The sequence below is a fragment of the Syngnathus floridae genome, chromosome 8, assembly GCF_059516105.1.
Source record: "Syngnathus floridae isolate MCC-2025c chromosome 8, RoL_Sflo_1.0, whole genome shotgun sequence".
In the NCBI taxonomy this organism is placed as follows: Eukaryota; Metazoa; Chordata; class Actinopteri; order Syngnathiformes; family Syngnathidae; genus Syngnathus; species Syngnathus floridae.
The window spans coordinates 11461204-11592203 of record NC_142420.1 but is presented as its reverse complement, the minus strand read 5'-3'; the positions used below and the strand labels follow the sequence as shown (position 1 = coordinate 11592203).

General features: G+C 44.3%; 19 protein-coding genes, 2 long non-coding RNA genes and 1 other non-coding gene across 53 annotated transcripts in view; 8 read left to right on the top strand and 14 right to left on the bottom strand.

Moving 5' to 3' along the window:
- The window catches only part of me3 (malic enzyme 3, NADP(+)-dependent, mitochondrial), a 19037-nt gene extending 11070 nt beyond the window's left edge, over nt 1–7967 (bottom strand). Inside the window, exons 1-4 of one of the 3 annotated variants that reach the window (XM_088383805.1) lie at nt 7757–7967; nt 6954–7148; nt 3672–3805; nt 3272–3421 (exon numbers count right to left, since the gene is read on the bottom strand). In XM_088383805.1, the coding sequence (XP_088239931.1) occupies nt 3272–3421; nt 3672–3805; nt 6954–7148; nt 7757–7888 (611 nt within the window). In that variant the 5' untranslated portion in view covers nt 7889–7967. Of the gene's footprint in view, nt 1–3271; nt 3422–3671; nt 3806–6953; nt 7149–7428; nt 7722–7751 lie in introns of those variants that run through there. The other 2 variants (XM_088383807.1, XM_088383806.1) reach the window with 2 other exon arrangements.
- A 3009-nt stretch (nt 7968–10976) lies between these two features.
- Nucleotides 10977–19339, bottom strand: ildr1b (immunoglobulin-like domain containing receptor 1b). The gene is made up of 8 exons (XM_088383808.1): nt 18790–19339; nt 17013–17183; nt 14696–14845; nt 14509–14628; nt 13153–13299; nt 12618–12743; nt 11740–12560; nt 10977–11565 (listed from the first exon to the last, which is right to left on the bottom strand). Exons 1-8 carry the CDS (start codon nt 18833–18835, stop codon nt 11527–11529), a joined length of 1620 nt encoding a protein of 539 aa, XP_088239934.1. The 5' UTR covers nt 18836–19339; the 3' UTR covers nt 10977–11526.
- A 2802-nt stretch (nt 19340–22141) lies between these two features.
- cyp27a3 (cytochrome P450 family 27 subfamily A member 3) lies at nt 22142–26541 on the bottom strand. The gene is made up of 9 exons (XM_088383809.1): nt 26154–26541; nt 25577–25767; nt 25041–25249; nt 24759–24956; nt 23490–23653; nt 23205–23374; nt 23042–23123; nt 22666–22872; nt 22142–22592 (listed from the first exon to the last, which is right to left on the bottom strand). Exons 1-9 carry the CDS (start codon nt 26415–26417, stop codon nt 22470–22472), a joined length of 1608 nt encoding a protein of 535 aa, XP_088239935.1. The 5' UTR covers nt 26418–26541; the 3' UTR covers nt 22142–22469.
- A 590-nt stretch (nt 26542–27131) lies between these two features.
- eaf2 (ELL associated factor 2) lies at nt 27132–29765 on the bottom strand. The gene is made up of 6 exons (XM_088383811.1): nt 29583–29765; nt 28951–29045; nt 28751–28887; nt 28477–28661; nt 28092–28352; nt 27132–28002 (listed from the first exon to the last, which is right to left on the bottom strand). The coding sequence occupies exons 1-6, from the start codon at nt 29683–29685 to the stop codon at nt 27959–27961; spliced, it is 825 nt and encodes a 274-aa protein (XP_088239937.1). The 5' UTR covers nt 29686–29765; the 3' UTR covers nt 27132–27958.
- Nucleotides 29766–30895: 1130 nt separating this feature from the next.
- Nucleotides 30896–42952, top strand: arhgef49 (Rho guanine nucleotide exchange factor 49). The gene is made up of 8 exons (XM_088383804.1): nt 30896–31148; nt 34844–34953; nt 35023–36291; nt 36871–37051; nt 38728–38920; nt 39186–39754; nt 39970–40115; nt 40299–42952. The coding sequence occupies exons 3-8, from the start codon at nt 35132–35134 to the stop codon at nt 41098–41100; spliced, it is 3051 nt and encodes a 1016-aa protein (XP_088239930.1). The 5' UTR covers nt 30896–31148; nt 34844–34953; nt 35023–35131; the 3' UTR covers nt 41101–42952.
- tsn (translin) lies at nt 42626–45284 on the bottom strand. Its single transcript, XM_088383812.1, has 6 exons — nt 45090–45284; nt 44868–44961; nt 44648–44744; nt 44292–44407; nt 44127–44206; nt 42626–43800 (listed from the first exon to the last, which is right to left on the bottom strand). Exons 1-6 carry the CDS (start codon nt 45153–45155, stop codon nt 43576–43578), a joined length of 678 nt encoding a protein of 225 aa, XP_088239938.1. The 5' UTR covers nt 45156–45284; the 3' UTR covers nt 42626–43575.
- A 359-nt stretch (nt 45285–45643) lies between these two features.
- On the top strand, nt 45644–49265 carry fam124a (family with sequence similarity 124 member A). 3 transcript variants are annotated; one of them, XM_088383649.1, is made up of 5 exons: nt 45646–45845; nt 45981–46006; nt 47431–47462; nt 47536–48263; nt 48497–49265. In XM_088383649.1, the coding sequence occupies exons 4-5, from the start codon at nt 47547–47549 to the stop codon at nt 49049–49051; spliced, it is 1272 nt and encodes a 423-aa protein (XP_088239775.1). In that variant the 5' UTR covers nt 45646–45845; nt 45981–46006; nt 47431–47462; nt 47536–47546; the 3' UTR covers nt 49052–49265. The 3 variants fall into 3 exon arrangements, with proteins under 3 accessions (XP_088239774.1, XP_088239775.1, XP_088239773.1); XM_088383648.1 differs by lacking the exon at nt 45981–46006 and having other exon boundaries at nt 45644–45845; XM_088383647.1 differs by lacking the exon at nt 45646–45845 and having other exon boundaries at nt 45942–46006.
- LOC148394606 (uncharacterized) lies at nt 49208–51156 on the bottom strand. The gene is made up of 3 exons (XM_088383650.1): nt 50655–51156; nt 50169–50342; nt 49208–50040 (listed from the first exon to the last, which is right to left on the bottom strand). Exons 1-3 carry the CDS (start codon nt 51013–51015, stop codon nt 49745–49747), a joined length of 831 nt encoding a protein of 276 aa, XP_088239776.1. The 5' UTR covers nt 51016–51156; the 3' UTR covers nt 49208–49744.
- An 848-nt stretch (nt 51157–52004) lies between these two features.
- LOC148394605 (uncharacterized) lies at nt 52005–54405 on the bottom strand. Of its 2 annotated transcripts, none has more exons than XR_015860109.1 (4): nt 53721–54405; nt 53482–53654; nt 53190–53282; nt 52005–53020 (listed from the first exon to the last, which is right to left on the bottom strand). It is a non-coding gene; the product is annotated as an uncharacterized LOC148394605 (long non-coding RNA). The 2 variants fall into 2 exon arrangements; XR_015860108.1 differs by having other exon boundaries at nt 52006–53020; nt 53502–53654; nt 53721–54398.
- serpine3 (serpin peptidase inhibitor, clade E (nexin, plasminogen activator inhibitor type 1), member 3) lies at nt 52190–55015 on the top strand. 2 transcript variants are annotated; one of them, XM_088383917.1, is made up of 9 exons: nt 52190–52313; nt 52595–52876; nt 53182–53394; nt 53512–53793; nt 53905–54103; nt 54174–54274; nt 54345–54431; nt 54686–54769; nt 54857–55015. In XM_088383917.1, the coding sequence occupies exons 2-9, from the start codon at nt 52612–52614 to the stop codon at nt 54907–54909; spliced, it is 1284 nt and encodes a 427-aa protein (XP_088240043.1). In that variant the 5' UTR covers nt 52190–52313; nt 52595–52611; the 3' UTR covers nt 54910–55015. The 2 variants fall into 2 exon arrangements, with proteins under 2 accessions (XP_088240043.1, XP_088240044.1); XM_088383918.1 differs by lacking the exon at nt 52190–52313 and having other exon boundaries at nt 52573–52876.
- A 199-nt stretch (nt 55016–55214) lies between these two features.
- On the bottom strand, nt 55215–63128 carry ints6 (integrator complex subunit 6). The gene is made up of 18 exons (XM_088383896.1): nt 62595–63128; nt 62382–62459; nt 61049–61198; nt 60332–60421; nt 60068–60251; nt 59794–59919; nt 59562–59713; nt 59333–59485; nt 59009–59141; nt 58843–58937; nt 58635–58745; nt 58349–58564; nt 58108–58234; nt 57879–58021; nt 57611–57794; nt 57183–57536; nt 57017–57110; nt 55215–56755 (listed from the first exon to the last, which is right to left on the bottom strand). The coding sequence occupies exons 1-18, from the start codon at nt 62703–62705 to the stop codon at nt 56662–56664; spliced, it is 2595 nt and encodes an 864-aa protein (XP_088240022.1). The 5' UTR covers nt 62706–63128; the 3' UTR covers nt 55215–56661.
- Nucleotides 63129–63909: 781 nt separating this feature from the next.
- On the top strand, nt 63910–68320 carry wdfy2 (WD repeat and FYVE domain containing 2). Of its 2 annotated transcripts, none has more exons than XM_088383915.1 (13): nt 63910–64231; nt 64351–64488; nt 64964–65031; nt 65366–65439; nt 65510–65564; nt 65636–65786; nt 65990–66102; nt 66474–66600; nt 66673–66778; nt 66839–66940; nt 67006–67136; nt 67217–67325; nt 67406–68320. In XM_088383915.1, exons 2-13 carry the CDS (start codon nt 64352–64354, stop codon nt 67433–67435), a joined length of 1203 nt encoding a protein of 400 aa, XP_088240041.1. In that variant the 5' UTR covers nt 63910–64231; nt 64351; the 3' UTR covers nt 67436–68320. The 2 variants fall into 2 exon arrangements, with proteins under 2 accessions (XP_088240041.1, XP_088240040.1); XM_088383914.1 differs by having other exon boundaries at nt 63911–64231; nt 64348–64488.
- On the bottom strand, nt 68248–78034 carry dhrs12 (dehydrogenase/reductase (SDR family) member 12). The gene is made up of 17 exons (XM_088383916.1): nt 77883–78034; nt 77358–77589; nt 74546–74610; nt 74326–74472; nt 74144–74240; nt 72858–72940; nt 72651–72760; nt 71507–71727; nt 70874–71007; nt 70712–70794; nt 70538–70630; nt 70387–70468; nt 70011–70072; nt 69396–69500; nt 69225–69315; nt 68873–69010; nt 68248–68795 (listed from the first exon to the last, which is right to left on the bottom strand). Exons 8-17 carry the CDS (start codon nt 71560–71562, stop codon nt 68683–68685), a joined length of 957 nt encoding a protein of 318 aa, XP_088240042.1. The 5' UTR covers nt 71563–71727; nt 72651–72760; nt 72858–72940; nt 74144–74240; nt 74326–74472; nt 74546–74610; nt 77358–77589; nt 77883–78034; the 3' UTR covers nt 68248–68682.
- nek5 (NIMA related kinase 5) lies at nt 71300–76618 on the top strand. Of its 6 annotated transcripts, none has more exons than XM_088383897.1 (23): nt 71302–71855; nt 72301–72428; nt 72489–72585; nt 72674–72771; nt 72881–72964; nt 73043–73113; nt 73210–73296; nt 73365–73419; nt 73516–73629; nt 73714–73782; nt 73905–73959; nt 74036–74118; nt 74213–74277; nt 74334–74474; nt 74553–74631; nt 74689–74802; nt 74953–75033; nt 75215–75316; nt 75383–75463; nt 75569–75821; nt 75990–76115; nt 76190–76277; nt 76346–76618. In XM_088383897.1, exons 2-23 carry the CDS (start codon nt 72306–72308, stop codon nt 76497–76499), a joined length of 2220 nt encoding a protein of 739 aa, XP_088240023.1. In that variant the 5' UTR covers nt 71302–71855; nt 72301–72305; the 3' UTR covers nt 76500–76618. The 6 variants fall into 6 exon arrangements, with proteins under 6 accessions (XP_088240029.1, XP_088240028.1, XP_088240027.1 ...); XM_088383900.1 differs by having other exon boundaries at nt 71303–71855; nt 74689–74799; XM_088383899.1 differs by lacking the exon at nt 71302–71855 and adding an exon at nt 71907–72142.
- lcp1 (lymphocyte cytosolic protein 1 (L-plastin)) lies at nt 76768–81627 on the top strand. Of its 2 annotated transcripts, none has more exons than XM_088383905.1 (16): nt 76768–77153; nt 77466–77563; nt 78221–78296; nt 78365–78513; nt 78573–78696; nt 78856–78988; nt 79174–79421; nt 79513–79655; nt 79725–79820; nt 79915–80110; nt 80173–80251; nt 80430–80544; nt 80618–80751; nt 80812–80935; nt 81068–81192; nt 81357–81627. In XM_088383905.1, the coding sequence occupies exons 3-16, from the start codon at nt 78230–78232 to the stop codon at nt 81487–81489; spliced, it is 1866 nt and encodes a 621-aa protein (XP_088240031.1). In that variant the 5' UTR covers nt 76768–77153; nt 77466–77563; nt 78221–78229; the 3' UTR covers nt 81490–81627. The 2 variants fall into 2 exon arrangements, with proteins under 2 accessions (XP_088240031.1, XP_088240030.1); XM_088383904.1 differs by having other exon boundaries at nt 77405–77563.
- A 212-nt stretch (nt 81628–81839) lies between these two features.
- cnot11 (CCR4-NOT transcription complex, subunit 11) lies at nt 81840–84323 on the bottom strand. Its single transcript, XM_088383913.1, has 7 exons — nt 83648–84323; nt 83255–83419; nt 82972–83124; nt 82648–82850; nt 82373–82575; nt 82200–82296; nt 81840–82124 (listed from the first exon to the last, which is right to left on the bottom strand). Exons 1-7 carry the CDS (start codon nt 83949–83951, stop codon nt 81924–81926), a joined length of 1326 nt encoding a protein of 441 aa, XP_088240039.1. The 5' UTR covers nt 83952–84323; the 3' UTR covers nt 81840–81923.
- Nucleotides 84324–84655: 332 nt separating this feature from the next.
- On the bottom strand, nt 84656–89715 carry LOC148394597 (abl interactor 2-like). 6 transcript variants are annotated; one of them, XM_088383906.1, is made up of 12 exons: nt 89520–89715; nt 88651–88818; nt 87921–88097; nt 87792–87809; nt 87580–87671; nt 86661–86780; nt 86325–86449; nt 86027–86254; nt 85746–85907; nt 85563–85640; nt 85328–85498; nt 84656–85175 (listed from the first exon to the last, which is right to left on the bottom strand). In XM_088383906.1, exons 1-12 carry the CDS (start codon nt 89634–89636, stop codon nt 85000–85002), a joined length of 1632 nt encoding a protein of 543 aa, XP_088240032.1. In that variant the 5' UTR covers nt 89637–89715; the 3' UTR covers nt 84656–84999. The 6 variants fall into 6 exon arrangements, with proteins under 6 accessions (XP_088240032.1, XP_088240036.1, XP_088240034.1 ...); XM_088383910.1 differs by lacking the exon at nt 86027–86254; XM_088383908.1 differs by lacking the exon at nt 86661–86780.
- Nucleotides 89716–90517: 802 nt separating this feature from the next.
- On the bottom strand, nt 90518–93610 carry tmem237a (transmembrane protein 237a). Of its 3 annotated transcripts, XM_088383268.1 has the most exons (11): nt 93226–93569; nt 92454–92527; nt 92239–92361; nt 92059–92164; nt 91843–91997; nt 91656–91779; nt 91401–91592; nt 91258–91331; nt 91084–91171; nt 90892–91013; nt 90518–90713 (listed from the first exon to the last, which is right to left on the bottom strand). In XM_088383268.1, exons 2-11 carry the CDS (start codon nt 92515–92517, stop codon nt 90646–90648), a joined length of 1116 nt encoding a protein of 371 aa, XP_088239394.1. In that variant the 5' UTR covers nt 92518–92527; nt 93226–93569; the 3' UTR covers nt 90518–90645. The 3 variants fall into 3 exon arrangements, with proteins under 3 accessions (XP_088239394.1, XP_088239393.1, XP_088239395.1); XM_088383267.1 differs by having other exon boundaries at nt 91401–91779; nt 93226–93610; XM_088383269.1 differs by lacking the exon at nt 90518–90713 and having other exon boundaries at nt 90957–91013; nt 91084–91140; nt 91401–91779; nt 93226–93589.
- A 3994-nt stretch (nt 93611–97604) lies between these two features.
- On the bottom strand, nt 97605–103807 carry LOC148394595 (MAGUK p55 subfamily member 4-like). 6 transcript variants are annotated; one of them, XM_088383264.1, is made up of 20 exons: nt 101627–103805; nt 101235–101356; nt 101071–101148; nt 100762–100845; nt 100570–100701; nt 100411–100492; nt 100140–100225; nt 99951–100022; nt 99690–99886; nt 99343–99428; nt 99240–99269; nt 99115–99135; nt 98970–99008; nt 98727–98894; nt 98560–98640; nt 98387–98480; nt 98216–98324; nt 98013–98147; nt 97894–97943; nt 97605–97805 (listed from the first exon to the last, which is right to left on the bottom strand). In XM_088383264.1, exons 1-20 carry the CDS (start codon nt 101646–101648, stop codon nt 97754–97756), a joined length of 1740 nt encoding a protein of 579 aa, XP_088239390.1. In that variant the 5' UTR covers nt 101649–103805; the 3' UTR covers nt 97605–97753. The 6 variants fall into 6 exon arrangements, 5 of the variants coding, with proteins under 5 accessions (XP_088239390.1, XP_088239388.1, XP_088239386.1 ...); XM_088383262.1 differs by having other exon boundaries at nt 97605–97943; nt 100570–100845; nt 101627–101660; nt 102302–102339; nt 102660–103805; XR_015859900.1 differs by having other exon boundaries at nt 97622–97805; nt 98013–98166; nt 101627–103807.
- A 1574-nt stretch (nt 103808–105381) lies between these two features.
- LOC148394593 (Krueppel-like factor 7) lies at nt 105382–127952 on the top strand. Of its 5 annotated transcripts, XR_015859861.1 has the most exons (6): nt 109609–110096; nt 121579–122203; nt 123960–124083; nt 124652–124813; nt 125176–125302; nt 125696–127952. XR_015859861.1 is itself a non-coding variant. In XM_088383047.1 (5 exons), exons 2-5 carry the CDS (start codon nt 110067–110069, stop codon nt 124701–124703), a joined length of 831 nt encoding a protein of 276 aa, XP_088239173.1. In that variant the 5' UTR covers nt 105382–105911; nt 110028–110066; the 3' UTR covers nt 124704–127952. The 5 variants fall into 5 exon arrangements, 2 of the variants coding, with proteins under 2 accessions (XP_088239173.1, XP_088239172.1); XM_088383047.1 differs by adding an exon at nt 105382–105911 and having other exon boundaries at nt 110028–110096; nt 124652–127952; XR_015859860.1 differs by having other exon boundaries at nt 125176–127952.
- On the bottom strand, nt 117414–117495 carry trnas-gcu (transfer RNA serine (anticodon GCU)). Its single transcript has one exon. It is a non-coding gene; the product is annotated as a tRNA-Ser (tRNA).
- A 114-nt stretch (nt 127953–128066) lies between the features above and the next one.
- LOC148394592 (uncharacterized) lies at nt 128067–129981 on the top strand. 3 transcript variants are annotated; one of them, XR_015859864.1, is made up of 4 exons: nt 128083–128133; nt 128228–128317; nt 128511–128675; nt 128939–129981. It is a non-coding gene; the product is annotated as an uncharacterized LOC148394592 (long non-coding RNA). The 3 variants fall into 3 exon arrangements; XR_015859863.1 differs by having other exon boundaries at nt 128508–128675; XR_015859862.1 differs by lacking the exon at nt 128228–128317 and having other exon boundaries at nt 128067–128133; nt 128508–128675.
- The last annotated feature ends 1019 nt before the right edge of the window (nt 129982–131000 follow it).

Here is a 131000-nt window from a genome sequence, read left to right as displayed (position 1 = left end):
TGCCTAACAAACAAAAGATACGGTTGGAAGCATGATTAAACTAAGAATAAGCAAAGACATGAAGTATCAAAAGAACAAATTTTACATAGTCAGGGAACAGCAATAGATTAATGATGTCACAGCCAAAAGCTAACATAATTTCGTACAAAATGACAAAATTGAAAGAATGAGGTACGACAGTGTATGTCCAAGATTGGAGAAGAATGTTCACAGGAAGGTCACGTGGAGATAAAACCAGCAGGTGCCAGAGGGAGCCAGCCAAGGACTCGGCCAAAGATGATCGGCAAGGCCGAAAGACGGGATGGAAAACAACAGCCCCCACACACACACCGAATCGCCCATAACCAGAACCCACTCCCATGGCGAACTTGCCCCACCCCAAAGACTCATCACCCATCAATCTCGGCCCACAATGTGCTACTGAATATAAGCTGATCAAAGAACCTTGAACATTGCCTTTTCTGAATGGAGACTTTCTGCTCTTGAAGGGCCCAGTGCTGTATTGTACTTTCCTGAAAACAGAGCTTTTTGAACAAGAATTGTGATTGAACTCAACCAACCTGTGTAAATCTAATTTCTGCTTCAGTGTCTTAGCATTTTCCTAAATCTGAAGAAATCAAACGAGCACGCAGTGAGTAAATTGGATAACAAGTGATTGGCAATGGCTTTTGCCGTGAGGCGCAGATAACGCGCTCCCTAAATTGTGGACAAAATCCAACAGTATCATTGTTACTATTGTTATTATGACTCAAGTATACTGAAGTAGTAGTCAACACTTGCTATTTTATAATACTGGATGACTCAAAAATCAACTAGCGCTGTGAGCAGCTACAAAGGGCGGTCGCAACCCTGGCCAAGTTGATGTACTTGTTCATTGGGGTACTTGCACAAAACTCAATAACTCTCTTAAATTTAGCCAAGGTTCAAACTCAAAAACACCAGCATTTTTTTTTTTTTTGGGTCAACAGCACATTGGCACGGAAAAGTAAAAAGCTTTCAATAACTTTGCATCCTAAACATGTTGAGATGAAACACCCAAAGTTTGAGAACAACATGTTAAAATCTCTAGGGGTTTGTTAAAATATGAATGGCCAAAAATGCTTTAATTCCAAAATAAAGTAGACTTCCAGTAAGCTTTAGCATACGACTTATTTGTAGGTCTTGGGCATTGAAATATAGAATTGGGACTGCTTCTTGAAAATTTTTTAGGGGTGCTGTAGAGCCATTTTTTTCAACTCACACAAGAAATTTCTAAAATATAGCTTTTTATGCTAGGTGTGCAGAGTTTCATGAATTTTCGCCCAGGTTCAGACCCACAAACATAGCAACATTTTTCCTTGTACTCTGCATATCACCACAGTAGCCGTGTGCGAAGAAATAAGCGGCTTTCAATAACTTTTTATCAACAGATTTAGATGAGATACCTAAAGTGTTAAAACAATCGGATAAAAATTTCTAAGAGGAAAATGTGCAGAAATAGGCCAAAATTGTAATACAGTAATCCCTCGCTACATCGCGGTTCGTTTATCGCGGTCTCACTACATTGCAGATTTTTTTTTCCAAACTAAAAAAAATTTAAAAGTCAAAATAAAACTTCAAAATTGCGGAATTATGGCACGAAACTTGCCCACATGCCAGCAGAAGGCAAGGAGTGCCCACACATTTGCAGTGCGTACACTTGTACCTTTTTATAAGAAAAACTGTTATGAGAGTTCTAAAAATATATTTACAGTGTTGTACCTTGTTATAGAAAATTTGTTATAATAATAATAAGAGTTCTAAAAACATATTTACAGTATGTACACTTGTACCTTGTTATAAAAAATTATAATAATAAAAGTTGTTCAAAAAACATTTACAGTATGTGTTAAGAATTCGCCATGTTATTTATGTTATTCAGCCGTGCTTTGATTTGAGGTAGGGTGATTTATTTTGAAGGCCATTTTCAGGCGATATCACTTCCTGTTATACGTTCGTGTACATGTGTCGGTTACAGTAGTACAGGAGTCATTGACGATGTAAGTGGGTCTCCTAACAAGAGAAAAGAACGATCACGTGTCTGACCTTTAGGACAAAGTAGAATTGCTCCAAATGTTCTTTTACATTTCTTTAGAGGTCCGTTTTTGCGTGTTAGCACGATCGCGAATTAGCATCTTTCCGTTAACTCGTTAGCCTGCCCAGTACTTCTTGTTAACATGTTACACGCACACACGTATAATATTTATATTTTCAATATTTGTACAAAAAAATCTGTAGGTTATTTATACTATTAATGTATTATTTACATGTTTGAAGCAAATATTTAATGTTCTAATGATAAAATATACACTTAAATGGTTTCATATACATATTCATATACACAAAAAAAATGTGCAGATAAGAGGGTGATCGTACTTCGCGGATTTCACTTATCGCGGGTGGTTTTTGGAACACGTATAATATTTATATTTTCAATATTTGTACAAAAATATCTGTAGGTTATTTATACTATTAATGTATTATTTACATGTTTGAAGCAAATATTTAATGTTCCAATGATAAAATATACACTTAAATGGTTTCATATACATATTCATATACACAAAAAAAATGTGCAGATAAGAGGGTGACCGTACTTCGCGGATTTCACTTATCGCGGGTGGTTTTTGGAACCAGTTATCCGCGATAAACGAGGGATTACTGAACTCATACCTCATTTCATGTACATATTATGATGTGTCTACCCAAAGTATTTTTATTATGACTGAGGCGGCCCAAGGTGCCTCCCGATTTCATAGCCGTAGGTTGAACATAGCAGGACGGGGCGCCAATAAACTGTTCTAAGGAGCATTGCATACCCTTATTTATATTCATGTATTGCCACTTTAAAATATTTTTTTCCAGGCTTAATGTATGTGTAAAATTTGGCGAGTTTTGTTTAGTTCCTCAAAAATGTCAGTCTTCACAGAGAAGTGTAATAATAATAAATCTAAAAAAAACAATATGGTCCTCACAGTGTTCGCTTCTCAGGCACATGACAAAAGAATGTCATGTGTTACTTACTTATTACTTAATTACTTATTACTACTTACTTAATCATTTGCTTTAGAAGCTAGCTTACTGCTGCTAATGTCCATGATGGAAGCCAACCTTGTACATCCCAAAATCTCCAGCACAGTGGTATGTTTGCAATTTGATGTATTGGAGCATGAAGATCACAAAATTTGACCGCTCATTTTATTCATTATGTACTTGATACAATGCTAAAAAAGGGTGTGTGCGCTTAGCTTACCGTGGCCTCCTGAAGGCCAGACCGTACTGCTGGCATGCCAAGCCCACGGTGGGTGTGTAGACAATGGGCATGAACTCCTCGATGTCCGACGTGAGCACACGATAGAAGAGCTTTTCGTTCCTGTCTTGTAGTGTCATCAGCAGGATGTACCTGTCGCAGAGAGGAAGCCGCTAAAAAAAGACAAGCGGCTTCCTAAATAAAGCCCCAGCAACTTTTGCTTTTACTCCACTATATACATATTCCCTGCGCCATTATTGTTACTACAAAATAAAATGAGAAGAATTTTTTTGCTGACGTAATGCCCAAAACTGCTTTGCTGGTTCACAGTCAGAGTACACAACACAAGCAAAGGCGAATGGTTACGTATGGTGTTCTTGAGGGTTAAAAGTTGGATTCTCACTTGTCCAAAGGATTGACGCGCGTTTCATAGCTCTTCATGACACGTAGCACTTGAACATCCTGGGACAAGAAGCAAGGTGGCAACAGGCCATGTATGCCCAGCTGCAAGCGCTCTTCCAGGGTGAAAGCCATACCCTGCGAAAGAGAAATGTCCTGAGTCACATCCAAATTACAGATAGGGCTTCCTAGTGTTTTTCACAGATTAATTGTGTCCATTTATGTTCTTCAATGCACAATCTACAGCACTCTGCTACACCAGTGGGTACAGCGAGTCAAAAATAATCAGCTATACAGTCATGTATTTAGTGCTTTTAGTGCTGGGTTAACGTTCACAGTTAGATTTATGTTTCTTCTCAGTGCTCATTAATCTAGCTAGAACTGTCACTATAGTGACTTGTTTTCGAATCGATTGATTAGCCTGTCAACTATTCCATCGATTGATGTGAAACTTCTCGATAGCTATCGCCCTAAAAACAGCAACAACGCATGTATTTTGTTGATTGGGCATGTCTTTTGTGTGGCTGGAGCTGGCTCGCAGCTGAGTGTTGCTATTTATTCTGTCCAATGGTGCGACAGGCTGAACTCACTCCCCCTGGCATCACCTCCACTTGTCTGTGTTGCTTGTTGCCCTCTGAGTGCATTTACTACTACTACAGATTCATTGTGAAAGTTGTTTGACAGGCTCAGCCGACACCTAGAGAGGTGAGGCTTATTATTTTGAGTCAAAACAAGCAATTGACTCAGACCTACTGTTCTGCATTGTGTTATCCAGCAGTTTCATTTGGAGAGGCTGCAAAGGTACAGCTTAGCTCAAACCCATTAACAGCATTCTACGAAGCATCCACAAGTGGCACAGTGATGAGAACCGAGCCCTACAACAAATAGCAAAAACCTGTTCTTGATTGCTATGTGATGCCCACCCAAAAATGCTTGTAAGTGCCTTCAGAGGTCTTCAGACATTAGTAGGGCATTTTTCTATTTATAGACAACGCTATGGCATGATTAAATAAAGTGCTTTCTCTACTAACATTGTTCCTTGGCCACAAGATAGCACTAAAGCAATACTTTTATTCTATTTAAGACTGCTTTGTGTTGCCACAGGACCCGTTTTTCATAAAGAGTGCAGGTCTGCCAATGGTACAAGACCAAACCATGTATATGTTGGATTTTGCTACACGGGAACTTCAGGTTATGAGGAAATGGGCAAATATACCTCAAAGTTAAACAAAAGGAGCAACCAGTTGTTTTATTTTCGTCTACATTTACACTGACTCTTTTTTTTTTTTTTTTTTGCATTGTTAAGAAACTGAAACAATACTCTACAGTTAATTAATGGTGCATAATATAAACTTTTAACAGAGAGCCACCGAATTAACCTCAAATAAAGTTATCACTTGCAAATGACTTCAAGCGGTCATAATTTAAGTGGTGCACACTAGATACAAAGAAAAGAGAGAGGGAGAACTGCTGGAAGGCTGCTACACACGACGGCACCAGGAAGGCAAAAAAAAAAAAAAAACACGAGCACCGAGAATTAGGACGAATTTGAGTAATCCGCCAAATTATTAAATTATTGTAATCACCATTTTGTTTCTTTGTCCAATTTGAGCTCATGGAAGACAAGGTAGCCACTTAAAATAACTGCCATGCTTAATTGTAAATATAATATTTTTGTGAAAGTGAGATTTAAGATACAAACCTACTGTACAAAACTTCATAAAAACTCTTTCACTGTCCAAATACTTGTGTCCCCATTTCCTGAGGCACGCTTTTCACAGTGAGTCACAGAAATACTGACTTGAGAAGGAACTGGGAGCTTCCTCATGTTGACTAAAACCGATAAAAGTTGGCAACGGGTTCAAACAACAAGGTATATGTATGTACGGGGATGGTTATGTTTGTAGTATTTCCAATGTTTTATGTGTTCTGTCGTATTTTATGTTCTGTATAGCCTTTTGTTACAGTGATAGCTGTTGTGAAAGCGCTACATAAATAAAGATGTATTGATAAAGTTAGAGTCTTGCTGAAAACAGCAGTGGTTTCCTGCTGTATTTAAGGTTGGGAATAACAGCCCTCCCCAAACCCATTTATGACTCATTGCGGATGTTTGGCTTGGCTCACTTTGGCCAAAGTTAGTCATCTTTGCAGGGAGAGTTTGCCTTTATAAAAACAGTGTTTTCTGGGTTAGAGATGTTTTTGTGCTTCATTTAAGACATTGGTTCTGTGAAAACATCAATACTGTTGTTCAGCACAGTTACTATGTACTTGATGATGTACTGTATTTGTTTATGAATGACCCGCCACCTAGTATGCAGAGTTTTGTGTGGTGTGTTAATGTCATGACAATGCAATGACTCCTTGCTGTGACCTTGCTGTGTAAAATTAACTGCTAAGGTTCATAAAACATACCCTATCAATAGATATAAAGCTTTGTTAAATAGTTACCAGCCACACTAAAACTTAATTTCGTTTTATCTATGAATCTCTATTGCAGTGGTTATTAAACTTTGCACGCAGACCACATAAAGTTCGTAGCTCTCCAATTACAACTATAATGACCAACAGTACAATGCAGGCACGAGAAAGATATTTAATTCAGAATATTTTATTTTACAGTAACTACGCATAGATTGAACATTAACACACATACTAAGAAATAAAAAAAAAAAACTACAAGCACTTAAATAATTGAATTCAAGAAAGCTTGACAAATTACTCCATAACACACACGTATCACAAAAAATACCTTTACTGATACCAGCCTCGAGTCACAACGGCTGCTCAGCAGATGTGGCATCTGTGCTGCTGTATAAAAACACAGCTCATCATTCAATTGTTGACTCTTCAAGTAGTCTCTTAACCCAGAGGTCAGACTTCTATATTTATCTGCCTGTGTCTTTTACATGTAACCCAGCGTAGCAAGTCGACGCCGCAACAGTATGCGTTTTTAAGCAGTCAGTTTGCATACAGTGCCTGGGGAGACTTATGGGATACAGGTCAGACAGCAACGATTGCTTCTGTCACAATAATGTAGAAGGGTCATGGGTCAAACTTCACACCTCTACTGTTAAGGCAGGCAAATCGTTGCCAATCATTTTTAAAATATCAATAAAATATGATTTAATAATAGTTAATTGTATATCTGCAAATAAAATCTTAAGGATAATTGTTGCATGGCCTAGAATTGCTTTTTATACGACTACTGTCTGTAGTTACGACAAACTACGACGTTTTTGAAGGTCAGTGAGAGGCAACAGCGTGTTCCGACATATTATCAGCTCACCTTGTTGAGGTGGGGGTTCCTAGTGATGTCATAGCCGCGCTTCTTGGTGCTAACGCTGCCTTTGCTGCTCGCCCCGCCATGGCAGACCCTCGTCGTCCGAAAGGAGAATCCTCCGCCCGACACAACCCCCTTGGCCGCCGTGCGTCTGCACAAATACCACGCCGCTCTTCCAGTGATGGAATTCATGATGCCTGCCTGCGCTCAAACAAACAAGATGCGCTAGTCACTCTAAAGCTGGTAAACAAGTCGCAGCACCACAACTGATCCCATTACTTGAAAACAACCTGCCTCGTGAGGCTTGTTGCCTTTAATTTAGAAATATCACAATGTTTCCTTCAAATGAAATAAACACCTACAAGTGACTATTGATAAGTTGCTATTTAAATCAGCGATAAAACAAGTCAATCCCCTTTCGCGCGGAAGATGCCGCTAGCAAACGGCTATTTTTGGCCCTCCTACCAAACCTCAGCCTTACCTGGAGACTAAAAATGTAACGCTGCCGTGTCTGTGACTCTTATCTTCATTAGAGTCACCCGTGAACTCCAATAAAACGATCTTCTCGGTTTGAGTGGATTTTAGAGGTGGATCTAGATGAAGCAGCTGATCCCGGATCATTTGACATTGACTCCTTAGAGATGTTCTACGGAAAAGATGTTCTACGGAAAAGATGTCCATGTCGTAGTGGCCGTAGCCGAATTATGTATAATGTAGCCCTGCTCAAATAATTACACACGGTACGTACATTTTTATTTTTAAATTAAAAACCTTAATTTTTGCCTTTTAATATACAAGACAAACCTTACTGTGCTGCAGCAACTTGTGAATGTACAGTGACAGTACAGCGGATCACCAAATCGTTGCACTTCGACGTGTTTAATGCAATTTATTAGCGGGGATAACTCCGTTACTCGAAGGTCCAACAGAAAATCCCTCATGTGTCAATCGTTATTAAATTGACCCCAACTACAGCGATGTGATTTGAAGAAAGAGCATAGTTAAAGATCTTTGGCGCTACTTCCTGATCAGTGCGCGGAACTCTGAGAGGACCAATCAGATCACAAGACGCCAAGCACTGTCCCGCCCACAGCAAATCATTTTAATCGCAAATTTAAATTGTTTTTGATACTTGGATGGTAACAATGTACACAATACAAATACATATATTTTCCCTCTGGAGGTATCAACAGAATATAGTTTAAGACTATGGCTCAAATAACGCAACCTGAGAAATCTACATTTCCTCAGCCAATCCAAAACCCATAACCAAGCAGTAGTCCGCTGCTATAACCCACCGTCGCTATAATAGTTTGTGTGACGTTCACATACATCCGTAAGAAGATTTTCGTGAAACCTCATGATTTTATTCTTTTGTGTCAAATACACAATACCTCCATGAGGCTCTCGGTTTTATATTCCGTTGAAGCACAAAAAGCTTGGTTATCGGTGGTTGACCAAAGTCATAATTATATAGTATGTAATTATTATAAGTTAGTCCGTCGTTCTTAGTGGATCATAATTATTATCATTTTTAATTAACAATTGGTAATTCTTCAACGTTCAAGATTCAAGAGTTTTTTATTCGCCATGTTTGAGCATGCCAAACAAGGAATTTGACTTCGGTAAATCACAGCCTCTGTTCAACATTTAGTTCAACTCAGGACATGTGAAGAACGAAAGATATTCTCAAACATCCCCTGATCTTAAACTGATCTTAAACTCCCAAGAGGGCAAGGAACAACTCAAAACTCCAGCTAGGGGAAATGAGAAACCTTGAGAAGAGACCACAGATGGGAGGGTCCCTCTTCTAGGATGACCAGACTGCAATGGATGCAGAGAGGACACATAGTACAAACAGTGTAGACAAAAAAGGTGTGGAAAGCGGGATGTTATTGCACAGTAATGACTCTGAGACTCTAAGAGTGGTGTGAGTTCATCAGAGCGACAGCCTGGGGGAAGAAGCTGTCTCTGTGTCTGCTGGTTTTAGTGTACAGAGCTCTATAACGGCGTCCGGAGGGGAGTAGTTCAAACAGACTGCAACCTGGGTGCGAAGGGTCTGTTGAGATGTTACTTGCACGTTTCCTGGTCCTGGACAGGTACAAGTCTTGGATAGATGGGAGGTTGATTCCAATTATCTTTTCTGCAGTCCTTATTGTCCGTTGCAGTCTGTGCTTGTCTTGTTTGGAGGCCGATCCAAACCAGACAGTGATGGAGGTGCAGAGGACAGACTGGATGATGGCAGTGTAGAAGGTCTTCAGCAGCTCCCGCGGCAGGTTGAACTTCTTGAGCTGTCTCAGGAAGTACAGCCTCTGCTAGGCCTTCTTCCGGACAGAGTCTATGTGGCCGGTCCATTTCAGGTCCCGAGAGATTGTGGTTCCCAGGAACTTGAAGGTGTCTGATGAGATGCAGGAAATGGGGTCAAAATACAAAAAGTCCTGCCTAGCTACAAAACCAGATATGCTCAAACCTCATTGAATAAAGTACATAAGTAGACAATTAAATAAATAAAAGAAACATTTTAAGCATATAATTATACCTACACACCAAATCAATAAAGAAGACATAACTAGACATTTTTGATAAGTGGTGATGAGAAAGGTTTTTATAACTTTATGATCTGATATATTTCTGAGCACTTTGAAATAACAAATGACTTTTGATATATTGCCTAAATAGCTTAATGACCCTTAAGGAACTGTGTAATGCATGCCTGATGTTTTTTCTCTGAATCATGGACACGACCAGAGTCGTCTTGACCGTTCAGTACTTGATTGTATTACTACTGAACGCTCTGCACAGAGGGAAATAGTTTGCCTAACAAAGAAAAGATACGGTTGGAAGCATGATTAAACTAAGAATAAGCAAAGACATGATGTATCAAAAGAACAGCAATAGATTAATGATGTCACAGCCAAAAGCTAACATAATTTCGCACAAAATGACAAAATTAAAAGAATCCAGCAGTACGACAGTGTATGTCCAAGATTGGAGAAGAATGTTCACAGGAAGGTCACGTGGAGATAAAACCAGCAGGTGCCAGAAGGAGCCACCCAAACACTCGGCCAAAGATGATCGCCAAGGCCGAAAGACGGGAGGGAAGACAACAGCCCCCACCCGAGAACTCGGCCAAAGATGATCGCCAAGGCCGAAAGACGGGATGGAAGACAACAGCCCCCCTCCACACACACACACCAACAGCCCCCCACCTCCAAACCGAATCGCCCATAATCAGCACCACTCCCATGCAAGCAGACTCTCCTTCGAACTTGCCCCACCCCGAAGACTCATCGCCCATCAATCCCGGCCCACAATGTGCTACTGAATATAAAACTGATCTAACAACCTTGGACTTTGCCTTTTTCTGAATGGAGACTTTCCGCTCTTGAAGGGCCCAGCGCTGTATTGTACTTTCCTGAAAACAGAGCTTTTTGAACAAGAATTGTGATTGAACTCAACCAATCTGTGTAAGTCTAATTTCTGCTTCAATGTCTTTGCATTTTCCTAAATCTGAAGAAATCTAACGAGCACGCAGTGAGTAAATTGGATAACAGGTGATTGGCAAAGGCTTTTGCCGTGAGGCGCAGATAACGCGCTCCCTAAATTGTGGACAGAATCCAGCAGAGAGAATAGTATTACTGCGGCTCGTGAGGGGTGAAAGTGGTGAGGGGCCTCGCCTGAAGTCCACTGTCATCTCCACAGTCTTGAGCGGGTTCAGGTCCAGGTGGTTTTGGCTGCACCAGTGGACTAGCCGCTCCACCTCCTGTCTGTACGCAGTCTCATCACCGTTCTGGATCAGTCCGAGGAGACTGGTGTCGTCTGCATACTTCAGGAGCTTCACGGAAGAGTCACTTGCGGAGAAATCGTTGGTGTAGAGGGAGAAGAGCAGGGGGGTTCGTTCGCTAAGCCACGTTTCAACAAAACGCAGCGCGGCGGATCTGCTGAAGTCCGTGTTCTGTCTGAAAGGTGAACTGTCCCGTTACCGTCAGTTAACAAAAAGTTTAAAAAAAAAAGACTTGGACAATTGCGTTCTCTGGTGGACATTTTGACCTAGTTCCAGTCATTTATTTGTGGGTATAGTAGTGTAGATCTCAAATCCATCTTCCTGTACGTGTCTGTATGTACCATGAATGTACACTTTAGATTCTAAACACTTTAGATTCTAAAGTGTCCATTCATCCATTTTCTGAACCGCTTCTTATCAGGAGGGTTGCGGGCGTGATGCAGCCTATCCCCGCTGGGGCAGGGCAGTATCTAAACTGTTTTATACAAAATAACATTTCACAGCATAACACTCACAGTAAAAACATTTAAGCAAAATGAATAAGTATTAAGCCTTCTGCTAGATCGTTTTCTATCCCATATAACACTTACTATAACTTAGCACAGTTGTCATGGTTTTCAGTCTGTGTTGCTAAGAAAAAAAGGCAAATATTTTGATGATTAAAAAAAAAAACAGACATAAACACATAAATGATTAACTTTGGCATACAAATATTGGTTTACTACAATACATCACAACTGAAAAGTCCATGCTTCAGAGAAAGATGCAGCCTACTTTTGCTATCAAAGAAATGCTTCAGATGACTACGCTGGGGTTGCTACGGGAGCTCCGATCCTATGGAGAGAAGGGAAGTAAATGTGGTTAGATCAAGTGTTAAAAGAAAACATGCAAACAAAGTGACACAGGAACGACAATACTCTCCATCCCAAATTAAATAGTTAAAGAAAATTCCATACTCAAAGAATGAAGGAAACCGTAAAAGGATGAGAGAATGTTAGCATTTCTTACAGAAAGACGGATGAGGTTCCTGCGGTTGTCGTGTCCATATTGGCTCTCCACCGAGGAGTAGCTGGGGGGCTTCTCAAGCCAATCCCTCCCTCTAGCCGCCCTTCGCCTGCCGCTGTCGTCTTCGTCCGAGCTCCAGGAGCCTTTGCGGCGTGGAGGCGATAAACTCCTCTCCCTCCACGTGTTTCTGCTCCGCAGCTCTTCCATCAGATCATCACGGCTGCGGGTTCGAGGCCTGGACTCGACACCGCTCTGCTCCCTCTGGTTCCCTCTTCCTTGCCTCCTCTCCCAGTCGGAGTCGTCGCTGTACTCGCGCAGGATCCCCCGTCTTGGAGGAGAATGGGCTCTATATTTGCGTTGTTGTATGACCCTTCCAGAGTGGTTGGTACTACCGCTGGACTGGCTAGAGAACCGTATCCCCTCACTGTCTGGCCCTCCACCTCGGGGTCCTCTGTGAGACGAGAAGCTGGGAACACGCTGGATGATAGGGGGTAGCGTGATCACCCTTCTCTCTGTGCCCCTTACGCCCATCTCATCGAGCGCTGACAGCATGCTGGGGGGGCCGGGTGTGTAAGGCACAATGGAAGGTTGTGGTTGGGGCTGAGCCACTCGTGGGGGCACATTCTGAACAGAATGCATCGGCACATCCAGCCCCCTCACCTGGTTCTCCAGGTAATCCAACACGTGTCGGTTGCTCTGGAGGCCGCCTCCTGTAGCACTGACGTTCAGGTGGTGCGGAGGGGCGGCCTGCTGCGGAAGCATCACGGGGGACAGCTGCATGGGCGCCATGGCAAAGTTCTCTTTGCTTGGATCCGAGAATGAACCTGAAAAAAATTGTAAGATTAATGCAAGTCTCGAATTTAAGCCCTTTTTGGACTCACCTGAATACAACATAGGGACGCCCTGGACGGAGTTGTTGGAGCTGATGGGAGCGTAAATGGGTTGGCCGTGCATCCAAGGCACCATGGCTCTCTTGGCCTCACGCAGCATCCTGTGTTGCATCACAGCTACAAACAAGGTCGAGATGAGACTCTGTGACATCATTGACATTTGTATGATGATGCACTCATGCCTAGCCATCCATTTTTCTGTCTACTAATTACCCTGTCCAAGGCCTATTCTTGCTATCTGAGGCTGACAGGCTATACCCTCAACTAGTGCTCTGTCAATCAGGGGGGCATACTAAATGGGACACCACTTGGGAATTGATCCCACACGAGCTGCACAAAATTCTGTCAGTGATTCGCTGACAATGACAATACAGCCAGACCGTGCGTGAAAGTGTTACTGAAGAAGCCATAGTACAGCCAAAGCGCTGAGAAAGCAGATGATTTTAAAATCCTGATTCCTGACTGACTTGTTTGTAGGACCTCACTGTTTTGTAGTAATAAAAATGTGCACAATATTCCTGTGTACCTTTTTCTGGGCAGCAGCAGGTCTTGGGACAGCAAGGGCAGCGCACATAGCAGCAGCACTTCTGCGGGCAGCACTGACAGCAACATATGCACAATAGCATGATGAGCAGCAGGGCGCCCAAGATGATTAGCAGCACCGTCAACCAGTCTGGCACACATCACGTACATGAAAATATTCAAATGCAGTCAGGTTCATAACTATTGGGCCATGAAAACAATTGTCATCTTTCCACCTCTCGTGAAATGAAAATAACATGAAACTCTTAACTGCAGACTTTTTCTACATATGTTAGCCTCCTACTTTTTAAGGGGCCAAAAGCAATGGGAATAATTAACAAACTTTAAATCAACCGTTCACTTCTTAATGATTACAAATCCCTTGCAGTCAAATACAGTCTGAAGTCAGGAAAGCATAGAAATCACCAGATCCTAGATTTCATTCCTGCCAGGCCTTTACTGCAATAGACATTGTTGTTTCTTGAGACATTTTAACCTTAGTTTCATCATAAGATTTGGGTCAAGTAACTGACTTGGCCACTGCACAACATTCAACTTCTTTACCTCAAAAAACTACAAATCCATAGTTGGGCTGCTGTACATTTATTTTCTTGGCATCTTGGCTCATACTACTTTAATTGATGCCATCTATGCATGGCCATACATGATTCATTTGAATCGGTCATCATATCATTCTGAGTTGATGACAAAGTTTATTGTTTGGCTCAGCACTTATCTTGAAAACACTTTGATAACTCATATAAAGTCAATGACACAGAATGAATATGGTTAATTAAATTTGGTGAATAACAAATATTTAAAAAGAATAATCAAAATTGTTGTCACTTTCTGTGTCATAGTTTGGTTTCTTTTGGGACCCAGATTGGATTCCGTTAAAAGTTAAGAATAAAGCCTTTCAAACTATTACAGATTTTTAGGTGGCAGATTCTGAAGACGCATCAAGGATAAAAAAAAAAAGGGTAAAAAAATACAAATAGCATAAAAAAGATGGCGGGTGTGCATGGACCCCTTTTTCCTTCGCGACAATATGCCGCTATTATTTTTCAGCACTTTTCATATCATGGCACGACCATGAGGTGGTAGTTAGGCCCATAAAAAGTGCATTTTTATAGACACTGTACAAACTTTTGAACTTAATTCTTACACTGTTCACCTGATTTGAATGTACATATTGTCAGGTTAAAAGTCTGCAGTTGAAGTCCATCTTGTTTCATTTTAAATCAAGTGCAGTGGTGTTGAGAGCCAAAAAAGATTGTGTCAATGTCAAAATATTGATGGCCCTGGCTCTGAATGTAACCGTTGGCTGGGACCCTTTGCATGACAAAGTGAGGATGCTTACGATACACGATGAGTTTAACTTCTCGATCCGAGTCACCCGTTGTGTCGCCGGTGGCATCAATGGTGCAGAAGTACACGCCGTTGTCCCACCACATCACCTCCGTGATGACCAGGTCAGCCTCTATGAGCATCATGTTTAAAATGTGCAGAAAATAATTACCAGAACTTTATTTTATATACAAACTCACTGTTTTGAACGGTAATTTTACGGTTCCGGTATTCAGCGCCCAGAATGGGCTCATTGAGGCCTCGCTTTTGGACCACAGTACGGATTGTACGCTGGCGGTCCGGGCAGTCGTTGGCTGGGTCTTGACCCAGCTGGAGGGCGGCCTGGTAGCCTTCACAGACATACAGTGGTTACAATTGTCCTCACAGGAAATGCAGTAAAATGAAGCAGACAAACCTTTCATGCTGGCAATCTAGCGACGGAATAAATTCCAGGTGAGCAATTTAACAGTATAAACAAACCGGTTTCTTTCAAGTCTCATGCCAATTTGCTAATGGTTTATCTGTGTTAACGCCATGTGACACAGTAGGATTGCTTACACTTTAACAGCAGAAATTTCTAGATGGAGAGACTTATAAAATTTAAAAAAATATTTAAAAAGTAATAATTTTTACTGTAAAGTAATGGATTTCAACATGTAAAAGTAAGACAATAAAATGTTTTGAATTCAATTTACAATGAGATCAGATTAAGAAACAAATAATCTGAAAAATAAATTAGAAAACTGGATTTTAGCTTTATTTTTTATATTTATCTGTTGAACAGTCTTTGTTGAAAATATTTGCATACAAAAATTCAGCGGTTTTAAATCCAAGCATAATACAGTGGAGCCTCGGTTTTCGAACATCCCGGTTCTCGAACAAATCGGTATTCAAACAAAAAATTCGAGATTTTTTGCTTCGAATGTCGGACGAAATTCGGTTGTCAAACCTCGCGAGATGAGCCGAGAGGACCCGTATGCCAACTGACTCCGTTCGTTATTACGTTCTCGTTACTCTGAGGATTGCATCAACTCTAATCATGCCTCAAAGGAACCAAGTGGGAGCAGTAAAGCCATCCTAAAACACAAAGACGATCCTACTGCCCCAACCGTCCCCTCCGATCCTCCAATACTTCACGTCTGACAGTCCCAAAATCTAAACTCAAATCCTTCGGTGATAGAACCTTCTCCTGCACATCACCCCGACTCTGGAACTCTCTCTCTCAGTCTGTCTGTGACTCACCCACACTCCCCATATTTAAGTCCCGTCTAAAAACTTACCTCTTCTCTCAAGCATATGACCTCCCCTACCCATAACTGGTTTCCTCTTCTTAATTTTATCCCTTTGTCTCTTCCCCATCCCCCTCGCCTCGTGTATGTCTTTGCCTTGTTCCCTGTAAGCGTCTTTGGGTTTTTGAAAAGCGCTATACAAATTTAATGAATTATTATTATTATTGAAGCAATGCGACACTGAGCGCCCGGCGCGCTGCGGTTGCGCGATCTGACCAAATTAAACTCCCTGCGCACTGAGGTCCATTTAAATTTTGGAAAGTACATTAGGACTTTAAAGATATTTTCTAAATTTTAGCGACCGCTCTGTCACAATAATGCGACCAGCGCGCTGTTGCGCGTTCGGCGGTGCGCTGCAGTTGCGCGATCGGACAAAATTAAGCTCCCTACGCACTGATGTCACTTTAAATTTTGCAAAGTACAGCAGGATTTTAAAAATATTTTCTAAATTTCAGCGACGGCTCTGTCAAAATAATGTGACCAGCGCGGTGCAGTTGCGCGTTCGGCAGTGCGCCGCAGTTGAGCGATTTGACAAAAATGCGCAAATGAAAAAATGCTTAAATAAGGCGGGGTTTTTTGGCTTGGAACGGATTTTTTTTTTTCCATTATTTGTAATCGGAAAATATGATTCGGAATTCGAACGATTCACTTCTCGAACAGCCTTCTGGAACGGATTGTGTTCGAAAACCGAGGCTCCACTGTATTTCCCTGTGGGTATGAATTAGAATACAGTTTTGCACAACAATAAGTAATTTAATGAGCAGCCTTGTAAAAGAATAAGAAATTGCAAATGCTGAGACACTAAACCACAATTTGACAGACGTCATTTATGAGAAATCTTACCACATTCAAATAAAGAATGGAATGTAGTCATCAAAATGAGCTGAGTTCAGTTTTCATGAAGATAATTTCAACCCAAAGACTGCGCTTTTGGACTCATTTCTGTGTTAATGGTTACTATTTCATTGTTGTTAAAAGTTTCGTGCTGCCATCAAGATCTACTTATATTTGTACATTGGATAAAAACACGATGGATGGCCTTTATCAAACCATTATCAATTTTTATGCTTGTGTGATGGTAAAAATTGAGTGACAGTAACAATTTAAAAAATATTTTAGCACTAATTTTTTTTATGTGAGAAATTCCTTCTGAAACTGAGAGGACTTTAGAAGTCAATTTGATTCAGTGCTTCTTGCACGCGAAGAATGAAGCAGTTGCAGGACTCACTTGTGGAGTAGTACTCCAGAATTGGATCTTTACAGAAGGATTTAAATCTCCAGGTAACCAGCACATCCTGGGGATTTGCAGAAGTGGAGAAATCGCAGCGAAGGATCACAGATGCAAACAACATGGTACTTCTTTCTGACTCTGGAACAATCACCTGGATGCACAGCAGCTCTAATAGACAAAAAGGAAACATAGGAAAACAAACAAAATTCTCAACTTCTTTGGTCTGCATTTGGTCCGTTTACTCGAGACAGGTCCTCAAAGTGGAGTCCTCTAATGTGACAGAACAAGTTTACACATATTACACCTTTCCATCATCAGCAGTCCCACCTGTCAGTAATCAAAGGCATAGTCGAATTATGTAGCGTCACTAATGGTTTTTGACACACTGACTCAAATATAATAATACAGTTTACATTATAGTACTGCTTCTGTAATGTTGATTCTGAATGCATTGTATACAGTGTGTGAAAGCAGACTGCATAGTGCAGACTCAAAAATAACAAACCATGACGGTCATGATGAAGTTCATAGTCGCTTGAAAATGTAAACAATCATTAAAGGGAAAAAAATACGGAAGAACCAATTCCTAAAGTGTTGATCATTAAAATGTGTCAAATTACCACAAAAGTAGCATTGGGGATTTCCCATACTATTGTAACCTGCAGGGAAACATCAAGAGTGGTCTTTCTAGGTCAGTATTTATCAACTTTTACTGTGCCTATAGTCATGTATATGACATTAAAATAATTTCACAGCACACAACCAAACAATCACAAACTGGATACATGGGTTAATCATATACCTTTCGCTATCTTAAGGAAGAGCAATTCATTGTTCTGTCACAATACACATCTCTTTCATAGAGGAACAAAGGAACATTAATTATAGTTTAAAAAAATGAAATTAAAAAAAAACAATTATGTGAACGCACGCACGTTCGCGCACACACTCACACGCACACACACACGCACACGCAATCGAACGAACGCATGGTGCCTGCACACAAGACAGGCGAGTGTACCCCTACACCACTAGCGATCCTCTTCTTAAAGTGAATAGAGACATTTCCCCACATCACAAGTAACGTCAGGGGTCCCTCGTTGGCCGCCTGCCAACATGACGTCACGCTTCAGAAACTGAGCTACAGTACGTACATCCCTGCAGATAGCCACGATTGCAACGCCTCTGGGCATTATTATTATGAATATCTAAGTACTAATAAACACTGTGATCTGAAACAAGGTTTGTGGAGCCATGCATGTCCTACGTGTAGTTTTTAATTGATTGACCAATAATGTAGACCCACGTGAGAACAAAAGTACCTATTTGTGTGAAAATATTAAAGTTGAGCGAATTTGACATATTTTTATGAAAATAATTATTGTAATTATGACATTATTTTTGTGTTAGTTATACGGCGCGTTTCGACTTACGTACACATTTTGCCATTGTAAACCGAGGGTATTGTATTGCAATTTTCAATAAATAAATAAATAAATAAATAAAAATATTGTGCATGTCGAGATGAACCTACAAAATACAAAAAATATTAAATATAAGTTATGAGTATATACTAATGTGGTCACGTGACACAGGCGGCCTTGCCCTATTTGCAAATGTTGATAATTAACTTTTCAGCCTCAACTGTTTGCTTTCGTGACCTCGCCCTGAATTCACTGCGTTCAAAACACAAGTGCATGCCACACGCACGCACGCGTATAAAATGGCTGAACAAAGTGAAAAAGAAAATAAAGTCGCCGAAACAAAGCCTCACCTGTTGGAAGGTAAACCACCAGCAGCAACAGCGTCACAGGCATCATATTTCCTATCACCTTGTATATTCCCTCTATTCTTCCTTCCCTTCACAACAGCGTCGCTGATGTTCCAAAGTCCACCGAGATCCCGTTACGTGGGCTATAAACACCTTTCCACATACTAGGACAAGTTTTTTCCCTCCCAGAAAAACATGTTATTAGTCCGAGGGTAGTGTGCGGTGTCAATGAAGTGTAGACAACAAACACTCGTATGTTCCCACAGGTACACGCAAGGAGGCGGGCCGACTATCTTGCCTCCCATCCCCCACCAAATGACGTCACGTAACCCGCCCTACTCAGATAAGTTTTTTTTTTTACCCCTTCCCCACTCAGACAAGTGCAACAAGCAAATAAAATTTACAATGTACTACCGTGAATACAACGGATATCTATAAAAGCAAAGGGTTGAAGAAATGTGAGCATTTTAGTCTAAGCTAAAAAAAAAAGCTAAGTATAGGGCTAGTACTGAAACAATTGAGGCAGAAAGAGAGCTTTAAGCAAAGGAACATTGGGGAAAAGGAAGGAAGGTAGAGTAAAAGGAAGCGTGTAACCAGGAAGGAAGTACCTGTGGAGTGTGCGACGGAATAACAGGGGGACACTGGATTAAGTACACTGCCATAATAAGCAAAATTAAAGTCAAAGTTTTAAATCAAGACCTTATCTAGATCTTACAAGTAAGATTTTAAGATATGTAACATCAGACGCAACACATATGACAGCCTGGTCCTGGCATATGACAGCCTGGTCCTGGCAATCAGTGATGCAATATTAAACACCATCCCCGTCAAGACTGTCACATGCGCCAAGAGGGAAACTAAACCCTGGGTAACCCAAGGGCTCTCTAATTCCATTAAGCACAAAAATAAACTATACAAAAGATATTTAAAACAGACAACAATTGAAAATAAAAATATATAATAAATATAACGCCTACAAAAATAAACTTACACATTTATTAAGGATAAGTAAAGCCAACCATTATAGCAAACTCTTGCAAGATGCGCAGGGTGACTCAAAAAAATCTTGGCACATATTAAACAATGTCCTTAACAGACGCCATAAACAAACTACCCTCCCCAACTCCTTTACTAACAGCAACATTGACCTCGCTAATGAATTCAATGACTACTTTATAGCCATAGGTGAGAATTCATCAAGTAAGATCAGCCAACTACAGGGAGCTTCATATCAACATTACCTGAAGGGTATTTACCCAAACTCTTTCTTCCTGAAACCAACAGAAAAAACTAAAATTCTCAACATCATAAAGTCCATGAAGACCTCCAACTCAGCTGGTGAGGATGAGATTAACAACAGAATTTTAAAATCTATAGCAAATGTAATTGTGATCCACTTGTCCACTGTCTCAACCTCTCCCTATCCACAGGCATTGTTCCTGAAAGGACAAAAATTGCAAAAATCATCCCTATATACAAATCTGGTGACAAAAATGATGAGACCAATTACCGGCCCATAGCTATACTACCCACCCTCTCCAAAATATTGGAGAGAATCGTCTACAATAGATTAATCAATTACCTCAACAAACTAAACATATTCACATCATCCCAATACGGTTTCAGGAAGAAACACACCACCTGTATGGCTATCCTGGATCTACTTGAAAAAGTTAACGACACCTTAGAACAATGGGACTATGGCATTGGTGTATTTCTGGACCTATCAAAGGCCTTTGACACCATTGATCGGAACATACTCCTAAATAAATTGAATCATTATGGGATCCGTGGCTTAGCTCTTAACTGGTTCAAAAGTTATCTTAATCAGAGACAACAATATGTCAACATTAATAACACTAAGTCGCCACAGACATGCATCAAGTGTGGGGTCCCACAAGGCTCTATTCTTGGCCCGTTGCTCTTCATCATCTATATAAACGACTTGGTTAATTCCTCTAAAACTCTCCATAAAATAATTTTTGCCGATGACACCAACCTGTTTATATCACACAATAATATGTATGAACTTCACGACCTTCTCAACAAGGAACTACAGAGGGTGAACTCTTGTCTTAAAGTAAATAAACTTTCCCTCAACATTGGGAAAACCAATTATATGCTATTCCACTCTAACAAAAAACAATTAAAGATGGAAAATCCTATCACTAAAATAAAAATAGATTGTGAAGAGATTAAAAAGTTCCACTCTACCAAATTCCTCGGGGTCCACATAGATAACTGTTTAAATTTCAAAAGTCACATAGACTACTGTCAAAATATGTTGGTCTTTTTTTCAAGCTGCGGCACCTGCTGCCATGCTCATCCCTTCTCACTTTATATAAAACTTTATTTGAACCACATCTTAACTATTGTAATATTATTTGGTGCAACACCTATCCCAGCCACATCAAGAAACTGGAAATATTACAGAAAAAAGGTCATTTGCGCCATCTCCTGGACAAAACCAAACTCATTCACCCGTCACCTGTTTGCCCGTTATCGTATCTTTCGACTCAACGATTTCAATTACTATCACAACGCTTGTGTAATATATCAGGTCATCTCAGACTCTAACCACAGATTAAAACAGCTCATTCCCATCTGTATTCCCCAGCACACCCACAATAATAGACACAAACACCTCATTGTAGGTAAAAAACGCAAATTAATGAGAACCAGTATGGTGTGCCGGGGACCACAGATTTGGAATGAGCTGAGCGACAGCCTCAAAATGTCACAATCTGTCTCCATATTCAAACTTCAACTAAAACATCAACTATTGAACTCTTACACATAATTATACTTTATGGGATCACAAACTGTATGTTAAATGTATATTGTTATGTTGTCATATTATGTTAAGTGTACGTTGTCATGTTAGTGTCATGTTATGTTAAATTATGTTAAACGTCCGTTGCGTTACACGCAGCATGTTAAATGTATGTAAATGTCATGTATGTAAATGTCCTATGTGTATGTCTATTATTATGATAGCTCACCAGCTACTAACTCTACACAGAAGGCTCCTACCATAAGCTTTAGTTAGCTTCCTTAGGAGACCTATTCACATGTCTAAAATGATATGTCCAGCAAGCTGTATACATGATTTGTGTGTGTGTGTGTGTGTGTGTGTGTGTGTGTGTGTGTGTGTGTGTGTGTGTGTGTGTGTGTGTGTGTGTGTGTGTGTGTGTGTGTGTGTGTGTGTGTGTGTGTGTGTGTGTGTGTGAATAAACGTAACTAACTAAAAAAAAAAACACGTGGCGGTGGCTGCTCCCTCCTAAAAATAAAATGTACAATTCAAAATGGGGTTTTTTCTGCGCTCACCAAATGTATAACAAATAAGCCATTCTGATTATTGACAAAATATGTGCATGTCTTTTTTTTTTTTCAACCAATGTACAACATCACAGTACGTTAATAATACATTTTGTTGCTTAAATGTATAATAAAACCATATCAACAATAAAGGTTTTGTAGCACGCGCGAACACACACACACAGTGACACACACACAAACAAAAAACTCACTTTCTTACCAGTGCAAACGTCTCGCTAAAATAAAATTGTTAATTTTAGAGTAAAATCAATCATGTCATTAGTTGAAGTCCAATGTAGGCAATGCCTTAATTAAAAGTGTCACATAAAAAGTGTTTGTTCGTTTTCTGAACCAAGCCTTGACCATCACGCTTGTCTGTCCTTGAAGATGAGGTTGATGGGCGCGGCCGGGCACAGCAAAGTCCTGGTGATAGGTTTGACGGGTCCGGTGCTGCTGGGGTCAGGCCTCACCTCAAAACGAGCGATTAGCTTTGGATACCAGACAACAAGAATTTAGTTCGAAACCCCAATTTGAAGCCCTAACTGTATTTTGAAACCCTACCGTGGACAGTAGCAGGTACATCTCAAGCTCGGCCACCCGACGACCCAGGCAAGCCCGGATCCCAAACCCAAAAGGCACCGATCCGAACGGGTGTTGCTGCTGCTTGGTGTTCTCCTGCCGCAGCCATCGTTGCGGCAGAAAGCGATGCGGCTCGGGAAAAACGCTGTCGTCGTGGGAGACGGCGTAGTGGCACAGGTGGAAGAGAGTCTGAGCGGGTGGATGACAATTGCCAATTTAATGCCAAATCCATCATAATCCAGATTTGATCCAGATTATATCTTTCACATTAGTGTAAATGCAACATGTAATGAGTCATTGTTCTGAGCCACCAGTTGTCGTGTGTGGGTGGCGTAACTTTGGATGATCCAAGCCTCACCCTTTTAGGAAATAAATGATCTCCCACCACAATCTCGTTTTCCACAGTGAGGCGAGCGTTTCCCGGTACGACGGGATAAAGCCTATGCAGACAACACACAATGTGGCTGTTTAAAAAAAAAATTGAAAAAGAAGCATTGGGTACAGTGATGTCCCACTCTCACCGCAGCGTCTCCCTAACGACGGCCTTCAGGTAGGGCATTCGGGTGATATCTTCGGCGGTGGGCATTCCGCGGGAGGCGGGACAAACAGTCGACACTTCCTGGTGGAGTTGGTCCTGGATGCCAGGCTCCTTAGCCAGATGGTACAGAGCCCACGAAATGGTGTTGGACGTCTGAAGTAGAAGAAGATTGTAATAAATAGGACTTGGAATGCATATTAAATACAATTCAATAAGCAGTCAATATTATTGCAAGATTAAGAGCATTTGATAAACAAAAGGTTTAGACCGTGTCGACTCCCGCCAGCAGGAGTTCGGTGACGCTTCCCAGGATCTCGGTGAGGTTCATTTTCTGGCTGAGAAGCAGGTGAGTCAGATAGGCGCCCTCCATGTCACCATCCACCTGCTCCTTCTTCCCCAGCTCCTCCAGCTTCTTCTGTACTAGCTCTTCTGCTGCACAAAAACAACCACATATATGCAAACACTTCACCCAGAAATGGACAGAAATACTGAAAAAGCGGAAAATAAAATAAACATATAGACACACTTTATTACGAATTGAATTTTTTTCGTACTAGTGGTGTATTCATTGTAATTTAATTTAAATTTATATTCGTTCATATTGGTTGGTTCTATATTTAATTATCTATTTTTTTTATTGAGTGGTCACTGTAAATGCTTGATCTACTTTGTTTTCTCTTTACCTTTAATTCAGTGGTTCTTAACCTTTTTGGAGGTTTCCCATCAGTTTCATATGCGCATTCACCGAACCCCTCTTTTACCGAACACCATCAGTTTCATGTGCGCATTCACCGAACCCCCTCTTTATGGTGTGGGTACCGAACCCCATCAGTTTCATATGCGCATTCACCGAACCCCTTTGCAAGACCATCCGCGGGGGGGGGGGGATGACATACCAGCTCTGCCGAATCCCTGAAGCCGACTCACCGAACCCCTAGGGTTCGATCGAACCCAGGTTAAGAACCACTGCTTTAATTGTATACCTAATGTCGATTATTTTGTAGCTAATGAAATGTGGTGCGCAGCTGGCGCCCCCTAGCGATAAAATAAAGAATCCCTGCCTTTTAAATTCAATACATTCGCATTCAACATTTGTTTAGAAACATTTAGGTACAGTTTAAAACATTAACGTATAGTACATTATAATAAAATCATTATTTACGTTTTGTATTAAAAAATGTGAGCGACTGTGCTTTGGGATTTAATTCAAACAAACTGAAGTTGAAATGTACTGCAGTTGTATCAGCGGTGCTGTAGGTGGTGAACTTTGTACCTTGAGGGAGGTCACGACAGACTACAGTGCATTGACACGGACCAGAACCGAGTCCTCAAATGACTCCCATTTGTGTTCATTTACTAATGTCAACTATTTTTACTCCCTGCACACGTAATCATTAACAAACTCGATGAAAGGTGCACACAGAATAAGATTTTCACTAATAAAATCAAGGTCTGGTCAGAACAGTTTAAAAATTGAAAAGATGATTATAGTACCATTATTTGATCATGGTAAAAGTATTTCTGATGATGGTCTCACAAAATTTGAAGAGGTGGTCCCAGGTGGCCGCAAAGCTTTTCCAAAAGGGCAGGTAGGGCCAGTAGCGCTTTGGGAAGAGGATGACGATAGAAGACAGCCGGAACATTTCCCCCACCGAGTGGATGAACTTTTGCGTCTCCACGGGTATGTCCTGCTCCAGGCAGCCCAGACGCGTCTCGAACAGCACCGAGCAGATGCCTCAAACAAACACCACAAGTACGTTTTATTTTCCACAAACTGCACCAGGAAAGTGAAATGCAAATAGTTCTTTCTTTTTTTTACCTTCAAAAGCAAACCTGTAAAGTTCTTCAGTCACGTCGGGCACCAGGTCGGTGACGCCATTGTTGTTGTTGTTGAGGCGCAACCAGCAGAGTCGTTCCACAAAGTCGGCCACCACCGGGTTGATGGTGTCGGCGTAGGAGACAACGTGCTTTGGCTTCAGCATGCGAGGATTCAGGATGCTGCGGATACGCAGCCAATTGGCCCCAATCCTAAAACCATCAAAGGGTTAGCTTGAAAGCTAACATGCTAACAATTATAGTGTCATATCACAACTTTATGCTCTAATATTGCAAATTAGTTTTCGGATAAAAGTCACACTTTATCATCAAAAATATCTTCTTTGATGTTGCAACTTTCATTCATGTAATATTTAATTTTTTTGTGTGCTACCTTTTCTTCACTCTTCAAATGTGTGTTTTGAGTGTTGTTCACACACAGCATATGGAGAAAACGTCACGTTAGAAGTCAGACAGGAAAAACAGAAAAGCGCCAACCAACAAGAGTCGGCGTAGGGCGGTCAAGGTATCAAGACTCACTCGGTGAGGGGCCCGTGGGCTTGGTTGCGCACCTCTCGGTAGTGCCTCCAGTGCGGCATGTCGCTACGGACCGGGTGCCGACCCTCCTGCCGCAGAACCTGTTCGATGAGCTCGGCGCTGGCCACGTTGACGACTACCAGGGGGCCGTAGGTGGATTTCCACAGCGGTCCGTACAGCTTCTTGTGCTCGATCTGGAAGCAAAGACCCACTTGTGTTTTAATGGGTCAGGTTCGAGTAGAAGGTTGCTGAAATAAATGATTTGGACTGTTGTAGGTCTTGTCAAATTGCATAATTGTGTCACAATAATACTACTGAAGGGGGGGGGGGGGGGGTGCTGATTTTATTTTCTGATATTTTTCTTCTTCTTACAACTTAATCTCAAACATTTTTTTTTTCAAATATTCTGACTTTCTTTTTAATCGTCAGACTTTCTTAGCAACCAAAGCAATGATTGAACAAGCCCACCTGGATATTTTTGGGGCCAAAGGAGGACAGCAACAAAACAACAACACAGGGTAAATAAAATATATCACATCTAAATAAAGAGACGTGAACACAGCCTGTCTGGACTACTTACTTGCATCTGCTGCGTGGTTTTGAAGTATCCCTTGACGAAGAGCCAGTTGAGCGTGCTGAGGAAGCTCGGCCCGCCCAGCTCGTCCATGCTTTTCACGCGGCCGACGTCGTCCGACACAGCGCCGGTGCAGGTGGACGATGCGTGGCGGCGCGCACGCTGTCGAGGTTCGACCGACAGGCCCGTCACTTCGGCCGCAGGCCGCGTATTCACATGGATCCAGCAGCGGGTCCGCAAGCCGAAGCCGGTGATAACCTTGGCGAACATGTCGCGCTCTTCTGCGACGGAGCTTGTTGTTCGCTTTGCTTTTGTTGTCCGCCAATGGCGCAGCGTGCTGGGAAAATATGCGGACTTTGACACGGAGCGACCCACTTTGCAGACACAATGACATGAAGAAACACGTTACTCGGATTAAAGTGTTCAGAACTTCAGGAACGTTGCATTGGTGCCAAGAACAATTTACGTCACTCACCATGGTGACTCACTGATCCCACCCGGCATCGTCGCTTTAAAAATAGTTCGGTCAGTCATAACTCAATTATGGCTCAAAAACGCAACGACCTACTCTTGGGTCAATCTGACAATAAATGAATAAATTTCCCGTGTGTGTGTGTGTGTGGGGGGGGGGGGGGGGGGGGCAGGCAAGTGTTAGATTGAAATTTACCAAAGTGTGACATAGGATGTTTGGGGATAATTCAAGACAATTAATTCAAACTCTTCTTTGTTCAATATACAGAAAAGCCTATGTTCACATTTGCAAAACTTAACACATTTTGTCGAATTAACTACTTGTTCCCTTCAAATTTGGAGAGTTGGTTCCAACACACTGGCTTCTAACCTGATGTGGAGGACAAGCGGGAGAGGAAATGAATGGATGAATCTGTTGTGGTAATATTCTCTTTGCTGTGCTGCACCCAATGCGGCTATTTTGAATATTCTCTGGATGAAAGAGACATGAGGCTGAATAGAAGAGTTAGACTGTCATGTACCCAATTAAAATATTTATTTCTCCCTTTACAAATTATGCAAACAGGACCAGTTCAACAAGAGAGGGAAAAAAGCAGAGCTGGCCAGTGCCAACAGGCTGTCAATTACTAAAACGACATCAAATATATAATTATTGGGCCATTCGGCTGCTTGGAGAAATAAATTAATGATTTGGATTCAAGTATTGCAGGTTTAAAGCTATGAGGCATCACTGACCTGGGCATAACCACAAAGGTGACTAGGCACATTAGTAATTGGCTAAATTAGCAAAATAATTTGAATGTAGCTGGATACATTAGCAACCAGGAGGTCACTAGCAAGCAACAGTGATGTCTTTAGGTATGCTAGCAAAGTGGCGAGCGAACAAGCCATGGAAGCAGCTAGATGCAGTAACAAGTGGCGATGTTACTAATCATAGTAACAATTCTACATGCTAACAAGATTAGCAACCACTCCCTCCTCATTATATTAGCAGGCAAGTAGCAAGCCACAGAGGCAACTAGTGAAACTGTCGACTATACGAGTGAGCGAGTGGAGGCAACAGTTTGAAAAATGAAGAGAGGTTCATGTAAGAGATGCAACCATGTAAGGCACATCATGTATATTAGCCATAATGCTGAGCTGAAATGTTGAACCACTGCAGTGCAGGCTTTAAGACTTGATTCGCAGCTATGTTTAAAATAAACAAAAAAATGTAGGATTGACCCAGGTTTCCTGAGCATTTACTTGCTTGTATAACAAAACAAAAGGAACTGATCAAAAAAAAAAAAAAAAAGGGGGGAAAGAAATGGAAGTTAGCGGACGTCCTGGCTGGTGATTGGTCAGTCGCTTTCGCTGCCCGATTCACTTAACTGAAGGTCGTTTTCTGCAAGACAGCAGGGGAACATTTGAATTTAAGTAATTTTAAAAAGTACTCATTTAATGTAACAATGGGTGGTTAGGGTTGTTACTCACTGAGGGTGTTCATGAGCCCACCACCGCTGGCGCCGCCCCCGCCACCCCCTCCTCCTCCCCCTCCCTCCTGCTGCCGGCTGTTGGTGGTGAGGACCGGCATGCTTTGGTGGTTCTGGGCCACTGCCGTGGTGCCGGTACCACTGGTCCGCTCGTCCTCCGAGTCGCTGCTTCCGGAGCTGTCATCACTGCTGGAGGACGAGGAGCTGTTGGAGGAGCTGGCACTGCTCATCTGGTCCATGACACGTGCCTCCGCCATCAGCTCTGCACAATGATCATTGAATAGCAGCATCACAAAATATATCATTGGGGAGGTCAGCCGCTGCAGAGATTTTGAAAGCGAGCAGGGAGGTCGTAGTTAGTGAACTAGGTAGGTAGAAGTTGACACCTTTTTCGATATCATCCAAAGGCGATGCGGGCGAGGTCTTCTCTTTGAGCGGAGAATTTTTGGATCCCGGCAAGCTCTTGCTTCCACTTCCGCTGCTACTTCCACTACTGCTGCTTTTCATCTGCTGGCCCAGACGACTGGGCTGCTGCTCCACGCGGGAATGAATCTTACTGCTGCCTTCGGCCCTGAAACACATAAAATAAAAAGCCAGAGAGCAAATGAAATCCTACACTCATAACAGCGTTTGGGAAGAAAAAAAAAACTGCGTCAATACCTGGTCTTTTTGACTGCAATATTGCTGCTCAGCTTCTCCAGTCGGTATTCGCCAGTGTCGTGGTTGACAATGAGAATACACTCCTTCATATAGGAGCGCTTGGAACCCTTGAAAACTGTCACAGGGGCACTGGAGCCCTAAAGCACAGAAAAACTATAAGCAATTCCCACCTTTTTGAAACGATCAAGGAACTGTCTGACCTCTAAATTGGGTAAAGTGATGGTAACTTGCTCTCCTTTGCCTACTTCCAGATCCCCTTCACAGGCTGTGTCAATCGAAGCTGGTTTGAAATCATCTGGGGAACAAAGTGGAGGATTTTTAATTCAAGTGGTTGTGGGTGGATATTTTGGGGACTCATAAATCCTGAATGGCCTGAACAATTTTAAGACAAAAAAATGATGAGTCATATTTTAAAAAAATATTGCAAAAACGTTGGAATGGGGGGAGGTTACAAAAAGACAAACATTTAAGTTTGAATTATTAGAAAAATAATAACTCAAATAATAGTGAACGAGGGTAGCAGTGTGACTGTCAGTATGCTGCCACAAGATGGTGGTGTTGTCTTCATTGAGAGTAGGCTAACACGCGAGCTATTTGAGAGATGCTACCGGTATATTTCACGTTGAATAAACACATTAAAACCAAATTAACAAGAAAAAAAGCGACATTGGTGTGAATCAAGAAGCCAGTACACATAAACTCAGGAGGTGGTTAATTTGGTTGAACTTGTACCCTTCAAAAGTAAAGGAAATACTATGAGCTAGCATGCAAACTATTAGCCCGTGTGGGGAAGAAGAAAAAAAAACACATATCATCTGAAGCGTTCACTTACATCGCACAGTGTGGTAGGCACTTTTGGGGTGATTCTCGAACGTCTCTCCCAATTTCAAGACATGCTCCTGGTTGTCAAAGTTGGCGTAACTTGTTCCATTCATCCTGAGTTTGGCCGGAACTTTTGGCAGCTATTATTTTTTTCGACGGCCATGTACCATACAGTGTCGTCGAGCTCCGCCTCTTCTTCTTTCTGATTGGTTCGGGGTGAATCAAAATGTGTGCCCATTGGCTCACAGCCTGTCACTTGAAATGACGTTAGTGTCCGTCATGAATTGAAAGTAAAAATTGTTCTGCGCTGTAGTATTTTTACATAATTCCTAAAACGTCACTGAACAATTAAATATAAGATTACATTATTTATTTTACAGGCAATGATATATTTTTAATTATTTTGTCATTTATCTCACTGGTTTCAAGTCCAACTTGTTTCAACGTGTAATTTATCACATTAAAACGTAAAATCTATCACTTTAAAACGTGACATTTATAACATAACGTCATACAGAACTTTACATAAAAAATCATAATTTTGCATTGGAAAATTAATCCCAATCCCCACGGATTCCTAGTGACAATGAGCAACAAGAGTGAAATGTAAAGAGACAGTAAAAAGAGGCTAATCAGTTTTCCTGTCTTTAACGCCTAATGAATCCTAAACCTTCAATGGGGAAGCTCCATCTGCTGCCTTTGTGTTACAGGATCAACAATGTGACACAAAAAACAACTCTTAGCCACTTTGCTTGTGGATTTTTCTACTTGACAAAGTGGCTGGCTGTATGGTGTATCATCTGTTGGTCTGCTGTCTCCACTTTCACCGAGCGTGAGGGGAAAGCCGTTCGTTTGTTCATGGAGGTCGTGGCTGGTGGGCCACAAACGAAGCATCTTCTTAGGGCCGGTCTAGAGAAATCAACAATCAAAACACCAAAAAAGGCTTGCAAGACTGAAATACAAAGAATCAAGAGGAAAACAACTTAACACATCTAAAACCAATCACATTTTAATAAATTACCCCACCGATGTTATATTTTGCAGACATTAAAGTGCAACTTTGATGTGAAAACTCCATAGTGATATTACTTTTGAAATAGTCTTCAATGTTTGCATGAACAAAGGGCATTTTCTTTGTTGTGTTTGCTGGTTAAATGCCATAAATCAAGATATGGCGTGGTTTTTGAATTCCGGACTGAACTCGAATTTTTTTGTTTGGTTGGTGGGTTGTTTGTTTGTTTGTTTTGGCGGGGCTGGCCAGTGTGACTGAACGTACGCTCCGATTTGATGTTTTATTTTTACAAGGCGTACATGAACGCAGCACAGTTCCCAAGGAGAAAGCCGCAAAAAAAAAGCGGTCGCGTGGAAGAGAACCTTTGCTTAAAAAATCGGACAAAGAACGCGTCGTATATTTTCTTCAATTCTTTTGGCATTTAAAAGTAAAAATCTAGTTTTATTGGCAGGAGCGGTTTGGCTTGCAACCTACCCGGCGAGCCAGCCCCCCCCACGCCAGACGCGAAAGCGAACCTGCCATCCGCCTCACGCGATGGAGGTGACGGAGTCCAACTAATCTGCCGTGAGTACGCCTTGTTGACGTTACCTTAAGCATCTCTGGCATTTCCATGCAAAAATACAGCTGCATGGCGGAAATCGTTACATTAAAGTGGCCCTACACTGCCTTTTAATGTATTTATAATGTAGCTTTTCGTGAGCAAATGTACTGATTTAACGGGAAGATGTTACATATTTGTATGGTAACGACAACGTTACTGGACACATTTACTTCAGTGTGGGTCTTTGTGCCAAAATACCTCCACAGAAATCCTCCTTGCGTCACATGGCAACTGTTGGTCAATTATTGCATTTTTTGAGAGCACAAAAATGTAGTGTTGAAATGGCAAAATATGGAATTTGCATGGGAATGTGTCATTAAGGGGTCATGTTACATATAATTTCACAGCAACATACAACATATTTTGTGACCCAATATAATCTTTTCTTCAAAATAGTTTTTGTGGCGACAAAAATCCAGTGATGTAACTTTGTAACGCGTTACGCTAATATAGCCATGTTAGTCATTTTATTCTTGCATTATTTTGTTAATATACTGTACATATCTCTCTCCGCTAATCAGCCATTGCTATTTTATTCTGCCAAATACGTATGTCAGCATCGGCCAGGACAAAAAGTAGTGAAATTAAAATTTGGGCAGCCAAATATTGTATTTGTGACTTTACATCCACGGAAAACCACGACCGGCAATAATTTCTATTTGAGGTTGTTGCGGCTTCCCGCAAGGTATCAATATGACGCTTGCATTTAATGAGCAGAGGTGGTGCTATGTTGTTGTCAGACAGCAGATAACGTGATGGACCCCCCCGGGATGCCAACACCCCACAGAGGAGCTGCACGCTGTGTTGACTTAAAACTTGGCGCGCACGCTACAATTAGCATGCAGTACCACAGTGGCTGACATCAGCTGTTTTGCTCCCTTCATTGACTGAGCAACATCAATGAGCCTTATCAAGCACTTACAAAAAAGGGGAATTAAATAAATGTTTTAAAAAATATTTTTAGACTTGCTTGAATCAAATTATCAGCAATACTCGAGCAGAATATTAAATAGTTAATTTATAAATAACAAAAGAATATTTTTTTCTAATCTTTGTTGTAATTACAAAACCCAGTTATTTAATCGATCAACACAAAAGTGTAATATTTTTATGAAAATCTTTAACGTATAACGTAATACATACATTTCATTATGTTTCTGATCATTTAGTTGATTGCAATCAATTAGGCAACCATACATATGTTTGTGAAATGTGAATTAGCCTTGTCGGGAGGAACGCCGCTGATAAAAAGTGAGGCGATAACCGAACAACCTTGTCATTCTCGCTCTTGGCTTGAATGTCAACATCATCTCAAGGAAAACTTGGAATTTTGCCTAGCGGAGGGATTCTTCCACACAGAACTGAGCTTAGCATCGAGCTTATTGCGTACGATCGCGTGTGGTCTTACGTAAGAGTAGAGCACGCTGCTTGCGTGGAGTTCCCTATCCACCACAGATGGAAAATTAAATAATGAATGAGGGAAACTGGCCTGCGTACGCTCATATGTGTGACCCATTTGTTGTCAGATCAGATGCTGCAGTGTACCACCTGGTCCAGCCCAGATACCTTTCAGTTTGTCCCCTGAAATCTTAATTGGTCACACTTACAATATGACAATATGTACATCCTAGTGCCAGACTAAAAAATGGGAACTTAGAAGAAATCTAAGAAATTTTAGGGAGAATTTTTGGGGTTGTTAAAAATAGTTTCTTCTTTGAGATATTGATCGCCCCACCCAAGGAAAGAAATCGTAGTGATGAACCAGCAATACGGCCGATCAGCCCAGAGAAAAGTGATCATGAGTGTTACTTTTACTCGCCCCGCCATGATGAAAAACAAGACAAGTTTGCTGGGACCCAATCGAGGCAGTTCTTTGTTTATCCCACGTCCTCCTCGAGAGAGATCCGCTGCACTCGACACCACTCGGGTCAAGATGAGACGTGTCCTCACGCCTGGATAATTCATGAGGAGGGTCAATTATTCATCGTGTGCGTCCCTCGTTCATTACAGCTTCGGGGGGTGATTGGCCGAGCAGCGGCCATGTTTTGTGGGAGGCCAAAACCCTAAAAGAATCTTACTGTGACAATTTAGTAACCAGGGAGACTAAAAAGCAGAAAGTGTAACCTATTACTTCGATATCCATCAATGCCTTTCTCAAATTGAGGCCTAAAAACACAACAACCTTATAGTCGGCACATTATTTCCACTGCATCAGAGCTAAAACTATTTTGTCCATATGTATTCATATGATAAGACAAAAAGCTGTTGAGTGAGTGGCTTGGCGGTTTCCGTGGCAACCACATCGGAGCATGCTCAGTTTCTCGCTGGCCGCAACAAAAGACGAGGGTTCTCACTCACACACACATTGATTGACGCACACGTGCACTTCAGAGACGAGCCGCAAACGCCGGCTTTTGTTTGCATCGGCAGGAAACCACTTTAAAGGGAGCTAGCTGGTGGTTTCAAAGAGAAACTAAAAACGAGTGTGAGAGAAAGGTATCCCCCACATGCGCTTGGAGTCTTTGAACGGCCGCTTGAGTCTTTCCGCCTTGTTCTCAGCAGCTGACAAAAGGTGACGCTTCCATCATTGCATGCTGGCAAGTATGAGGGAAGACAAGTGGTTGGAACCCAACTAGGGTTAGAAGATGACGCTTGTGGTTTTAGAGATAGAAATTCTTGTTAGGGTTTGAGATTAGAGTTAAGGTTAAGAAAACAGGATGGAAAATCAAAATCCACTCTCAGCAGGGCCAATGAAAAATATCGATCCACGGCTTTTCATTCTGTCATTATGTGCACCACCAATCAATCCATCAACCATCTGGGGGGGTTATTATTATTAATAATGTGCTTTATAGGATGGACAAGGAGCTCCCTCCCCGCACCTGATACATTACCTGTGTGTGTGTGTGTCTGTGTGTGTGTGTGTGTGTGTGTGTGTGTGTGTGTGTGTGGGTGTGTGTGTGTGTGTGTGTGCGTGTGTGTGTGTGTGTGTGTGTGTGTGTGTGTGTGTGTGTGTGTGAGCTGACTGTCAATGTTGTGAGTTGCTGATGTCACCACAATGAGCTTCTGCAGTGATGACAACATGCACTAAACCTATAAGTTTAGTTTCACCTGTGCCAGGAAGTAAACCCTCCAAGCATGAATGAGCACACAAATCAATGACAGTCCAATTCCCATCAGGCTAATTCTGCTCTGTGATCGTCTAGTAATGACTGGTCTCGCTGTGTCATCAACGCCATGCATCAATGAGCCCAAGCCCATTTATTGAACTAAAAGATTAGAAGCAAGGAGTGTGTATTTTTTAACAGGCACTTCCCTCTCCCATTGCAAAATATTATTATTTTTTTTTTTTTAACGCTGTCAATCATTCAGCACTGCAGGGACGCCGCATCAGCTGCAAGGGAGTCGCGTCTAAAAATGATTGCCACTTGACAGACACGCTGTTCTACATCTCAGTATCCCATGGGGGAGGGGGGGGGTTGTTCTACTTTACATTCAAGTGTGTACTGTGAGGTTATGCGAGGAATTTACTTTTCTTGTCTCTGTGTAGCCTGTGGGAAAATTCAAGTAAACTGACTCCTAATCAGATGACGTTAGTGTGTTTTACACAGGGACACTGCATAATTCCAATTCCGCATTAAAGTCTGGGTTTTTTTAGGCTCTCGGAAGAGGGACATTGTGGGATGCTAGCCTTAGAGCTGCCAGAGGAGAAGGAGGGCGGCAGGGGAAGTCTTGAGACCAGATGAAAACTAAATAAAACAAAATGAGGTAAGTTGTCACACTGTCCTAAGAAGAAACAAGAGGCCAGCTGTTACATAACAAAATTCGACTTTTTAGGCCAGACAAGTGTGAGGAAGCCTGGGCAAGGCCATGCCAGATGTGAAGCCTCCATCATGATGTGACCACCAGCCCTCTGCACCCTCTAGCAGCCCACCACCCCTTGGCCATGGAACCCTGCGTCTCCCACCTCCCCTTGTCCACCGCTGCTCTTCCTACTTTCCCCCAGTACCGAGCCACCACCCACTACCCCGGACCCCAGTGGTACCCACTAGCATCTCGGTGTAACAGCAGCACCTTGCTGTCTAACTTGAGACATTGCACTGGTGAAAAGGAGCCTGCAGAGATCGTACCAGGACATACTCTCGATGTCCCAACAGGGGGGAGGCCATACCGGAGTATGGAAAACCTGAACTGGAACCCAGTTCTGGATTCAGGTTTGTGCTCATCCAGTGAGTTTATTGTACGCTACACGGCCACCAGCCACTGGTACGACGGGCCCCCAGATGGGTCCAATTTGGAGAGCCTGGCATATTACCCCCAACATAGTCCCCGCAGGAAGGATGTGCCCAGTTTCCCGCAGTTGCTTTTCCCCACTGGAATGGACGAATGGGACGCCAAGAAAGGTCTAAGGGAAAAGCTTCGCCTACAGAGTGCACGGTCAGCAGTGGAGCCTTCGAAGATTCTACCACTGCGTACCACAGACCCCACACCTGTCGAACTGAACGCAGGGTGCCGGCCAGCGGGCGGTATGCGTCTAACTTGCCCCCAGGAAATTAAACAGGAAGTCCTGAGGAGACTTGAATTGCGTCGGCAGAACAGCAGCCCCAACCTGGCTCTCCACGGGGCCCCGTGCAGCCCGAGAGCACTTCCGGTGTCCCACACCGTTTCCAGTGTCCCCGTTTTGGGCGGGGACAACGGACACCGGCAAAGCATTTACACGGGCCCCCTGTACATCCCCACCTTTGAGGAGTTTAAAAGAATGAGGATGAAGGACCGGAACCAGGCAGCGGCAGCAGGTTCTGAGGACTCGGGTCCTCCCGCTTGTAAGACCAAAACAGGTTCACCGATCCGCACGGGCCCATCTCCAAGGACCCCACTGCAAGCTTCACGTCAGGGAGAAAGCGGTGATAATAGTCGGCGTAGGAGGTGCAGTCTGGAACTGGTCGGGTCGGTTCCCTTCCCAACCGGCAAGGACCTCAAAGGGCGACCATCCAGTTGCTGCCCTGCGCTCCTACTGGAGGGAACGGACCTGTCCAGCTATGGGGCCAAGATCTACAAAATGAAGGATGGCCTCATTGGCTCAGCTCTGGACCTCATCAAGAAGAGGTAAGCCAGATCCATAATCAATAGGTTAATATTGTATATTGAAACTGTAATACTATTATACATAGGAACACATATTTGATTCTTTGTGTATTGGTAAGACTAAGATCGGCTAACGATATTCCACGTTTGTATCCTGATTTGTATTTGTATCATAAAACAATGCATCAATGCAAAAACGATATTTGACATTTGTGTTCTGATACAGAATGACATCACATATCACACTGAAGCTTGTGTATTTTAAAACAAAACCGATATGAGTCATCCCAACATCACTCTTACGTTCGACGTCATACAACAATATCATTCATTTCGCTTGTGTATCAGATCATCGACTTTTGACGATTGTGTATCAGTAGTATACCATAAAGAACATGATCTGTTCGGCACACCATCATCATTGGACACTTGCATATTGACACTGTACCCAAAAAAAACCCAACAAGATCCAACACCATATTAATATTTGTTGCTTGCATATAACGACAATCCGTAACAAAATGGCTATTTGCCGATTGCATTTGGATATTGACACGCTGTGTCCCATTCCCATCATCACCCCCCTCCCCACCAAACTAGCTGCAGTGCAGACATCTCCTCCGAGGCTCCCGTCAGGCTGCCAGCTGAGCGGGACAGAGACGCCCCCCAACAGCCCCCCGCCGCCGTCGCCATGGCAACCGCGGCAGGAGCCGAGGCTGGCCACCAGACGCCCGCAGGAGAAGCAGAAGACGGCGGCCAAAGCGAGGAAGCGGGAGAATGTGTAAGGAGAATTTTACATTTTAAATATATCCGTGCGTGTGTGCGTGCGCGTATATTCGCATGTGTTCGCCTAAGCGTGCGGTTCAGCAGCGACTTGGCTCGCCAAATGTCTGCGTTCAAGGATGGCGAGGACACTGCGACAGACACAGCGTACATGCAGAGATATATGCGTGTGCGACCATCCGTGCATGGAAGGGAATGTCTGAAGATGCATGGAAAGAAAAGGAGGAATAAAAGAGGGATTATCTCCATCCCTGGCAACTCATCCATCCATCCCTCCATCCTGCAGCAGTCAAACCCGCATAGTCATTCACACGTTTGGCTTTGACGAAAGATTAAAAAAAAAAAAAAATGAGAGCAAGACAGGACATTAAAGCAGCATTATGTAACAGCCATAATTCAAAACATCAGTGGGGGAACGTCGCCCATGTCACTTCAGGTGACACAAAAGTTCAAAAGTAGGATAGAATTTGACTAGAAAATACAGAGATGCTAAGGGTATGTGCTCTGTTAGCCGGCGCTGGCTAACTGATTTTTCCTACAGATGCTACGTCAATGCAGTGCCGTTAGCTGCCATTTTATTTTGCTATTTCGCTAGCTTAAAAGATAAAGATGCTACGCCATTATAGCGCTGGTAGCCACTGACATTTTATAAATCATTACGGCAAAACAACAGAATCCAAATCAGTATAAGTTGCTTTGAATTAATACAAGCCGCTAGCCACCACTATTTAAAATCAAATATCTCATTTTATGGCAATGAATAAAACATAATACAGTATATGTCGAGCTATTGTACTGTCTCTTTAAATGCCGCCACCCCTCCTCGCCCCAGCCCTTCCCGAAGCCGAGCGTAAAATGTGATTTGTTACCCCCCGCCCGTGCCTGACGAACCTTGAAAGCTCGTTAAAAAAAAAAAAAAAAAAAAACTCCGGGAATCATGTCGCATGTTGAGGAATTCTCAGCCGAGCATGCTCCAAATTATGGAGATAAGAGCTCACATTTTAATGCGCATGACCTCAAACAGATACGGAAAATCCTGATATCATTATTTGTTGTGTGATATCAAAATTTGGAGCTTGTATATCACGATACGTAACAATATTTGAGGGTCAAATGATATTGTAAAAAAACAAAGATAATTGAGGCATATTGATACTTGAAAATGTGGTATATGGTTTTTGCTGCTTCGCTGGTCTCCAAAAAACACTCGGTGATCGGTGGCTGTTTCCCGACGAATGAACACTTCAGAGACCCACGGCTGATTGGGAAAAGATTTTATTCAACCGATGTCAGAGTGAAGTCTTTCCAAAAAGTTGAGTGGCCCAAGGCATGGATGTATAAAAAAGCCCCCCCAACCCCTGTCAGGCCCGTATCTTTTATACCTGGCAAGGAGCTGATGTCATGGCTTTGTTTTCAATCTACTCGTTTACTTCAGTCCTAAAAAGGAGATCTTGACCAGCGCTGTTGGTGATGGACGACAACAGCCACTTTACCTAATTATAGGATTGCACACATTGCTGAAACTGAATTCTCCCTGACCAGCAAATATAGAATAGAATCGTGTCACTGACGCCAGGTGGACATTCTAAGGCCACCTACAGGAATACAGAGGGAATTCCAAATTACACTTCACTATCAATACTTGATTGACAAGTACGGTTTGCCTTCCCTCAGCCGCCGGGCGCGTGCCTGCGCTCCAGCTCAGACGCGACATACGAGCGATCGCAGGCGGCTGCGGAGTGCTGCCTGCGATCGGGCCACGGTGATCCCATGCCGGCCGACGCGACCAGTCGCAAACAGCCGGAGATGAAGGCCAAGATGCAGACCTCGCCACATGGACAACATCATCGAAGGGAGAGAGACAGCGGTGAGGACAAAGGAGACGGACGGCTGTGTGACTCATTGGAGATTTACTGGGCTATAAAGAGCAAGCCCCTCCCTTCCCGATTTCAGATTGTCAAACTGGTTATATTATCCAACAGTGATAAAGCAGTTTCTAAAGGAACATTTATCAAAATATTAAAAGAATATATAAAATTTATCAAACTACTTTTCACAACGCTATCAGTATTTTGGATCCCTTTTTAAACTGTATCAGTGTAACATCAAGTGACCTTTTGCTCCGCCCTCAGCTCCGGCAGCACTTCGCGGTCACTCGGAGCCTCCCAGAGAAGAGTGCCCGGCGGGTTCAAACGACCGGTCGGGCTCAGATCGCCGGGCGGGCCGCAGCCGTCATCACCGCTGGAGCACCATCAGCAGCCTGAGCGCTGACAGCGGCGTGGTCGGCCTCAGCGAGGAGGACGACAATGGCGCCGAGCCCCGGCGGCGGCGACGTGGCGCCGAAGTGGAGCGGGCCGACAGCGGCATCGGACCGGGCCTCTCCCGGGCCTGGAAGAGACTCCCGTTGTGTGCCGACTGCGGTCGGCGGGACGAGACCTTGGAGGGCCAAAGTGCGTGCGAGCGTTGCGCCAAACTGCGGGCCGAGCGGAAGGAAGCCGTGTTGGAGTTCCTGAAGACGGAGAGCAGCTATGGCGAGGACCTGAGGATCATCAAGGAGGAGTTCTACGAGCCCATGCGCGGCGCCAACCTGCTGAGCTCCGAGCAGCTGGCCGTGGTCTTCGCCAACGTCCAGGAGCTGGGAGACGTTAATGAGAGGTTCACGGAACATCTGCACGACGCCATTGAACATGCTTTGGACCAGGTGAGGGGGACTTTGCCACAGTCAGGCCTGAAACCTTAATTTGAAACCCTGACCTTCAAGTTAGATCCAAACCAACGATAAGTTTCAGACCCTAACACAGGCTTAAAGCACATGAACCAAAAACCTAAGTTTCAGATTAACGTGCCGGACCAGGACCGGGACCGACAGACCCACCCACCCACTCACTCACTCACTCTCTGGACGTTTGGCCTTAGGGAGACGAGGATCTGCTGACGGTGTCCATCGGTGAGATCTTCCTGGAATTCGTCAACATGCTGCCGGCCTTCCAGACGTACTGCCTGCAGCAGTCGGCCTCCGTGAACATGCTCAACGTGCTGGAGAAGGAGAAAGAATTGCTCAGGTGCTGTTGTTGAATTTTCCAGATGTACGCAAATGTTCTTTGCGTTTGGCCCACTGTGGAGCTTTTCGGGCTTTTCCCGCCAGTGTAATTCTTGACATGAAAGGCACGAGGTCATCATTAATTCAGAGGTTTTCTATTCATAGCCATCTCTGGAGTCTCACTCTGTCTTTTCACATCTTCCAGGATCTTCCTGGACGTCTCCCAGAACGACAACACGGCGCTGCGTCGCATGAACCTGCGTTCCTTCCTCATGGCGCCTCTTCAGCGGGTCACTAAGTACCCTCTTCTCCTCAGCCGCCTCCTCAAAGTCACCCCGGAGAAGCACCCCGAATTTGGCCGACTCCGCGAAGCCAAGAGCCGCGTGGAGGCCCACCTGGAGCACATCAACACCAAGACCAAGCAACAGGACGGCAACGGCGTGGCCTCCTGGTCCCTACGCTCCTTCCGCCGCGACAGCCGCAAAAACAGGGAGCCGGTGGACGCCGAAATGCGGGAGGTGTCCATGAGGACCCTGGGTTGGACCCGGGAGGACACCCGCTTCGTCATGGAGGGTCCTTTGCAGCTCTCACAGCCGGCCGACGGCCAGTGGGTGAAGAAAGGAAGCAAGGCGCTCAAGTTCCAAAACGTCCAGAGTCTCCTCATGGTGAGGACGCGGCCTGGCGCCGAGCAGGCGTGCGAAGCAGGAGAAAGCGTCCAAGACGGAGTTCTGGTTCTGATCAAAGACAAGAGCAGCGGCAAGTTCACCGTGATGCGCGAGCCCATCCAGCTGGCCAACTGCGTGGTGTCCATGGACCCCGAATGCCAGGATACTTTTGAGGTTCTCGACATCCGGCGGGAGTCGTTTGTTTTCCGGGCGGCGGACAAGTCCCGGACGCAGAATTGGTTCCACCAGATGAAGAGGTACGCTCGGGACTTGGGAGCCTGGCGCAAGAGACGCAACGCTTTGCCCAACATCATGATCAACACCAATCAGAGTCGGTCCTGAGAGAACCGGGACCAAAGCGAGGCCTTTTCCGCCATAGATCGATTGCTCCAAAAACTGCAATGTGACCCCCATGCTGCTGCCTCCCCCCCCCCCAAAAAAAAACAATGAAGACGTGCAATGAAGAGAGCACTTTTGAGTTGTTTCGGTTTACAAAGCTATGGATCCATCGAGTATTACTGCCACATTCAAAAGAAAAAAAAAACCTACGACAAAAATTGTATGCGAATGAGAATACAGAAAATTCATATTTTGAGGGAAAAAATTTCAAATATATTGGCATATTTAAAAGAAAATACCTTTTTTGATGTCAGATTATTTAGACATTTTCAGATTTATTATTCATATAATTTGTCTAAAATCAAGCATTCCAATAAGTTTTCTTTTCAAATAATGACTCTTCACATAAGATTAGTCAAATTATTTTCTTCTTTCCAATGTGGCTCTAATAGGCTGATGCCTTGCTTGATGCAAATCATAATGCAGAGTTATCAAAGATTTGGATGACCAAAAAAAAAAAAAAAAAAATTTAAAATTTGTGCTGTGTATCTGCCATGATTGTAAAGACTGTTTATTTCCGTACATCTTTTGAGAAAAGCAGATGACCTGACCATGACGCCATTTTGTTTGTGTGTTGTTTTTTACAGACAAGTAGGAAAATGCAATTCACATGGGGGACGACATGTTTGTTATTTATACGTTTTATTGCCCCTTGTCCTTTTTCTGTTGGTATGCCACCTCCCAGCGCATTCTGGTGGGCGGAGCAACGTTCACTGCCAGACAAGTGAGCCCCCCCTTGACAGCAATAACCGTTCAAATGAGCAGACGCTTTCTGTCGGCTTTTTCACGTTCCTTCCAATGCCGTTGACCCGATGCAAGATTGGGGGAGTCGACCCTTTCACACTGCCCAGCAAAGCCGCCTTTCCTTGTTTTGAGTTGTGTCCAAACGACTAGCGGGCAAATTGGCCAATGGTAGATTGCCGGCAGACTCAAAATATTCACACACACTCTTCGCCTGTTTTCACTTGTTTCTTGACAATCGCGCCATGTTTTTGTGGTTCATTAAAAAAAATAAAAATACAGTGCAGTACTGTATGTGGAGATTATGCGCAGGTCTGCAACAGCCAGTCCAGAAAAGGCGGCTTAAATGGGAAGTGTGGAAGGGCCTCTTATGAGTCAAAAAAAAAAATAATGCCGACAAGAAAACATGGACCCCGTCTATGGTCTGAGCCGCTGTGCCTTGGCTCTCGTTTCAGCCTTTGGTCAGACTCGGGCTGTCCCCTATCGGCGAGACTCGGCACGTCCTCAACAGCGAGAGCTTTATTTCCTTAAAAAGCACTTTATCCAAGGACGACGTTAAAGCGGAATATTTCAATGCCGCGTGTATAGCAGATCACTGTGTACACCAACATGACTGTGCTGTTTCTTTTTCTGCTGTATTATTTCCATATTTAATATATTGTCAATCATTAAATCGAAGCAGACTGAGCTTGGTGTGGTGTGTTTCTCAATAAAGAGCCTCTGCAAGTTGTGACATACAAATATATTTACATTTTGCACTCTGCATGAAACAAAAGGCAACAAATAGTTTCTGTAAATTAAAAAAAAAAAACTTGCCAGATCTACTTTGGTGTTTTAGGGCCACACTAAAAAGAAAAATGTTTGGAGGGGTAATAGCCATATTTGAACAGAAAAGAGGCATCTGCATCTATTAGAATAATGGCCTGTTTTTTTCAATAAGAAAAATGACCTAATATTACAAAATTAGTCTATTTTTATTATTTTTACTGAGGAGAAAAGCATGCTACAAAATAATTGAAGTTTTATCTCCAAGAGAAAAGTCATACTTTTTTTTTAGAAAAGGCTATTTTGAGGATTTGCATGCAAAAAGAAATCTAAAATCTAAAAATGAAATGCATGCACAATATTACAATAAAAGATGTATTTAAGAAAAAGGTGTTTTTTATGTGATAAGGGATTATTTGAGACACACACACACACACACACACACGCACGCACACGCACACACACACACCCTGACAGAATTTAGGCCGCTTTATGCAACACTAAAATTTGTGTACTGTAATTTAACATGACAAAAGTTGTACTGTTTTCCCCAAGGGGGAAAAAAAAGCACAATACTGCAAAAAATTTTAAGGGAGCAAAATTATCAACGCAGGGTGAAAAGTGTTATCTTTCTTTTAAAGTAATAAGGTTATTAGTCAAGAACATTAAGAGTACTTTTTTTGGCCGACAGTGAAACTGCTGATCTCTCGTAATATTAAGACTTTAATCCCACTCTATTTTTCTTTCTAGTGTGTCCCCAATACTGGTTGGTCGTAACAGTGTCAATACACAACGAGGATTTTTTTTTGTTACGACTGATCGGCAATGTGAACGGGGCTAACCTCCATCCAAAATGGCCCCTCAGTTAGAACCTGGCAAATTGGACTTCCAGCATTGCCCATGACAAGTTTCTTATTGCTCACTCTTGGCCTCCTTGGCGAGTCCGCGAATGGAGAGGTCATAGACCACCTCCTCGATCTTCTTGACGTCATACTTGAGGCCGTCGTAGCGTTTGCGTAGGGGGTCGTTCTTCAGGTTGAGCAGACGGAAACCCGAGTCCAGCTCGTTGATGAAATTGGAGATGCGCAAAGGGCGGTTGTAGTCACCTGCGGTCACGCTGTTGACCGCCAAGCGTGACTGGTGAAGAAGCAGGAGGACACAAAATTAAAGGCGCCCCCAGGAGGACTGCTTTTTTGTTTCGACTGCTTATTTGAGCTATTTAAGACTCATCTTGCTTGTTTGACACGCATATTAACATTTTGTATTCACGTTAAAATTGTATGTGAGTGTGCTAGTGAGTTTCAAATAATTTCCCTCAAAATTTCCCTCAAAACTGAACTTGAACGTGCAGCTGTGAGCACGTAAATAAGTCAAACTTTGAGTTGGCACTCGATCAACACAAATATATGCAAATATGCAAAATACCGCGATTATGCAAATGAGGATTTTTTTAATTGACTCACCAGTTCACTGGCCATGATCAGCACACCCGCCAAGTAGTCCTCCACGTCCAGATGAAAGCCTTTGTCTCGCACCACCTCAACTGAAACACACGCACACAATGAGGATGTGTGCCATGACAACGATGGCAACACCACACGTAGACAGACACACAAACGTGTACCTACTGTCCAGAATTTGTGCCACCTCCTCACGGGTCACAAGGGCCTCGCTTTCCAGGTAGACCACGAAAGCCGCCAGGAAGGTCAAACGTTGCAAGACGAAGCGCCAGTGCTCGTGAAACCTGTTGCGAATTTTAAAAAATTGGGATCAGAATAATAAATCACATTTGGATTACATATACATTTTGAAGGCAAAATGCCATGTTTTTGTGGCACAATAATATGGCCTCATTGAGAATTAATAGCAGAAGATATTTTGAATTGGAAAGTTTGCACTTTTCTTTCAGTAAATAGCAATTAAATGGCACAATATTGGATTCAAATCCCAACATCTATCTATTAGGAGTTCCGACACTATTTACCTATAGTACTGGTCCACAGGGAACTTGGTCTTCAAGTCAGCAATGTGCATCCGAACTGTGCCAAACAATTCTCTGGCCTTTGTACATTTATCAGGGACTGTTGAGAGACAAAATGAAAAACATTTGGATTTTAGAAGGGGGACAGTTAGCCACCGCCGTTTCGCAAATCACATATACTTTTGAGAATAGAGGTATATATATAGGGAAGCATGAAACTCACTGTCTTTGAATCCCGACGGCTGGTGTACACTTTGGAGAACAGTGAGAATTTCTCTAGCGGTCTGCTCTAACACCTGCACCACTTTTCGGATGTCCTACCAAACCAAAAAGATAACAAATGTTGAAAGCAGCTAAACACACGTGACACTAAACAGCAGCTATTTAGCGCTCATAACTTAGCCGTTAGCTAGCTACTTAAACACGACGCTGTTATTTTTCCTACCTCTCGGACGTCCTGGTCGACGCTCAGGAAGCCCTGAATGTAGGAGAACATGTCGCTGACCGACATGGCGAAAGTCTACTGTTAAACTACAAACACGAGACGGGCGCTTTGTCTGATTGCTTGAATGGCGCTGTTTAAAAGACAAGACGGTACCCGCGAAACGTCACCGCTGGCCATGCGCTTCCGGAGCGTCATCTTATCGAGGCGCGTAGATATGACGTCACATAAACGAGGGTTTATGTTTTTTTTTAAATTTAATTTTAATTAATCTATTCATGCAGCTATCTATCTGTACATCTATGAACCCAACTAGCCATCCATTTATCTATCTTCTAAAAATACAATAGCGATGTTTTTTCAGTGACACCTCGTACTTTTTGAATTTGAAGATGGATTTGAAGTCGTCATACTTTTACCGCCAAGTACATATTTTGTGTGGTGAAACTACTCTACCTTAAATATTTACGTAACCTCTAGGCGTAAATCATGTAAACAAACACGAAAAGTATTTAGATTTCCTACAGTACCTTGAAGGCATCGCCGCCTGACTCCAGTCGCCTGCTGCTTGTGACGTTGCTCGCAGACAGACTCCAGACGCAGGTCCGTCAACACTCCCGCCTTGTTTGTATTTTTGGGAACTTTTACAAACAAAGCATGCTCATCGTTACAGTCTACATTAATTAAATTTGCTCTTATTGAGATGGAAAATAACTCTGTAGAAGATGAGTGCGTGGATTCGGGAGCAGAAACTGCAGGGTAAGTAGCAAAGAAAGAAGAAATCACTCCCAGATGCTCCGCTATGCATAATAACATGCATGGTTTACATGGAACTCAAATCACATAATTTTGACTATGACTTTTAATATAATAATTGAAATGCATGTTTTTCAGACATTAATAAATGGACTTCACGAGTGGTATGTTACAGTTGTTGTGACCCAAACAAGCAAGAATGAAGTATCTTATTGGATCCAATGCAAGATAAAATACATTTATTTTAATAAAGTCGTTTCTATTCCTTAAATTAAAAATTAAACCTGTCCACCAGATGGTGGCATGCAGAATGTTTGTTTTTTCAGGCTTGTTTATTAAAATCGTTACAAATATAATTGACTTATTTAATTAAAAAAACAGATTTTTGAAAAGATTTGACAATTTTACAATCCTCCCCCAAATATAAGAAATATTGCCGTATTGGATCTCATCAGATTCCACAGGCGTCCCTATTATTGTGATAGATTATAGATGTGTGTTGACTAATCCAGATGACGGTGAGAATTAACATGCTCACTTTTCTATTAGACACCCGTGTGTGTATGCGTGTCTATGTAGTGACGTCACCGTGAGACATGTCCCTAATCTGTACCCGCCAGCATGGTGTCTATCTCAATTAAGCATTCCCCCAAAAGGGATTAATGGCAGGTCGCTTGGATTAAATGACATCACTTGAGGTTTGACCCAGAATGTGCAAAGCACAAATAATATCTGATTTTGTGGACTTTACACTAATTGTTCATTTATCATCAAATGAGTGTTTTAATTCATGTAGACATTTTTTCGACACTGAATGGGAATACAAAACCAGCCAGGAATTTCCCGCCAGAATAAAGTCTTTCCTCATATGCTTTGATTGTGGTCCCAGCAGCCAAAGTTGGAGCGAAGGCGGGAAAGCGGGAAGCAAATCAATCCAGAACGTGATTCCTGCTTTTCTCATCTTTTATTTATTATATTTTGGGAACATTTTTGGACGGCGGCGCTTGAAAGTTTAATGACAGCCCGGGCTATTCCACAAACGGGACCACACAGGAACTGAGGGTTTGGGATTTTAAAGACCATGCTTGCCCCAGAGTGTCTTCCAAGAAAGTTGGGGAAGAAGGTTGGTGTCAATCCAAAGCTGGCAGGTCACACCAGAGTCAAGCCTCAAGTGTGTTGTTGTTTTTGTTGCTGCTGGCTGCCATTATTTTCTTTGGATGTCGATGAGCGGCTCACTAAATTGCTTCTGTCTGCTCCAAATTGTCAGTTTGACGTCTTTTTATTGTCGTTTTTCCTCTTTGCATCCTTCCCCTGCTTCATTTTATGGTTAGCGGTGTCTACGGAAAGAAGGCAATAAATCATTTGGAGTGAAAACGCCCCGAGAAAGGCATCATGTTGGCTGGCGAGAGGCCGACCTGTCTATTGTTTGCCCTGACGTTGACTGGTGACATTTCTAGGGTGTGACCCGCTTCTCACTCTTTCATTTCCTCGTGGTGTTTTTTTTCCCCGCCTCAAGTTCAATTTAGATTTTCTTCTATCGGACAATAATATTAATATGAATGCTCTCATTCCACTTGATCCTCTGCAGGTCTGATTACAGTCCCTTGTCATCTACGAGCAGTAAGTACAAACAAAAACGCACAAGTAAAATATTTGGAATCTGGATGGAAATGGAAATTTTGTTGTTGTTGAGGCAACGTTTGGATGGGCGACCTCCAGCGGGATCCCTTCCTGGTGAGCGTCCACCTGATAGCAGACCCGGGCGAGGGTGACGTCCTTCAGCGGGCAACGGACAGCGTTCTGGCATGGTTGCACCCTGAGCTGCAGCTCTTCAGGGTGTCAGAGCGCGCCGCCTCCCTCGAGCGTCCTCGACCCAAGCACAGGCACAATGCACCTCAACCGGCCTTGGCGGTCATTTTGTTCCTCCTGGAGGGCAACGGTGGTGGCCAGGAGCTGCTGCTTCCGCCTTGGCGCTATCATCATAGCGAAGAGGTGAGCGGCGGGCGGCGCTCGGGAGCGGCGTCCACGCAGGATTTTTTCATGCTAGGGTCCGGCACTCCACCATGGGCTCTGAGGAGGGTCCGCTACGGTAAAGGGACGCTACGTATGACCCTGTACTGTTGCCATGACAACTACACCCACACGGTGCGGTTGTACAAGCTTCTGCTGGGACGCCGGCTGGCCCACAAGAAACCCGACTTCTGCTTCTTGGTGGTCTACGCCAACCCCCATCTGGAGGTCCAGATGGCTTTCAGGAGGTTGCCCAGGGGGAGGCGCCCGGCCCCTCTGGACGCGACCGTGGTGGAGGTGAGGGTGCGAGACGTGGGCACCCTGGTGCCACTCCTGCCCAATGCGTGCCGGCCCATCAGTGACATGAGGTGGCAGACGCAAGACTACGATGGCAATAAAATACTACTGCAGGTCAGAACTTCGTCTTTGGACTTTACATCCACAGTTTCTGTCACTATCAGTTTCAGCCTTGGGGTTCAGGTGGTGGGAGATTAGTTTGGAAAGTGGAATCAGATTAAGGATCAGTCCATTAGCGCTATTGAAGGCTCACAATGTGCTAATATGTGCTGACAAGTACGCTCAAGTGACAGATGCTCCTAAGCCACTTATACAGCTTCTGGACAAAACTCGTTTCTCTCGTTCAGGTGCAAGGTGTTCACTGGAGCTGTCGCCAACCTCATCGGGTGGTGCCCCGCCACAGGGACTTGCATCATCAGGCGTCTCTGCGCTCCCTCCCACTGGGCAGCCAGGAGGACTTCTATCCTGAGTGGTGCCATCCTTCAGAGGGACGGGGCGGACTCTCTGGATCGCTCTTCTCGCTGCCGAACCTCAGCTCCTCGCCGAGACCCCCGGCCAGCCCGCCTCGCCAGAATCGTCGCAGTCGCTCTCTCCAGCGGAGCGCCTCTCTTGCTCCTCCCTTTCGCCTCAATGTGGATGCCCTGGTGGGGGCCGAGGAGACAGACGTGGACACGGGGACCACGGTTCGAGCGGGCGGCGTGGACCTCAGCGTGATGTCGGCTTACGTCCACCAAGCCTTCCCGCCGGCCTCCCACTACCAGCATCTTGAGCCAGAAGACAAAACGGCCCTGCCAAAGAGGACAAAAGACGGGAAAAGCTCCACAGCGCCACCAAATGGCGAAAACCATGAAGCGCTTGTAGAAGGACGTGCAGGAGAAAAAGTTGAGGAATTCTACATTTGAGGTGGACTACGCTGCCCCCTGGGCCTCGAAGTATGCTCTACTACTTTTAGATTGCGTGTATTTTGAGGCTGTTCTGTACATTTCCACTGTGGAAGGCTTGGTTCTATTTTAACATGAATGTGTACATTTATATTTAATGAACATTATTGTTTACAGTTATACAGTTAAATACAAATGTTTTTTATTTCTTTAACAATAAAAACTTTTTTACATACTTTGGCCTGATAGACTTGGACGGAAACTATAATTTATAATGTAAATTCAGATAACATCAGCAATTTTCTCACTGAAATATTTTATATTTTGTATTTCTGTTAAGTGAAACATTTCCACCATTTTGTCACGAGATCATTCCGCCATTTTTTCCATTGAACATTCTGCCATTTTGGTCGATAGAACATTCTGCCATTTTGGTCGATAGAACATTACGAGAACGTCACTATTTTGTCACTGCAAAGGTTACGCTATTAGGTCAGCCTCTTGTGGAATTTCGTCAACATCAATAGAACGTTTCCACCATTTTGTCAACATCGCTTCAAGGTTCCACAATTTTAGCAAGCTCATTGGTACCTTCTACACTTTTGTCATCCTCACTGGGTACCAACTTCACAAAAGCTTCCCAGTATTTCCTCAACCTCCTGTGGGTGTTCCAACTATTTTGTCCATGCCGCCATACCATTGGGCCATTTATGGTCAGTGCGAGTTGGAGCTCTCCACCAGCTTCCCGAGCATGGCCAAGAAGGCCTGGTTAAAGGTGTTGGTTGCATCCAGCTCCTGTCTCCTGAGAGCTTCTTCTGTCTCCCTGGACAATCTCATTTCCTCCAGGGCTAGCTGGAAATGTTCAGCCCGTTGCTGTAGCTGAAGTTCCTGAAGGCGGACGGCGCGCTCCTGCTGCGCCTCTTCTACGCGGTGGTGAACCACATCAGCTGAGTGAATATCACGCAGAACAGCCGCCAGGTCAGAGTCGCGCGGCGCCCTCCGACGTCCATCTTGAGGGGGGGGACAGGAAGCGGAGAAAAGTAGAAAGGACATCAGTACAATTTGTGCAATTTTGGATCGTTTCCTCTTACTGCTGTTTCTGTTTGACTCACAATGTAGTAGCAGCAGCAGCACTTACTGCGCTTTGGCGGTGACATTTCAGGCACACTGACATCGTCGTCTTCTTCTGCATCGGAGTCCACCTCGGAGTGTTGAGGCAGGGTGGCCATTGATTCGGAAAGGACAGCAGGGTCGCCTTTGGAGCTCAAAGTGCTATCCTCCAGTTTTGACCTTTGCACTATGGGGCTCAAGTCTTGAAGGAATTTTATTTTTGTAAAAGAAAACGTTGTTTCATTCATAGGAAGTTATTAAAAATGGGAAAAATTGTGAATTGTAATAGAAAACAACTGAGAATTGTCAATTACTACATTAGTTGAATATAATTTTGACCCATTATAAATTCATTATTTTTTAATACAATTGTAACAGATTTATTTTATACATATTAAATGAAATATTTAACATTATTATACTAAGGAGTGTTCAGACATTAATAGTCAAGCTCAGATCCAAGTTCAGAAATTATTTGTATTATGAAAAGTAACAATTATAGTGTCGAGCATACCGTCCTCGGTGATAACTTCCAGGAAATTGGAGTCGTCCCTCAGGTTGCTGCAGCTGTCCCGAACCCGGTGTCCGTAAATGGCGTCCATATGTCCGAACCACTTCCAGCTCTTGCGGTTGGAGCCTCCGCGGCAGTTGTTGTCTTTAATGGCCCGGTAGTCGCTCTTGAGCTTCTTGAGTTTCTCGCGGCACTGGCGGAAAGTCCGATTGTAGCCAAAGGAGGCCATTCGCTGGGCCAGCTCGCGGTACACCTTCTCGTTGCGAGTGCCATCCAGCTCCACTTGGATCTTCTCGTCGGCCACCAGCATCAGGAATTGCGTGACCTCGCTCACTGACCACGGGATGATTTTCTGCGGCGCCATCACCAGGGCGGGTGAGAAGAACACAAAAGGACAATGTGCAAACAATTCGGTACCAGATGGGTTTGCGGTTTACTTGATGCACTGGTGTAAATAATCGTCTACGGTCGCTTGGTGATGACATCACAGTGTGGAATTCTCCACCAATGAACGACCAAGGCAATTGATGTCGTCACATATTTGTTTGGGGCCATTTTCACACTTGAACGTTACTTGTGTGATTATTTAATGCCAAAATGAGTATATATTTATTTGTAGATATTTAGTGGGTCATATTTACTATTCATTCTTTAATCACTGCCACATTTAACAATTTCTTGAATCTCTTTTTATTCAATTAATGAGGAATTAGTTTTTAATGAATCGTTTGTATTTATTAATGATATTAAATTATTAATAAATAGAAATTATTTATAATTTCATTTTTACTTTTATATTCATTCATTTTATATATTCATTTGACTCAACATAATCTGTCACAAGGTCAAACCTCACACAGGGGTCACCAAAAAAGTTGCTAATGCAATGCTAAAGAGTTAACTGAGTTTTACATAAGGACTACTGAGGTATATGTTTGAAAATGCTTGGACATTGTGGAGTGTTGCCTCTTAAAATTGTGTTCACATTCCCACCAAGTTTGGAATTTGTCCTTGCTTGTTCCCATGCTCCTTTTCCCGCCACGCTCTTGTCGCCATGATGCGGAGCCGGCGTGGGGCAGCTCCACCGCGTCTAATCCTTAGCGGCGTACCTGGCACATCGCGATTGCGACGCCGGCCCGCCGTCACCGGCCAGTGGTCACCCCTAATCCACCAGCATGTAGGCCACCAGAAACAACATTAGTGCCTCCACCACAACTTGATGCATTAATGTTCCCAAAACAGACATGCAGGTTCATTTGGGACTCTTTGGTGGTTATCAAAAGAGCCTTTGATGTTCATGAAAACATGCATGTTTGGTTCATTAAAGACTTTTCAATATGGACAACAAAACAACAACGGTATATTATGTTCTGAAATTTGTGTGAGTGGACTCTGCGAAGGAGGGAGGAGTCATGAACATGAGGGCGGGGGCTTTTATGACAGCTCCGCCCAGTCAGCGGCTCCCTGCGGCTGCGGAGCAGGACGCGCTCCCCCGGCCGGCGGGTGGGCGGCTGGTACGGAAGTCGGTGGTACGGACGTCGCCGCCAGAGTCCGCCACCGCCGGCAGCCTCAGCAGCAGCTCGGAGCTGAGGGTTCCCCCTTTTAAGTGGTTTCATAACTCAAGCAGACGACTGCAAGCAGGAAGCATCCCAACACTCACAGGTACGCCTTTCATTCATCGCATCTCATGCAAATTATCATTTGTATGATCAGCAGTTAGGACAATATGTTCATTAGCTACACAGTCAAAATAGTTTATTGTTATTAAGGTGAGCAAAATAAAAAAAATACTCTTGTATAGAAAAAAATGAATTATTAGCTTATGTGTTGGGAGAAAATTGATTATTTTCAAAGTCATATTGTGCTCTGATCCAATACTTTTGCACACTCCTTGCATGTCAATAGTAAAAGGTCCATATGGAGTTTTTGTTCTCCTTTTCCAGAACCTTTGAACACTGAGATGTGTTGTCTGCCTGCTTGTGCGATCTTGGCTTTACTCTGCCTGGCGTCACCGGTCCACAGCACCAGCGGCCTGCAGGCCGGCCTGAGGCATCGGCAGGGCAACTTCGCCATGGCCTTGTACCGTGCCGTGTCTGAGGGCCGCGCCGACTCAAACCTGGTGGTGTCGCCGTCCGGCGTGGCGGCCGCCCTGGGCCTCCTGCAACTGGGTGCCCGGGGCAACACCAGAGCCCAGCTGGAAACCGGCCTTGGCTACGACGTCAACGGTACGGCACAGACCGGTCGGCCCCATTGGTGCCAGGCGGTGTGGAGCGGCGGGGTTGCAGCTCGCCTAAGGAGGGTTCGAAGCTGTGATACCTGCCTCCACGCACCGCCCGGCTAATCTCATTATACACACGCCTGCTTGGAACCTGCCGGGTTAAGAGGTCACTGTGGTTAATTACATGCGGGGCGAGAGCTGCCAGTCAACTAAGTCTAACAACATGCTCCGCCCACACACAATGACTACAATTGAAATGTTTTGTTCAGTGAAAATTATTTCAGCGGCTGAATTTTATGTGTTTGTTCGTAGATGCTCACGTTCGAGAGCTCCTGCAGCAGTGGCAAGGCGAGGTGAACAGCAGCAGCAATCCAATGGCGTCAAAGGAGGCGTGGCTACAGCAGACGTGCGTCCTGTTGGTGCAAAGCAGCATTAAACTAGCTGCCGGATTTGAACATAATGTTGAAACCTGGGCTGATGTCAGTGTGATGAGAGATCACCAGCAGCAGAACGACTCACACAGAGGTAATGCTAACAATTAACATGTAATGGTAAACAGGCTAGTTGCTAACAATCAGCATCTTTTGGTTGTCATAGAAACACGTTAAGTACCGAGCATGCGCAATTGTTACTTGTGTGCAGATGAGGCATGGCTCTCACTACAGGCAGGAAGCAGTAGCGGAGATTTATCTGGGTCTGGTGAAGTTCAACAGGCTGAAGCCTCAACATCGTTGTCGTCACTATCGACATCGTCGACATTATGGCCATCCGGCCAGCAGATGACACTGTTGAGTAGAGTTGCATTCAAGGGCACTTGGCAAAAATTGTTTCACACTGTCAACACGCACAACCTCCACTTTCTGCTCTTGGACGGCACCACAGTCAAAGTGCCCATGATGCAGCAGTCTGCTGAGGTCTACTTTGGTAAGGAACATCTTGCTGTCAATTTTTGTGATTTCTTTAACTATAATAACCTTGGTGGCTATGCTATTTTTGCTGCAAGTCCAAAATTGAGACATTTCTGTTCCTGCTCAGGTCAGTTCCTAACACCGTTTAACCAAAGGTACTCGGTCCTGGATCTTCCCTACTCTGGAATGTCCCTGAGCCTCCAGGTGGTCCTACCTGTGGACCGCAAGACCCCACTGTCTTCCCTGGAGGCTCAGCTGAGCTTTCGCCACGTAGCCTCCTGGCAGGCCGGTCTACGCAGGACCAAGATGGACGTCTTCCTGCCCAGGTGACCAATCGCTGGGCATTGTCATTAGGACAAACCTTTTTCTCGGTTGTCATAATTTGTGTATGTTTAGGTTCAAGATGCAGAAAAAGTTGAACTTGAAGTCCACACTTCCTGCCATGGGAATCGCAGACGCCTTCAACCCGTCGAACGCTGACTTTTCTGGGATTTCAGGTCTGTGTCCGGTTATGCGAACATGTCTGGGAGCGGTTCTAAAAAGCTGACTGGTCGTTTGTGTGCACAGCTGAGGACTCACTCTACATATCAGACGCCTTCCATGACGTTGCCATCGAAGTCACGGAGGAAGGGACCAAAGCGGCTGCCTCTACAGGTAAGAAATAAAAGATTTTTCATGTTTTGCCAGAACATTATTTTGACTTTTTTGTTGCGAAATTATTTTTCCTCACAAGATCAACGGCAACTGACGTAACTGTATTTTCAAAGAGTTTTTGACAAAGCTACTGACTATACGACATATTCGACTAGCCTAATATTTTAAGTATTTATGGTTATATTGTGGTAAATTTCCAGATTAATTGAACCGTTTGTTGTTTGGAATAAATTCCAAATGATGTCATGTTTCAGCCATGGTGTTACTGAAGCGTTCCCGCTCTGCCGTCTTCAAGGCAGACCGCCCGTTCCTGTTCCTGCTGAGACACGTTAAAACAGGTACTTTGTTTTTAGCTATTAGCTTTTCTGTTAGCATCAACATGTTCCTTTGAGTCTTTTGTTACAACTTTGTGTATTTTTCAACAGGATCCATTTTGTTCATGGGCAGAGTGACGAACCCCGCCGACCAATTGTTTTGAGATATTTTTAACGTGACGTGCACACAGTATTTATTTTGCAGGCATTTCCGTAAAGAGAGACAATATTTTTGTAAATGTGTAAATAAAATTTTAATACATTTTTTTACACTTGCTATGTATTTTGGTTGTTTTGTGGCACCCTCACATTTTTTTTTTCCAAATTACAAAAATATTAAGTTGAAACATTTTATATACTAATTAAAAGCCAATTTTTTATCGCAGTAATGTTTTGATTAAATATAATTGAAAAATATATTGGCAACTTGCAGATTTTTTTTCCCGACCAACAAAGAAAGTCAGCAAAATTCACGTCTTTAGCGAGACTTTATTAAGACGGTGGCCATTCACAGTGTAAAATAGAGACTTTTATTCATGGAAATACTTACAAAAAGGCCATTATTATTTTCTCCACCACAACAACATCTTTTAAATATTACTCTAGAGTTATGTACAGCTTTACAGTGTATTCAAAATACTCTTTTGGTAGCCTGCTCACAAACAAACAAACAAACAAATAAACAAACACACCTATGGCAGATTTTGGTCCCAGTTGGAAAGCAAGTCCTGATTTTGCATGGTTCTAGAGATCACACAACCCGCCCCAAATAAATCGAATCACGATTTTGTGTTTTGCAGTGCCCGCCCAAAAGAAATTACAAAGCAACTCATGTTAGCGTGGTTTGGAGATTTCTTAAGCCGTCCAAAGAAAATCACATATACAACAAGGTGTTGTTTTCAATGACATTAAATAAGTCTGCAATTGTACACAAGTGCATGTGAGAGTTCAAGATTTTATGCCACTTCCTGAGCTTTTTGTCCCTGTTAATCAACCATTGACCAATCACATCGATTTCTGCTCGCCATGTGACACGCATAGCTTAAATAGGTCGTAGATCGTTTCATGTACGGTCTCCTGTTGATAAATTTATTTGCTCTTAGGTTGTCCGTTGGTCACCAGTCCAATAGCTCTGGCCAAAGTTAGTCTTTGTCATTTGTCAGTCAACTCGTGGTCACTTCTTTTTCAGTTCATTCAGTTGCCAGCCGCTCGTTTGCTCTTTGGTTTCCCGTCAGGTCAGTAGAAAGTCACCCAAGGGTTGACCATCAGTCTACAAACAGTTACTTGCAAGACATCAGTTGGTCAAACTGGTCGCCCATTGGTTGTCAAATGTCTGTAGCCCTTCGGTCAACCATTTCGTTGACTGTTGCTTGACTGCCAGTCAGTAATTTGTCCATTGGTCACCAGTGAATGGATTTGCAGATGTCGGTCAGTCGCCCTTTGGTCAAACATCTGTTGATCAAGTATCTTAGACTGCCGGTCACCAGTGACTTGTTTCCAAGATATCAGTTACATTTGTTCAACTCATCAATGAGTTGATCATCAGTAAGCAACTTGCCCAACTGTTGCCCGCCGATCAGTCCTGTCGATCTATTTGTCGGATCAATAACAAGGAGTGCTTGTATTGGTGGAGAGTCAAATTTGAAAAACACCCCTCAAAGTGCCGCTTGAATAAAAAGTCACACGAGCAGTCGAGTGCTCCTTAAGGTTCTGGATTGGCGGGTGTGACGACTGAGCAATTCGGTTTCACAGAAACCACAACCCGTTTGCTCCAAAACGTCACAGGAAATCGTCACGTCCGTCATTCGAGAATACTCACGTCATCCAGGCTGAAAATCTACCGAATGGAAAATAGAAGTCCTCTTTGTTAGTGGGTTGGTTAGGAGTTCAGTTGGGGGGGTGGGATAAGGCGGTGGTCAGAGTGCATCCACGTGGTTGGTGTTATTGGACCTGGTGTGGATCTCCTCCAGCAAATTCTCCAGTTGCTCGATCAGAACGCGCTTCTTGAATCTTTGCATGGAGAAAAACAGATTAGAATGAAAAAAACAGAACCTTGCACAACTCATTTGAAAAATTTTATCTTTTCGCGATTGTAAGTAGAAAAATAACCAAGAAAATGTGATTGCATAAATGTGCACACCCTAAATGTGCAGCGTATCTCAAGCTTGCTCTCAACTAAAGAAGAAGGGGGGGAAATATTCACCAGGAATCGCTTATAAAAATCTTACAAGTCAAGTTGTCACTGTATTTCACCAAAAGACAAAAAGGTACCTGGCTGCCTCTTTAATGATATTTTGGAGGAAGATGAGCCGCGTTTCCAAGGTGCCTTGGATCTGCTTTAGGAAGTAGAAGATCTTCTCATAGTCTGAAAAGAAGCAATGAGTATTTATTAGGAAAATTAAAAAAATATAAAAGATACATTTCTGAAGTTGCATACGTCTTCCGGGCTTCCTGATCTCCTTGGTGATGAGCCCCTTGAGCTCGTTGTTGACTTTGGTGGTCTCGTTGTGGATGTGTTTCTTCAGAGTGGTGGGAGACAGGTACCTGGGATGGTGTACCCCCGCCAGGATCACTTCTGGCCTGGCCTCCTCTTCCTCTTCCTCACCCAGCTGACCGTTCTCCTCCTCCTCCTCCTCGTCCCGGTGCTGGCCATCCTGCGAGTCCGAGTGGTTTTCCTGAGGGTCGGTGGGATCCAAGGTGTCCAAGTCGGAGCTCGAGTCCGTGCCGCTGCAGTGGTTCTGGTTGAGGTGGTTGATGATCAGATCAGGTTCTCCGTCGCTGTTGTCCACGTCTGTAAAGATTTTGAAACGAGCGTGTTGCCATAAAAAGAAGAATTGTTTGTTCACAGCCGTCAGGTTCACTCACCTGAGTCAGGTCGAGGGCTGGCTGGGGGAGTAATGGGGGGCGTGTAGGCCCGACCTAGGCGCAGCAGGGGTGACATGCAGCGCCTTCTCTTAGGTCCGCCGCCCGTCAAATTGTTGTCTGTGGGCCTCTTCCCTTTATTCTGAGGGCTGGTCACAAACTCGTCAGCCTCATCGATCATCATGCCCTAAAAGAGGAGAAACGAAACAAACACGTTGAAAGATTTAAAAGCGGCAGGTCTAGATTTTGGGGATGGGGTCAACGGGGGAACCTTCTTATCCAGCTTGAAGGGATTGCCAAAGGTGTGAAGGCGCTTGGGCTGCTCGGGGTCGGCGTCTCGGAGGGGCTGGGGAGCGGCTTTCAGGAAGTCCTGGTAATTCCCCATCTGAGCGATGGGAACGCTGTGGAGCTGATCTGTGCAGGAGATGACAGATGGACATCACAGTTTTCGTTTAAGTACACTTCAGATGTACGTTGGTGGTGACCGACAGTGTGAATACCTGCGTCATAGCCTCGTAGCGTGCAGACTGTGGTGTTGAGAAAGTTTCTTCTCATGCGGCTGAGCTGGTCCAGCAAGTGACTGCGGGGAATGTCGTAAGGGTTGCGGAAGCTTTGAGGCTTGAAGCCCTTAAGAGGACATCCGACATGAAGAAATCAGCAAAGCCAATAAATGCTGGCTCTCGATGCAGTTCGTTAAGAGAGAGAACCAGTTGTGCATTTAATAAAGTGACATAGGCTGACCTTGTTGAGGAGCGCCAGGTGAAAGCCCTGGAACTCTTTTGGGTTGAGCTCAAGAGGTGGCGCTGGGGCATCACCCGAGAGACTCTGAAGTTGCTGGATGAAGTCTCTGCGCTGTGCTAGCGAGATGCCGCCGCCTCGCCACCGTACCTTGATGCCCGACTCAGGCAGCGCCTTCTTCCCAATGGAGGCGATCAGGCGGTCGTACTCCATTTTGGTCTGGAAGGTAACGATGTCATATGAGAACAGTACAGACCCTGCAAAGCGAGTTGGCTTATTCGAGTCGAACCTGCTGGCTTAGCTTCTTGAGGTAGGAGACCACACTGTAACTCAGGCCGTACTCCATGTTGTCAGCCAGAAGGTTGGGAGCTCCCATGATCCTCAGCGCCTTCTTCAGGGACTGCAGAGACAGGAAGATAAAGAGGAAGGAGGAGGTCAGCGGACGAAACAGAAAGCCCAAAGGAAACGGCCAAAAATGTGTTTTTTGGGGTACCCACCCCGATGTAGTACGGAGGCATGGTCTTCAGGTAGTTCTCAAAGGACTGCCGCCACTTGAGTGTGGGCTTGAACTTGTGCACTTTGATGAGGTCGTCTACGGTAAACAACACAACTGGTACTATTCTTGTCTATTTGCTTCACCATCTCCTTTGCCTTGTGTCTCACCCAGAAGCGGCAGAAGTACGGGGTAGTTGTAGGGCATGACAAACAGGTTGACGCAGTTGAGCGCCGTGCTGGCTTTCAGGTAGCCGAAGGGCTGGCCGAGGTCACTGTATTTGGCACTGTTGCAAACAAACACCTGAGGAGCGTTAAAAATAAATAAATAAATAAATTTTAAAAATCAGATATAAATTGGTGTATGTTAAGTGCAGGTATTCATTTTGTCCACTTGGGGTCGCTTCAGAGCAAAGATTTTGCTTCAACCATTTGGAAAGTGAATTTTAATTAATCGTTGAAGTTATATTGCAGGGAGCTAGCAGGGCACGCTACCTGCCAGCAGGTGTGTGGAGACTTCCTCTCGAGGATGTACTGGGTGAGTGGCGAGGGCTCCAACTCATATTTGTCAAAGGGAACCTTGTCGATCACCATGGGTTCGGCGTCCAGGCAGGAGAAGCGAACGTGCGGGTGGGCTGAGCGGGGGGGCTGGGCAATAGATGTGAATATTCAAACATCAAGTGGATTGGAATTTTGATGTTTTGAACCGCTTCATGTTCCTTACCAGCGTGGGGGAGTTCTGATCCGGCCAGAAGGCCTCGGGTACGGGCCAATGTCCGATAGGAACGCCAGTTTTGGGATTGGGTCGGACGTAGATGAGTTTGTGGCAGCAGTGCCAAGGCTGTGGGCCAGGCTTTAAAGCCTCAGGAGGAGCATCTGGACCCCGCCCCAAAAATCAAAGACGTTACTACGCGAGATACGTTTGCTACACAGGAGGACGTCCAGACGAGACTCACCGTCCAACGGGGGAGGGTCAGGCCCGGTCTTTTCAAAGTTAATGACCACCCCGCTTTGGATCTTCTGGACCAGAGACTCAAGACACTGATTCAACATGCGCTGGGAGAACACACTGTAGGAACGCCCTGAAAAAATAAACAGTGACAAAATACATGTTCTTATTTCGAGTCTTCGAGGCGGTGAACCAGTCACAAAGTTTGTCTCATGACTGGAATGATGTTTCGCTTCGAAGCACATGACTCAACTGGAGGCGCAGGTTTGAGATCTGCCTACCTCCAGTGACTTCACACATGGGCGTGATGGGCGAGTCGTCGGACGGGACGCCGCCGACCGGATCGGGCTCCACTGACGCGTGGCCGGGGATGCGCAGCACTAGCGCGAACAGACGCTGGTCCCAGCGGAAGGGCTCCTTGGTCAGCTCGCTGCCCGGCAGGGGCGTCGTCAGGGGGAGATGGAGCTGCGACATAAATCATTTTTCTGTGTGTGCGCCTTTTACATGTAAAATGGTGGCTTTCACTTGACATTATCAACACTGACCTCATCTTGGACACCCCCAGTGGTGGTCAACTTGTTGCCATCGGTGATGGCGATAATGATAGCGGGCTCGAGAAAGAAAGGGTTCCTTCCCTACCGAGACAAAGAAACCAAAGCAAAGAGTTTTTTTTAACACCAATATTTGTAAAACAAGGAATCCACTATCAAGATAGCAGTAAAAAAAGAACCCATTGCTTTTGTGGCAACCTTCACTTCTTTAAGCCCAAATGCTTTTTTTTTCACTGTTGCTAAGAAACAGTTCATTTTGGTTGCTAATACAAGATAAAGTACATGGTGGTTATTACTGAAGGACAAAATCACTCCTCTCCTACTAATGAGGTTGGGATTATGCCCTCTCTCCTCCCATCTTCCTTGCCCGACACAGTGCAGGAGGCACTTTTCATATTTTTGTGACCTAACATTAAACATTAAAGAAGAAAACCCAAGATTTTCATATTGCCTAATTTAATTTTTTTTTTTAAACATTTTTCAATATAGTTTGACCGAATTCTATATCATTTAGTACATATAAGTGTGATTTTAGCACCTCATGAAGAAAAGTAGGGGTGTCCCGTCTGTTATGAAAAACATTAAATAGGCATTATGAGTGTGTTTTTGTCACAGTATGCACATGGTTGATGCTTGGAGGATTGGGGGTGGGTGGGTGGTAGGGGGGGATCCGAGTGTTTTAGGGACTTGTGGCGCTTGAGCGCCACCTACCTGCCCGTAGTTGTCAATGCCAGTCACTAGTCTATTTAGATTGAGTAGGTCAAAGGCGGTCCTCAGTGACTGGCCCACGGTGGTGAGTCCGGTGGCCTGCAGATTCCTCAGCTCCGTCATGAACGTGGCGTGGCTCTCTTTCCATCCCGCCTTCACACACAGAAAACCCACACATCAGGTTAATAACATGCTCATTACAACTTCAAACACAGCCAACATTTTTTTTTGTGGTTACTGCTGGCAGTAGGAAGGCTGGGAACTTTCATCTACAGCCGCACATAACATTCCTAGATGCGTTATTACTTTTAATGAGCTAGCAGGTTTTGTCACTGTTAGTCGTTAGCAAGAGTATGAAAAAAAAGAATGATTCAATAATGGGGAAATGCACAAATGCATTTGCGTTATATTCTTGTTTGCTGTTATACATGATCGAAATGTGTCATGATATTAGTTAGTACTGGTAGTAGTAGTAGTCGTCCTATTAGTGTGGTTCATTAGGGGTGGTGGTACTTTTAAGTATTAGTAGCTAGTGGTTGTGGTAGAGATAGTAGCAGTAGTAGAAATAAATAAAGTAGTAATAGTGGTATAATTACAGTAGTAATAGTTGGGCTTGAATAGTAATAGTGGCGGTAGTGATGTAAATAAAGATGGTAGTAGCAGTGGAATTAGAAGAAGCAGGACTGGTGATATTGTGGGTAATTACTAATGAAATTACTTATCATAAAATATAATTATTAATAGTGAACAATGTAATTAGTTTGGGTGGTAGTGATTGTAGTAATGATATCAGTAATGGCAGTAGGACCAGTAGTGGTTGCAGGAGCAGTACAGGTACTAGTAGTAGGAGTAGTGCAGAAAACATAGCATCATTAGGGGAAGTAGTAATACTACTGTTTGCAGTAAAAGTACAAGTATTATTATAGGTGGTATTAGTAGCAGTGGTGGTAGTGGTTGTAGTGATAGTAGTTCAGTAGTTGTGGTGGAGTATGGGTGGTCGTAGAAGTGGGGATGGTTATAGTTAATAGTGGTTGCAGCATAGTAATATTAAGAGTTACAACTAGTAGTGGTGTGTGAGTGTGCCCCCCACCCCAAGGATGTGTTTGTAAAAATAACTCCCAGAGTTCCTCTGTGCTCTGTACAAAATGTCGGCCATGTTTTAAAGGGGGCATGGACGGCGAGCTTCCTTCTGAGGTGAGAACTCTTTTTTTTTTTTTTCTCAGGGGAGCTTACAACACACTCAGCCTGCCTTGTGAAGGGAGGGGGACACTCATCACGATGATCACGATCAGTCTGGGCCAGTGTAAAGCCGACATGAGCCGAACATGAACTCTACCTTGATCCCGAACGGAATGTCTTCATAATTTACCAACATGTACCGGTCCCCTCGGCTCGCCGGATCTCTGCCTCGGAGCTGTGGAGATAGTAGAGATGATTTAGACCCAAGAGTTGGACTTTTTGTTGTTGTTGTTGTTGTTGACAGGTTGAGCCAGAAAAAAAGAGGAAATGTCACCCGAGCCGAGCGGGATGGGTCCCGCCAGTACAGTACCTTCATAAAAGTCTCAACAGCGCCTTTTGCTATGTCCAGATAGGTAGTGCCCAGATGGCTGCGCTGGTTCATGGACGCGGACGTGTCTACCAGGAAAAGTAAAACGGGCATTTTGTGGTGCTAACAACACGTTCTGCATGGACTTGGGTGTCAATACACAAACAAAAAGACCATCCCCAAAAAATCAAAATAAAAATCTTTTGTTCTCTCGCTGCCTGCTGCCCGTGTCACCTCCTCGGCTAGCTAGCTAGCTGCTAACTAGCTAGCCGGCTAACTGTCTGTCTCACACATTCTTTCCACCACACAAAAAAAAGTGTCGGAAGAGTGAGTGGCGAGGCCCCCCGCTTGGCAAACTGAGCTAAATAACTCCCACCCGAGGGGCAGCCCTTGGATTCACGATGGGTTTTGGCAATTTTGACAATATTTTGCGAATAGTCCTAAGTTTCATCGCTACAAAGTTTCCCCTCACTGTAGGTCCCTGCTTCTCTCTATACTGACTGTACCGAGCGGCTTCTGGCAGTTTTACTGGCAGCTTGGGTTGCTGGCCCCGCCTCTTTAACGTCACATGCTTTAAAGGTGGTGCTTTGATTGGCTTCTTTGCCCTAACTGATTACCATATTCAAATAAGGTTCGCTTGATCGTTCTGCGCATGCTCACCTGGCTCAGAGGCAAAAAACGCAAAGAATCATTTCGTGCTCATGCGTCATGTGGCACTAAACACGCGGCGATGCAATGTCGTAGTTTAAACCCAGTGAAGACTGTTTGCCACGGTGCACCCTTTACGACTTACGACAGTTGTGACGTTCTTCGAACTCACAGGTTGAAACAAGTAAAAGTCATTAGGATTGATAACGTCAGTCACGCCCTGCAGCTCGGAAAGGACAAAAAACATTCTTCATTTTCCCATGTGCAAAAATGCATAAAGACAGATCCAGCAGCAGCTTTTACATAGGAAGTAATGATGCACGCTTCTTGGGACGCTTTTATTTTGGTTTACACGGCAGAAAAAATGAGTGAAAGACTTAGCGGTTGTCTGTATTTGTCATATGACACTCAAGCAGTAGCAGCAGGCGTGTGCGATTGTGCAACACATAATTTGCATAATGACGTGGCTCCTTGGTAAACACCACCACTTCCACCTAAACGAGAACGGAAATAGTCTTGTTAATGAAAGAGGAAGTAAAAGAAACATGGTGCTTTGTTAGGGAGAAGTTATCAACCACCATGACAAAGCAAAGAAGATTAATGAAACAAAAAAAATAAAAAAATAGCAAATAAACGTGATAGTCAAGTTAATGGTTTTTTGCTTGTCGTAAATGTGGTAGGACTAGCAATAAACATAGTAATAGTAATGGCTGTGGACTGGTAGTGTTAGTAATGGTGGTAGACTTGTAGTAGTGGCTCTAGTAGTACCACTACAACTTGTTAGCAGTAGTGTTTGAAGAGGTTATGGTAGTAGTAGCAGTAGTATTACTATTATCAGTAATATTACTATACAGAAACCGCTGATCAGTTTTCTGTACCGGAAGTTTTACTTTGATGACCAGAAGTAGGTGTCGCCGTTCGAGGCGCGTGTAGTGTCAGCTGACAATTGGCACCCCCCACCACCACGGAGTGGACCGACTGTCAGGCCCCGAGTGAGTGCTACCTGCACCGCGACACACAACCATCGCAGACCGTGATTCGTACTCCCTCTGATCCGTGCTTGGGGTCTACGCTTTCCCGGCGTGGGGGGGTTTGCGCATGACTGTAGCAGGATGGCGGCCGAAACCGAGCCGCGACCGCAGGTTCGGAAGCCCTGTTTGCTGAGCAAGATCGACGCCTTCCAGGACGTGGTGAGCGCGGCGGTGATCATCCCCAAGGAGGACGGCGTCATCAGCGTGTCGGAAGACAGGTGAGCTTGCCTGGAAGACGCGCAGTCTCCGGCTTTGGAAGCGCCACTGACGCCCCTCCTCCTCGCACCTTTCCCCCCTCTCTACGGACTCACAACTCCTCCTGAATACTCGTTCGCCCATTCATACATTATGAGAAATATTCATGTCAGGTTGTATTCTGACCAGCATGCTAGTTAGCAACATGCTAAATTGTAGTGTTTACTAGAGTACACATCCGTCTGTATTGTACGGAAGAGGAACAATAACGTATTATGTGGCCATGTATCCTTAACGAGGAGTTCTGTAGTTCAGTTTTTAGTATTAGTAGAGCAAGTGGTAGTAGTACTAATGGTCCAAGCAGTAGAACTGGTGGTGGTGGTAGTGTAGTCATTTAGCTTATAGCTAGTATGGAACTTGTTGGCCACCGTAGGCCTTCATATTCTTATAGGCTTGTTGTAGATTTAATCATAAAAAATTTTGTTTCCACCCAAACAGGACAATTCGGGTTTGGATGAAGCGGGACAGCGGTCAATACTGGCCCAGCGTCTACCACGCGATGCCATGTGAGTGTGCTTCTGCTTTGCCTTTATATAGAAAATTATTGACATTATTGTGGACAAAGTACAAAGCTGTTTTGTCACTTACAAAGTCTGAGCTCAGTCACTTTCCTTTTCGATCCCTGTGCTTGTGAATGTTTTGACTCTGAGCTCAATCGCTTTCCTTTTAGCCCCCTCTGGGTGTGAATTTTTTTAGTTAACCTTTTACTCACTTTGTAAAGGAATTCAAAACACAAACACACAGTTAATGACTCACAAAATATTTTACAAAGAAGCAATGTTTTGTCTGAGCTGCTAGTGGTTATACATGAATTTCCCAAATTGACCCTGCCACATCTAGCTTCATGTTCCTGCATGACCTTTAACCCGGAGACCAGGCGTCTGCTGGTGGGCATGGACACCGGAAGCGTTTGCGTAAGTAACTGCCTGGATTGCCGTCTTAAAATGTTGCTCTATGTTAACACCACCTCTGTGGTATTTCCAGGAGTTCATCCTGTCTGAGGATTACAATAAGATGACTCCCACACACACCTACCAGGGTGAGTGAGTTCCAACGTTTGGTTGTGCGCGTGTTGTGCTTGTATGTCGTTGGCACGGATGCTCTTTGTAGCCCACCAGGGCAGAGTGACGGTGGTGTTGTTCATTCTGGAGATGGAGTGGGTGCTGAGCACAGGCCAGGACAAGACCTTCACCTGGCACTGCTCGGAGAGCGGACAGCAGCTGGGATCGTACCACACCTCGGCCTGGGTGTCTGGACTACAGTATCCTGCCTGTGGCTTCTGTGATGGACTCATTGATGAAAACCTGACTACATGAACACCAATTGTCTGCTGACTAAATGACCAACTGACACAATGACTGATCTGACTATCTAATCAAGTCACTGACTATCTGACAAACTGTCTGACCAATTGTTTGTTGTCATGTTTTTGTTTTTTTTTTGCCCTTAACTCAATTCTCCAAGGTTCGACGTTGAGACCCGACACGCCTTTGTCGGCGATCAATCAGGTCAGGTGACCATTCTGAAGTTGGAGCAGGACAGCTGCAGCCTGGTGACCACCTTCAAGGGACACACTGGTAAAAAACTTTTGTTAAAAATATTTGAAGTGAGTTTTTAAATTCACAATCTTATTTAAATCTTACTAGTAATAACAAAAACTCAAACACTAAAAAGTAAATCTACTCTGACACCAAATTAAAACTAATTTTAAAAAAAACAACAATAATCAAATTTCTCGAGCTACTACAAGCCTAGTTTGTGAGTCATGAATGCGAGCATTATTCTTCAGTACAGAGTGTGCATAATGAGCGTGGACCGTGACCTTTTGGCTGGAAGATAAGTGCCAAGTAAGCACATTTGAATAGTGGCCTTGTTCTGTAGTGTCACCCGTGCTCCACTTGGGGGCAGTATTATCATGCGTGTGAAATAAGTACTCACCTCTTTTCAGGTAACGTGACCGCACTGTGCTGGGACCCAGCCCAGAGGGTTCTGTTCTCGGGCAGCTCCGACCATTCCATCATCATGTGGGACATCGGAGGTCGCAAAGGCACCGCCATCGAACTGCAAGGCCACAAGTAGGAGTACAAAGCATGTCGTCTACACGTGTCGTGTTTGTCCAACACGGAGTGTGTGCTTGTGTGTGACAGCGACAAGGTGCAGGGCTTGTGTTACGCCTCGCACACTCGCCAGCTCATCTCGTGTAGCGCCGACGGCGCCATCGTCATCTGGAACATGGACGTGACACGACAAGAGGTAAAAGTCGCTTATTCGCTCATTTGTACGTGTGATTTTCATTTGTTCATTTGTGTGTAGACTCCAGAGTGGCTTGACAGCGACTCGTGTCAAAAGTGTGAGCAGCCTTTCTTCTGGAACTTCAAGCAAATGTGGGACAGCAAGAAGATTGGCCTACGTCAGGTACCAAAACTAAAAAGCGGTGGAATTTTTTGGACCCCCTTTCATATTGTCTACCAATTATTCAGCATCACTGCAGGAAGTGCGGTCAGGCTTTGTGCGGCAAGTGCTCGTCAAAGCGCTCCACTATCCCGCTCATGGGGTTCGAGTTCGAGGTGCGCGTGTGCGACGGCTGCCACGTCTCCATCACGGACGAAGAGTAAGCATGACGCTACCTGCCGCCATCTTGTGTTACATTCCCTTTTTACTCGCCCTCAATTTTGTGTCATCCCCCGCCAGTCGCGCCCCCACGGCTACTTTCCACGACAGCAAGCACGCCATCGTGTACTTGCATTACGATCCGACCACGGGTTGTCTGCTCACGTCCGGAACCGACAAGGTGGTCAAGGTAGGCCGGGAGCTCACATCGCAGTTCATTATGAAAGCGGTGAAGCGTGACCAACATTATCCTGTGCATGTGTCACTTAGCTTTGGGACATGACGCCCGTGGTATCATGACGCCCCCCCCCCTCCCATGGCCAGGAAAAGCTCCGCACGCCAACCGCGGAACGGCAGCCGTCGGTTCCGAGCAGACCAGGAAGGGAAGCGGAGGCCATTTTGGATAGTGGCCGTTCACGGGTGGGAACCTGTAAGCTCCACACGAGTGGTGTGTCCTGTTTGATTATTTATTCTTCAAATGTGTGTCAATGCAAGAACAAACAGCATCAAACACACAATCCTGAATTATCATCAGCTGTGATCTGATGTCAATGTTGCTGTGTGGTTGTGGAAAAACTATGTCAATGCACTGGAGTACCATCTAAAGATGGAAAATAAAGAGTGATGGATTTTTTTTTTTTTTAAATCAAGAGTATTCGTCAATAGCCTTCGGGGAATCTATAACGTGCAGTCCACTAAGCACCTAAGTTTATTTCCTTCAAATGTGAAGGGGCACCAAAATAAAGCCTGAAGCTCCAGGAACTTTCTATGACGTCTTCTCTGTAGCTGTAAAGCCTGTCAAAAAAGGTTCCTGGACTTCTCAAAAGGTTTATCTAGCGGTGTTTCTAGTTTTTCCTGGCAGGAAAAAGAGTCTGGCTTATAACTAACAGGTCAGCTTCAATCTCGCTTATACTAAATCTATTTGGTTGAAACGGTTGTGCACAAAAAAAAAGGGACGATATGTGGTGATTGGTGGAAATGAGGTGCAATCATTCCATCTGCTGAGTCTTACTATGCGAGTGTAATACTTGATTAACATGATCACATTATAGTGCAGGACTTTTTCAGTTGGTGACTCAAACTGTATTTAAAAAAAAAAAAAAAGTATGATGGGCCATGTGAACATTCTGTGTTTAATGAGTTGTGATTATGTGTGAGCAATGCATTAAAGAAGCACAAAAAGTTTCTGATGTGAAAAATTCTTGTTCATTTTTGAAGTGCGTTTCTTTATTATAATTTTTTTTAACCTCTTAAGTGTGATGTCCTCCCAAATGGGTGCAATTTGGTCCTTTTAGATGTTCTATGTGGCTCAAAAATTGCACCCGACACTGCCCATAAATTGTTAGCCCTGTCAAGTTTCATTCTACTTTGGTCGATGTTAAATATAAAAGTACATTCACAGTAAATCAACAACGGACTAAACCATAACAGCATCGCTGCAAATACACAATTTAAAAATATGACTATCTCAGTTTTGATTTCTTATAATTAGCATGAGATAATGTAAACATAATTGTGGAGTGTTTAAAAATGATTTAAAAAAAACATCAAGGTTTGAACCTTAGAGCCAAGTCATGGAGTGCCGCCAGGAGCTTGTCTTGGTCCTGCGTGGTGGACTTGGACCAGGCCAACGGGAGGTGTGTGGCCACAGCATGCCGATCTGGGGGAAATGACAAGATTCAAACTGATTTACTCCAAGAATAGACTTTGATGAAGAAAAAAAAAAAAGTTTCAGACCTTGAAAGAAGAGTCCGCTGGGCTGCTTGGCAGCAGCCTCGGACACGGCCAGCCACACCACCGTGTCAGCCCCCATGGTCTCCGTGCGGAGTTTGTTCTGCATCTTGGCGTGGAAGGATGGCATGGATGACTGCACGGCTACAGCAAAGAACAGACAGAGCAATATAATACACGTCTATATTAATTTTTGGCAGAATTGCCAAACAACTCTAGGGGGCGCTACTGAGCAGGGACGATTATTGGGCAACGTTTTTACACTTGATGCAACATTTATTTTTAGAATCAAACCTGTCTTATGATCTCCCCACATATTTCAATTGCATTTGTGTCAAGATGTTGACCTGGTATCTACCTGGTGTGTCGGCCCATCCCGGGTGCATGGAAGAGAAGTGGATGTCTTTGTGCTGCGCGGCCCACCTCTCTGTCAGTATCACCTGCTGCCTCTGGACAAACAAATGACGACAACGACTCAGCCTGCATCCCTCACTCCTTCTCTGTTGCTGTTTTTTTGTGCGTTGCTGACTTTGTTCTGAGCGTAGGCCATGGTTCCGTCAAAGGCGCCCTTCTCAAACTGCAGGTCGTCCACATTTAGCTTTTGCGTCAGCATGCCGCCCGATGACACCGTTATCTGCCAGGAAAAGTGAACCTTTGTAACCTTTTGAAATATTCTATGTATGCTTTTATAAATACTAACACTTGATGGGAAACGCCACTGATAGGCTAGTGAAAATATTGTTGCTTTAATTTTTAAACCTTTACTTTAGTTTGAACGCAGGCGGTAGCAACACATGCAAACAGAACACACAACAATACTCACAGGCATATATTTATTATACTCTGTAAAAAAAGAGTCATTGCAGCTTAGTTGCTAGGTCTTGTCTTTCATTAGCAAATCTTGTAGATATTTGGTGTTTTGACGCTCCCTGGTGGCCTAAGAGCGCACACACAAGCAATGCCCATTGAGTTGTTACGATGCACTAACTTTTTTCTTTTACATTATTTAAAATCATTTTTTGCTGTGTGTTTTTTCACAAAGTGCAGTAAAAGGCCGTTTTTGTTTTTACTTATTACTAAATTATAAATAATTTTGTGTTTTTGGATGTGGTGTCACAGATGAACAATATGATAGTCCACTCACCACTCTGGGATCCGTAGCCTTCTTCAGAGCAGGTAGAAGTGCAGTAGTGAGAATGTACGTGCCTGAAAGCAACATAAGATAAGTGAAGTATTTACATTTTTTGGTTTTCAAATAGACTAATTGTTTACTACTTCCAAATACTGAGTAATGCTATGACTGACACAGACAGTTTAAATGTCTACAAAAATAGATCAATGTTTTAGATAGAATTACGTCTGTGTCATTTTTTTACATTCAAACATCACATTATTTTTGTTGCTTCAAATGCTTTTCATTGACAAAATATTGGACATTACATATTAGACAGAAGCTACCTAGAGATTTCTATGCTGCTTGATAAATTCCTTTTGAATTTTCATTTTGTGGTTTTGCTAACCAAGGGTATTTGTAGCAAAGTTCTTCTCTAGACCTTCCTCGGTCAGCTCCCGTTGGTTGACCATGCAGCCTGCGTTGTTGATCTGGTGTCAGACATCACACGATCAGTAACAGTATCAAATATAAACACGTACGTACACACACACTCTTACCAACACGTGTAGGTCATTACTCTGTGAGAAACTCTGTGCAAACTCCCACACTTGTTTGGCGCTGGACATGTCTACAATGTGGATGTGAACATTCTGCAACAAGCAGCAGAAATTCCAATCATTAAACTCTGAGGGGTGACTTCCAGGGGGAACTACCAAGTCAGGATGCCTTACCTGGTTCTTACTCAGCTCCACAATTTCCTGCTTGGCGGCTTCTGCTCGCTCTTTGTTACGACACACCATGTGCACAGTTCCCCCTGCAAACACACCAAAATCTTCACGCAGAGGCACACAGAAGCAGCAAAAAGTCAAGGTACGGAGGTTGCCATCACTCACCTCTGCTCGCGATCTCATGTGCGGTGGTTTTGCCCAGACCACTGTTGGCCCCCGTGATCAGGAAGGCACGACCATTCAAGTTCACATCCAGGTCGGATGCCACAAAAGTCTTGGCAGCCGCCTCGTAGCCACTCCTGGTTAAAAGTTCACATGAATATATGTATTTAAGTCACTTGAAAAAAAGTAAAAAACTACAACTTTTCAAAAAGCTTGTTTTCTTACATTCTGAAAACCCAAAAAATTTTCTTCTAATGAAAATTAAAAAATCTAAATTTAGACAAATTATTTCAATGTATTTAGCTTATTTTTTCTTTTCTTCAGACTAAGAAAACGTGTTAAACAAACATGGTTATCGTTTTTATTACCACAAAAATGTAACTATATTTTTCTTTAGCTTAAATTTTGGAATTACATGCCTTTTTTTGCTAGTAGTATTTTATCTAACATCTTTCTACAATACAACGACCTAAAAATTAAGGGATAGAATAAAAGGTGGATTCTATCAATTGGTATAATTAAAGTTACCTCCGATGAGACAAAATGTAACCAATTAATATTTTACACAAAGGGAAACGCAAATGACAAGGTTCACTTCTAACCATATCTGTTTACGAGCTGTTAATTTCAACTTACTTGGTGTATTCTTGTAGTCCTTTCATAAACCACACAGCATTCCTGTACATCGACATGATTTTGTACTTAGTAGAAAACTTTAACTCGCTTTCTCAGAAGGAAAATATTAAATGTTTTTGTGTCATAACACCTGATTCGAGTGACGTATGCTGTGGTAGAAGAGAAGTGGGAGGGGGAACCGGAAGTTCGCAGCAATAACCACGGACGCTCACAGCGCCCCTCTGGTGACAAAAGAGATACGCCATTTCCGGTTACAATCATATCTTTCACACATTTTTGCACTTGTCGCGATGATCGAAGTTTCACCTGGCAATTAAACGACTCGTTTTTGTTTTTTTGTATAAAAAAGGTAATTCTTATTTGAAGAAATAAGGTAGCCCGAAAACCGCTTATTAATCTGCTAACTTGCTATATTCAAAACTTGTCTCTGCCGTGTACCAGTCCCCATGGCAACGCACTCTTTCCGTCCCGTTGGCACCGTCGTCGTTCTGTTTTGAATGTGTCGATACATTTGATTCTTTTAGTCAACAAATATTTCCCCGTTAGAAGTTTATGACATACATTACATTAAATCCAGTTTAACTTCTAACTCACGCCTTGCTGAAAGGATATTTTATGGAATATGACTACACCGAGGTGGGTAGAATAGCCCACATTTGTTGCCAAGAGTAATGTAGGAGTTAAGTAAAAATAAAAAGTACTCCTCCAAATAATTACTAAAGTGTCTATTACTTGCACATGAAGTTTCTGAGACTTGACTGTAGTAATAAAATTGTCATTGTTCTGCTCTTTAGTTGTGATGGACGACTACGAGGTGGTGCGTCCGATCGGAGAGGGTGGTTTCGGAAAGGCCTTTCTCGTGCGAACCAAGGCTGACGGGAATGACCCACCGTGTGTGGTCAAAATGATTAACCTCGCAAAGGTTATTATCAAATTATTATTATTATTATTACTATTATTATTAATATTTACGTGTGTTCAGATGTCAAGCAAGGAGAAGGAAGCCGCGAGGAAGGAGGTAGCCCTTTTGTCCAACATGGAACATCCCAACATTGTGACATTCATCCGCTCCTTCCAAGGTGTGCATGTGTGTGCATGTGTCTGTGTGCATGTGTGTGCATGTGTCTGTGTGCATGTGTGTTACCATAAACGTGTGTTCGTGCGTAGACAGGGGCAGCCTGTGTATCGTTATGGAGTACTGCGATGGAGGCGATCTGATGATGAAGATCAACATGCAGAGAGGAGTCTTCTTCACTGAGCAGCAGGTAATATACAGGACACTTGATTAGGTACACGAATAAGAATTGTTTTACTTTAGTTAATTTTTGTATATGTATTTGTAATTCCTTACCTGTGTTTTTTATTGTCCATCAGATCCTGGCCTGGTTTGTTCAGATCTGCCTGGGCCTCAAGCACATCCATGACAAAAAGATCCTGCATAGAGATATTAAAAGTCAGGTACTGTAACATCGACATAACAGGACACAATGTCTCATTACACAAGTTGTATGTGACGGTTTTATATTTGTGTTGTAGAACATTTTCCTGAGTGAGCGAGGTGTTAAAGTCAAGCTAGGTGACTTTGGCATTGCAAGGATGTTGACTCAGTACGTCAGTGCCCCATACACATCGAACGGGACAGAACATCAACTAACCCGTCTGCATGTGTGTGTGCGTGTGTGTATGTGTGTGTGTGCACGTAGCACTTTGGAGCTAGCCAGAACCTGTGTGGGGACCCCTCACTACCTCTCCCCGGAAATCTGCGAGAGTCGACCCTACAACAATAAAACGTATGTACGCGCAACTCGCACAATAACATAAGAACGTGATGTGGTGCGTTTGTGGACCGGATTTGCAGGGACATCTGGTCTCTGGGCTGCGTCCTCTATGAACTCTGCACTCTGAAACATCCAGTAAGCTTCAACAGACACACTTATTTGTAATAGGTGTTATACAAAAGTAACAACTATCACATATTAGACGACTGTTTGTGTTTGTGTCCCGTCCAGTTTGAGGGCAACAGTCTGAGTCAGCTGGTCAGTAAGATCTGCAGGGGGCGCTTTAACCCCGTGCCTGCTCGTTACTCCTACGATCTTCGCATGCTCGTCGCGCAACTCTTCAAGGTCTCACACGGATTTTGCGAGTGTTATTTCTCACCGCACGTGACCAATTTAAGCTTGACAGTCTTTCACTCGTGTTGTGTTCAGGTGAATCCCCGCGACCGTCCCTCCGTCAGCTCTTTGCTGCAGCGTCCTTTCTTGAACAAACACGCTCAGGTGCAATGTTTTCTTTGACTGCTTTTATTCACAGCCTTCACTAACTATTCACACACTTTTGGCACCATTGTGCTGGTATATGATTTTTGTGTTTGTGTGTGTGTGTGTGTTTGTGTGCACAGGAGTTTCGTCAAAATAGCAACACATCAAGCACTAATACCTGCAAAGCAGCATCACGTAACACACACACAGATGTTACACATGCATCACACACGTTCGACAATCATAACACATGCTTGTTGTTGTGATGTAGACAACAAGAAAAATTGCAAAGCGGCTGTGAAGAAACTTCCCGTCAAGCCAGAGTGGAGAGTCTGCGGCCCTGCTTATTACCCGGTAATTATACAAACTTAAACCAAACCTTGGACTTGCGTAACACATTTTCCTGTAGGCATTTATTGAGCTGTCTGTTTTTGTGATGTCCACTCAGCCCCACAGAGCAGGACACCTTCCTCAGCCTGCAGCAGGAGACACCACGCGGGATCACCATCAAAAGTCAGTTCAAATCCTAATCATCTCTGGGCTGAGTCTAACTAGTTTTACCTGTACAGGATTGGACAGTACCAGCAATATTTTGCCCAATTGGATGCCCTCCACAGGGGGGACATTTGTCCTCCTCCAGCTCTTCATCCTCTTCCTCCCAGTGAGCCATGTGAAGGCTACGTGGTCCCTCCAGTCGAACCTTACCAGCTGTGAGTGACCAACATTCGGCTGTATTTCACATATGCGTGTTACACACATGTAACATGCTAGTGTAACATACGTTTCAGGGTGGCCGCAGCTCGTGAAGAATACCTTCAAAGGAGACAGGAAGCCAACCAATACAAGCTGAGGGCAGAGAAACAGTTGGTGAGCAACACGCTTCATCAATCCGAGGATTGTTTTATGACGTTAGCGCCTCGTCAGGGTCTGCGACCCAGTACGGCGGAGAGCTACAGACTGGCCGACGGATCGGAAGGCCACATGGAGTCGCGTGTGCCAAGGCACACACCTGCTGGCAAGAAACAGGACCAACAGGTGGTAAATAATCTGCAGCTGCGGGAAATCGGGTGAATTGAGCCTAGCAAGAAATTAACCCATTCAGTGCCATTGACGGTTATAGACATCAAAGATATGAATTGGGTTGGCAGTGAATGAGTTAAATGTACATTTGTGTGTGTGTGTTTGCAGGAGTACTTGAGGCAGCTGCAGCTCATCCGACAACAATATCATCAGGAGATGAAACAGATGAGATTGAGAGCTGAGGCAGAGGTGCACACACACACACACACACACACACACACACACACACACACGACACACACACACGTTAGCAAATGCGATACAAATAACAAAGGCGGTATGGGTTAGAATATATGTGTGTATATTTGAGCAGGTTGTTAAAAATGCAACACGTAAATGTGAGACAGTTGTGTTGCGTTTATTGATGTAGGCATTTGTTGATCAGCCGCCACAACAACACAACACGTTTGTGCTGGACAAAGAAGCACAACCTTCCACTACACAAACCGAAAAACAAGAGCAACCAGTGCAGGTAAAGCCCGCCTTTACTTGAATTGTATTGGGCAGCTGTATATAAGACCGTTTTAAAACAACGCAGGACGTGGAAGCGGCTTTGAGGAAGATCAGGGAAGAGAACCGAAAACAAAGGAGGGAACTTAAGAAGGAACACAAGAACCAGGTGATTTGAAGGACACCATAACTCAAACCATGCTGGTCTAGTTCACAATCACTACTTTACTGGTAAGCATCCAGTTTCAAAATTGTCTCTGGCATCTTCCAAAAGGGAATCATGTTTGAGATCCGTCTAGACACGAAGGATTCCTCGGAGGAGGAAGACGAAGAGACAGCGGAGGAAGAGGGAAAATTGGAGGTGGACCTTCAGAAGCAGACAGTTCATTTGCAGGAGGGCGAGGACATAAAGGTCGAGGGTTGGGCCAAGCCGAGGAGGGGATGGAGCCAGAGACCACCGGAGACGCTGATGGAGGCTCTGGTCCACATGGACGTGGACTCTGGTGCGACGCTGGAACTTCAATCATGTCAGTCTAATTTTTTTTTTTGTATAGAAAGTGAAGAAGATGGATTTAGTGACATCTGAGGAGTGTTTGATGGGTCCACCGATCCTGGTAGGACAAGGTGTTCGTGCAGCACAGATGTGAAGACCTTCTTAGATTTGTTTTGTATGAATGAGGCTCATTGGTTCACAGGTGAGGAGAAGGAGGAGGAAGAAGAAGTCGCTCGTCGGCAGTGGATCTCCGGTCCCCCCAAGACCTTATTGGACGCCATGGCCCAAGCCAATCTCACATGCTCCACTGTGGACTCGCAGGGTGCAGGTCAGAAATCGGCCTGACAAAAACGAGAACTAGCTTGCTAGCAGCAACGTTCAGGTGTCTTTACTCTCATTCAGACCCTGAAGGGATGGAAGACCAGGACAAAGACTCAGATGTCGAGATGGACCAGGAGCGCCTGGAGCCCAGGTCGGATGATGATGACACGTAAGTTGACACACGGTGACGGAAAAACCAAACCCTTTTGTTTACTCGAATGTCTTCCTATGTTTCAGGAACTTTGAGGAGTCAGATGATGATCTGAGAGAGGCTCTGTCCGACTCCATGAGGAACTTATTTGTCGCAGAGGATGACACAGATGTGGAGACGAAAAATCTTGAAGGAACGGTGCCACTGGATGGTGGTGACCCGGGAGAATCCAGGACATGAGATACCCACAGAATTATTGAACTGAGTATTTTTTTTTGGAGTGTTCTATTTCAAAAGGCCGCAAAACCATCCAAGGTGGTCTCCTCACTGCCATTAAAATCCTTATAGCTCATACAGAAGCTCACAAGTGTGTTGTTTACGTCGGTGTCTTCAGCTCTTTTGAAAGATGAGCCGCAATTGCATTGCACTCACGTTGTCAGACATTTGATCCAGGTCCGGTTTGGATCCAGATTTTATCAGTCTGATTCGGATCTCCATCTGGAGACACCTTTAATGAAGACCACCAGCGCCACGCAGCTCCGTCTTGGCGCCCAGCAGAGACCAGGAGGTAGTCAATATCAGTATTGATAAGTCCTAAAGGGTAAGTACTGGTCTGGAAACTTAATTCCCAAATTTTAGACCCTAAACCTGGATTGAAACCCAAAAAGTAAAACCTTAACCCTGGCTTTGAAATCCCAATTTGAAACCAGAACCCTTGTTGGGGATTCTAACTTCTTTCCACTGTTAGCGATGACATCACGCATCAAGTGACTCGGCCGCCTCTATGACAGAATTCCGATGTGATGATGTCAGCGTGTGATGCCCTCAGTGAGTGTCAAACGGCAACCGTTGATCTCCAGTGCGACGCAAGCGAAACTCCGGCGCTGTTTCCCAGTGAGTGTTTCACGCTGCTTTCAAAGCCTTTCATGCTATACGCCAAATCGAAATAATCCAAGATGCTAAAATAATAATGAAATTAAATATATTAATTTTTTGAATGTCATGTCTTGAAACCTGACCTTGCAACCAACATGAGCAAGTTGCACATCTAACAAAAGAAGTTGCATATTGAGTCAAATCGCTTGAGTGACACCTTACCTGTCAGTTTGTCTATCTGTCTGTGTGTCTGCCATTGCCTTATAAAGACAAAACGTGGGGCTTTGAAGCGCGATTTTGAGTCACTTCCTTCCTGCTGGCTGTGACTAGATGATCGTTAGCTCAGACGGGAGCGCGCTGCAGACCGCTCGCTATTGTCGCTATCTTCAGCTTGGCGCCGCCAGACTCCTCCTTGCCACCACGTTCAGGTGAGGAACATCATCAGCTTCAAACCCTAATTGGAAAGTTAGAAAATTTGTTTGGAAAAACCTTATCTTGAATTGAGACCCTGATTTGAACCTTTAACCCTTATTTAAGAGCCTTAATCTCGCTTGAACAACAACTCTGACATGATACACAGATTTCTAACCCTAATTCTGTTCGATACCCTATCCATGACTTGAAACCTTAATTTGAAAGCCTGACTCCTTTAAAAAAATGTTACTCAGAATTGAAACCTCAGCACTTTTCAAAACCCTACCCTGACTTGAAACCTTTATTTAAAATTATGACCTAGAATTGTCTTACCTTTTTATTGGCCGACATCTTGATTCTATTAATTTGTCATCTGAACATTCCAACTTTTTATTCTACTGAAATTGACAACATTTGAACACCTGCTGCGTTTAGGAGGAAGCAATGTCGTTATTTTGAATTGCTTGTTAAAATCAGGATGATCTTTTGGATCAAATTGTGCGTATCAGAAAGTGTTGAGTGTCAAACAGGAAGTGCGGCATGTGAAGCAGGAAGTTGGTAGAAGTGAAGAGAAGCATTTGCATCACAGTATGAAATCACGTGTGTCCTCGCTTCCTCTTCTCGGGTCGAGGACGGCATTTTCATTTCAGCTTTTTTCATTTTGTTTCCAGCACTCCAATATGAACGCCACCACAGGTATTTGCCCAGAGGAGCTGGAGGACCTGAAAGAGGCCTTTGCTAAAATCGGTAAGAACGCCGACCCAGTTCGGTTTCTCCGTCCGGCAACTCTGACACCCCCCACCGTCTTTCGGCAGACCTTGACGGCAACGGCTTCATCAGCAAAAGAGAACTCAACGAGCTCTTCCGGGCCGCCAACCTGGCAGTGCCGGGTTTCAGGGTCCGAGAGATCGTCGAGGAGCTGACCAAGACCAGCGATCGGCTCAGCTTTGAGGAGTTCACGCAGGTCAGTCCACCAAGACGCCTTCAGTTGTCCACCACTACATTTTTGGACTTTCTCCTCAGATAGCTCACGGACTAAAAAGCACCGAAGTTGGCAAGACCTTCCGGAAAGCCATCAATAAGAAAGAGGGAATCCGAAACGTGGCCGGAACATCAGAGCAGGCCGGCACGCAGCACTCATACTCGGGTAAGAAAATTAATTGGAGTCTTTGAGTGTTAACGACTTTGAGGTCTGAAGGTCTTTGGAGGTGGAAATCTATGAAGATGAGTCTACAGACTAAAGCAGCAATATTTGGGGGGTGGGGGCAGGTCCAGTCCATTTTGATGGTGATATTTGTCTCCACAGAGGAGGAAAAGGTGGCCTTTGTGAACTGGATCAACACATCTCTGGAGAACGACCCGGACTGTAAACATGTCCTGCCTGCTGATCCAGACACTGACGAACTCTTTACGGCTGTGGGAGATGGAATTATTCTCTGGTACTTTTAGAAACTTCAGCCATAAATTATGGATGAACTCTAATTCGAAACATACTTCAAATTCTTGATTCGGGTTTAAGTCCTAACCATGACTTGTGATCCCGATTTGAAAGATTAAGCCTGGTTGAACTTGAAATCCTAATTCTGGCTCCGAGCCCTAACCTGGAACCCTATCTTGCTGTCAGTAAGATGATCAACCTCTCTGTGGCGGACACCATAGACGAGAGGACCATCAACAAGAAGAAGCTGACCCCATTCACCATCCAGGAGAACCTCAACCTGGCCCTCAACTCGGCCTCGGCCATCGGCTGCCACGTGGTCAACATCGGAGCTGAGGACCTGAGGGAAGGCCGGCAGCATCTGGTCCTCGGTCTGCTCTGGCAGATCATCAAGATTGGACTGTTCGCGGACATCGAGCTCAGCAGGAATGAAGGTAGCGTTAGCTTAGCGTTACGTTGTTAGCATAGCTTAGCATGATGACAAAGAACTGACTGTTGATGGTTTTATTGTTTTTGTCGCGATAGCTTTGGTTGCTCTGCTGAGAGATGGTGAGAGCCTGGAAGACATGATGAAGCTGTCACCAGAGGAGCTGCTGCTGCGCTGGGCCAACTTTCACCTGGAGGTGGCCAACTCACCCAAAATCAACAACTTTAGCTCAGATATCAAGGTACAATCCGAGATAGATGATTGGATGGACGTTACTGTCTGATTGGCTGATGATGCCATTTGTGTGTAGGACTCAAAAGCGTACTACAACCTTCTGAATCAAGTCAGGCCCAGAGGGACGGAGAAAGGAATCCCACCAATCATCATTGATATGTCAGGAATCAGAGTGAGACTTCTTCAAAGCCTAAACTTTTCTTAAAACTCCAATGCTGGCTATTTGGAAAACCTAATCTTGGCTTGAAACCTAATGTGTGTTCCAGGAGAAAGACGAGGTACAGCGTGCAGACTTGATGCTGGACCAAGCAGACAAGTTGGGGTGTCGTCAGTTCGTCACGGCGACCGACGTGGTCCGCGGGAACCCCAAACTCAACCTGGCCTTTGTAGCCAACCTCTTCAATAGATACCCTGGCCTCAAGAAACCCGAGAACCAGGACATAGACTGGGGATCCATCGAAGGTTAGGACCCGAAAGACCTGAAGGACATCTGCCTAGATCTTCACCTTGTTTGATGTTTTTAGGAGAAACCAGGGAAGAGAGGACTTTCAGGAACTGGATCAACTCTTTGGGTGTCCACCCTCATGTCAATCATCTCTACGCGTAAGATGACATCAAGCATCATCAAGAATCATCAATACGTGCATGAAATGAAACCTTCATTTGGGCTAAATCTTTCATTTTAAGATCTACCCAATGTTTGAGACCCTAAGCCTGCCTTGAGATTAGGGACTAGGGATTTTGAGAGGATTCCAATATTTGTCTTGCTTGTATGCTGTAGTGACATGGAGGATGGCCTGATCATCTTCCAGCTGTACGAGAAGATCAATGTTCCTGTGGACTGGGAGCGAGTCAACAAGCCTCCTTACCCCAAACTGGGCAGCAACATGAAGAAGGTGACGACAATACTAGTAACTCTTCCCCTACTAAACAGTCAATGAATGAGCACTATGCTGCTGCCTCCTACAGCTGGAGAACTGCAACTACGCGGTGGAGCTGGGCAAGAACGAGGCCAAGTTCTCCCTGGTGGGGATCGCCGGCCAGGACCTGCACTCTGGCAATCGAACGCTCACGCTGGCGCTGCTCTGGCAGCTTATGAGGAGGTAACGCCGGCCGCCTCCATTGCGCCCCTTGTGGGTGTGTTTTAGCAACAATTTTTTTAGATACACGCTGAGCATCCTGGAGGAGCTCGGCGATGGGCAGAAAGTCACTGACGACACCATCGTGTTGTGGACCAATCAGACGCTCATACAAGCTGGGAAAACGTCATCCATCTCCAGTTTTAAGGTGGCCCAAAGAAAACTTTGTGCACAAATGTTTCACTGACAAATAATAATGTTTTAATACATTAAATACAAAATTAAGCACTCGCGTGTCGGTTCTTCCTTAGTTGTAAGAGTGTGAATTGGGTTTGTGTAGGATGCCTCCATCAGCACCAGCATGCCGGTTCTGGACCTGATTGATGCCATCCAGCCTAGATCCATCCGATACGACTTCCTCAAGACCGTCGACCTGACTGAAGAGGAAAAACTCAACAATGCCAAGTAAGAAACGATTTTATCATGTAAAAGAACATTTCTTAAGGGTGTCTGCGTCAAAAGAACTCCGGGTCATGTGACTTGAACCACGTTCTGGTTGCAGTCCTGAACAGCCAATCAGACCCAGTCTATTGTGACATGCGATCACCCGTAATGACGTTGATTGACAGGTACGCCATCTCCACGGCGAGGAAGATCGGCGCTCGTGTGTATGCGCTGCCCGAGGACTTGGTGGAGGTGAAACCCAAGATGGTGATGACCGTGTTTGCCTGCCTGATGGCGCGCGCCATGAAGCGGACCTGACGCGCTTAACGGAACAGACAACAGCAGATGATGTCATAGTGCTGATGATGTCATAAGTCCAAAACCTAGTTACCAGGACAAAGGACAAGAACATCCTTTTTTTTGTTGTTTTTTTATAAATAAATGAGATCATGTCAATTGTCAATTTTTTGTACACAAACACTTTCCCATATACAGTAAGATGCTTTTAAACACAAGCTTGAGTTTCAATCTAAAGTTCCAGGAACTTGCAGTTCTTTGGACTTTGAGTTCCTCTAACTTGGGTGCTGCAGACGTCACACCAGTTGGGATAAATGACCCTAGAACAAAATGTCAACCTTAGTGACCACCAGTCAATCAATTTATGACCATTTTAGAATTCCCCCACAAAAAGGTTTTATTTCCATAATTTTGCATTGAAAGGAGTAAAACTATTTACAGTATTTTTGTAGCCCTTATTTGGTAGTCTTGGCGTCAGGAGGTCCGCCGTCGCCAGTGTCCAGACTCTTGAGGAGGCGAAAGAGTCCGGCCGCCTCGCGAATACGACTGAATTCGATGCAGAAGGCCTGGACCTCGATGAACAGGTCCTGAACGTTGATGATCTTGTTACGGATTAGAGACTGAAGGAACACGCACACCAGACGCACCAAACGGTTCTGGACAACAGCGACAGCAGCCATGTCAGTTTCGTCCCTCCAATGAAGAGCAGTCAAAAAAAAGGTACGTCCTACCTGCATGTACTTGTCTTTGATCTGCTCACAGGTGGAGATGCAGTTGGAGATGTAAAGATGGATGAACTCTGGAGGTAAGTCCACAGCCGTGGTCAACCTGAAGCACGCAATAACGTGATGAGTTTACAACACACACACAAGAAGTGGAGATGGTGTGTGAGTTTGGTGCTGACCTGTTGACAACCTCCATGGAATGCAGCGACATGTCCATGTTGACCAGCACAGAGAAGTACTCGGTAATCTGACTACTCTGCATCAGCTTCAGCAGCATCTCAATGGCCACCAGGGGGTTGTTCTCCACCAGGTCGGGAAGCTTGGCGGGGGTCAGCCCGATGTGGTACACCAGCTTGGGGTCCTTCTCCAGCTCCGCCAGCAACTATTGGTGATGGGATTCACTCCATCATCATTGTTGTTCGCCTTGTAGTATTTTTTGTTTTGTTTTGTTTACCTGCGACTGCTGCTGCGCAGACAACGGGCTCTTGAAGGCTTTGGCCATGACCCGTTTGATTTCAAGCCCGGTGCTGTTCTTGACGCACATGGAGCGGTCCCAGTGAACGCGGTGGTCCGGCTCGGTGGGGTTGAGCCACGCCAACTCATCCTCGCACACGTGCAATGGGGGAGGAGGACGAATCAGCTCAGGGCGGAAGTGACCTGAGAAAGGAAGCAAATAAAACGAACCGGCTTACTTGACACATCGACGCTGGTGTAAAACCCAAACTTGAAACGTTCACCCATGTTTGAGGCACAAAATCTAAAAATCAACTATACTAACTTTCCAACGGTGGGCGCGGCTCAGTGACCAGCGACTCGATGATCTGATTGGCCACGGAGCTGTCGAATCCCGAGTTGGACGAGTCTGGGTCGGGGTCGTTGAGGACGCTGGGGAAGCTGGCCTTGCTCTGTGTGGGCAATTCGGACTGACGCTCTGCACCAACAAAAACACACACACTGCACAATTTAGAGGTCACATAGAAAGTGGATTTATCTTTTTTTGAGTCATTTACTTTATAACACAAAAACTGGTATTTGAAAAGGGGTGTGAAGACTTTCTATACCCGCCAAGGCGAGCTGCAGGCCACTGATGTCGATGGACTGCGGCATTCCGCTGACGTCCATGCACGATACTTGTCTCGGCGTCTTCTTGAACAAATCTCGGGGCGGCGCCAACATCAGTTGTGACAGAAAGAACTTCTCAGGCTGCGTGATGGGTGGCAGGAAGCCTGGATGCAAACAAATGCCAAGTTATCGCTTACTTATTAGAATTCACTTTCTTTTAAAAGACTTTGGTTAAAATTTACATTTGTTTTCCAATAATGAAGTCGTACACATTGTTATTTTCTTTTTTTAACTTGATTTAAAAACAACTTTCAATTTTTAAATATATTCAAAAAATGTTTAACAGATAAGCATTTTATTGCAATAACAGCCGGACTTTTGGCCACACTGACCCGAGAGCAGCTTCTCGGGCTCGGGGTTGAGCAGGTGCGCGAACACGGCGGCGAAGGGGTTAGCTGCCAGCGGCTCGGTACGGTACATCTCCCAGAGCAGGTAGAGCGCGGTGAGCCGCTGCGGCGAGCTGGGCAGCAGGTCGGGCTGCTGCAGGAGCATGACGAGCACCGAGCCCGCGCGGAAGTGCTCCGCCTTGCCGAAGAAGTGGTGAAAGTGCGTGGAAAGAGTCTCGAACGTGTTGGTGCAAGCCTCCTCCGAGATGATGCCCAGCAGGTTGGACAGCTCCTTCGGTGCCAGCGTCATGGTGCTCTACGTCTTAGGGGACTCGCTACAATAATTTTGAGCGAACTTTAGGCATGGTTACATCAAGTCCCGAAAGTCTGAAAATCCAGCTGCAGGCGACCTAGCTGGCTAGCAATGAGTTAGCTTAGCGCGGCTAACCGACAGAAAAAACGAAGCCATGGCGTAAATAAAAGTCGTCAGTTTTACGCTCCAGAGGACTCAGAAGTCAACCAAGAGTTTTACTTGCCCATAAAATGAACTATTCCCGGCTAGGAGGCGCCTTATTTCGAACGAAAGAACGCGGAAAACCCGGCGAGGTTGTAATTTTAAATTGGAATTTGACTTGACCGTTTCCTGAGAGGTGCATCATGGAAGGCGTAGTTTAAACGCGGTCCCGAATCCGAATTGTGATTGGTCACTTTCTTCACAGGTGCTTTGTGGGAAATGTAGTTTAAATATGACCCAAAAAAATGGCTTCCCGCGGTGCAATATTGGAAATGGAGTTCATCGTGTTGCCGAAACAAGGCTTATGATAAACATTGATTTAAGTATCAGTTATGATTTATGACCATTTGAACCTTAAATCAAAGAAACATAAATTGAGATGAGTAGCTTGATAGCGAAGACAGACATTTGTTTGTTTATTGGGATTTGTGAAGCACATTTAAATTATATTGAACACACTTTTTTTTTTTATAAAAAGACAACAAGTCCTTAGAACAAAATATCGCAATACATTTTATTTTAAACATCTTGAACAGACTCAATGTTAGAGTAGGATTGATTTTGGTAACCAATTAACCTTATTTATACACACAAAGACACGCAGTACAACTCCATCATTTAAAGGGACGATATAGCTTAAAAGCTGAGATTAAAGCACATAAGAATATAAAATACAACTTGTGTATGTTTATAAATGTAAACATGGTACATGTGCACGCAAACACACTGTAAACTTCAAGAGTGGACAAAATGTCCGCTGGGCTCCACTTCACAACATCAAAAACACAAGGCTCAGAAATGGCATCACTATGTAAGTGTGAGGGCCTCTGGGTTAAAATAAAAGTCAGTCGGTGTAGTGCATGATGGCCTCCACGTAGTTCCCGGGGAAGAGTCCAGTGGTGGCGTTCATTACGCCCTCGAACCAGCCATCTTCATTCTTCTTCAGCACGTAGATAATGGCGCCCTCCTGAAAAGACAGCTCGTCCTCCTTGTCGGCCGTGTAGTCGTAGATGGCCACCACTGGAGGAGGAGGGAGGGAATATCATATTGTTTTTGTTTATTTCATGTAGAGATGCCGCTAAAATTTGTCTGATCCACAAAACACAACATTAGGCAAAAATAACATTCAACTCCACGCTCATGCTAAAGATGCTAAGCTAACCCATAATAACCTTTCTCCAGGTAATTGCTGGGGACCCAGGGTGGGTCTTCTTCCGCATGCAGGTCGTTGTACTCCAACTCCGCCAAGTCCTCCTCTCCCCCTTGTGCGTCGAGGTCCTGCGGGGCCCGAGCAGGTACCGTCTCCTCAGAGGTCGGCCGAAGGGGCGACGCCACGTCCGAGACTGGAAGCCAAACGGGTCACTTAGCTAATGCGTATTGGACGTTGAGAAAGTGTGGCGTACTGACTGGATTCTTGAAGGCGAGCCACGAAGCCCATGAGAGGGAGCTGAGGGGTGAACTGGAGGAGGGAGGGCGGTGGAGAGGCTGCCAAAGAATTGGTTTTATTGGTCGCTTTTCAAACATTTTTTTTGTTTGTAGTGGACTTGTGATGCGCATGCCAAGTCGTGACGTTATTCTCCCAGCACCTACCCGGGCTTTGGCTGTTGTCGTAGGGCCTGCCGTTGCTCTGCGTGCCGATTGGCTGCCCGGTGACAGAAGGCGGGCGGCGGTAGGGCAGGGAGCCGCCCACCTGTGGCGTCTGCTGGCGAGGCTGCGGGCGATTCATGCTGAAGAACTGAGGCACCACCCCACCTGGTGCACCATGCACACTTTGAATTTCAATTTTTGGAAAATGGTGATGCATCGACGTGAATTGGATGAATAACGTGGGAGGAGATGCATTCCGAACCAGACAGGAAGTAGGAACTCACCTTCCTTGGGTGATGAGGACTGAGGGGAGGGAGGCGGTGGAGGGAGGCTGCAGGCCGTGCCGGGGATCTCGTTGGGCTTGGACAGAGGGGACGGGAGGGCGTGCGCCAATGGCGGCGGCATGGTTATGGTGGCGGAGGAAGAAGAGGAGGGCGAGAAGGAGGAAGAGGAGGTCGGGGAAGAGTTGGGGGGGCTAGAAGATGAGCTAGCGGGTCCGGCGCTCGGGAAAACTTTAGGGAGATCATCAGGAAGTATAAATATATGAGCTTTTTGGGAGGCCGTCAATTACTTGCATGTTACCTGGGAAGATGGCAGGCGGCGACGGCGTCGCCACGGGGATGGGCACACCGGTGGTCCCACTGCCACTGTTCTCTCTGCTGCTGCTCCGACTGCTGCTGCTGGGGTAACTCCCTCCGCTACTGCCACTTTAAAACAGACATTTTTATGTAATTAAAATTAAGAGGATTTTTTCAAAAACATAAGATGACGGCGATGGAGAAAAATGTTAGCAACAAGCGGAAGAAACAGAAAAGAAATGTGAGAGGTGGATTGGATGATAGCTGTGGGTGGGGGCAGGGCCAAGCGCTGCGATTGGCGAAAGAGGGACTCCCCGGTGGCGGCGGCCATGTGGCTGACCTGGACGTGCGTGAGCGCTGGCAGTTGTTGTTTTGCTTTCTGCTGGTGGGGCTACAGGCGTAGTGGTTGGGGACCACCGGAGGCCGCACGGGCTCCAGGGTCCTGTAGGGGGAGCTCTTCCTGCATGTGCATATGCAGGTTAGGTTGGGAGGCCAAATACATTTGGGCCCAACATGAAAAGTTTATGATTAGCAATCACAAGCCCTGTTTTTAATCTTGTGCTCTTAAAGTGGATTGTTTGTTGATTGGAATGTTTGACCAAACACAATAACACATAATTGACATTTTGCTCCCTTTGTGAACTTCTTGTCCCTAGTAGAGAAAACCAAAACATAGATGTGAGTTGAAATGGAAAAAATGACATTGTGTTTCATTCGAATTAAAAAAACACATTTGGTCGAGTGTGAAGCTAAAAAACAGGGAGAAAGAGATTTGATGAGAAAAGACGACCAAGCGAGAAGATCTCCATGTGGCTGACCTATATACTGGAGGAGGGAGCGAAAGAAAAATGAGCTTTCATAAAGCATGATGTCTCCCAATGCCGTGTGTGAGTGTGCACGCGCTCGCCCGAGTGTGATGTCATCGCCCGTGTGCCGAGTTCAATGTGTCATCATCTGGCCTCGGGATTCTGACACACACGTTTGGTTCGTTGGAAACATTAACATAACACGAACCCTGGCTTGAAATCTTGATTTAAGACCATTTTAGAATATTTTAAAAATGTAATTATCTAATAAATAAATTAATATACTATAATAAATAAATAATGAAATGTTTAAAAAATAATAATAATTTTTGAATATCCAGAAATGCAGAAAAGGGTTGCACCTATAATTGTTTATGTATGTGTGTTGCATTGTCAGTCACAAAGAAGTTTGAGTCAAAATGGTAGCAGGCAATTCAAGATGGCGTCACATACCCAAAGTTGCTGCGTCCTGCCCTGGGGGGGCTGGGGGGCTTCTGGCTGGGCAGGCTGGAGCCAGGCTCCTTCATGTTCTCCTGCCCGTTCACCTGTCGAAACATCAGTCTTTATGATGTCACAAAAAGGAAAACTGTACAATGCTTCCTGTTATGTTTTACGCCAAACCCAATCTAGAAATGCTAATTTGAAATCCTAACCCAACGACTTACCTTCAACCTCAGCAACCACTTAACACATCAACAAATAAAGAAAAAGACACAAAGTGCAAACTGTCAGCATCACGACATTAGCATAAAGGAGTCAGGCGACGGTGACTGCTATTGATCAGCCGGAATCACCTTGACGCCGTGCCCGACGTCATCAAGCGCGCCGAAGTCCAGCGGCTTGCGCACGTAGCGCAGCGGCCTCTCCGGATTGGTTGGCGCCACGATTTTGTGAGCGCGGCTCACGTTCTTATTGGTGGTCAGCACGCCAATCTCCCGTCTCGCCACCTTCTCCTTGTGGATGCCCACCATCTGCAAAACACCAACAAGATGGCAGCACTGTACACCTGTCAATCAAATATACAATCTTGACTGCTGACAATTTTTTTGAGCACCCGTTGCAATTTCATGTACAAATTTTCGTCGCACTATAGATTTTTGGGATGCGGGGCTGGAACGCACACAACTGTCTTTTTAAAATGTTGTACAATGGTTCGTTTCACATCCACCCAGTCTTCATTGTCACTTGGCTGAGAAGCAAAAAAACATGAGATGCCGTCGGTCTTCTTTGAGCCTTGTCAGCAGCGTGGCTCTGTGTGTGTGCATGTGTGTGTGTGTCGAGGGTGGCAGCTGTTGTGTAGGCGAGTGTTGGCGCCGGCAGTGGCGCTAGCTGGCACAAAGATGAGCTTATCTACTGTCAGCATTCATTTACACCAATGCAGAACAAGTGAAAAGAGTACATTTAGATTCTATCCATCCTTCCAATCTTTCCTTTCAGTCATCCTTCCTTGCATCCTTGACTCCTTCCTTCCTAGCTTCCAGTGTCCCAATACTACTGGCCATGTTGTGCAGTTAGCCGGCCAACCTGCGCGATGTGGTTGACGGAGCTCTCCATGCAGCAAAGCTGAGACGTCTGGATGTCGAGCATCTGCAGCATGTTGTTAGCCAGAGTGTTGATGAGGTAGGCCACGCTGGCCACAGACTGCGTGGTGTAGCTCTTGGTCTCCTCCAGGGCTCCATGTTTGTCCGACGCCTGGGGCAGGACGTCAGAAGAAGCAAACAAGAAAGATGTCAAATGTCACCATTTCATCTTTTACTCCTTTTTATAGTAGTAACATGCCAACTGCGTGACTACATTTATTTTGTGTAAGCTTGGTGTTTACAGGCAAAGGACGTGTGTCATGTGTATTTGTTAGTGTGTGTATAATGTGTGTGTAAGCAGGACGAATGCAATGTAGGTCAGCGCAAACTCATTCATGCCGGAGGTTGACAAGAAACACACTGACACACACACACACAGACACACACACTTCTTTCTACGAGAAGGAGGAGGCCTGTATTACTGCAATACTATAGTATTAAACAAGACTGGTGTACATGACAATATGGGGAAAATTAAAATGGACACTCAAGTGAAATGTTTTAATCTTAATCTGTTTATAAATAGTAAAGTGTTAGTTTTTGTGTTCCTGGAAAAACTGGTCATATGATTGCAATTTATTGCTCGCAAGACAAGGCAAAAAAGTCGGCACAGCAACAACTAACTTTGTTTTAAAAAATATAAATGTGTTTCAATAATTTTAAGGCAAAATCAATTGTATAGAGTATAACTATATTATCGATTTTCAGGCGCGATAAACGGGGGTTCACTGTAAACTCGGTCCTGGCCGGTGGAACGCCCACTTCTCCCCGAAACGCCGACGCATCAGGCTCCACTTCCCCGTAAGCGATTACCTGGACATAGTTGGCCTCGCAGTATTCGGCCACGCTCTCTAAGTTGGGGAAACTGTCAAGAAGCGCCCTTCTCCCTGCGGGAATCTCCTCCTCGAGAAGCATTTGAAGCTCCGCCATCTTTACATGATTGCCTGACTTGCTGCCACAGGACAAGCTCAGCGTGCTGATGCCTTCATGGACCCTGGGAAATAGCGCGACTACTATGCGATCAGCGCTTTTGAAAACGGGGACCGACAGCATTTTACGCGAAGAAACGCTGATTTGCAAAAAATAACTGCAATCATATACGTTGTTACGTTTGGAGGTTAATTAGTTAGCGGTGTTTTATTAGTTATGAAATTTTATAATGTAAAAAGACTATCTGCGAATTTCTTATCATGGTCTTAAACGCACCATTTTACAACTCCCACTTGTGAGTTCATTCTACTTTTTTTTTTCGTTTGTAGCATCTTTAAAAATGTGATCATTTGAATTTATAATACTAATCTGCACAAAAATTACTCACGCATGATATTTGCATTTTACAATATGTCAAAGATACATACATTAATTCTAATAATGGCAATAAATAAATCAAATACTGTGTGTCACGTGGTGGCGCCACCTGCGACAGGACCACGCCCCCCTGTCAGTGGAATCGCCGTCACCTGCCACGGGCTCATGGACAGCGCTATATCAGCGCCGCCAGCGCAGACCCGAGTGTCAGTCTGTCCCGTGATGCTTCGCTCATCTGTCCCTGAGAAACTGACTTTACAATTCAAATCCACAGAACTGCTTGTCCACCCCAGCTAGATCGCCGCTCCAGCGTCAGCTATTCCCATCGTCCCCTTCCACAATAAAGTCTGTCGCTACGCACTTGGCTGTACTGTCCGATCCCTTACACTGTGTAGTAATTTAAAACAACACGAAACTTAAATTACATGTCCTATAAACTGTAAACTTAATATTTTGGATTTAGAGGTCAGCAGCGCCACCTCATGCATAAAAGTGCAAAGGCATGGCACAACAATTTGCTACTTTATTTCTTAAATTCACAAAATTACAATGGACAAAACATGTAAAAGAATTACAGTAAAAAATAGATTTTTAATATAAATACTGGGAATTGTTGATTTCAAACAAGATCTTAGGCTGGGATGTCCACATTCTCATTGCCTCTAGGATAGCTGTCAACCTCCATGGACATCAAGAACGCTGCAAAAAAAAGAAATTAATCACCTGCATAGATAAAATAATACAAATATTAAAAGCCCCAATGTTGATGTTGTCATGGTTGGTATTTGTACAAGCCCTTTTTTGGTACCAATCTGTGAAACCCGTGATCAGGGCTCTTTTATTTTGAGTCAAACAACATGATAACGCCTGACTGTACCTTCTGTGTAGTCAACATCCGGCCGCGTGGAGATGACGGCCCAGGCCAGGCCCACCAGTACGGCCACCACCAGGTTGACTACAATCCACGGTCGCAAGATCTGCTCCTCGGAACCACGAGGCCTGAGGGAATATCATGACCATATCGGATAATTCGTAACTTGTGCTGCAAGGTTATATTCAAAGTTCTCACCACAGAGTCTCGTTGGCAGTGGGATAGAGGTGAATCCGATCGCTGGTCATTTGCTGACTGAGAGAAAGGATCAACGCTATGAAGTACACTGGAAATACAACACAAGAGGCAACTCCAATATGATCATATAACTTGATTTATTTATGCTAACAATGATTCAAGTGTTTGACTTACAGAAGGAGGCGAGAGCAGCGGGATCTAACGTGATGAAGCCCCTCAGAGCCATGGAGGCCTTGGCCAGGTTGACTCTGCACCGGGCAGAAATCCCAAATCAAATAATTGTGGACTCGCCGGCGAAGCAGAAGTGGCCAACGTACCGGTCGAAGGCAGACACGGTGCTGATGGCGAGCAGCAGGTACAACAGCGACTGCGCGTTGTAGGCCAGAGAGTGATACTGCTGTAGGAGGTTGGCCAGCGTGGACATGTGCTCACCCGCCAGGACGTACACCACGCTCACGTTCCATATGGCGTAGCCTGACAGGAAGCCATGGCAGAACAGGCCCAGAACCCTACCATCGTACCATGTGATACATAGCAAGCAAAGATGCCGCACGCAAACGATGCCATCACACCTGAAGCTGCTGTGGACCTTGACGGCGATGTCTCTGGTGGTCCACATCATCTGTCTGGGCTCCAAGTAGTCGTCCACCTGGTCGGGATGTCGGAACTGCTCCACTCGCTCAGGCTGGAAACGCCCTATGCACGCGTATGCAGACTTTTGCATTTGGAAAATAGCCCTTGAGTAACATTCCAACTTACTGTTCCTCTCCACAAAGACTCTGCCAATGGGTTGACTGTTTCCATGGGGGGCGGAGAACAAGGAATGCTGGGGAATGGGCGAGAGGGCGTCCGCCGCAATGTCGTCATCTTCTGCTACGAGGTCGTTGCTGTGATGCTCTGGGTATTTGGTCTTCCTGCGCAAGACATTGATACAATGACTTTCTATATGAATACATCAATAAATGAGTTGCTTACCTCTTCTTTTTGGTCCGTCTGGTCACAGCGACCGCGGCTTCCTCCTCGTCCACCTCGGCTTCGGCCGTGTTCCCATTTGGCGTGTCGACAAGCTCCACCTGCTGATCTGAAACCACACCAAAATACTTAATGGAGCTGTAACAGAGGTATCAAGTATCAAGTCAAATTGAAGAGGCTAACCAATAGTCGGCGTCCTCTTCTTTTTCTTTTTCTTCTGTGGTGCCGCTCCATCGAGGAAGTCCGGCGTTGCTGCTTCTCTGTTCTGATTGGTCAACTCCTCAGTCCCTACCTGCACACACACCACTAAAGAAACAAGCCAATGTCATAAATGACTGATGATGTCACTAAAGTGAGTATTTTTATACTCTTGTAGTACACATAAGACAGTGAGTCACCTTCACCATCGCCATTGTTGACTTCCTTCTTAGACTTCCTCTTCCTGCCCTTGACTGTTGGCATGACGACCAGTCTGCCAATTAGTGATTGAGGTCAGTCAATTAGCGCTAAACGTTAGCAGTGATTGGATTAGCCAACTAGAGCAGATGCTACGGGGTCATGTTTAATTAAAAAACTTTTCAAGTGGTAAAAGTCATCACTTTGCAATGCTAAGATGCTAACAACAACAACATGTTCTGGGATGAAGGTGTTAGTATTTAGCTCAGATAGCATCCTGAGCAACTCCTTTGTTAACTATTAACCGTGCTGTTATCTATTATTACGGATTCTACTTTACTACAATGATAATTGTACTCTGCAACTTCCACTGGTACTAATTTGATTCACACACAACTGGTTACTACTACTGCGGGTGGTATAACTACTAGTATGCTATGCTAAGTATGTATTACGTCTGGTGGAAATAGTATGCTACGTATACTATTGCCGGTAATTACGACTATGCCACGCATGTTACTACTTGTATGCTTCATGCATTGCTACTAGTACTGGCACTAGTAGTTGTATGATACATATATGACTCCTGGTAGTGCTACACATATAACTAGTATACTATGTGTTGCACCTCAGACACAACAGTTATGACTATCAAGTGTTCCCACTGGCACTAGTGCTATGGTACATGTATTACTACAAGTAATGTTACTATGCTGCTCATATTACTACTGTTTTGTTATGTACGCTACACATGCTAAAGCTACTGCCTCTCACCTGTCCACGCTTTTTTGCGCTCAGCTCGTCTTCACGATGGCGACATAGACACTGATGTGAGTGACAGGTGGACATGTGCTGAGCTACTGGGAGAGCTTTGTGATGATGTAATTAGCAAAGCATTAGCAGAGCAGCCATTGACGCTAATCTGACCAGCAGGAGGCCTCACAAATGATTTGTACTTGGGTCAAACTGTCGCTATCAAAAGACCTTCAAAAGATGATTGATTCAAGAAGAAAATAACACAAAATAAGTTTGGAAGAACGCAAAAATGTTAATGAACTGTGCCATACTTTTCCTCCACAACACTACATCAAGTCATGAAAATGATATATATGACTAGGAAAGTGTCTTTCCTCATGGTAATCCAGTATTTTGTGACTGAAACACTACGACACTGAAACACAAAAGGTACAGTGGTAAATCCCGTTAGCTTGCGCTGATTAGCTCCATGTGGCGGATTAGCAGAGAGGGAGAGCGAGGTGTTGTTAAATATTAGGGATGTAGGTCATCAGTTGCTAGAGAGCTAAATAGGTGTGAGTGTAGATAGGTTGTAAAGGAAAATGTGCTTTCGGGAGTTTGCAAACATATTTTTTCAGAATCAGAAATCAGAAAACCTTTATTGTCATTCTACATAGTACAATGAAATTGGAGACCTCCATCCAGTGCATGAGGTAGATACGAGTAACATAGTCAAGTAATCGACTAATAGAAAAGTAGATGAATAATCGGAAACAGTAGTGCGGACAAAGTGCAGTAGTAGTGCAGGAGGAAAGTGTCGTCAGTGTCGGCTGGAGTTGAGGGCGGCTATGGCTTGGGGAAAGAAACTGTTTTTGAGTCTGTTTGTCCTGGTCTTCATTTGCCTGTAGCGTCTTCCAGAGGGCAACAGGTCAAACAGGGCGGAGCCAGGGTGGGAGCTGTCCGCTGAGATGGTCTTAGCCCTGCTGAGGCAGCGGGTAGTGTAGATGTCCGTAAGGGAGGGGAGAGGGCGGCCGATGATCCTCTGGGCTGCCTTCACCACTCTCTGCAGCTTCTCCCTGTCAGCGGTGGTGGAGCTGCCGAACCATACTACGATGCAGTAGGTCAGTAGACTCTCAATGGAAGATCGGTAGAAGGTCAGCAACAGGTCGGTGTTGAGGTTGTACCTCCTGAGGACTCTCAGGAAGTGTAACCGCTGCTGAGCCTTCTTGACGATGGTGGTGATGTTCTCTGACCAGGAGATCCGGTCAGAAATGTGGACGCCCAGGTACTTGGTGCTGTGGACCCTCTCCACCTGCTCGCCGTTGATGAAGAGGGGAGTTGGCTCAGGGCTGTGCCTTCTGAAGTCTATGATGAGCTCGTTGGTGTTCTTGGTGTTCAGAGCGAGATTGTTTTTAGAGCACCAGTCGACCAGCTCCAGGACCTCCTCTCTGTAGGCTACCTCATCGCCATTGGAGATGAGACCGACCACAGTGGTATCGTCGGCGAACTTAACAATCCGGTTGTGGTTGTGGGCCGGTCTGCAATCGTGAGTGTAGAGGCAGAAGAGGAGGGGGCTCAACACACAGCCCTGTGGGGAGCCGATGCTCAGCGTACGGGTGGAGGAGAGACGGGAGCCAACTCTCACAGCCTGGAGTTGGTTGGTCAGAAAGTCATTAATCCAGGCACATGTGAGAGAGGGGAGTCCGAGAGTGTCCAGCTTTGTGGTGAGTCTGTCCGGGAGAATGGTGTTGAATGCCGAACTGCAATCCACAAAGAGCATCCGGACATAGCTCTGCTGCTGCTCCAGGTGGTTCACCGCACAATGGAGGGCTACGGCGATGGCGTCCTCTGTGGATCTGTTGGTCCGGTATGCAAACTGGTGGGGGTCGAGGTGTAGGGGAAGATAATCCTTGATGTGCTGAAGAACCAGCCTCTCAAAGCACTTCATGATCACCGGAGTGAGGGCCACTGGTCGGTAATCATTCAGGCTAGAGATGGCCGACTTCTTCGGCACTGGGATGATGGTTGAGGTTTTCAGGCAGGGCGGGACGGTTGCTAGGGCCAGGGAGCGGTTGAAGATCGTGGTGAAGGTGGGGGCGAGCTCCTCAGCGCATGCCCTCAGCACCTTGCCGGGGACCCCATCCGGGCCTGCGGCCTTTCCGGGATTCACTGCAAGGAGCACCTTTCTGACCTTGTGCTCCTGAACAGTGAGTGGAGTGATGTCAGAGCTGGGAGGGGGAGGGGGCAGGGCAGGGACAGGGGAGTGCCGCTGGGATGTTCCAAACCGAGCAAAGAAGCTGTTTAGCTCCTCTGCCAGCTGTGCGCCTTGGTCTTCGACTTGAGCGGCACTGCCCCTGAAGTTGGTGATCTCCTGGATGCCCTGCCACACCTTATTGCCGTTGTTGCTGGACAGGTGGGACTCGATGCGTTGTCTGTGGTCCGCTTTCGCCCGTTTGACTCCTCTCCTCAGCTCAGTCTGGCAGCGCTGTACAGAGCTCTGTCTCCTGACCTGAAGGCGGTGTCGCGGGCTCTGAGGAGAGAGCGGACCTGGCTGCACATCCAGGGTTTCTGGTTAGGGAAGACCCGGATGGTTTTGGTCACAGTCACATTGCTGGCGCAGAACTGGATGTAGCCCAGAACTGTGTCTGTGTGTGTCCCCAGCTCCTGGTGGTCGAACAGGTCCCAGTCTGTCCGTTGAAAACAGTCTTTGAGTTTGTGGAGTGCATCCTCAGGCCAGGAGGTGATGGTCCTTAAGGTGGGTCTGAGTTTGCGTCTGAGGAGGGTGTAGGCAGGGAAGAGCAGGAGGGACAGATGGTCCGATTGCCCGAGGTGGGGGAGGGGGATAGCTCTGTATGCATGTTTGATGTTGGTGTAGACATGGTCCAGGGTGTTCTCACCCCGTGAAGCACACTTTACGTGCTGGTGGAAATTCGGCAGTACAGTCTTTAAGTTGGCCTTGTTAAAATCCCCCGCTACAATGTGGAAGCCATCAGGGTGAGCCCGTTGTTGTTCACTCACAGCTCTCAGCAGGAGAGAGAGTGCCGTGTTACGTCAGCGTCGGGTGGAATGTAAACAGCAATGACGAGAACAACAGCGAGCTCCCTCGGGAGGAAAAAAGGCCGGCACCTGACTGCCATGTACTCGAGGTCCGGACAGCAGTGGCTGCCTACGATGGTCGCATTGTTGCACCAGTTATCGTGCACATACATACAAAGCCCCCCACCTCTGCGTTTACCGGAGTCCAATGTTCTGTCCGCGCGTAGCAGGGAGCGGCTTGCTAGCTGCATGCTAGCATCGGGGATATCCGGGCGCAGCCAGGTTTCGGTTATAATAATCACACAACAGTCCCGGACGTAGTGGTTTCCCGTGAGCTGTAGATCCAGGTCATCCATTTTATGCAGCAGGGATCTGGCGTTGGAGAGAAACAGGCTCGGGAGAGGCGGCTTGTGCGGTTGTTTACGTAGCCTTAGCATTAGGCCAGACCGACGGCCTCGCTTTTGCTTCCTCTCTCTTCTCCGCCTGCGTCGCCTCCCAGACCCGACAACAATCCACGGAGACCCCGGCGGTCTCGCAATCTCGTCTGGGTTTTTAAGGTTGTGTTAAACTTATAATCATATTAATATCTAGTATTGGAGTGCTCGTGTGGATTGGTGGGGGCCGAAGAATGTGCAGGCAAACTGCATGAACTTGTTTTCTTCGAAGTGTTGTGGAATAGGCCCGGATAGGGAGTACCGGAGGAGACCACCTCAAGGTCGGTGAGGAACGAGAACAATAGCACGTCTATGAGACCGGGCTTCGAGGGGAAAACCCAACCGCCTGACCTCAGCGACACCTGGACGGGGAGGAGATGGCCATCGACCAATCATCTCACAATATTTTGCATGCTTTAATATTCATATTGTGTTTCTTTAAAACTGGGCAACCCGGAAGAATGTGTCGTCTTTTGGTGGTCACAAAAACGCACGAGTTTTAGTGTGAGGGACCCGGGACCCAGGCCTGTATTAGTGCGCTTTGTCAGGAATAAATAATTGGTAAATTTGGTCTAATTGATCTACTGGTCCTCTCTTTGACAGAACGAACTCGCAAAATTGTTAGGTGCGCCAGTGTGTGGATTAGGACATAGCAATTTATGTGTTAAGTGTTGATCGCAATTTGGAGTCAGATCAATAACTAGAATCCGTAACCTAACAGTTGATAGCTAGATATTCTAGGTAGGTGGGTGGGGTAAATAGGTAGGTTGTAACAAGTTGAATAATGAGTGCCAGTAGGTTGCTAGCGAGTTAGCTATTTGGGTTGATGGGTAGTAAAATGGGCAGTCATGTAAGTACGCAAAGTAAATAGGTTGCGCTGTTTGTAGCTAGCTAGATAAATCGGAATGGTACATTAATCACTAGACAGAAAAAGACAAACTGTTGACATTGAACTTTAATTTGTAAGTTGTTCGCATGCCTGCACATTCACACACAGCCTGCAGGTGGCGCTAGCTGCTCATCAATGTTAACGGTGTACTGAAATTTAGCAGTTGTCCGTGCTATAGCTTCCTGTGATGCTAGTCCATATGTAGTGTTCAGTTAGTCCTGGCCTCGGGTCCAGCTGACAGGTATCCAGCTTTCATCCACCTGTGCCCGGTGGATAGCGGCATGAAGCTTAGCACAAGTGTCACTTAGCTGCTCATTGACTAGCACTTCATCAAACAAATGTTTGTACTTCTGCTCCATCTGCAGAGACGACTCCCCCAGGTCCAGAAGGTCTTGATTCTGTAGCACATACATAGAAATTATTATTCATACCTGAGAGGTATGGACACATGTTCTACTCAGTCTTACAGTGATGTATCTGTTGTGCAGGTAACTGCAAATGATTCTGGCGTTCACTCTAGTTTGTGCAAGTTTCTCCAAGGTGGGAGCTTTGATGAAGATCACATACGGCTTGTACTTCCAGGTCCTCAGTGGAGGAATGTTCTACAACAAGACAGATACTCTTTCAAAACAGTAAAACGTATTAATTCTGCTACGGTGCTGTATTGTACATGTGGTTGGATGTCAACGATGCACACACGTCCCCGTTTGATGACCTCGTTGATGGCGTCGATGCTGGTCCCGTACTTGTGCCCCTTATACTCGCCGTATTCCACAAACCTGCGCAAACACACACAGAGTCAGGTGTGTGTGAAGAATGTAAAATCCAAAAAGAGGATCACCTGTGGCTGCACACCATGTAGTCAAAGAGCTCTTTGTTGACAAAGTGGTACTCTCTGCCTGTCTGTTCCCACGCTCTGATTGGTCGGGTGGTGTCTGCGGCAGCCAATCATAATAAACGTTACTCAGTTACTCACGGATTTCATATGCGGCGTTCAAGGAGGCGCTGATGTACGTGGAGTTGTTCCCTCGTATGTGTCCGGGTTGAGTTTAATGAGGGTCTGTCTCAGCTTGTTGATGCCTACTCCGGACGCGCCTGTCCAGCACAAAAGAAATGGACAATAAGACAAAAAAGAGAGGCCAAAGTGTTGACAAAGGTATTCTAAGTGACGCTCTTCTCACCTACGAGGATGATGAGTCGGTGGTGGTCCTGTGGGGGTCGTCGGTAGAGGACCACTTCCTCGTAGGGCATGGCCACAGTGGAACAGGAGGTGGCGATGCTGGTGCAAGACATTCGCCTTCTCTTGGACAGCGACCTCCTCAACAGACAAAAACTACGACGGAAACCCGCTAAGGACACAATGACGTTTATTTTATTACAACTAAAAAGTATGCAATAATATATTCAATATTGTGCAATCTTACCAAGGTAGAGCCCATCAGGAAATTCTGATGGTTCTGACTCTGAAAAATATGACATCACATTGCCTTGCATGACCACAACACCCGACTGGCCTACTAACTTCATGACCAACTAACTACCTGACTAACTTCCAGGAGACTTACCTACCAATATGTATTTCTTCCGGATCTGTTGGATTTTAAAAAAGCCATATGTTTTTTTATAGTCTACAAGATTATAAAAGTCTACAGTGTCCTTAATAAAATACAAGTATTATAAAAAGTATGCATTACCCGCAGTGAATTTCTCTTGAGGTTCCTCCTCTGGAACAGAAAACATTCATTCTCTACATGTCATCTATAAAATTGTATACATTCCATTTGAGCTGGCCCTCACCTGCTCTGCTGCCTCCACCGCCACACTCATCCTTATCATGCTTATCATCTTTACACTCCTTTTGATCCATCTGTTCCTTCTCTTTACTGATGACATCATCACAAACGATACACCACCACATGATGAGTTAATAGTTAGATAGATAGATAGATAGATAGATAGATAGATAGATAGATAGATAGATAGATAGATAGATAGATAGATAGATAGATAGATAGATAGATAGATAGATAGATAGATAGATAGATAGATAGATAGATAGATAGATAGATAGATAGATAGATAGATAGATAGATAGATAGATAGATAGATAGATAGATAGATAATTAGTTGTGGTGTCAGGTAACCTCTTCAACGTGGCGGCGGATGGAATTAATCCAACAAAGGAGGCTGAGCTGGTGAGCTTCCTGGCCTGCCACCACTGTCCATCTGACTGGTCCAAGACCTCCAGCACTTCCCCCTTACTGAAGAAAACCCCGACATCAGGGCAGGGTATGGAAGAGTCCCGCAAGGGGCAGTAGTCTACCATGGACCTCATGTAGACCTGACGTAGGAAAAATAGATACTCAGCACACATCTCTCACATGAGGATGCTGAAGGTTCCTCACTGGTTTGTTGATGCTGCTCAGATGGAAGGTGTTTGGAACTACTTTGAAGAGAATGGTGCCCTCTGACCTCATCTGAGGACACAAATGATTGAGACTTGAGTAACAAATCTGAGACACATAAGAAATGGGAGGAGCAATATGGCAAATGGGGAGCATGAGAATCGTGGTAACGTTGACAAGCAGACAAACCAGCATCTGGATGACCTGCTCGGGGTCCAACCCTACCAGTGGCTTCCCATCCACCTCCAGCAGATGATCTCCAGGATGGAGAAGACCTGACACACACATACAGAATGTGTTACTGCACATCTGAACTATTGTTTCTCACACACACACACACACACACACACACACACACACACACACACACACACACACACACACACGCACACACACACACACACACACACGCACGCACACACGCACACACACACACACACACACACACACAAACACACACCGCTACGGTCTGCAAGTCCTCCACGAATAACTCTTGCGATAAATATTTCTCCGGTCTTCTTGTCCTTCCTTATGGTGGCCCCCTGAAACACATCCACACACAGTAAGGACAAATGGCAATGCTGGTCCCCACTCAAAAGTTCTTCATTTGTGTTCTGACCAGAGGTTGTTCATTCTTAGCCAAACAAACGATCCTCACGATGTCCTTATCTTCAGCCAGCCCGTCAGGTAGCGGCGCCAAGACGGGTCCGAAGTCTGCTTGAGCCACGGCGTCGTGACAGGACAACAGAGCCTGAAGATGGTTTGAGATTAAGGACCGTTTAAGGACCCGGTAGGTGACTAGATGGAGAACCTTTATGTGTGGAGAGCTCAGGAGGATCTGAAGCTCTGTAGCCTCCACAGAAGGAGTCTGGACTGTATGCAGGACACCCTGGACCTCAATAACAAAAGAAAGAAGCCAGAGTTAGTGCAGCATTCTCCTTCTTTTCTCAGCAGAAAAGCGGGTGTGCCTGCTAATATTCGCTCAATAGTTAATTGGATCGTCTGTGATGCAAACAATCAATTAATTTGCCAATCAGTTCGTCAATTAGTCACTTAGTTCAACAGCTAGTCACTTAATTAGCAAGTTTTCATAATTGTTATGCTAATTGTTTGCAATAACCTCGCGTGAAAGTCCCGAAGCGTGAGACAGGAGAGGGCGGGGCAAAATTGTCTTGAAAGTCAACAGGCACTCATAAATCTGTAGAAGAAGAAAAAAGGAAGTTATGCTTGACGATGGTAGTCACTTCTGGGTGTCCCCGTCCCTTCTCTTGGTTGGAATCGGACCTGAAGCAGGGCGCGCAGCCACGGAGCGCTCAGGAGTTTGTGAAGAAGATGAGCGCCATTGACGTTTCTCGCGGCGGCCTCGCTGACATCTTCCACCATCATGGATAGGACCCCAATGACGCCTGGAAATTAGTTAAAATGGCAGCTGTAAAGTATAAACTTCCCGTGTCTTTTCAGGTATGGCGTAGTGATACTTTTTTGTCTGTCTACTCATAAATGACATGACGCAAATAATTCAAATTATTTTCAATTTAACGTTTTATGTGGTTCAACTTTGTTAGCGATCAGATTTGAGCAAAAGCGGGACACTGGAAAACGGGTCAAATAAATCTAAAATGGCGTCTCCCGCCATAATCGAAGAACTTCCGGTTGTCTGATTGTGTGTTTCCTACCGTTCTCCTCAGTGTGAGTCATGACGACATTCCTCTATCAGCATCAGCATGGCCCGGAAAATAAAGCACATCAACTTTTTAATGCTCGAACATAGTGGAACATCAACTACCTGTGGAAGCATATTGTTCCACCAGGAGGCGCCATCACGCTACACTGACACAAATAGAGTTGAGCTTCCGTCGACCGTGTTCTAAATGTGGACCAATGCCAGCTTTAGTTTTCTTCTATTAGACTTCCAAGAATGAGCTCAGTTCTGAAGAGCAAAGCCTTACAAAAGTCTTCATTTGCCTTTAAAAGGTCATATACTCTATATGATAATACTCTATCAACGTGACTTTAGTAGCTACTGTAACCTTTTCATCACTTCTTTTCATGATTATTATATTCATGTATGACTGGGGGAAAATTGCAACAAAAAAGAAAAAAGGTACCCCCTAAAATGAAATCTTCCTGTTGGAGAAAGAGTCCTAAATGGCTGGTCCATTTGAGGGCCACTGGAGTCAGGCTAGTGCGTGTCTCTTGACCAGTCATAGAATAAAATTAAGGCAATTTCTTCTTCAAATAATTGTCAATATGTGCCAATAGTGAAACTTTGACACTGTTAAATGATGTAACGTTAGCATTTATTGCAAAGGATGTAATACTAAAGAATGTACTCACAAGTTTCAACTCACCTCATGATCGTCTCGTTGGAGTCTCACGCTGATGTTTGCTGTTTGAATGCCAGCGTTACTCAAAACAGACTCTAATCCTTAAGCCTTTAAACTCGCTCACACGCGCGCACACATTTTGTAGTTAATTAGATGGACAAACTGATAGGAGAGATGTTGTATGTTTTTAAATGTCATTGTTTTTCTTGCACACAAACTCGGGGTTACTTAGTAATTAAAAAAATGTATTTTTAAAAATCTGTCAACATTTTGAAATATTAAAATAAACACATTTTTAAAACGCAAGAACTACTGCTGGATTCTGTCCACAATTTAGGGAGTGCGTTATCTGCGCCTCACGGCAAAAGCCTTTGCCAATCACCTGTTATCCAATTTACTCACTGCGTGCTCGTTTGATTTCTTCAGATTTAGGAAAATGCAAAGACACTGAAGCAGAAATTAGACTTAGACAGATTGGTTGAGTTCAATCACAATTCTTGTTCAAAAAGCTCTGTTTTCAGGAAAGTGCAATACAGCGCTGGGCCCTTCAAGAGCGGAAAGTCTCCATTCAGAAAAGGCAAAGTCCAAGGTTGTTAGATCAGTTTTATATTCAGTAGCACATTGTGGGCCGGGATTGATGGGCGATGAGTCTTCGGGGTGGGGCAAGTTCGAAGCAGAGTCTGCTTGCATGGGAGTGGTGCTGATTATGGGCGATTCGGTGTGGAGGTGGGGGGCTGTTGGTGTGTGTGTGTGGAGGGGGGCTGTTGTCTTCCATCCCGTCTTTCGGCCTTGGCGATCATCTTTGGCCGAGTCTTTGGGTGGCTCCTTCTGGCACCTGGTGGTTTTATCTCCACGTGACCTTCCTGTGAACATTCTTCTCCAATCTTAGACATACACTGTCGTACTGCTGGATTCTTTTAATTTTGTCATTTTGTACGAAATTATGTTAGCTTTTGGCTATGACATCATTAATCTATTGCTGTTCTTTTGATACATCGTGTCTTTGCTTATTCTTAGTTTAATCATGCTTCCAACCGTATCTTTTCTTTGTTAGGCAAACTATTTCCCTCTGTGCAGAGTGTTCAGTAGTAATCAAAAACTGGCGTCTAGCATTAGTCAAAACATAAGATACAATCAAGTACTGAACGGTCAAGACGACTCTGGTCGTGTCCATGATTCAGAGAAAAAACATCAGGCATGCATTACACAGTTCCTTAAGGGTCATTAAGCTATTTAGGCAATATATCAAAAGTCATTTGTTATTTCAAAGTGCTCAGAAATATATCAGATCATAAAGTTATAAAAACCTTTCTCATCACCACTTATCAAAAATGTCTAGTTATGTCTTCTTTATTGATTTGGTGTGTAGGTATAATTATATGCTTAAAATGTTTCTTTTATTTATTTAAGATGTGAATATACTTGTCTGCTTATGTACTTTATTCAATGAGGTTTGAGCATATCTGTTTTTGTAGCTAGGCAGGACTTTTTGTATTTTGACCCCATTTCCTGCACTACATATTTTATAGAAAATATCAAATTCCATGATTTTAAAGATTGTACATGTAATCAAACTGTCAAATGTGCAAGTAGAACTTGAATGTCTACTTTTGTTAAAAAAAAAAGAAAAAATTGTCATTACTGGGTGGCTACAAGAGTGCCCATATAAGTATCAGCTCAAGTTGAACCTTCCGAGCGTCTGACATTTAGTTTTTATGTTTATTATTTATTTAGTTAACGAGTGCGCGAGGGAAATAAGCGTGAACGATAAAAGATGTACATACAGTATATCATAAGAGACGTGCGCAGGCCAGAGGCACAAAGCAAATTTAAGCTAACGACTTCATTACAGATGCGTCACGTGATGCATTAAAGCTGACCATGTCCCAAAGTAGAGAACAGTGAAGTTTATTCAACATGAAAAGTCAGATATTTTCAAACATGGAAAAAGATAAATAATTCAAGACCAGCCGAATTTTTCACAGTAACGACTGATTTGTTTAAGAAAAAGGTTAAAGTGTGATAGGAATAAAATCCCATTTTTTAAAATACAAATCAATCCAAAATGAAAAAAATGTGTTTCAAGAAAAGTTTTCATTTGATGAAAATAAAGTACAAATTATGTTAGATTATTTTTTTGTTTTGTGTGTGCGACAAAACGAAGCAATTTAAAAACAAATAATAATTATATTTGCATTTCCGGGGTGTCCCTTTTAAAGTGTTCAAATGGATGGTTTGGCTGTGGGCAACAGGGGGCACTGTTGCTCCAGATGGACTTTAAAAAAGGTTTTTTCTTTTTTCCCCAACGAGTCTGGCATCCATAGACGAAAATAGCAAGTCTAATAAATATGTATTTACAAAAGAAAACATATATTAAAAAATAGAAATGAACGTATAAAAACCATTAAACCTATTTAACCTAAGTAAGTGAAATGTCAATGAAAAAACTATTGAAATAACCTCCAAAATAAAACATGAAATGGTAAATAAAAAATAAATATTTGAAAACAAATAGAAAATAATAAAGTGCTAAATAACAATGTGAAAATAAATGAAAAATATGTTACAATGTTTTTCATTGAAAGAAATCTGTCTTTTATTTGATTAAAATCTCAAATAAATTTACACCAAGCATGAGTATATTGCATTCTTTCATTTTATTTTGAAAAATCACAATTTGGCTGATGACTGATTTAGTTTGAAAATAAGTGAGTCATGCGCATGCATTCGCGCACGCACACACTCACATACACATCTGATCAATGCTAATGGAGTCTATCTACACTGCCCGGTAACAAGAGCCGGCTTGTGTGTGTGTGTGTGTGGGGGGGGGGTCATGACAAGCATGCTAATGGGACACTTACATGCGTGTTAGGACACGTAGCATTTACGCGATGTGCTAATGGCTAACTTACATGCACATGGCACGTAAAGGGCATGTAGGACTCGACCCAGCGGCTGTCATTCACCCGTCCTAAATAATCCATGCAGTCAATAGCAACAACAGGATGTGCTCTTTCATGGTCTTTTACTGTGAAAGGAACCACAGGATATGGGAAATCATCTGCACCTGGGTCAAACTTTGGCCGGCGTACACTTGGCCATGTTTTACGTACAGTGCAAAGGAAGGTAAGAAGACTGGGGAGTAGGAGAAAAGGATGTATAAAAGGAAGAGAAGAAGAATGGATGGAAGGAGGTGGGTGACGGGATGCATGAAATGAAGAATGGCGGAAGGATGGAAAGCAAGAAGAAGAATGGAGGCAGAATGGAGAAAAGCGAGCAATGAAGGCAGGAAATAGGAATTGGAGGAAGAAGGCCCAGTATAATGAAATGTCGTCTACTTTGGACGATGACTCGGCTTGTTCCCTGGGGGAGGTCACGGAAGCTTCTGAGTGAGGAAATAAAACACATTGAAGGCCCATCTTGGCTTTCCTTCAACTTGAGCACTTGAGCGCTTCTTTAACGGCTCTTTCTCCCTCTTCCTCCCAACTTTAGTCCATCTTTCTTTCCCATTCTGTGCTCTTCCTCATCCCCTCGTTCTCTTCTCCCCCCTTAGCGGGTTTATTGATGACCTGCTGTTTTCTGCAACAGACAAGATACAAAAACCACTGCAAACTGCTTCTCCAGTCCTCAGGTAGGTGACCAGCTGAGTGGATGTGTGCTTTTCGTGATCGAATATAGTAAATCTAGTATTTAATTGTGGAAAATATTCCCAAAAGTAGAACATTGCAATTTTTGTGCTAATGTTGGGCTTTTGTAGTCAAACATAGCACGTGAAGATTTATGGACAGAGGAGACGATGACATTCGAGGAGGAGGAAGTGGGTCAGGGAGGAGGAGAAGGTGTCTCCAGCAAAGATTTATGTGTGATGCCTCTTCTTCCTTTTCTTCTACTTCCAGGCAGGACGTGAGGTGGGGGGAATTTATAGAGGAGGGGGGGGGGCTTGGTATCGAAACTAAATGAGAGTGTCAGGTCGCTGCTGAATTGGACCCGGGGCGATGCCACAGAGGAAGAAGTGGGCCATGCAGGGAGCAGAGGAGGAATGATGGAGGGCTGGGCTAGAAAAGGGTCTAGGCGTTGAGGGGTGGGAGGGGGTGGATTAGTTGGGGGGGGAGGTGATGTAGTGTGTAGGCTTTTAGATGATGTCAGTCCCTGGTGGAGCCTGGCTGGCGTCCGCTGGTCCGGAATTAATGCAGGATGATGAACACTCACTGACCAACTGACTGGCAAGGCAAAAAACATTAATTTTATTATTATGATTGACTTGCTACACTTTTGAAGATCAACTTGCATCGTCTGTCAGCGGTGGAAAAGGATTGAGATCACGATGACAACCGTTTGACCACCTACAGGACGTGTGGAATATTGGAGTGGTGGAAAGGGTGTGGGTGCACAAACAATGGAAGTGGAACCAGGTCTCCATGTGCCCACTTCACAGTAGTGGATCTTCTGCATGGACTCCAGTAAGCCTGTTTCTGCCATGAGAAAGATTTCATTGGCAGGGAACTAAGTCAGCTGTTCACACTGTTAGGTTACGGATTCTAGTTATTGATCTGACTCCAAATTGCGATCAACACTTAACACATAAATTGCTATGTACTAATCCACACACTGGCGCACCTAACAATTTTGCGAGTTCGTTCTGTCAAAGAGAAGACCAGTAGATCAATCAGACCAAATTTACCAATTGTTTATTCCTGACAAAGCGCACTAATACAGGCCTGGGTCCCGGGTCCCTCACACTAAAACGTGCGTTTTTGTGACCACCAAAAGACGACACATTCTTCCGGGTTGCCCAGTTTTAAAGAAACACAATATGAATATTAAAGCATGCAAAATATTGTGAGATGATTGGTCGATGGCCATCTCCTCCCCGGTCCAGGTGTCGCTGAGGTCAGGCGGTTGGGTTTTCCCCTCGAAGCCCGGTCTCATAGACGTGCTGTTGTTCTCGTTCCTCACCGACCTTGAGGTGGTCTCCTCCGGTACTCCCTATCCGGGCCTATTCCACAACACTTCGAAGAAAACAAGTTCATGCAGTTTGCCTGCACATTCTTCGGCCCCCACCAATCCACACGAGCACTCCAATACTAGATATTAATATGATTATAAGTTTAACACAACCTTAAAAAATATGTTTGCAAACTCCCGAAAGCACATTTCCCTTTAACACCCACAACGGCGCAAACACCCCTTTCTACCTGCACTCGTTTACAAAAATGGTAAAAACAAGAAAATTCCACCCAATTGCACAAATGTCAAGATACCCGAAATTTTGAGAGATTCACACATGCAAACAAACACACACAAAAGGAGCTTGTGGGTGCTGTACTGTCGTGGTCATGTGGCACAGCGTCCATGAACCTGGTTCGGATGTGACGCAGGGGACACATCTGGATGTTTGTGTGAACGCGTGCACGCACCCACACACGTACACAAAAACACATGCACAAACACACAACACACATACACCCACTCAATGGGGTTTCATAAGAGGCGATAAACACATGCTAAAGATCCCAGTAGAACGGTGCCATGGCGATGGCGCGCAAACATCATGCGGTCCAATGAGATGATGACGTGTTTGTTGCTACTTTGAATGGATAGATAGGTTTTCACTGCCTCCAAAATAATCCTGAAAAATATCAAATCATCATAAAATAAATCAGTTAAAATAGTGTTTTAGATCAATTGTGACAAATTCCATCCACCCTCCCCTAAAAAATCAATTCAAATCTTCAAATAAATTTCAGATGGCCACTCAAGTCCAAATCAGAAATACCATCTAGACACACAATGGTAAATTCTGTGGCTTGTATCGCCATTACGCAAACAGCGTGTATGTTAGTTAGCGTGAAGCCACTAACGCTGCGTTTAATCTCCTCAAACAACGCATTGGACACAGTCCACCGATAATCGTTTGAGTCTGTGCATGTGTGTGTATGTGTTAACAATGATGTATTTGCAGCTGTCAATCACAAAACGAGAAGGTAATGACGCGGCTACATGTTTGTGGCGTATAAACGCGCATTAGCCATGGCGGCCATCAAAGGAAGGTCACTGCGGAGATATTTTATGGCCTCATAAAAGTAGATGTCTCTCTTCTTCTACAACACATTTCTATTGTTTATACACACACACCTCTAAACGGCCATTTTGTCTGTCCGGTAACCACATGAGACATCTCAATGTGACTTTAATTTACAAAAAGACACTTTGATACCTGTTAGGCCATTGCCATGTGTTTAAAACAGGTTACTTTTACATATCATAGACACCATGCAAGCAGTAGTAGTACTACTGTGAGTAATGCTCGTAGAAGTAGTAGTATGCTAGTTGTAATAGCAGTACTATAACCCAACATGCCAGTAGTAGTTTGAGCGATACTGGTATATATTTTGAGTGGTGTGACCGGCTGTTTCTGGCAATCTGTCAGCTAGTATTGATTAACCCCCCCCCCCCCCCCCCCCACCACCACCACCACCACCTTGCCTTAGTAAAAATCAATGATGAAAATGTCTTAAGAGCTCATGTAGAAGCCATCTGCTCCCCCTCAAAGACCCCTTTCGGCCTTCTCCTCCGAGACGTGTTCCTCCATCCCTGGAGATGTGACACGATGCACCTGAGGGAAATGTCATGTGACTTTTTCTTTGTTGGACTTAATTCCCTACACAATGTGTGCGTCATCTGCTGCTTACCAAGCCCTTTTTTACTGTACATAGTGCACCTGATACCACTAAATAGTCTTGAATTGACATTTAGGTTAGGTTTCATTTCAGTTCCCAAACATGACATGCAATTTATGATAATCTTAAACAATTTTGTGATATGTCAAAATCTTAGTTTAGATGTCCCATACAAACAAGACCATCGCCATTTCTGTAGTTTATTTTTAATTAGCATCATGCTTAGCCACAGGGTCTAGCCAACCCAGTCATGTGGCCCGAAGTGGTGGGAGAAGGTCTGCTGACTCTGCTCCGTTTCATGCAGCTAGTAAATGTGCTTTCACGTGTACACTCACACTGCTTTTTGACGCTGCTTGTTTTTGGAGAGCTATTGCCTCATGTGCGTCCTCTGAGGTCCTCACAGGACTGACTGGCTCGAGCGTTCCTCGGCTCGATTTAAAGCTCGCTAAAAATAACTCACCCCCCTCTTTGCCAAAGGAGGCGGGGCTGACAGCGGGAACCAGCCAATGGCGAGCCTTTCTCCTAACAAGTCCCGCCTCCTACCTCACCAGCAGCACCCCCTTACGTGGCCGGCGCTGACATCATGAAGCCGATTTACCTTATATGGTCACGTGAGCAAGCGAGTGACAAGTGACTCCACGCCCCCTCTGGTCCCCCGCTTATGTGGTACCTGGCAACCCGCAAAAGCCTGCATGGCGAAGCTGCGTGGCTTGTGCCGTGAAGCAAACCTGGCAACCTGCAGCCTGCATGGCGAGCTGCCTGTGCGGAAGCAAACCTGGCAGCCGCGAGCAGAGGCGGAACCGACAAAACTAAGCTTCATTTTTCTCCTATTCAACAAATTAAAATTAATGTGCGCGCTCATTCTGAGCTTTCCTGCTTCAGCTGTAGTTGTTTTTTTCTTTTTGTTTTTCTCTCCCCACCTAAACGTGAGATGAGGAAATAATTGTTTGGATGTGATACTTCTCGTGCGGACTTTTCTGGGGCTTGATTGTGGACGTTTTTCTTTTACTTCTTGTTGTTCTTGCACAACAAGCATGGACGTGCTGGCTAATTACAGTATTTTCCAGGAACTCCAACTGGTGCACGACACTGGTTATTTCTCCGCGATGCCTTCCCTGGAGGAAAACTGGCAGCAGGTCTGTAAGCAGTTTTTGAAAACAATATATTAATACATATAAATATTTTTAATAATTTGCACGTTATTCTATGTTCGTCATTACTGTCCAGCTTGGCTTGTCGTTTTTTTCCCCTGAATTATATATTAATTTCCTCGCTCACATGGATCGCAGCGCGGTCCGCTGACAGGCACACACGCACGCGGACGCGCTCGTAAAAACAGTCACGTGCCTTCATCTCGAAAAGAAAAAAAACAAATCTATATTTTTGAATGTTGTACTTTTAGCCCCACCCCTGAATAGCTTTTAAGATTTTTTTTCGCCTTTACGCATTTAAACGTGCTTTTCTTGCGTGGAGTGTTGTTGTGGTGCGTGCGCGCGCCTCGGGCGCGATCGGGCTGCGCGCTTCAGCTCTGATCTGATCGATGCGTACGCACGCACGCGCCTAATGGCCGCTGGCTCCCTTTACTAAATAATACATGCACACCTGTCATGGCGAATTTGCAGACTAAATTATGTATCATCATCCTCGTGCGCGCGCGTGTGTATAAAATGTTTTGTTGACATCAGGTTCCACGTAAATCATTCACGCTCATCACGTGCTCACCAAAAGCTATTAATGAGCACGTGGTATGTTAATTGGCGTGTGTGTGATGGTTCCACACTGATGGACATTGAATAAGCACAGCTGTGACCAGCATGTGTGTGTGTGCGTGCGTGCACGTGTGTGTGGCCCACATGTCCATTGCCTACAGTACAGAATGAAGCCCCGTCTCATCCATTAAGTCTGCATTTACTCGACAGCAGTAAAAACTGTCATTTTCCATCTTTTTTGAGGTCGGGGGGGGGGTGAATGGCAGTGACGCGGAATGGGGGACAGTCATTTCCTTGAATACCGAATTCCTCGAATCAGACTTACGCAGCTCTTTTGAGGGCTCTGTAGGTTTGTTAAGAGGGAACTTTACCTGCTTTTTTATGTAAAAGACAACAATACGGAATAGGGGGAAGAAGTGGACCAAGTCTGCGAATTTTGACCTCTAAGCTGACACTCAAAGGTGTAACTTAAAGCTTGTGTGTGTAACCTATGTCAGGGGTCGATGATTACAGTTGTGACTCCTCATTTGTTGTCATTAGCGTTGTAACATGGTTGCTGGCTTCTATGGAGTCTGTTATTGAAAATCTAAGTCTTCACACGCATTGTGTGGCTGGTAGGATGAAGTTAGCCGCCATTCGCTAACTTAGCAACAGGCTAAGTGTAACATTTTCTTTGGACCAGAGGCTATTTCATGACTTTAGCTTGTAGCATAGATTGGACTAGACAATTGACACAAATGGACATCAAATCCCATTTGAGCTAATTTGCTGCACGGCATCTTAAGCGATGATTAGTATTCTTGTAAACTCATGACATTTGATGTCTTATGATTTTTTTTTCTCCTGCAAAGTCAGCATTCTTACAGATAATCTTACATAACGTAGAAGACCGAAACTAGAAACTACATGTGGTTGCTCCACAATGATGCGCGTGTCCATGTTTGCCTTCAATAATGATCCCCTTAATGAAACTGTAAATGGCGATATCATTAGAAATAAAGTAGCATCGTATTGATAGCTGTAGTTAAGTCAATAAAAGCCTTGCCAGCCTCTATTACTCTTAAATGTATCAAGCTATGTCAAGTTTCCTCAAAATTCTTTCCCTGCGGCGACGCACACGCGTACACACTGGCGTCGTTATGTTTGGTTGCTTCCTGTGTCTTTTGCTTCTTTGTCCTCTCTCATCAACTGCTTTGCCCGACTGCTAAACACACTCACACACACACACGCACGCACGCACGCACGCACGCACGCACGCACGCACGCACGCAAGCACGCACGCACACACACACACACACACACACACACACACACACACACACACACACACACACACACACACACACACACACACACACACACACACACACACACACACACACACACACACACACACACACACACACACTGTCCCGCCTGTCTGTTAGCCTTGTTGCGTCTGACAGCAGCATGTAGTCTTCGCCGTATAATTGCTGCGTCTGTGCCGATTGGGAATGATGTGATGGCCTTTTGGGATTTGTGTGTGTGTGACAATAAATCCAAATTTTCCAGACTGGCGTAACATTTCCTCCTGCTATTTTTACCACATCCTGGTTAAAAGCATTTTTCCCTTCCCGCCTGTTGCGCTCTGTTGTCGTTTCATCTGTTTTCGTCCCGATTGATGGATTGATCCACCACGGCGTCACCACGGATCCCGGCAACTCACCAGACGCTTGTGTGCCGCCGATATGCCGCCAATCCGATTCAGCGCGGAGCTGAATTCCCGATGGGAATCACGGCGGCACAAGAGATAAGAACAGAGAGAGGCGTTTACATCGGCTGCTTTCGTCTGCACTCAAATTACTTTTTGGCAGCTTGCCGTCGGGGTATCGAGTGCACCGCTAGCATACTTAAAAGATTCAACCATTTTTTTATTTCAATAACAATACTACCCCAACTTTGACATTGTGATGTTTTCGAAGAAAAACAACCCACTTCCTGTTTCCTTCCAGGCATGGGTTGTGAGACTTTTTCGTGCATCCTGATACAATCCACACCGAGTTTCGTGTTGATTGGTTCTGCTGAGTGCACTTTTGATTGTCAACATATGAAGGGGATCAAAAGTATCTCATCATAAAGATTCGTGCTCGACCAACATTTGGCATCCAAACCAAATTTCCTGTTTTGATTTGTATAGCAGCCCGTTTAGGCAGCTGCTTCTGAAAATGGTCTGATTGCCAATCAATTAATCATGCCTGTCCCGAGGGTCTGTTTTTTTTGTTGACACACACGCACACACACACACACACACGATTGCGTAAGTTAACAGCTGTTTCCTGGTCAGACAAAAAGAGGAAACAAAACAAAGAATGAAGAACAGAGGAAGTGAATGACTGGTCATCTTCCTAATTCTCCTTCACTCTTTTTTTATATCAAACTTCCTTTTTTTGAAATTTGTAATGTGAACATTTTGCTCACCGGAACTTGAGGCGCAGACATTGCTAATCAAAGTGCAGATCAGCAGATTTCATAGATGGAAAGAAAAAGTGATGAAAACACAAAGCTGATCTTTGATGAGCTATCTGCGTTTGATTGATCATCTTCCCTCTCCTTGCTGAGAGGCTGCACATCGATTCATTTGTGTAGCACACACACACGCACTCACACACCTAGGTCGGCTGTAATTCAGGAGGCGAATGAGGCGTTCAGTCACCGGCGCGGGAGATTAAATAAGAGACTATTACCGGGACAAACTAGTCAGGAGTACGGCGCCGTCAAAGTGGAACAAATGAGGCACGACCACAAAGTTGGGTTGTGAAAGTCGTCCTCATCTTTACACATGACTGGCTCTGTGAGTGTATGTGTGTGTGTGTGTGTGTGTGTGTGTGTGTGTGTGTGTGTGTGTGTGTGTGTGTGTGTGTGTGTGTGTGTGTGAATGAAAGAAGTCAAAGGGGATCAAAAACAAGGCATGATTAATATCTTGGCAGTCATTGAATTTTTTAAATCAGCTGCCTAAATGGGCTGCCATACAAAATAGAAGAGGAAGTCAACAGCAAGACAACGTTTTTCTTGTGTGCTTTTAAAAAGACAGCGGGCAGTATGAGTTGCTCAGCAATCACTGACTGCTTTATAGCAATTGGCTAAAAGGGCTGCAAGAGAAACAAATCTGAAAGAAAGAAAGAAAAATTTGCCTGCTTGAATGGACATTATTGACTATTTCAAACAGGCTGCGGGGAAGCAAAACATAGGCCAAGGTTTTTCCCTCCATTGTTCCAAACTGCTTTGATTTGGTTCCGCAAAATCGACAGAATGATATAACGATTTATAGATTGATTTGTTGTCTTGTTCTGAGTGTTCTGACCTCCTGTTCCCTCCCAAAATGTGACTCGCTTGCTTCCCGATGCCTCAATTCTGCATGATGGACAAAAATCAATTGTACTCTGCCGTCGTCTTTTTCAGCCAGCAAACTCACTTTATGCGTGTGCAAGCGTGTGTGTGTGTGTGTATACATGTGTGCATATGTGGCGAGAGAGAGAGCTTGCCAACACGGCCTGAAGCTAGCAGGACAACACACACACATACACACGTGTAAAGGTTACATACAGTTTTGGTTTACATGAACTTTTAGCCACATGAGTTGCGTTGTCTGTGTCTGTGTCTGTGTGTGTTAGGATTAGGGAAACGAGTAGAAAAAAGTGGTGCAAGTTCCCCCAAAAAGTGTGACAAGGTACCTACCGTAGACACACATACAAATTTAATTGCCGTAAATCAGCATTTCTGTTCTCGGCGACTCGGTTAGGTATTTGATGACTTCTGTCTGGCGCTCATTGATCTCGCGTGGCCGAACACTAACACCACGTTTATGTTCTAATCAATAGCAACACAACAACATGAAAGACCCTCCGGACGCTCATTTGGGCATGTCGCTTTGTTTTACACATTCTCTGTGTGTGTGGACTGTGTGAGAACAGAGTGTGCCACCATTCCAGCGCCGCTTCATGCATGGATGATTGTTGTGCGAGCGTGTGTAGAGTAAATGGGTCGATGTAGAGGAGGAGGGTGACCTTGGGAATAAGAGCGCAGACGTTTGTCTCGGAGGCGAGGAGCACTAAGACTAAACTGAGACACACGCTAAGATAAACATCGTGACAGGAAGTCCAGTCGATGAAGGGGAAGTTGTAGTACAGGAAGTAGAGGAAGTAGTAGGTCAGACTTCCTGTTGACCCCCCTCATCCAGTTTGCAATGTACTTCCAGGCTAGTCTACGTGTTGTATGTCTATTCATACATGATGTACGTCGACATGCTTTTAGTGTGTGTTGAGGCAATGCAAGTCTATGTGGTGCACTTTTACTTGATGCATCTCTACATGATCCATGTAGGCCAGCAGACCGAATTGTTGTCGTGGCAACGCAGCGTGAAGCCACATTGACTTTTGCTTTGTTTTGTGGGTTAGTGTAGTCTATGAGGAATACACAAGTGTGTGCGTTGTGTGTGACTGCAGGCTCCTTGAGGGCTTTGCATATTCTCTATTTGCGTTGCAGCTCCATGTGTGTTTAAAAGTAGCAGCTGCTTAAAGGTTTGTAATTACATTGATGCTAATTTTCATTAGCCTGTCTTTTGCATTATGTTAGCATGAAGCTAGTATGCATTCATTATGTTTTGGTAGAACATTTTGGTGTCTAAACCGACAATGTCAAAGCTACTTTAAGGTTTGTATTAAATTTAAATTAGCCTGTCTATGGCATTTGTTTATATATTTCATTATACATTAGCATTATACGAGCATATCTTTATTAGACAGTGTGAGCATTGTCAGATTTACGGTAAACATCAACTGAGAAACATTTGGTTATGTAATGTGAGATTGCTCGGAAGCAGGATGAGCCCCAAAAAATTCATATTGGTCATTAAATTATTTTCTCTTTTATGAAGCCTAATATGATAGAGTGGTATTGTCCTTGTTAAAAAAATAGCAACACAAAGTAAAAAATTCTAATGTTCTAATGTGTCACACTTTGTGTTGCGTAGTTGCCTAGTGACACATACTACATGTGAAAATATCCTTTTTTTTGTGATAGAAAATTGGGAGTATTCCAAGATGACCTCATTTTTTTTCTTTTTCCTCCAAGAGAGAGCATCACTGTGATGCCAGTCAGAGAACAGCATTTTATGTGTGCGCGTATTCATGCGTGTGCGCGCGTGTACATGTGTGCGCATAGTACATGTGAATTATTTAGGGTTGAACTGCAGGACAAAGCAAAATGGAAATGTGGAGGGTGTTTCTCTTTTCACCCCAGGATGGCTCTCTAATGCACATCCGCACACACTAGCTCACACAAGCACGTATGAGTCATGTGACCCACCCGCTCTGCTTTCCAGCAAAGTGAGAACCACCACCACCCTATCCCCAAAAAAAAAAATCTTTGGAGGTCAGACTACGGTGAGACCATGATGGTGATGGAGGTCCCCGGAGGCAACCAGGTGCTCTTTTTGTCCCCTCGCGTGATTGGTTGCCAAGCAACCACATCTGCACGCTTGTCTGCGTCGCAAGTTGAAAGCGGTTGGTTATCCTCGCAACACGTTTGGGAGGTCATCGGTCAAATTCATTATATCTGTTTTTATTATTACTATTCACATGAATGAACTTAGCCATATTTTTAAATGATGAAATTATAAATGTACCTAATGAAATGGCCGCTGAATGCGTGTGACGGCCAGAACCTTTTTAATGTAAAAGCCATCAATGCAGACAAAGACACACACAGGCACAGACGCGTCCAGTGATCATAAATACATTCATAAGCAGTGAAGTCATCACACACACACACACACACACACACACACACACACACACACACACACACACACACACACACACACACACACACACACACACACACACACACACACTCTCTCTCTCTCCCAGCAGCCTTTGTTTCACGCACACACGCCGAGTCACGCATGCTCACACTTCAAAATGACCTAATCCCTGAACTCATCCCATCACACACACACACAGGCGCAAGTGCGCGCACACGCATGGAGTCAAGACAAAGGGTTAATCCATTAGGACTCAACAACAGCTGAGACCTCCTTCAGGTTCATTGTCTTAAACACGTCATCCGTCAAGTAGCTTCAAGTAACAGTACAGTAATCCTCATCACAACATTTTGTGCTTCCACTCATGGTGGACATATTTCATGCATGCAAGTGAAACTGCCTTCAGGGCCTGATTTTTCCAAATAAATCAAAAGTAGATGCATTAAAACAAAATGGCAGATGTCCTATTGTCAGGTGCATGGCTTCTTGAGACTTTGTCGTCTGGCAAAATTCATGTGGCTAAGTGAATTTGGCTGTGGGGGCTGACTCTAGAATGTCCTAGAATGTCCTATAGTGAAGGTGACTGAAGCTTGTCGCTAATGTTCTCTTGCTAGCAGAAGAAGCATTAACAGCACTTTTAAATCACACCATTGATGTGCTACTTTCATGCTCAATTAGCAAGGCAGACATAGTCTGCATGCGCGCATATGTCTGCCTGGGCATGTTTGTCAGTGTATGAATGTTTGCATGAATTTGAATGTGCATGCTTGCAAACTTTAGTGACCCTGTGTGGGCATAGGTAAGTGAGTGGGTGTTGCAATGGGTAAGCAAATTTTAGTGATTGGGTTAGGTATGTAAGATAGTAGGTGTCGCAATGGTGTCACAGCTTATATATTTGCATTACATAACTTTCATTTTTGGAGGTCGTGTTTGTCAAAACCAACCGACGAGGATGGGATTCGAACCCACGCGTGCAGAGCACAATGGATTAGCAGTCCATCGCCTTAACCACTCGGCCACCTCGTCCTGCTGTATGAATTGTGTGCAATGTTTTACTTACTATTTTTTTTTTTTCAAATTAAATTTTCTTTAAAAACTTTATTTTCCTGAAAAAGCCCCAAAACTTGCATTTCTTTAAAGAAAAGAGAATAAGTATTTTTGAGTAAAATAAAAGTTTACATTTTGTTCAAGCATTTATGAAAATCGTTGCAAATTTTGAAGTGAATTTTTTGCAACGATTCCCCATCGTATTTTTGGAGGCCAAAAAATTGTTCATTTTTAAACAAAAAGTTGTCATTCTGAGAAAACTTCACTAAATACATTTTTAAAACAAAAAGTGTAGATATTCATTTTAAAAGTTTTTTTTTTTCTATTCCTGTCTTATGCTGAGGAAAAAAAATAAAAGATTTTTTGTTTGCAGAGAGGATTCTTTAATGATGCGGTGGAGACGCATTGCGATGTGACCGAATACCAATGTGAAAAAAGCACACCGCTTGAAGGATGCTAATTAGGCGCTATATTTCAGCAGCACGTGTCCAATTAACATCTTTTACACTGCCGATTACACACAATTTATCCTCATACAAATGCGTAATCATTTTATTAGTCGTTATTTATTTGCCCTTGAAGATTAGCGTTTGTTTTCGTTGTGCTGCAAAACGTGCCTTCGAGTATCTGCTGCTTTTGCTGGAAATTCAATACAAAGAGTATTTAGGATTTCGTCTGTGTGTGTGTGTTGTGTGTGTGTGTGTGTGTGTGTGTGTGTGTGTGTGTGTGTGTGTGTGTGTGTGTGTCTGAATAGGATGTCTGGATGGCAAGCCTATTGTCTTCCTGGCGGCGCAGGGCAACATGACAAATAACTAACACACACACACACACACACACACACACACACACACACACACACAGTGAGAGTTTAATTAAGAGAAAGCTCAGCTGACGGAGGAACAGATGATTCTACCGCCGATTCCAATCCCTCCATCTCAGCCAATTACTCAAATGGCCTGGGACACACACACAGACACACACAGGCACACACAGACACACACAGACACACACACACACACACACACACAGAATGAGCATAAGCCTGTATAAGCAGTATTAAATTATGCTTCAAATTAAAAGCTTGTACCTGCCTTGTCCCCTTAGTCTAGTCACTAGACTCTCGTGTGTGTGTTTTTTTGAGTGTGCGTGTTCGTTTCTTTGTGCATGTCTGTATGTGTGTGTGTGTGCGTGTGTGTGTGATTATGCTATTAATTAATTTCATCCCGTCGTATTTAATAAGCACAGACGGTGAAATTTTGTGTATTTGCTTGTGTGTGTGTGTGTCTGTGCATTTTTGTGTGTTTGTGTCTATGTGGATGCAAGTAGACATTTTTTAGGAATACAAAATAAAACGCCTCCCCGTGCATTTCAGTGCACATCAATACTGTTCAGCAGTTGTGCGTCATCCTGGATTGGTCATTTTTATGCACGAGAGCATAAAAAGAAAAATACAAGATGTGCTTATTATTTTGATCGTTCAAAAACTCTTTCATACAATCACTGAGGAATGTAGTATGAAAAATGAAATGTATAAAAAACACATTTTTTGTCGTACATCTGGTTAGGCCTATCTCTGCTTTTGGTGTTTGCTATTGAATGCAGTTATCAACTTTAAGTCATTATGCTCTTTACACACACACACACACACACACACACACACACACACACACACACACACACACACACACACACACACACACACACACACACTCGAAGCCTCTTTTGCGTCTAATGAGCCATCAGAGCGCTCGCTCGCATCCATGGAGGAGGCGGAGCTTCAAAGAGCCTCTTTGACACGCGCCAAAATGCGTCTTAATTAGGAACCATTTGCGCACAAAAAGGAAAGCAAACACTCACCGGCTGAAGAGGGAAATAAACACACAGACGCTCACTCGAGCTGAGTCTTGATTGATGTCCTCCACACGTTTGCCGCAATTTTTATCTTTCTTACAGCTTAATGCAGGGCCGAGCGATTTTGAAACATAATCCAATTGCATTTTATTTTTCCCGCTGAATATTATGATTACGATTAGTTTATATTAAATCACACCCTTTGCTTTTTGAAATATTGAAACAAATAGTTGACCTTTGTGACCCGGCTAGCATTGTGTTTTCTTTGGGTTTGATGTTGTCGTGGTTCAGCCTTTGGTGTGATGATTGTGGCACTTGTGTTGTATCAGTGAAGTGTGATGATGCAGCACAAGTTTGACTTCATCATCATTCTATTGGTGGTTAATGATGTCATCAGTGTGCACTCAAACGTTTCCTGGAGGATCCACTTTACTCTGTTTGCTTTTTGTTTTTGCAATGTCAAAAGCCTCTCGGCTAGCTGCCTGCATGCATTCGTTATGGATACACGCACATGGATCGTCTTTCTCACCAGCGCTTGTTTGTTGAAAAAAATTTGTTTATTTTAATGATTGTCACTCAGCAGTAGACCTCAGCTTCGGCCCATTTTGCCTCACCATGCAAACACAGCTATCAACGTCAAATTTCAAAACATACGTAATGACTGGAGTAGTTGCTTAGCTAACAAACAAACAAATTGAGCGTGTCATTGAACTAACAATGACACAACATATTAATTATTGCACGTGTCATGCTCTACTGCAGGGGTGGGCAATTAATTTTTACAAGGGGCCACATGAAAAACCTGAGTTGTGTCAGAAGGCCACACCTACGATAATTTAAACCTGCTCAATTTTCTTCCATTGTAAAATGCACTAAATTATTTATTTTAAATAGTTGGTACTGGTAATTAGAAGAATACAATTATTCTCTTTATGTTTATATTAAGCTATGTGAAATTGTGGTGTAAAGGTCAAATAAAAAAACAATTATTAATCTGTACAATTTATTCTTAACTTCTTTAACTTTTCCTCAAATGACAAAGCCGCTGCATCTCTGGGTGTGAAGTTTGATAAAATGTCCTTGTTGGGCTTGCAGTTTTGCTAGCAATGCATCAGCCTCTGATGCGCCCTGTTTATCAGACAGATGTATTTTTTCTCATGCTTGGTCGTGTAGTGGCGACTCAAATTATATTCTTTAAACACAGCGACCTGTGTACCACAAATCAGGCACATGGCTTTACCTTTCATTTCTGTAAAGAAATACTTGGCAGTCCATGTCTTGTTGAAAACACGGCGCTCCTTGTCAACTTTTCTTTTCTGAGGGTCAGCACACGTTTCTCGGGCAGCATTACTTCGCACTGTTCACCTTCACGCACAGCTCACATACACATACGCTACACGGAAGTGCGACGCCTTTCAAAATAAAAGCGAAACAGTTGCATTGTACGCACGACACTAAGTTTTTTAAAATTACGATTGGCCTCATGCGGGCCGGACAGGGACGCTCAAAGGGCCGGATGTGGCCCGCGGGCCGTAATTTGCCCAGGTTTGCTCTACTGTGTTATACTGAGAGCTGTTCCTAATATTGTGACCAGCCCGTGTCTATAAATAGCTTTCCATAGTACATTTAATATTCCAGATATATGAAACCTTTAAGCATACACAATGTCATTCTCAAGGTAACGCTGCATGTTGTGACCTTTCTCCAAATGTTGTGCATGCGTGTGCGTGCGTGCGCGCGCGTGTGTGTGTGTGTGTGTGTGTGTGTGTGTGTGTGTGTGTGTGTGTGTGCCTGCCCAGCAGTCCAAGACGTCAAGCAAGCAAGCTGATGATGCTGACATTCAAAATCACTTCCCTCTCTGGCACATGCATAACATTTATACTCTCTCATGAAGCCGTTTTCACACGGCTTGTTAAAGTGCGCATTTCACGCATCGCTCTGCTCGGTAAATGACGATATGTCAGGGATGAAGTAAATCTGGCAAATTTCCACCTCTACGCTTGACTGTATCTCACTCACTTGTCCTGCCCCGTTGTGTCGAAATAGTCAGCGTACAAAAAGTTTACACTAGATGCTGGTGGTTATCTGACATGTGCTGTGTTGTGGTGTGAAAATCCTGTCCTGTGTCGTTTAACATTTTTTAACCCTCCAGACCACTAGGTGGTGCAATAGTGCAACATTAACACATCCTCTGTGTCTTTGGCCTTTCAGACATGTCTGGAGTTGGAGCGTTACCTCCAGACGGAGCCCAGGAGACTGTCGGAGCTCCTGGACGAGGACCTGGACCGTTTCCTGGCGCCCGCCCTCGCACAAGGCAGCGACAGTGATGAGGAGCTTATTGATCCCCTCCTGGCCGGCTTCCCGGCGCAGCCCAGCCCGCTCCCCAAAGTCCACGCCAAGCTCCTTCAGACTTTGACGGACAGCAAGGATCAGGTCATGGTGGCGGGGGTCAGCGCCGCCCAGCTGAGCGCCGCCGTCACGTCGCTAACGCCACCCTCGTCCCCTGAGTTGGGGCGCCACCTAGAAAAACAGGCGGGCGGCGCGCTCACGCTCAAGTTGGTGGCCAAGAAGGTCGGCCTGGGGGCGGCCAAACTAGGGGCGGCCAAACTAGGGGCGGCAAAACTAGTGGCGGCCCGAGCGCTTACGTCTCCTCCGCCATCCAAGCTCCCGATGCCGGCAGGGGGGGCGCTCAGTGACGGCGAGCTGGGCGGAGGGCTCGGCCTGGCTGGGGACTCGGTGGAGAACAAGAAGAGAATACACCGGTGTCAGTTTAACGGCTGTCGCAAGGTTTACACCAAGAGCTCGCACCTGAAGGCGCACCAGAGAACGCACACAGGTAACACAGATGTGACACACAATGTACAAATGCGCACGGGATGGTTTGATAATATAAAAGTACAGAGGACTGATGATAGAGCCTTGTGGTACACCTCATTATTTGCATACATCACACACTCTCCTGTGCTATACTATACAAGTGATGTGTGTCGATCCTTGACACATGCACGCTCATTGTGTGTGAATGTGTGAGTGTGCAGGGCCGCAGGTGTCAGACAGGCGCTCGTTTCACACCCGTCTCCCCTAATTGCCCCCCCCAATACACACACACCACAATCAACCCCCCCCTCCTACCCGCTCCTTTCTTAAGCGTACACACATACACAGACGCACACACACACACACACACACTGAAGGAGGCGTGCCCAGGCCTGACGCCACGGCAACCATGACGCCAGCCAATTATTGCACGACGAAGCAAGGATGCATGATGGAGAAGTCACCTAGCAACTGAAAGAACGTGTGTGTGTGTTTGTGACAGGTGTGGGAGGGGGTGAGAGATCGAGTGAGGGAGCTTGACAGACATGAACAATCTGGCAGCCAATTAGGGAGGAGAGTGATGCAGTTGCCTAGCAACCTAATTCAAGCATGAGGAGGAGGGGGGGCCTTGAGGGGGATGGGGGTCCTGTATTGAATGTGCATGCACCTTCATATTTATTTTACAAATGAACATTTTTCAAACATCAATATTGTGCCAAGGTCCATCCACTGCATGTGCGCTAGCGGTTGGCATGTTAGAGCTTTTCAGGGGGTATGAGATTATTATCATTATTTTAAAAAAAAGGCTTATTTTTAAAATCTGTACAACAACCAGGTACATTTCTTTTTTCTACATCACATTTGGACATTATTGCAGATGTAAAAAAAAGGCAGCATTGATTAATGTTCATTGTAAATCCTAAAAAAAGGCAGATTAAGCTAATTAAACGGCTAATTAAATGGCTAATGAAAGTCCTAATGAAAGCACTACGCTTGTAATGGGGAGGGCAGGCTGCTGCCCACCCGTATGTCACACACACACATGCCGTAGCATCATGGTGGATTAGCGGTGCCAGCATTGCGCGGGATTATCCGCTAACAAGAGTGTGTGCACCACCAGGACCTCCGGGCCCCTCCTGAGTGTCAGGCCACTGCCGCTCAGATCATGTAATGTCAGAACATGAGCATTGAACGCCACTACAAGTTTAGACAATCAAGAATCTGATTGGATAACAGGTCAAAGCGAGGATTGTGTTGATGTTCTGTTTGTATGCAGGAACTATGTGTTATGCATGTGCCCCTCTGAGGTCAATTCATTAGGCACACTAATGACATCACTGTGCTCACATTTGATTGACAGACTCAGCGATGTCTAAAAAGGCACAGTGTGAGACTGGGAAGTATCCCGAATATTTTGACCCCGTGTGAAACACACACACACACAAACGCACCGAGAACAACATCTCTGAGGGAGGAAACTTCATTTACATGTCACCTCGGGCTGTGCGCGCGACTTGTAATGAACACAGTGCACCAGTAAAGACTTCATTTCCTGGACTTTTATGACTGTTTATTGTGTTAAAGCGCTGGGGCATGGCGATGTTGTGGTGACACCTCCTCTTTTGTGTGTGTGTGTGTGTGTGTGTGTGTGTGTGTGTGTGTGTGTGTGCGCGTGCGTGTGTGTGTGTGTGTGTGTGTGTGTGTGTGTGTGTGTGTGTGTGTGTGTGTGTGTGTGTGTGTGTGTGCGTGCGTGTGTGTGCGTGTGTGTGTGTTAGGTGAGAAGCCGTACAAGTGCTCGTGGGAAGGGTGTGAGTGGCGCTTTGCCCGCAGCGACGAACTGACGCGACACTACCGCAAACACACCGGCGCAAAGCCCTTCAAGTGCAACCACTGCGACAGGTAAACACACACACACACACACACTGAGAGACAGCTATGTTAAAAAAGTAAAACAATAAAACAGTCAGTCAGTAACAAAAAGCCAAAGACAAAGCGAAGCTAGCTGTTTATCACTCCGACACGTACACGCATACATACAGATACACAAAAACAAACGCGGAGACCCACACATGCACATGGCCCTACAAAAACATACACACAAATATTAATCATGTTTGGGCCCCCTTAAGGTGAGCAGGAGGACGAGGACACAAAGAGGAGTGAAGATGAAAAGGGTTTGAGTGAGAGGGGCTCTCAGTGTAACCAGCTGGACCCCCAAAATTCATACACACGAACCGCATGGCCATCTGTCCACACAGACACACACACACTTAAATCATGTGTGAAAAGCTCAAGTAGAAAAACCAAAGATATGGACAGCGAGATGGATGGACAGACAGAGATCAATGCGAGGGTGGATGAATCTATGGACAGATCCACTGATCACTCTTTCCAGATGGACGGATGTTGTACACAAATAGAATTAACACACAAAATATCGATGCCATGTCCTTGTGTGTACGTGCAGGTGTTTCTCCAGGTCCGACCATTTGGCACTGCACATGAAACGCCACGTCTGAAGGGGGCGCTACCGCAAAGCAGGACAAAACAAGAAGAAAGAAGAAGCCTGTCCACCATCACCTGGTGTCAGAAGAGAAGGAAAAAGAGGAGGAGGAGGAGTAGTTAGATTGTCAGTTTTCATTCACTTACACACTCACTGTTTTTTACGTGCCGTTTTCAAACGCATCACGCCAGTTAAGCGTCTAGAATTTTCTTAGAAAAAAATCGTCATATGGTCCTATTTGTACAATCAGACTTTTTTTTTTTTTACGGGTGGCAATTAGCCACGAGAACGCCATCTAGCTGAAGAAAACAACACAATCTGACATCCGAGAGACTTGCCGCCCTCTTGTCGGCTTTCCTCCACCACAATGGACCCTTTTGGGCAGGAAAAAAATGCGCAGCGACACTTTGATTTTTTTTTTTTTTCTACTGGGAGAACCACAACAACGTTTCTTCTTGATGACACTTTTTCCTCTTTTTCTCATTTAGAGAAAATGTCTGAACTCAGCAGAATGTGAGAGGACTGGCCAATCAAAGAAACAGGAAGTGCATTTTTTAAACTTCTTGTTTGTGCCACATGATGTGTGCGGTCAAAAAGGACGCCACTAACTAGCTGGTGAGTTATCCCCCAAGTTAGCTACCAAGTTAGCTGGTAAATAAGGCGCTAAGTTAGCCACTAACTCAGCCACTCACTTAACTGCTAACTTTGCTGCTAACTTGATATCCAATGACTGCACTTTTTTTTCTAATGTTCAACTCATTCTTTTTTTGTACTGCAAACAGAAAAAATACAAAAAAAATGGAAGAAAACCACTAAAAACACACAAAAACACATGCTGAACACACACACACACAAACTGTTCATGTTCAAATGGTTTTTCGCACTTAACTACTTAGCATAGTTTTTTTTCTGATAACAAATGATCTGGTTTCCATGGCAACGTTTTCTTGATCCGCTTCTGTCATGCTTTTCTCTTTGGAAACATGAACCATGGACATTCAAACATAGACGCTGGAAAATCCTCCTTCCCTGGTGCCGCCGATGGCATAAATATCCCAAGGGTGGTCTGCAGTGCAGCTCAGAACAATCAAAACCAAAAACCTCCAACGTGGATTCATCATTTTGAGGCAGCTCCACCACGTTTTTGTACGAGGGGAAGGGGGGTACGACAAAAAAAAATTCACCGCCATTAGCCCCTTTCACGCTGACCATCAAAGCCATTTTTTTTACCCGGTTTGCCGTTGTGTGTTGGTCACCTAGCGAATTTCTCAGTTTCTGAGGTAGAATCAAGAAGGCTGTGTAAAAGGAAGACGGTGGAAATTTTAACAACGATTAAAAACGATTGTCCGACAAATATACTTACTTAGCTTCTGTATGAAAGACTTCAACCCCTCTAAATTGGCAATTTACACTCTCTGTGTCCACAAAAGTGCTTGGACGTACAATCACAGAAGGACGCTAGTAGCACTTTTCAAAGCACCAACATATGACTGTGTCTGTGGGAAACTTCTGTTTGATAGAAATTATTATTATTATAAAACTTTTTTCCCCATGCTTCCGCCTCGCTCACCTTGGCTTAGTTTGTTTCGGCTTGACTCCCAAGCTAGCTGCCGATTAGCATTAGCACTATGAGCAACCCACAAGCGAGTAGCGAATGAGGCTCTTTTGGGTCCACAGGGACAACGTATCAGAAAAAAAGGGGGGGAATGTGAGGTGTTCCAGGGGTCTAATTGTGTCAGACTCCATTAGCGATGCGCTAACAAAAGATCGTCTTAGCATAAACGGCCACTACATACAAAAACTGGCCTTCTAGTGTAAGATATTTTGGCTTTCAGGGCCCAATTAGCTGTTTGAGCTATAACTAGTTAAGTCATGTTAGCGCAGCACTAGCAGCTACTAGACGGAGGCAACCTTAGCATCAGCGGAGGTCCTCTTAGGGTTAGTTTTAGCTAAGGGTTAAGATTGTTGACTCCAAATGATTCCAAAGAGAGACTCACCAGCCAATCATGGAATAGGACTGGCTGAATTAGACGGTGCAATTTCACCAGTCGCCAGCTATGTCTGTTAGCTTTTGTAAATAGCGTGACTTCCTTAGCCACTTTCTGCTTTAGTTCTTGCCAACGTTGCACTACGTGATCACAATTCTTGCACTGCTATCTCATTAGCCGGCTAGCATAGTCTCGTCGCACTTGTCGCACATCCGCCACACCACCAGGACAACAGCACGTCACATATCCGACACCTGTTAATCAAATGCCTTGACACTCAGTCATGTGACTCTCTTGGCGTTGCTGCTATCACATGACTCATTAGCCACATTAGCTTTTTTTTTTTAACTGAAATCTGTCACCTATTTGTTGAGAATTCCTGAAAAAGTCACTCGTCAAAGAAACTGTAAATTGAAAAAACTAAAATTTTAAAATTTAATTCTTAATATTTTTGGCGAAAGATTTTTGCCTCCATAATTTTGTGCGTGACATTCTGAGTTGTAAAAACGTCTTGTTGGTGTGACTCAATGGTGCAATGCGGTACTGCAATAGCGATAGCTCCAAGCATTGAATTGACTATGACTGTTTTTAATTGGCTTATATTCATGTTTAAACAAAAAGTTAAAAAAAATAGTACAAATATTCAAATCAAGATGTAGGCTTTTAGCTGTGGTCACTGAGTCTCAAATCATAGACTCATTAGCTTCCTTAGCATCTGTTAAGTACATTTCTACAACCCAAACACACCACAATTTTTTTTCCAATGATTTTTGTGAAAAAGTCACATGAAAAATCACAAGTTGAATCATGTCCTTTTCTGAAATTTTACTATTTCTGGACATTGCAATGAAATCCTGACAAAAATATTTGACATACACTTGAGTGACTCAATGGCACCCCCAAAGAGGCAAAGTGGTACTGCATCTAAGCACTAGTTAGGTCATTCAATTATTTTTCTAAATCATTTTGAATCATCAATTAACGGGATGTTAAAAGTGACATATTTCAGGGGGGGGTTACTCTGATCAAATCAATTTTCTTTGTGGTTACTGAGTCCCATTGCCGACACCTTTTTTGCTGTACAAAGTGTTGAAATGATATGATTTGTATGATACGACATTATGTTGTTTATTGATGAGAGTTTATTTTTGTTACTGGATGTGTTTGATAATTGTTTTTTCTAAATCGGTATTGTATCATATCTATGCAACAAGTGTCCAGTGGAGCCTTTTTATTTAAGAATGTACAAATATGTGTAATAAATCGTAGAATCTCAACTCTCGCTTTTGTGTATTCCTTCTCAACTGATTGATGTTGTTATGCTGCAAGGATCCACTAGGTGTCAGTGTGGCTGTCAAGCGCACGTTTGAGCGCATCTCCAAACAGGAAGTGGCAAACTTCTCTAAAGGTCACCTTTGTAATTTGCTAACTGCTACAACGTCAGATGACATTTGCAAGGTAAACATGTTTCCGCTTCCCATCATGTCAATTAATTGAATTGTTTTTGATAGCCTGATTAATTGTAGTAACGTTTGTTATTGTGATTTAATAGGGTTAGAAGTTTCAGACCAGGGTCAGGCTTTTACAGGCTTTGGTTAGCGTCTCAGAGTAGAGTTTGGAATCTTTCCGTCATGTTCAACAAGTATGTGTGTGTGTGTGTGTGTGTGTGTGTGTGTGTGTGTGTGTGTGTGTGTGTGTGTGTGTGTGTGTGTGTGTGTGCGTGCGTGCGTGCGTGCGTGCGTGCGTGTGTGTGTGTGTGTGTGCTTTCCCATCATGCACTACACTCAATTAAAACTCCTGATCACATTAGCATTCTTCCGCCGTGTGTCCAGCAGGCAGTTGATGGGAAGTCAGCCAGCGGAGGCGACCAATTAAAAGTCAGCAGCAGGTGGAGGCCGCCAATTAAAAGTCAAACATTCCTGATGCCCTCCAGCGTTACCGCCAGCGCTAACCGGGCAACACCGCTCACACTACGTATGGGAGATCATATCGGCGACACGGTCAGTTACCCACAATGCACTGCAGCTCTGCTCCTATTGTGTTGATTTGATCACACAAATCAAGTCAATGTCATATCGAAATTGAATTGAATCGTATCAGAAGTGGAGTGAATCGTATGCTAAGGCGGCTAAACACGTGTAATACGTCGTAAACGCTCGCCGCCCCGAACGTGCGCTAACAATAGTGTTTTGTTTACGCCGTGGAGGACGACTCTTCCTCAGCGTCTGTCTTGTTATCGCTAATTGAACGTCTCGCTCTTTAGAGAAGCAGCGGCTAACGAGCTGGAACTTTTTGATTTGGGCCAAGTTGGAGTGCTACCACACCACGTGTCAAATTAGGGAGTTGTAGATGCCTCAGTGTAGATGCCTGCGGGGGGGGGGTTGGTTCATTCCTCATTTGTTGTGCCCGCTTGTTGCCATGGAAACAACCTCCCCCAAAGGAGCCGACTGACGCTGGATGCCCTTTAGAGCACATGTTTGTGCCAGAGTTGAGCGAAATAAAATGGAGCGTTGCTGTGTTCAACTTCATGTCAAAGCAATTTATTTGCACAATTTTGCTGGTTGGTTAATTTTTATACAGACAGTCCGTATTTGTTCACAAAAATGTGTTTGTTACAAAATGGTGCATTGTTGCAGAGAAATTCTATATTTTATCGCCCAAAAAAAAAAGATAATTTAAATCCAAATCAAGCAGCATTTTGGAATCAGTAGGGAAGTTTAGAAAGACAGGAAGTTGTAGGCGGAGAGACAGGAGGTGAGGAGGCGGCCAATGTGTGCGTGTGCGTGCGTGCGTGTGTGCGTTTGTGGGGGTGGACACAGGTTATGAGTTCAAGTTTGAATAAAAAAAAAAAAAAACCTCCAGCACACACAGCAAAAAAAAAAAAAAAAACTGAAGAGGCATAATGTGCATGTGTGTTCCAGTAAGATGATGTCATCTCTGAATAAAATATGTTACAGCAGTACAAGCCATGATGTCATTTCTTGACAGGAAATGGAACACAGGCACAGGCACGTGCACATGCACACAGATGCACAGGCACACACACACACACACACATGGCTCAATTTGACCCTTGCGTTATTGTTGTTGGAAAGTTCACCCTATTGATTTTGACTCCTACGCCACCTAAAACAAAATTTAAAGGGTTACACATGTGAAACGGTATTTGCAAAATGTTTAAATAATGATTTGTTTTTGTTTCATCAATAAAATTATATTACTCTGTTATTAATAAAATGATAAAACATTGTATAAAAACATGATAAAAATACAGTGCCTAATTAAAAATCCATCTTCATCACCTCATGCTTGTCACCTACGTAAGTGTGTGCTTGCGTGTGTGTGTGCATGCACATGTGTGAGCTCATTAAATGTTGATGCTCTCAGTGAGCTAATGGATGCTAATTAGCGCCCAGTCGCTAATGGCCACTGACTGCTTCCTTCGCTATCGATTTCTTCGATGTTTTGACTCAAAAGTGTCCATACAAGCTTAGAATTGTCCTCATAAGACCTCAAAGGAATAAATCGGAAGTCTTAGTGCACTTTGGCTTTTTTGGGACACTTTTTATGAAAGGATAAAACAGACGCAGCCTGAGCAGAAAACATTGCAGTGGTGTCCAAATGATGATGAAAAGCGCTTTGACTTGCTGTGCTGACCCGATAGCGTTCTTACTACATTTAGTTTTCTAAATGCGTGTTTTGATCCAGTTCGAGAATCACCTGATGTATCACTTACCAAAACTTTAATTTGGATCTCCTGTGACTGACACTAAATTTATTTCTCATGCTAGTGGCTAGCTAATTAGCTAGTTGCGGAAAGTTAGCTCCAACTAATGGGACACATTCTTAGCTTGGCACGAAAGATTCTGTTTGGAGCTTCTTTGAAAATATGACTTTAATTAGGATTTTTAGTGACTGGCACTATTATTATTTTTTCATGCTAGCTAGCTAGCTAACTATGATCTGGCAACCTGACATACATTAGCGTCATGTAAGCGGGCACATTCTAATCTTGGCATGACAGGTCGGCAGCTTTTTGTAAGCAAATGTTGCGCGATGTTCTCCGACTTGGAGGAGATAAAAAACAACTTGGCAATAATGTCAGAAGGCTCCTTCCAGCTTCCTTATTGGCTATTGTGCTTTTTAGAGAAAGAAAAGAAGCCTTGGGGAAGAAACATGACAACGTTTTGAGGCTTTTTGTGTGCGTAAACGGCGGCAGGTTGTCGTGGTGATGAAAGTCTTCCGACACGTTCCTAAATACGCTTGTCATGAGACGAGAACACGCGTCCGACTTTGTTTGACGTCCTCACTGACATGTTTTTTAA

What these genes read in the sequence shown, in the direction of transcription:
- LOC148394597 (XM_088383906.1), bottom strand. Translation starts at nt 89,636, where the DNA reads ATGGCGGAGCTTCAAATGCTTCTCGAGGAGGAGATTCCCGCAGGGAGA. An exon ending in GTCCTCATCACCCAAGGAAG is followed by an intron (nt 85,908 to 86,026) that starts GTGAGTTCCTAC and finishes ATGGTGCACCAG; the next exon opens with GTGGGGTGGTGCCTCAGTTC. An exon ending in GGCTCGCCTTCAAGAATCCA is followed by an intron (nt 85,499 to 85,562) that starts GTCAGTACGCCA and finishes TTTGGCTTCCAG; the next exon opens with TCTCGGACGTGGCGTCGCCC.
- ints6 (XM_088383896.1), bottom strand. Translation starts at nt 62,705, where the DNA reads ATGCCCGTTTTACTTTTCCTGGTAGACACGTCCGCGTCCATGAACCAG. An exon ending in GCATTGACAACTACGGGCAG is followed by an intron (nt 60,422 to 61,048) that starts GTAGGTGGCGCT and finishes TTGTCTCGGTAG; the next exon opens with GGAAGGAACCCTTTCTTTCT. An exon ending in TCAAGAAGCTAAGCCAGCAG is followed by an intron (nt 58,565 to 58,634) that starts GTTCGACTCGAA and finishes GTTACCTTCCAG; the next exon opens with ACCAAAATGGAGTACGACCG.
- cnot11 (XM_088383913.1), bottom strand. Translation starts at nt 83,951, where the DNA reads ATGACGCTGGCACCGAAGGAGCTGTCCAACCTGCTGGGCATCATCTCG. An exon ending in CCTGCAGCTCGCCTTGGCGG is followed by an intron (nt 83,125 to 83,254) that starts GTATAGAAAGTC and finishes TTGTTGGTGCAG; the next exon opens with AGCGTCAGTCCGAATTGCCC. An exon ending in GCCGCGCCCACCGTTGGAAA is followed by an intron (nt 82,851 to 82,971) that starts GTTAGTATAGTT and finishes TTCCTTTCTCAG; the next exon opens with GTCACTTCCGCCCTGAGCTG.
- LOC148394606 (XM_088383650.1), bottom strand. Translation starts at nt 51,015, where the DNA reads ATGGCGCCGCAGAAAATCATCCCGTGGTCAGTGAGCGAGGTCACGCAA. An exon ending in GGAAGTTATCACCGAGGACG is followed by an intron (nt 50,343 to 50,654) that starts GTATGCTCGACA and finishes AATTCCTTCAAG; the next exon opens with ACTTGAGCCCCATAGTGCAA. An exon ending in AATGTCACCGCCAAAGCGCA is followed by an intron (nt 50,041 to 50,168) that starts GTAAGTGCTGCT and finishes CCCCCCCTCAAG; the next exon opens with ATGGACGTCGGAGGGCGCCG.
- LOC148394595 (XM_088383260.1), bottom strand. Translation starts at nt 101,648, where the DNA reads ATGACTCACACTGAGGAGAACG. An exon ending in GGCTGCGCGCCCTGCTTCAG is followed by an intron (nt 101,149 to 101,234) that starts GTCCGATTCCAA and finishes CTTCTTCTACAG; the next exon opens with ATTTATGAGTGCCTGTTGAC. An exon ending in TCCGCCGCCACGTTGAAGAG is followed by an intron (nt 99,429 to 99,689) that starts GTTACCTGACAC and finishes TGATGTCATCAG; the next exon opens with TAAAGAGAAGGAACAGATGG.
- nek5 (XM_088383897.1), top strand. Translation starts at nt 72,306, where the DNA reads ATGGACGACTACGAGGTGGTGCGTCCGATCGGAGAGGGTGGTTTCGGA. An exon ending in TCGTCGCGCAACTCTTCAAG is followed by an intron (nt 73,630 to 73,713) that starts GTCTCACACGGA and finishes TGTTGTGTTCAG; the next exon opens with GTGAATCCCCGCGACCGTCC. An exon ending in TACCTGCAAAGCAGCATCAC is followed by an intron (nt 73,960 to 74,035) that starts GTAACACACACA and finishes GTTGTGATGTAG; the next exon opens with ACAACAAGAAAAATTGCAAA.
- tmem237a (XM_088383267.1), bottom strand. Translation starts at nt 92,517, where the DNA reads ATGCCAACAGTCAAGGGCAGGAAGAGGAAGTCTAAGAAGGAAGTCAAC. An exon ending in AGTCTTTGTGGAGAGGAACA is followed by an intron (nt 91,780 to 91,842) that starts GTAAGTTGGAAT and finishes ACGCGTGCATAG; the next exon opens with GGCGTTTCCAGCCTGAGCGA. An exon ending in CGCTGCTCTCGCCTCCTTCT is followed by an intron (nt 91,172 to 91,257) that starts GTAAGTCAAACA and finishes TTGTATTTCCAG; the next exon opens with TGTACTTCATAGCGTTGATC.
- tsn (XM_088383812.1), bottom strand. Translation starts at nt 45,155, where the DNA reads ATGTCGGTCAGCGACATGTTCTCCTACATTCAGGGCTTCCTGAGCGTC. An exon ending in TCGACCAGGACGTCCGAGAG is followed by an intron (nt 44,962 to 45,089) that starts GTAGGAAAAATA and finishes TTGGTTTGGTAG; the next exon opens with GACATCCGAAAAGTGGTGCA. An exon ending in CCTGTGGACCAGTACTATAG is followed by an intron (nt 44,408 to 44,647) that starts GTAAATAGTGTC and finishes AATTCGCAACAG; the next exon opens with GTTTCACGAGCACTGGCGCT.
- serpine3 (XM_088383917.1), top strand. Translation starts at nt 52,612, where the DNA reads ATGTGTTGTCTGCCTGCTTGTGCGATCTTGGCTTTACTCTGCCTGGCG. An exon ending in GCAGAACGACTCACACAGAG is followed by an intron (nt 53,395 to 53,511) that starts GTAATGCTAACA and finishes ACTTGTGTGCAG; the next exon opens with ATGAGGCATGGCTCTCACTA. An exon ending in TGACTTTTCTGGGATTTCAG is followed by an intron (nt 54,275 to 54,344) that starts GTCTGTGTCCGG and finishes TTGTGTGCACAG; the next exon opens with CTGAGGACTCACTCTACATA.
- lcp1 (XM_088383905.1), top strand. Translation starts at nt 78,230, where the DNA reads ATGAACGCCACCACAGGTATTTGCCCAGAGGAGCTGGAGGACCTGAAA. An exon ending in ACTTTAGCTCAGATATCAAG is followed by an intron (nt 79,656 to 79,724) that starts GTACAATCCGAG and finishes ATTTGTGTGTAG; the next exon opens with GACTCAAAAGCGTACTACAA. An exon ending in GAAAAACTCAACAATGCCAA is followed by an intron (nt 81,193 to 81,356) that starts GTAAGAAACGAT and finishes GTTGATTGACAG; the next exon opens with GTACGCCATCTCCACGGCGA.
- cyp27a3 (XM_088383809.1), bottom strand. Translation starts at nt 26,417, where the DNA reads ATGTTCGCCAAGGTTATCACCGGCTTCGGCTTGCGGACCCGCTGCTGG. An exon ending in ATCATTTATTTCCTAAAAGG is followed by an intron (nt 22,873 to 23,041) that starts GTGAGGCTTGGA and finishes CCACCCGCTCAG; the next exon opens with ACTCTCTTCCACCTGTGCCA. An exon ending in TGTACCTGCTACTGTCCACG is followed by an intron (nt 22,593 to 22,665) that starts GTAGGGTTTCAA and finishes TGGTATCCAAAG; the next exon opens with CTAATCGCTCGTTTTGAGGT.
- dhrs12 (XM_088383916.1), bottom strand. Translation starts at nt 71,562, where the DNA reads ATGTCGATGTACAGGAATGCTGTGTGGTTTATGAAAGGACTACAAGAA. An exon ending in TGGAGCTGAGTAAGAACCAG is followed by an intron (nt 70,631 to 70,711) that starts GTAAGGCATCCT and finishes TGCTTGTTGCAG; the next exon opens with AATGTTCACATCCACATTGT. An exon ending in AGGCTACGGATCCCAGAGTG is followed by an intron (nt 69,501 to 70,010) that starts GTGAGTGGACTA and finishes TTTTCCTGGCAG; the next exon opens with ATAACGGTGTCATCGGGCGG.
- wdfy2 (XM_088383915.1), top strand. Translation starts at nt 64,352, where the DNA reads ATGGCGGCCGAAACCGAGCCGCGACCGCAGGTTCGGAAGCCCTGTTTG. An exon ending in CACCTTCAAGGGACACACTG is followed by an intron (nt 66,103 to 66,473) that starts GTAAAAAACTTT and finishes ACCTCTTTTCAG; the next exon opens with GTAACGTGACCGCACTGTGC. An exon ending in AGAAGATTGGCCTACGTCAG is followed by an intron (nt 66,941 to 67,005) that starts GTACCAAAACTA and finishes CCAATTATTCAG; the next exon opens with CATCACTGCAGGAAGTGCGG.
- LOC148394593 (XM_088383046.1), top strand. Translation starts at nt 109,995, where the DNA reads ATGGACGTGCTGGCTAATTACAGTATTTTCCAGGAACTCCAACTGGTG. An exon ending in TGGAGGAAAACTGGCAGCAG is followed by an intron (nt 110,097 to 121,578) that starts GTCTGTAAGCAG and finishes TTGGCCTTTCAG; the next exon opens with ACATGTCTGGAGTTGGAGCG. An exon ending in AAGTGCAACCACTGCGACAG is followed by an intron (nt 124,084 to 124,651) that starts GTAAACACACAC and finishes GTGTACGTGCAG; the next exon opens with GTGTTTCTCCAGGTCCGACC.
- eaf2 (XM_088383811.1), bottom strand. Translation starts at nt 29,685, where the DNA reads ATGAATGGAACAAGTTACGCCAACTTTGACAACCAGGAGCATGTCTTG. An exon ending in ATTGCAGTCAAAAAGACCAG is followed by an intron (nt 28,662 to 28,750) that starts GTATTGACGCAG and finishes TATGTGTTTCAG; the next exon opens with GGCCGAAGGCAGCAGTAAGA. An exon ending in TGGGCTCATGAACACCCTCA is followed by an intron (nt 28,003 to 28,091) that starts GTGAGTAACAAC and finishes GCTGTCTTGCAG; the next exon opens with AAAACGACCTTCAGTTAAGT.
- fam124a (XM_088383647.1), top strand. Translation starts at nt 45,942, where the DNA reads ATGACTTTTAATATAATAATTGAAATGCATGTTTTTCAGACATTAATA. An exon ending in ATAAATGGACTTCACGAGTG is followed by an intron (nt 46,007 to 47,430) that starts GTATGTTACAGT and finishes GATCCTCTGCAG; the next exon opens with GTCTGATTACAGTCCCTTGT. An exon ending in GCAATAAAATACTACTGCAG is followed by an intron (nt 48,264 to 48,496) that starts GTCAGAACTTCG and finishes TCTCTCGTTCAG; the next exon opens with GTGCAAGGTGTTCACTGGAG.
- arhgef49 (XM_088383804.1), top strand. Translation starts at nt 35,132, where the DNA reads ATGGAACCCTGCGTCTCCCACCTCCCCTTGTCCACCGCTGCTCTTCCT. An exon ending in GCGAGGAAGCGGGAGAATGT is followed by an intron (nt 37,052 to 38,727) that starts GTAAGGAGAATT and finishes GCCTTCCCTCAG; the next exon opens with CCGCCGGGCGCGTGCCTGCG. An exon ending in TCGAAGGGAGAGAGACAGCG is followed by an intron (nt 38,921 to 39,185) that starts GTGAGGACAAAG and finishes CTCCGCCCTCAG; the next exon opens with CTCCGGCAGCACTTCGCGGT.
- ildr1b (XM_088383808.1), bottom strand. Translation starts at nt 18,835, where the DNA reads ATGATGCCTGTGACGCTGTTGCTGCTGGTGGTTTACCTTCCAACAG. An exon ending in TCTGGAGTACTACTCCACAA is followed by an intron (nt 14,846 to 17,012) that starts GTGAGTCCTGCA and finishes ATGTCTGTGAAG; the next exon opens with GCTACCAGGCCGCCCTCCAG. An exon ending in TAAAATTACCGTTCAAAACA is followed by an intron (nt 14,629 to 14,695) that starts GTGAGTTTGTAT and finishes TGATGCTCATAG; the next exon opens with AGGCTGACCTGGTCATCACG.